The sequence below is a fragment of the Taurulus bubalis genome (assembly GCF_910589615.1).
Source record: "Taurulus bubalis genome assembly, chromosome: 8".
NCBI classification, from domain to species: Eukaryota; Metazoa; Chordata; class Actinopteri; order Perciformes; family Cottidae; genus Taurulus; species Taurulus bubalis.
The window spans coordinates 10,612,521-10,756,699 of NC_136596.1; the positions used below are offsets into that span (position 1 = coordinate 10,612,521).

A 144,179-nucleotide genomic window follows, 5' to 3' on the forward strand; every position below is an offset into this window, starting at 1 on the left:
TTCGAGAAATAAGCAACAGACAGTAACGCTGGATGGTTCCATCGAGAGCCTTCCACATTGAATGGCAGTATGTGAATGTATTGCATGGTTTCCGCCATCAGGTGTCGCCCTTGAGCATATAAATACATAAAAAGTTCTTTCAGCACTAATTTACTTTATCTTTTTGATTATCAAATATAATATATATGATATAATCAAATATACTCTGCTATGTTGTTTAATGCAGAAATAAAGTCACCGTAAATCAAACTACGTACCAGCATTTATGTCTGCAGAGATTTTAACATTTCTTACCTCTTCTGTGCTGTCTGTGTCAATTGTTGACATCTCTGGAGCACTGAAATACAAAATATAATCTGTAAATAAACCACTGCCACATTCAGTCATTACAGTGATGTCAACTTGACATGCAAAACCACTCTTAGCCAGTAATGGATTTAATGACGTTGCACATGCTCACCCACAATTCAAACACACGTAATGTAGTTTTTACTATCAGGCTTGTCAATTGTAAATATTTCAAAAAGTATTTTCCCTTGAATCATAAGTTACTTGATTAAAACAGAACTTTTCAACTGTGATGTGTGTGTGAAGTGTTATATAATTAATGTAGAGTTGGGTTGCCACTCATGTTGTACATACCTGGTTGTCTCAGTTGCTTGCTTGAACAAACATTGGTTGGTCTTTTTAGCTTTGGATTCCTGCAGTCTAATTGCTTCTGCAGTAGGTGGTAGGTCCTGTGTAACAAAGACCTCTGGTGTAATCATATCATTTCACTTATTACCATTATATATTTTAAGATATTAAGGGATTGATTAGTCTAACCTCAGTATTCACATGTTTTAGCATGTTGGTTGCATGGTGCAGACGAAGAGTCCTGCATTGGTTCAGAGTGAGAGCCTCCCTAGTGACCTCAATGTTTTCACTTCATTTTCAGCAGCCTAGTTGGAAACAATTTACTTTAATCAACCCCACAGACCATACATGCACTGAACAAGAAGACAAGTAGCTCACAGAACAGGCAACTCACAGAACACACAAAAACTCCACAATTAACAGAGTCCTGCTGCTTCCACTGTGGAGGACATGTCACAGTCCAACCTTGAAGGCCACCCGAATGTCTCAAGGCATTTCTACAAAAGAAAAAAGTGACAATATTTTTTTTATGATCATATTGTCACATGCTGCATGTTATATGACTCTTTTTTTTACCTGAGGAGGTCCATGTCAGGATCACTAATCGTGGTGTAAAGCATCAGGGAATCATAGATTCTGATTTGTTTGGCTTTGAAGTCAAACACCTACAAGGAAAATAAATCTGTCATAACTACATTCCAAAACATATGACAAAGTTTTAGCTCGCCTGACAAATAACTTAAAAGAAGTTAACTGTCTAAGTTGGATTTTGCCGTTTCTGCATAAATGAATGTAATAATATTAACTTGATTTATACAGCACCTATTGAAAACAGAGTTTACAAAGCTCACCCAAAGAATAAAATGATTCCCCGTCTCTGGAGTGGCATGACCCACAACCCTCGGGAGAAACATTTTGTCTGAGACCTATAGCACAACAATATCAGGTATTACAACACAGTCCATGTTAGGAGCAGATTTTTCCAATTCTAATTTACAAAGTTTACATATGCATTCAAAACATATTGGTAGATTTGATCCGATTACCTGCACAGTCTCTCCAGTCGTTAGGAACAGGCTCTGGTGGTCGCAGTGTTGAACTTTTCACGACCCTGTTGACGCACTGTGGGGTTGCCAGGTTTGTAGGTAATAATGCCTCAAATCAATACATTTACGACTATAGAGCCAAACATATTGCCTGCTTTTGTGATCTTTTAAATGCTGTAATTTAAGTAATAGTATATCATAAGTGTTGCGCCTCCCCATAATAAACATGTTTGAAAAGGCTTAAATCGATAAAACAATGGACGGCATTTGTAATTGGGGCATTCAATTATCAAAACTTGGAAAACACAAATCTGGTAGCCATTTAAATATTGATGATGTAAATGATGTTTGTCATAAAACGTAGCTCATGGACATATGGTCATATAATTCAAGCTCTCTATACACTTAGACTGTATCAGATGATTCATAGCAAGGCGATGTTATATTATGTACGGGCAATTTCTTTCACCAGGGCAACTCAAGGTTGTGATTCCATCCACACCTACTGTACGCTGTACTGTTGAGAGTGTTGGAGGAAGACACTGAGCCCCATTAGAAGCCCATTGGTAGTAATGCTTAAGAAGATTAAAAAGAAAGACCAATTAAAAAAATAACTTATAGAAATATAATAAATAAAAGTAAATATTTACTGTTGTGGCATGCGGAGGACTACTGCCGCCGCTGCGACAGCTTCACAGCGAAGAAAGGCCCTGCAGACAGATCTCATGCCCAGCTCCAGCAGTTTCCGGCTGGGTGTCCCATGGAGAGGGTGGGGATTGATGTTCTTGGACCGTTTCCTCACTCAGAGAGGGGCAACCGTTACATCCTCACTGCCATGGACTATTTTACTAAGTGGCTCGAAGCTTACTGCATGCTGAACCAGGATGCGGAGACGATTGTGGATGCTCTGGTGGGGGGAATGTTCAGCAGATTTGGGGCCCCTGAAGTCATCCACACAGATCAGGGCAGAAACTTTGAGTCCCGTGTCTTCGCCGCCATGTGTGACAAACTGGGATCCCACAAGACCCGCACTACACCCCTCCATCCACAGAGCGATGGGCTGGTCGAGAGATTCAACCGCACGCTGGCACAGCAGCTGGCCATAGTGGCAGCTAAACATCAACGCGACTGGGACGACCACGTGCCTCTTGTACTGATGGCTTACAGGTCTGCTGTGCAGGACTCCACTTCCTGCTCTCCTGCCCTTCTCATGCTCGGCAGAGAAGTCCGGACGCCAGGGGAGATGATGATGGGGGAACCTCCTGATGCCTCTTTCTCTTGTCACTACAAGCTGTTTGGTTCATTTGAAGTTGCTCTCAAACGCTTGACACCCACAATATTTGCACCGTCCGTGTAGGTAACATACACCGGTTGTGAGCAGATCATCACAACATAGGATGAGCCATATTTGCTACGATAGCAAAGCCAGGTATATTCTTTTATATTCACAATAGACATGAAGCGCATTAGAGTTACTAGCACATTCAGAAATACAGTTTTTTTCTCAGTGACAAATGAAACTCCAATGTTGTCAATGCTGATTTGTAGGGCTGCAACAACGAATCGATAAAATCGATAAAAATTGATTATCAAAAGTGTTGGCAACGAATTTCATTATCGATTCGTTGTGTCGCGCGATTATTACGCCGGGTAATAAGGCGCGGAGCAGAGCAACTGGCCGGCCAGCGTTTCTGAGATTGGAGTGAGACACGAGAAAAGCTGAGGTCGTGATGTTCTCAAAAATAGAAGATCTTTGACAAGTCGAGTCTTGGCCAATCAGCGTCTTCATGTTCCTCAAACTTGTTTTTAATGGAAGCTAGTCAGCTTGCTATCGCGTTAGCTAACGTGTTTGGGTTGTGTATTGTCGTTAAAGTTCTGTTATGTTCCGTTACAGTTCAGTCTTGCTTGTAAAAAAACGTAACGTGATGAAACATGCCGTCACTCTCCGGTCTGGTTCAGTTCACGCTGTCACTCGTTAACGTTAAACCGGCACACCGGCGGATCTGGCTGCAGGTTTTTTTTTTTTTTTACTCAAAGTAGAATGAAGCAAATCACGTAGTTGGGCTTAGCCAACAACGTGACGTCGTGGTCATAAGAGACCCAGAATGAAAGAGTTTAAGGAAGAGGACGCTCTATACGTAGCAGTACAGCTTCCTACTGTCCCAGTATTTCATACATATTGATAAAGCAGGGTATGCTAAATGCAGCCTCTGGAGGGATCAATTACAGTAAAAAGGGCTCACATTTGGCGGATGTAAAGCATAGATGTGTATGTTTTTAGTGTTAGTCCATTTTGTTGTTTTAATTAACAGCTCAGGGATGTTCAAGGAGCAACCTGTTTGTGCACTTTCTGAACATGTTTTGCAATGTTACTTCTGTTTTTGAATAAAGGGTTGGAAATTAACGCTTTTTTGATAAAAACATTTTTTTATCCGATTCATCGATTAATCGAAAAAATAATCAACCGATTAATCGATTATTAAAATAATCGTTAGTTGCAGCCCTACTGATTTGTATTAATATTGTATACCTCTAAGGTATACAATATATTGATTGATAATATCTCTTTTTGCAGTTTCTGTTTTTGCTGAAGAATTAATAAAACATTACTTAAACTATTATTTGACTTCACATTCTCTATTGCTGGTGTATTTCTCAATTCAGATAAGACATATTGCTGTAATTATTTATTCAAGGATATGTTGTAATTGATGAATGTAAATATTCATATACACATACAAAACAGCACAGTGCACAAAGAGAAATACAATAAAAGTGCAATAACTCAATGAAAATGACTCATGAATGCCCACATGATTGATCCCTCTATAAAAACTGTTTAAGCTTGAGTTTGAAATGATCCACAACACATCATGCATGATATTGTACTTTAGTGGTATATTTCTAAACAAAAGTAATAAACCAAATTACCACAAAACCAACTGAAACGCAGAATAGGTCTGTAAACCTTAAGCAGTTTGCACACTTCGCCAGGTTGGCAATCCACCCCGACCCTTGTCATGTAGCCAATTTGCGGCAAAGATACACCAATGCATTGTGAAATCTGAGGTGAGGACCAATTCAAACCAGACCTCCAATGCCTTCTCCTGTATAGCAAACAATGATATAATCTTGCGTCACTCTTCTCTGGTGCACTGTTTTTCTTTTTGTTTGTTTTGCACAAACAAAACAACAAAAGGCAAAATATCTTAATATAGGTTGTGAGGGGAGAAAAAGTCCAAATTGTTGACAGATAGGAGGATAATGAATGTTAATTTATCATTTGTAAAAGTTATAATTTAAATAGTATACAATAAAATATAAAAAGTTATAATTAAAGTTGAACAATCCTTTAACCCCTTATTGACTGAATTTATTTGCAATTATTTGTGTTTGTTGCTTTCATACAGATGCTAAATTAAGTGGAGATTGTAAATTTTAATATAGCACATAGAATAGATGAAAATTTAGGTATGATGCAAATTAGCGACATTAAGCACAATAGGTATAATTGGGCATAATAGTAAATGAACACATTTTCCAATGTCAGGTATGTAGATTATTTATCAAAAGCAGTTTGAAACATTGAATTTTTAACATTGCACTTTGTATTACATTTTTAATATGTGAATACAGTAAATACAAAACAAAACTCAGTGGAAGCCTGATTTGAAGTCCACCAGCTCGCTTCCCATAGAAAGTGGTTGTGTCCATTTTGTTCTGCCAAAAAATAAAGGGCAGACATTGCATTTATATATATATATATTTTGAGGATGACACCGGATTCTGTCGCGAAAATCCATGAGGACTTGACTTCCGGTTTCGTCAACCGGATGTAGTTTCCGCTCCGCCCACAAAATGCCGGCAAAATTCATCCAATACGATCCTTGGTATGTGTAAACAATGCAGCAACAGGCGATAGAGGGATACGCACGTCACCTTGGCTGCATTAAGACCGGAAGAGGTTTGATGCAAATTCGCGACAACCGTCAACAAGGGGTTTTAACAAGACCACTAAAACTAAGATAAATATAAACATCTACGTATATATATTTGTCTAACACGGTGGTTAAATGGATACATGGTCCGCTTGACCCACGAGAGCTCCGGGTTCGAAACCCAGGTACCTGTCCGGTATATCGGAGGTCCTGCAAAATCAGACATGTGCGCGGGATGCAAGTGCGATCAGTGGTCCTGGTGGCTGCACTACAGCTGTGTTAGGCCGTGTTGGAGTGCAGGTTAACTGTACTCCAGCTAGAATTTTTTTTTTTTTTTTTTCCTTCCTTTCTTTCATATCCGGTTGCTCAGTTAAGGAGAAACAATTGTCATAATGCATGCAATTAAGAGAGGTTCATAAGATTTGGAGATAAAGTTGATACTATAATTCACTAGTTTGATGATGAAGTTGAACAATCCTTTATTATAATTCACTAATTAATTGAGCACACATTATATGCAACTTTATTAAGCCTGCAGAGAATTCAGTCCATAGAACAACAACATGTTTTATATCTAAATAAAAGAAATATATATCAACTGAGCATATCGGATATCGTAAAAACAACAACAACACAGTGCTGTGTTGGGTGCCATCGCCACGAGAGATCTCTCTGTATCCTCGGGCTGTGTGGATTTCAACCCATATTCTATCTCAACTATATAAACAATACCGCTGAATAAAACACTTCAGACAGACAGGTGCAAAGAAAAACATGCAAAAAGACAAAACATGATTTATATCAAGAATAAATCCTAAAAACGCTCATGTCCTTAAAAAATTAAATGACTGTCGTTTACAGTAGTTACGACAGCGTGCTCTTGTTTCCGTCTTTACGGTAACCAGAAAGAGAATCCCAGCCTGTGATTGGACGAGCGGCCAAGTTCCTCGACACGGCGTTATGCGCCTCCTCACTCACCCTGCTGCGTCTCTGGCAGCCGTTAAAGGACAAACCAAGCGGTCAGACGACAGCATTTATTCAGCAAGCCCCCTGGAGAAATATGCTTTATTAACAGAAACCTATGCCACGGGAGTGACTGCAGTATCATATTACTTAAGAAGCAGGTAAGCCGAGTCGCTGTTCTCTTAAAACACTTAAGAAACTTTCCGTTTCTGAGCGGGCAATGAGCGTGAGTGGGTTAGGGGAGGTCCGGATGAATGACAGCATGCAAATCATCAGGCTATCATCCGGTGTAACGTTACTGTCTCCGTTTAACAAACGGTGAACCTGAACCGGTGCTCGGATAACGACACGGCTCGGTCCGTTTTAGTTGTAAGCTAGCGTCTTTTAGCAGGTGCTGGAGGCTAATATTAATCAGGCTAGCTTACAGTTGTTGTTGTTGTCGTACATACGTATTGAGTTGTTGTGCTCACAGTTAGCAGTAACATTCCCTCCTACCAGCATCTCCAAACTGAAGATGTAAATATGTATTTAATCCCTTTGAGTTGTGCAGTAAGCGCAATGAGAACATGGACATGAGACATAACTGATAAGACCAACGGGTTTTCTGTCCGGATGTTAGTACGCAGCAGTGTCAGGTGTTGCCTGAATCTAACTGCTGCAAATGGGCGTTGATACTCAACAATGTTAATAATGAGAGAAACAAATAGATGGACAAGTCCTTGAAACAACTGCGAGTGAAGCTGCACCCACAGTCACCTTGAGGGAACATAACTACTTGTACTCCAGTACTGAAGCTGTTGCTTCACACCAGTATACTCTACTGGTAAACTTCCCCTCATAGACCATAGAAAGCTTGCACATGAATCTGTGTGTGTTGGTGTGATTGGTTGCTTGTTAGACTGTAGTAGTACAAGAGCAATGGCTTTCTGTCTTTCCACTTCTTTAAATGCAGACACTGTTTGCACACATTATTTCTAAATTAAGAGTACTTCCAGAAACAGTAATGCAATACTTTGTATCCTGTTTTCCTCATGAGTATTAAAACATTTACTAGTACCTAATATTTGTATGAGACGTGCTTTTATTTCTAATTCATTCCCTCAGGCTCCATGTGTTCTAGAAACGAGATGGAAGCAGAAGTAGACGTTAATATGACAACAAAAAATATCAAATCAACAGAGCATTCAAATGTGTTGATTGTTGGCGCTGTTCATAAGGTCTTACACTTTGGTACAGCTTTGATGCGGCTTTCTAGGCAGTGTTTCCTGGACATGTCGTTGTAAGCCAAGACTCAGCTGGCTCTGCTTGTACTTTCTTTCATCAGATATTCTGGTCAAAGAAAGTCGGTGCATGATCACACCACAGTGTGACCTCTTAAACTCTTGTTTTCCAAGTTCAGGCGAATGTAAAAATCACATCCATGGTTTGCTAGGAACTCTTTAAGGTCAGTGATAATTTATAAACTATCTTCGTTGCGCATCGTGATTCAACACAGAGATTGACGTAAACAAATAATGGTGGCTACAAGCACTATTAGCTGTGGCATGATTCGGCCACTAAACTACAAAAATCTAAATTAGAAACTGCATGTGACAACGGTCACGTTGCTGTTCCCCACACAACTTGCTTACAGGTTCAGTTGCATTTCCTCTGGGTCAGGTCTTAACTTCAAGGAAGGCCAAAAGCTGTTTGGGCTGGACAATAGAAGTCCTTTAAAACCAGAGCCAGAGCAAAAATTCTGAAATTTCAACCTTTGATATTCTACAAGTATTTTAATCAGGGAGGATTACCTCTTCAACAGATCAATGATCAAAGGGATGAGGGAAAAAATAAGATGCCAGAGGGGGACTATTTATGTGATTTCAAGCACTGGAATTAAAATGTAAATTGCTGTTATAATGGGTTTTAGAGTGGTTATTTCTAGTTTGAATTGAAAACCATTCAAATAGTGGACTGCAGAGTATTCCATCCTATCTGATTGAACCTCATACCTAATCCATGTCTTTCACTCGACAGCTCACACTTTCTAGTTATACCTGTGTTAGACTCTAATTGGTCTAATTTCGTCTTTCTTATGTAACTGATCCTCTGTCTGCTCTCTACTTGCTTCTGATTGGCCGGTTCCCTCTCCCAGGAGCTCACGAGCTGGAGCAGATGCAGCTGATTCTCGATACAGTGCCGGTGTTGAGAGAAGAGGACAGGCAGGACCTGCTACAGGTGACGCCTCAGCGGCTGCTGCTTGTCCTATGTCTGCAAACTGATCATTTAAATATGGAGCAGGGTGTCATTGTCATGTAATATTTTTCAGCGTCAGACTGAAAAAGATTCAGTCGACAGATAAGATTAAATGTGCGCTAAGTCTTTTCCATCAGGGGGCTTTCTGTGTTTTGCTTTCAACTAGAATATGCTTTATAGTGAGCATATTCAAGTTAACTAAAGTGGAGTGTCTTGAAATGTACAAAAAAAGAAAAAAAGACAGCAGAATTCTGCACATATTTCAACCCACGCTGTCATCCTTTTTCCAGGTGATGCCTTCATATGTCAGTCATGGATGGAAAGTCAAGAAGCCCTTTTCTGAATTGCTTCCTGAAGTGGATGCTCAGGGTGAGCAGAGGGAATTGAGTGGTAAAAAGAGTAATTTCAAGCAGTATGAAATAGAACAATAAGAGTGAAAAAGATACAGAAGACAGCAGCTTCTTTTAGCTGTGAACGATAAAGAGATGATAGGGTACGCTGGAGAGGTTTGGAGGTCTAACACATGTAATTTAGCACTGAGAGAAGATGGTGCATTATTACTTCATGGACACACATTTTGTCTCCTCCTCTTTCTCCCCCACTGATCCCCTTTTCCTTCTCCTCTCAGCTGTGGTCTTCCTTGAGCGCATCTTGACCTTTAACCCCATGGATCGGCTGACAGCTGAAGCGGCGCTATCCCACCCGTTCCTCCAGCAGTACTCCTGTCCGGAGGACGAACCCACCTCATCGCATCCCTTCCGCATCGAGGACGAACTGGAGGACAGCCTCGTCACCGAGCAGTGCCTCAGCAACAGTCAGGCCTCCAGCATCCACTGGGAGAGGTGTGTAGATTGTTGTTGTTTGCTGGAACAGAAAAGTCTCGCAAAGCACAATGAGACACCTATTATACAGTAAATAATCATATTCGATTGAATAAACTGCACATCCAAGTTATTATAAGATTATTATTATTATTATTATTATTATTATTAATACTTAATTTCTGCCCATCTGCAGGTACGAGAACAGCTCCTCAACAGATGTGTCCTGGCAGCAGTCAGGCGGGAGGTGTCACTGCATGCCCCCTGGCCACATGACTTCTGACCTGGGAGACACGACATAGGATGAGGAGGTGCAGAGAGACGCCCGGGCCAGTTCCACCGCACTGTTAGAGGAGGCACAGGTTGGATAATAAGCTTTGTTATTTCCCCCCATACCGATTGATTTACCTAATCATTATCTTTTTTTAATATAAACGTAGGCAGGTGAAATTTGGAATAACACCATACACAGTTATATTTGGGGTTCTTTATTTCCCGACAGCTCTTGGAAGAATAGAGCAGTATTAAATTAATTTGGTATGTTCAATTGGTATTAGAGTTCCTGATACGTGGCAACTTCCACTAACTCAAAGTGCATACATCACGTGTATAAAATAAAGTGCATGAATAACGTACAAAAATAACTGCAGTGGCAACTCCTCTGTAAACCAAATAAAATACAAAAACAATACCACAAAGTTAACTCAAACACAAGGAAACAGTTGGTCCATTAACAAACAGAAATGATGCAGTACATGACAATATACTCACTAAATACTATCTCGGCCTAGCTCACGTGCACAGTGGCGCTATAGGCATTCATCCCGTACAGCACATGTAGAACAAATCTGGAAACATTGGACCAATTTGAGTCCATCGGCGCATTTAGCGACACTAAAATACATTTCCGGACATCCATGCCATCATATTGTGAACATTTTGTACAGAAATATAATCTTAAACATATTCACCGACCTGGAAAGCCACGAGCGCTACACCGGAAGTAAATGATTTCACTTCCTGTTTGTTCCTGACGTCTCGCTGGCTCCCTGAGAAACACAGTGCCCTCTAGTGGCCCCAGCGATGACAACACCCTTACCACTGGGTTACATACTCCCCTGCTAAAAAGTCCACGTCCACGGGGACTTAACTCATAGTTCTAACTTCTTTCACTGCTTCCTGAAGAATGCTGCACCCATGCTGGTCAGCAACTGGGACAACATCTCAGGACTGAGTGAAATCGCATTACAGGACGATTTTGGGACATGGTGAGGGTTTGAGTGAACCCCTGCATTTTCTCTCAGCGTCCTTCGAGGTGCTGGAACAGGAACAGTCGTCCCTGCATCCCTGCTAGCACTGCTTCCGGTAGTAGGAACAGGCGTCTGTGCCTCAGTTTCACTCTCAGAAGATTCCACATTCACTCGTTCAATGTCACCTCCAGACTCTGTGTCCCCTTGATCATCATCACCAGGAACATCAACTCTCGCTACCCCTGAGCACAGGTTCGGACAAGGAACTTCCTCCAGCACCACATACCCAGGATCCTCATAGGCTGGGACAGACTCAGAAAGGGCATGAACAGGTGTCAAAATAGGGGCACTTGCTCTCTCTCTCCTGAGAGCCGGGACAGGGCCCACACACGGCCTAAGATTTGTCCTATGGACCCTTTTTATGGGACCACCCTCCACAGGCTCTACAGTATGAGTGGTACCTTGTACCTCTACTACCCTATGAACAGCAGGCCCCCACGCGTCTTGGATCTTATTCCTGCCCTGAGGCCTGTTGCGAAGGTACACCAACTGACCCACATCCACTGGTGGACAGTAAACTTTGCGTTTGCCAAACTCCACTCTTTCCGCTGTTTTCTGCTCAGCATATTCCTTAGCTCTAGCATGAGCCTCATTAAGACGCTCCTGATGCACGATTAGCCAATCGTGTTTTTTGTCTTGCACTTGCTCCTGCCCTAGCAGAGCATCCACAGGGAGGTGTGGATGCACCCTGAAAAGTAGGTAGTACGGTGAGTAACCAGTAGTAGCATGAGGCGTCACATTGTAGGCATGGACTAACTCTGCTAAGTGCTGAGGCCAACGTTGCTTCTTCTCAGGGGGAAGGGTACGCAAGAGATCATGAAGTGTCCTATTGAATCTCTCACATTGTGCATTTCCCTGGGGATGATGAGGTGTGGTTCGGGTTTTCTTTACCCCATGTAGTTTGCATAACTCTGCAACTATTTCGCTCTCAAAGTTTCGGCCCTGGTCTGAATGAAGCCTCTCAGGCACACCATACTTCATAAACCACTCCTGGAGGAGAATCTTTGCAGTAGTGTTAGCTTTCTGATCCCGGGTAGGGAAAGCTTGGGTGAACTTTGTGAACACATCTGTAGCAACCAAAACACTCTCTCTGCCATCTGAAGCAGGCTCTAGGATGGTAAAGTCTACAGCAACCACCTCCAGTGGTCGTGTGGCCAAAAATGCCTTCATAGAAGCATGTATCTTGGGCTGGGGCATTTTGGTAAGGACACATCTCTGACATTTTTTTAACCCACTGTTCGACGTCGTCATACATGCCCACCCAGAAACACCTGTTTCAGAAGATTTTGTGTTCTTTCTATCCCCTGATGCCCCATCTGATCATGCACACTCTCAAGGACTGGTTCCCTCAAACAGGTGGGTAACAGGAGTTGGTGACATTCACCCACATGAACATCATCAATCACACGATAGAGTAAATCATCCATCTCCTTGATTCGCCCCCACTGCCTAAATAAAGAGACCACCGGCTTGGCTAACTTTGTCCTCTCCTTAAAGGTGGGTTTTTGTTTCTTTTCCCGAAACTGCCTGAATGCACCGAGTATGGGGTCTGTGTTTTGAAATTTGCGAAGCTCTTCCTCAGAGTACCCAGGCAAGGTGGGAGTGTTACCCTGCCAGTCACTCCCGTCAGTACCCTGCACAGCCTCCGAGGCACGTACCTGTCTCACTTTACAGCACTTGATCGCTGCAGCTCCTACTTTTGGCCCTAAAGCTGTTCCCTTCCTTGCATTGCAGATGGCTACACATCCATTAAAATCTAGGTCATCTGGGTGCGGCTGGGGCTCCCCTGTTAACGGCTGCCTGGAGAGGGCATCTGCCGCGGTGTTACAGCGACCTGGCCGGTACTTGACCTCAAAATCAAACACTGCTAACTGAGCTACCCAGCGCTGTTCAATGGCACCCAATCTAGCTGTATTAAGGTGGCACAAGGGGTTGCTATCAGTGATGACGGTGAATTTAGCACCTAGGAGGTAACCTCTAAATTTCTCTGAAACCGCCCACTTAAGGGCAAGCAGTTCAAGTTTCATACTGCTGTAGTTACGATCATTTCTCTCTGCATTACGCAGCTTCCGACTGGCATACGCGATCACTCTTTTCCTCTTACCCTGCTGCTGATACAGGATAGCACCTAATCCCAAACTTGACCTCATACTTGACCTCAAAATCAAACACTGCTAACTGAGCTACCCAGCGCTGTTCAATGGCACCCAATCTAGCTGTATTAAGGTGGCACAAGGGGTTGCTATCAGTGATGACGGTGAATTTAGCACCTAGGAGGTAACCTCTAAATTTCTCTGAAACCGCCCACTTAAGGGCAAGCAGTTCAAGTTTCATACTGCTGTAGTTACGATCATTTCTCTCTGCATTACGCAGCTTCCGACTGGCATACGCGATCACTCTTTTCCTCTTACCCTGCTGCTGATACAGGATAGCACCTAATCCCAAACTACTGGCATCTGTCTCCACAGTGAAGGGAAGAGAAAAATCTGCATAGCCTAACAAAGGAGCAGTGGTGAGTTTCTTCTTCAACAACCCAAAAGCTTCCTGACACTCTGTAGTCCATAAACTTCCAAACAGCTGTTTAGACCTGGATGAACTGTTGTTCCTGAGACACGTGTTAACCACATCATGTAGTGGGCCTGCCAGCTGAGAAAACCCCTCTATGAACTTCCTATAATAACTACAGAAACCCAAGAATGATCTTAAATGCTTTACAGTGTTGGGGCTTTTCCACTCCTGCACTGCAGCTATCTTATCTGGGTCAGTCCCAATGCCCTCGGCTGATATCTGGTGACCAAGGAAACGTACCTCTGACTGCAGAAAATTACACTTCTCTACCTTGACTTTGAGCCCTGTCTCCTTTAGCCTCTGCAGGACCTTCTCAAGCCTCACTAGGTGGTCTTCAAAAGACTGTGAGTACACCAAAATGTCGTCCAGATACACCATCATGATTTGCAACACCAAGTCATTCATCGTTACCTGCATCAGTCGCTGAAATGTTGCTGGCCCATTACACACTCCGAACGGCAACCGAGAGTACTCGTACAAGCCAAAGGGTGTTGTAAAGGCCGTTTTATGCCTGTCATCCTCATGTACTGCAACCTGATGATACCCGCTAGCAAGGTCAATGGTTGAAAAGAACTTTGTACCATGCAGGGCATCAAAACACTCATCAATGCGAGGAAAAGCGTCTCGTTGAGTTTTTGAGTTTAATTTCCTGTAGTCCACGCATAGCCGTAGACTACCGTCCAATTTTCTGACAAGGACCACCGGTGAAGCATATGCGCTCGTGCTTTCATGAATAACACCCTTCTTTAGAAGCTGAGTGATGTGCTCCCTGACCTCGCTATACTGTGTAGGGGGTATACGGCGGTAGGGCTGTGTTACGGGTATGTCATCTACCAGATGGATCTCATGTTTAACCCGGTCTGTGTAACCTAGGTCCTCCTCCTGGGAAGCAAACACATCTGCATACTGAGATAGAAGCACAACTAGCTTTGCCTGCTCCTCCTCTGTACCACCTATGTGCAGCCGGTCCAGTACCGACTGAAAGTCATTATTGGTTCTTGGTTTCTCTTCCTGATCAACGGTCACCTCTTCCTGCTCCGCTGAGATACGCTGGAAGCGCACCTCTGTCTGGTCATTTTCAACACACTCCGCGGGGGACATCATGCCCAACCTGGTCCTGGGTTGCAACCATACATCCTCCTGTGAAAAATTCACTACCTGTACTGGGAACACCGACCTAGTAGCCTCTATCAAAATGGGCACTACCACAAGACCACCTGGTAAGGGTGTCTTTGCTGGCTCCAACACCATATAGGTGCCATCATCAGATGCTGTTTTCATTCCTTTTGCATATACCGTGGCAACAGAACCAGCTGGTATGCGTACTGTATCTCTGCCTGCTATCCTAGCTGCAGATATTTTCTCTGTTACCACACACATCTGGACGCGCTGAAATACTTCCCTCCTGTCTGAATCAAGCTTCCCTTTAAGGGTAGTGTCATACTCTGCCGTAACCAACTGCTTGCATCTCTTAATTATGTTCATTCCAATGAGACCTGGCACTAAATCCTGAAAACTCTTCCGTGGTTGTTTCAACTTTTTGTTCTCGGTAACTGACTCTTCTGGGACTGGATCTTTGACAATTAGAAAACCACACTCTGGTATATTTAACCCCATAGCCCCCATATCTAGTTCAACATAACCCATGTAAGGAATGGGCAAAGAGTTTGCTGCAGTTAACCTGAGCCACTTGGCTGCGGGGAACACGTCCTCATCTTTCCCTAGTAGGTGCTGCCTGAAGAAAGACTCTGAAATAGTGCTGACCTGACTCCCTGTATCCAACAGGCACTTCACTGGGACACCACTAATCTGGACTGTAACTTCCCGACACTCACCCACCGCGCGCTCAAGAAACTGTTCACGGCTAAAAGTCTTAGAGCCTTTAGTCTCACCTCGGATTGCCTGGCTCTTGGTGTCCGAGGTGGCTGCTTTTCCTGAATAGAAGCATAGTTGGTGGTGGGATGGTTTTCTGGTCTGCGCCGTGTACACTCCCTGGCGATGTGTCCCTCCCCTTTACATTTGAAGCAAATGGGCTTCCCATCCTCTGTAAACTGGGGCTTTAGTCTGGGTTTCCCACCCTGTTGTATTTCTCCCTGATGTTATATTTCTCCCTGGTAGCGAGATCCTCTTTTAAGGCAATAGTCAGCTCCCCTATAACCCTGCTCTGTTCGGCTACAACCTTAACAATGTCCTCTAGAGTGGTATTCTTCTCCTGCGAATTTCTAGAGCCCTGGCCCTCTCCCCTGATACTGTCACACACTACCTGCCTGCTCTTAGTAATCTTGGTGTCACAGGGTTTGTCTTCAAAGGACCAGGCAATGGCCTCCTCACGTACCTCTAACAGAGATGACTGGGGCTTGTTGGAGGAAATTGTTTATGTAATCAAGGGTTATACAGTAGTTATAGGAAGATCCATTAATCCACAAGCTATATCCACTGGTGTGTAAGAGAAGGGTTAAATATCAGAGAAACAGAGGGTCACACTAGCAACTCAGGCCCTCCCCACCCCCAGACAGGCCTGGTGAGAGTCTGTTTACCCAAAGAGTTTTGGCAGGAGGCAAATAGCTGAGCCTGCCAGGTCATGGTGACTTAGTGCGTTAGAAACCTTTAGGGACTTAGCGGGAGAAAAATGCAGGCCTCTGTGACGTCCGTAGCATCTGAAAATTGTACAATGGTTAAACAACAGGATAAGGGGTTGCAGAGTCACAATAACAGCGTGTTTCCACGAACTGGGGGGAGTGAGCCGCCGATCACATTGCCGGGAAAAACCGTTAGTAAGTGATCAGGCATTGGTTAAGGTTGACAGAAGGAAAGCCGTTGGTTCTGGCACAAGAAGGAAGGAGGGTTTGGTGACGTGCAATTGAGTATAAACTAGGTGTTTGTGAGAACATCGAAAATTGGGGCGTAGGAATTAAGGGTGAACCTGTACTCTTCTATTCTGTTGCCAGCCGGAACCAATCGCTTTGTTCATAAACTTGCTGTTTGTGAATAAATTGACGTGAATCACATCATCATTCTGTCTCTGTGCATCTGTAAAGTCATGTGGATTTCCTGAGTGACCCGTCGGACTGAGGTTGAGTAGTACTCAGTAACAAGTCGAGAGCGTTATCCATTGGCGGGACGCCCACCGGCCCGGTGAGGCCGATCATCGGCAAAATAGACATTCAATTAACTACTTCAGGCTTCTCTCTGACCATTTTACGTAACTCTCTTCTAAGAGAAGAATCTCGCACACCCTCAATGAATTGGTCTCGAACAGCTATTTTAGCATTGGGCACAGCATCTGGTCTCTGTCTCAGGGCTAATCGTAGAATTTGGGAAAGCGCATGAGAGTACTCCTGAAAATCTTCACCCTCCCTTTGTTGGCGACCAAAAATGGTGTGTAACAGCTGCGCTACGCTACGTTTCTCTGCGTAAGCCTCCTGTAGCAAAGTGAACAACTCCTTGGGCTCTTTTGATACTCCCTCCGTGCATAGTCTGACCTCCTCTAATGCAGAGCCTCTTAGAAGAGATAGAATGAGATCCACCCCGTCTTCTGGACTCTGACCCCTGGCCTTGACTATATGGTCTACCTCCTCAATAAACTCATCAACAGAACGACCATCTTTGGCTGCATCGCCACTAAAGGGCTGGATCTGGCGCTCTCTCGGTACATAAACACATGACCTATTCGAACCCTTATTTATTGTGTCAATAGCTTCCATGGCCTCGTCATGTTTCTCGCTCAGTTCGTAAAACTGTGCTTGTAATTGTTACAAAGCAGAAGTCTCTTCGCCGACTTCCTGCTCGTCCTCCCCGTCTCTCTCCGACATGGTGAACTGTCTCTGTGCAAACTTAGCTCCACTCCAGTCACTTAAAAGCCTGCAGGCTGAGGTGGGGCTGATGGATGCGTCTTCTCCTCCGGGGGCGACCTTCTCCTTCTACGTCCTCGGTGAACTCCGGGTCTCAGTCGTCTGGTCACGGGTTCTCCACAGCAACTCCAGGCAGGACTCCACGTCCTGTTGCACCCGGGACCGTCGTTACCGCTACAGTTATTTATGCACTTTATAAACCTAATCAACTCTCCAAATTAGAGACCCCACTCCTGGTACCAAAATGTGTAGGCAGGTGAAATTTGGAATAACACCATAAACAGAGTTATATTTGGGGTTCTTTATTTCTCGACGGCTCTTGGAAGAATAGAGCAGTATTAAATTCATTTGGTATGTTCAATTGGTATTAGAGTTCCTGATACGTGGCAACTTCCACTAACTCAATGTGCATACATCACGTGTATAAAATAAAGTGCAAGAATAACGTACAAAAATAACTGCAGTGGCAACTCCTCTGTAAACCAAATAAAATACAAAAACAATACCACACAGTTAACTCAAACACAAGGAAACAGTTGGTCCATTAACAAACAGAAATGATGCCGTACATGACAATATACTCACTAAATACTATCTCGGCCTAGCTCACGTGCACAGTGGCGCTATAGGCATTCATCCCGTACAGCACATGTAGATCAAATCTGGAAACATCGGACCAATTTGAGTCCATCGGCGCATTTAGCAACACTAAAATACATTTCCGGACATTCATACCATCATATTGTGAACATTTTGTACAGAAATATAATCTTAAACATATTCACCGACCTGGAAAGCCACGAGCGCTACACCGGAAGTAAATGATTTCACTTCCTGTTTGTTCCTGACGTCTCGCTGGCTCCCTGAGAAACACAGTGCCCTCTAGTGGCCCCAGCGATGACAACACCCTTACCACTGGGTTACATAAAGAATACTTATTCTATACTAGTAACAAACTAGAACGAGTCAAAGCACTTAAACACACAACATGCATATGTCCTCCTCACCTTTTTTTTCACCTTCTCCATCCCCACTACAGGTCGACCCACGTAAGTATTCCCACAGCAGCTCAGCTGAACGCTTCCTGGAAAACTCTCACTCCTCTCTGGAACGCGCCTGTGGTTTGGCGTACGGGGAACTAGACTGTGGCCACTCCTGTGACTACAAAGTGGGCTCTCCTTCGTATCTAAGACAAAATTGCCTGGAGGGAGGGCAAGCCTCAACACTACTCGGAGCCTAAGCTGATCCTGGATCTTTCTCAGTGGAAGCGTAACACTGGCAGTCTACCTCCTCAATAAACTCATCAACAGAACGACCATCTTTGGCTGCATCGCCACTAAAGGGCTGGATCTGGCGCTCTCTCGGTACATAAACACATGACCTATTCGAACCCTTATTTATTGTGTCAATAGCTTCCATGGCCTCGTCATGTTTCTCGCTCAGTTCGTAAAACTGTGCTTGTAATTGTTACAAAGCAGAAGTCTCTTCGCCGACTTCCTGCTCGTCCTCCCCGTCTCTCTCCGACATGGTGAACTGTCTCTGTGCAAACTTAGCTCCACTCCAGTCACTTAAAAGCCTGCAGGCTGAGGTGGGGCTGATGGATGCGTCTTCTCCTCCGGGGGCGACCTTCTCCTTCTACGTCCTCGGTGAACTCCGGGTCTCAGTCGTCTGGTCACGGGTTCTCCACAGCAACTCCAGGCAGGACTCCACGTCCTGTTGCACCCGGGACCGTCGTTACCGCTACAGTTATTTATGCACTTTATAAACCTAATCAACTCTCCAAATTAGAGACCCCACTCCTGGTACCAAAATGTGTAGGCAGGTGAAATTTGGAATAACACCATAAACAGAGTTATATTTGGGGTTCTTTATTTCTCGACGGCTCTTGGAAGAATAGAGCAGTATTAAATTCATTTGGTATGTTCAATTGGTATTAGAGTTCCTGATACGTGGCAACTTCCACTAACTCAATGTGCATACATCACGTGTATAAAATAAAGTGCAAGAATAACGTACAAAAATAACTGCAGTGGCAACTCCTCTGTAAACCAAATAAAATACAAAAACAATACCACACAGTTAACTCAAACACAAGGAAACAGTTGGTCCATTAACAAACAGAAATGATGCCGTACATGACAATATACTCACTAAATACTATCTCGGCCTAGCTCACGTGCACAGTGGCGCTATAGGCATTCATCCCGTACAGCACATGTAGATCAAATCTGGAAACATCGGACCAATTTGAGTCCATCGGCGCATTTAGCAACACTAAAATACATTTCCGGACATTCATACCATCATATTGTGAACATTTTGTACAGAAATATAATCTTAAACATATTCACCGACCTGGAAAGCCACGAGCGCTACACCGGAAGTAAATGATTTCACTTCCTGTTTGTTCCTGACGTCTCGCTGGCTCCCTGAGAAACACAGTGCCCTCTAGTGGCCCCAGCGATGACAACACCCTTACCACTGGGTTACATAAAGAATACTTATTCTATACTAGTAACAAACTAGAACGAGCCAAAGCACTTAAACACACAACATGCATATGTCCTCCTCACCTTTTTTTTCACCTTCTCCATCCCCACTACAGGTCGACCCACGTAAGTATTCCCACAGCAGCTCAGCTGAACGCTTCCTGGAAAACTCTCACTCCTCTCTGGAACGCGCCTGTGGTTTGGCGTACGGGGAACTAGACTGTGGCCACTCCTGTGACTACAAAGTGGGCTCTCCTTCGTATCTAAGACAAAATTGCCTGGAGGGAGGGCAAGCCTCAACACTACTCGGAGCCTAAGCTGATCCTGGATCTTTCTCAGTGGAAGCGTAACACTGGCAGCCTCCCTGTGCCTGCTGAGTCCATTGGTAGCAGCGTGGACGACCTGGGAGAGATGAAGGAGGAGGAAATAGAAGAGGAAGAGACGGGGAATTTATTCCAGGAGATCTCTCGCTGGGTTGAGAGCACCCAGTCTCGCCTGCACTCACCCAGTCCCAGTCCTTCTTTGGAGCCGCGTTCCCTCTCCTGCTTCACCTCCTCTCCCTCTCTCCCCAACTGACCTCCCAACTCCAGTCTTCCACTACACGGAAGTTGTGCGGCAACCGTCAGATGAATATGACGAAGACAGACTGAGCCCACTTCAGCCTGTCATGTGTCCCTGTAAGTCTCAACCCCTTTCCTCGACTTCCTCCATTTCTCAGCCAGTAAATGACGACTCCTTGGTGGAGTCACTTCCTGTCAAGCAAAAAGAGCGGCTGTTCGACCTGGACGTGTTCATATCCCGAGCGCTGAAACTGTCCAGGCAGAATAAGGAGAAAGCAGAAGGGAAGAGAGGAAAGGAGGGAGGATGGAGAGAAGAAAGCAAACAGCCGAATATTAACCGAATGGTGCCCAGGCTTCCAGAGCACAGGACTCCACCACCACAGACTCCCAACTCTTGATGTTCAACTTCAAGTCCACCACAGTGTGGCGCTCATGATGGGTAGCACTTCCAAATGCTATAGTGCTTTAGGGGTTTTCGTGGTTGAATATGCTGCTTCAGCATTAGACCTCAGTGTTAGCAGTCGTTATGTCACTATTGCAATGACACGCTACACACGGCGACTAATCCAACAATCCTGTAGCTTTGCAATACGAGCTCAGAAAGCATTTGGATTCAACATAATTAACCATGCTTAGCATTGCAAATATCTAGGATTTGTTCGACGTGAGAATATTTAGAAATACTTTTCTAATTGATGATTATGGTATTAGTGGTTTGCGGTCATTTGGCACCTTAAAGGTGGGTCAGACCTTGACTCGATAGCTACTCATTCTGTGACACAAACATCTGCCTATCTGACTATAACAAGAGTTATAAAGGCTATGTTAGACTGCATAACAGTAACACATGGGGAGAGATCACTTAGCTGGTTTTAAGTGTGCGTTAGATTTGTGTTTCTAAAGATCCCTTGCTGTCAGTCAGTCAGCAAATCTTTCAAAATGTCAGACAGTCTTCCAATGGTGATGTTTACCGAATAATGATAATGACACGGACAATGCTTTTTCCAAATTTCTCTCAATGTATAAACCGAAAACAATCAGTACAATTATGCGAGCTGGTGAACCATGAGGATTTTATATCAGTCCTGCAGTGACTTATGAGCTCCATCACGGCTACATGCCTTGTAAACTTGTATACAACTGTTGTTATATTTAATGATATAGTATATATGTATACATTGATAATGGTATTGTGTTTAAGTATTCTTTGCTGAATGTTCGGATACAATTTCTGTTTATTTGGAGTGGGTTGTATTTCGTTTAAATGTGGAATGCTCTATCAGAACAGTTTATGCTCTTGTTTACTTCAAATGGTTTCCTATCCTGATACCAAGGTCATCATCTGCTTTACATTTGGCGAAAAGATACTATCCTCTCCGTAGTAGAGAGTCAGATATCTGTCACAATTTTGCTCACTTAATTGTTAGCCACAGAAAGCTATAATGCTAACAACAGTAGCCTATATTTTGGAGAAAGTGGATGCTTCAAAACCTTTATAGGAAGTGATTTGTACTCAAAACTCCTCAATGCTAACCAAATAACCAAAACATGTATTTTGAATTACTTTTCTATCCAGCGTGGAAGACAGCAGACCCTCAGAATGGTATTTATTCTGACATGCGAAGTCTCCCCGTCAAGGTAACGGAACCAGGGAGAAGATACAGTCAGAGTTATGAGCAGATGTAGGCTGTAGGCGTGTGCATCAGGCTTTCTCAGTCAAGCGCATCTGACATTCACTTCACTCCTCAAACTAAAAAGCTGCTAGTGAGGATATGGAAACGGCATTTAAATGATGCAGTAATAAAGAAATACAGTAATGTCCAGGTTTCTAAGGTACTAATCATACTTATGCTGGACTGCTGGACTAACTGATAAAAGTGTTCAAGTGAAGTGCAAAACCGTCCATGTTCTGATCCAGAGCATTTATCTCTTTATAGAAATGGATAGAAGCTGTGCTGCAGTCAAACTAATAAAACACGAGTCTAGATTTGACCTGCACATGTTTAATTATCCCTTTTTGCTTCATACAGTTTCCTCTCCAGGTAACCTAAGCCAGTAATAACATCATTGACAAAAAAAACAAGCATACTGTAACACATGTGGTTACTGAGCCTAAGTTCATTTTTTTTGAAGTATTCGAAGAAATGTATAAAATGTGCCTCAGTTCACCTGCTTCCAGCTTGCTGAATGTAACAGATCCTCCCCCCCTCTGCATGGCTTTCACAACTATCCAAATAGCTTACACTTTGTTGTTTTTGTTATGTGTCACCTTTATGGATTCATATTTCTGTGGGCTCTTGTCTATTTTGTACCCACGAGGCCCAATAAGACATATTGCTGTAATTATTTATTCAAGGATATGTTGTAATTGATGAATGTAAATATTCATAAACACATACAAAACAGCACAGTGCACAAAGAGAAATACAATAAAAGTGCAATAACCCAATGAAAATGACTCATGAATGCCCACATGATTGATCCCTCTATAAAAACTGTTTAAGCTTGAGTTTGAAATGATCCACATCATGCATGATATTGTACTTTAGTGGTATATTCCTAAACAAAAGTAATAAACCAAATTACCACAAAACCAACTGAAACGCAGAATAGGTCTGTAAACCTTAAGCAGTTTGCACACTTCTCCAGGTTGGCAATCCACCCCGACCCTTGTCATGTAGCCAATTTGCGGCAAAGTTACACCAATGCATTGTGAAATCTGAGGTGAGGACCAATTCAAACCAGACCTCCAATGCCTTCTCCTGTATAGCAAACAATGATATAATCTTGCGTCACTCTTCTCTGGTGCACTGTTTTTCTTTTTGTTTGTTTTGCACAAACAAAACAACAAAAAGGCAAAACATTTTAATATAGGTTGTGAGGGAAGAAAAAGTCCAAATGGTTGACAGATAGGAAGATAATGAATGTTAATTTATCATTTGGAAAAGTTCTAATTTAAATATAAATAGTATACAATAAAATATAAAAAGTTATAATTAAAGTTGAACAATCCTTTAACCCCTTATTGACTGAATTTATTTGCAATTATATAAAACAATTATTTGTGTTTTTTGCTTTCATACAGATGCTAAATTAAGTGGAGATTGTAAATTTTAATATAGCACATGGAATAGATGAAAATTTAGGTATGATGCAAATTAGCGACATTAGGCACATTAGGTATAATTGGGCATAATAGTAAATTAACACATTTTCCAATGTCAGGTATGTAGATTATTTATCAAAAGCAGTTTGAAACATTGAATTTTTAACATTGCACTTTGTATTACAATTTGAATATGTGAATACAGTAAATACAAAACAAAACTCAGTGGAAGCCTGATTTGAAGTCCACCAGCTCGCTTCCCATAGAAAGTGGTTGTGTCCATTTTGTTCTGCCAAAAAATAAAGGGCATTTATATATATATATATATATATATATATATATATATATATATATATATATATATATATATATATGTATGTATATATATATATATGTATGTATATATATATATAATATATATATGTATATATAATATATATATATAATATATATGTATATATATATATAATATATATATATATATATATATAATATATATATATAATATATATATAATATATATATATATATATACTATATATATATATATATATATATATATACATATATATACATATATATATATATATATATATATATATATATATATATATATATATATATATATATATTTTGAGGATGACACCGGATTCTGTCGCGAAAATCCATGAGGTCTGAGGACTTGACTTCCGGTTTCGTCAACCGGATGTAGTTTCCGCTCCGCCCACAAAATGCCGGCAAAATTCATCCAATACGATCCTTGGTATGTGTAAACAATGCAGCAACAGGCGATAGAGGGATACGCACGTCACCTTGGCTGCATTAAGACCGAAAGAGGTTTGATGCAAATTCGCGACAACCGTCAACAAGGGGTTTTAACAAAACCACTAAAACTAAGATAAATATGAACATCTACGTATATATATTTGTCTAACACGGTGGTTAAATGGATACATGGTCCGCTTGACCCACGAGAGCTCCGGGTTCGAAACCCAGGTACCTGTCCGGTATATCGGAGGTCCTGCAAAATCAGACATGTGCGCGGGATGCAAGTGCGATCAGTGGTCCTGGTGGCTGCACTACAGCTGTGTTAGGCCGTGTTGGAGTGCAGGTTAACTGTACTCCAGCTAGTTTTTTTTCCTTTTTTTTTCCTTCCTCCTTTCTTTCATATCCGGTTACTCAGTTGAGGAGAAATGATTCTCAAAATGTGACTGCCACATAAGACTGTCATAAGATTGTGAGATAAAGTTGATATTACAATTCACTAGTTCAAAAATAAAGTTGAACAATAAAGTTGAACAATCCTTTATTATAATTCACTAATTCATTGAGCACACATTATATTGTAACGGACTGAGGGAAATGTTGTGTTATAAATGTTATGTTCAGGATGTCAGTGAACGTCTCATGAGCTGGTAGCTGTGAAGCGTGTCTGTGATTGGAGAGCGAGGATGCTGTTGTGTTGTGTGGTGTTGTGTTACGAGCCGTTCGGAGCAGAGTCTATGACCCGGAGGAGACGTGAAGCTGGTTGAGAGGCTTTCACGGGGTTTTGCTGTTGTTTTGGCGTAGGCTACGGCCAACAGTAGCCTGTTCTATGTTCCCCTAAACACCCTATACGCCTCGTAGCTTTCCTGATCCAGGGTCGCTACATTTGGTGTCAGAAGTAAAACTTTCGCCATCATCAACATCGCCACGCGAGTTGGCAGACGACGGAGCACCGATATCGGGTAAAATAAATTACCACAAGGATGGCTTTGGAGGCTGGCTTTGGCCACTCGGGCCGCGCCGGTGAGGGAAATGGCGGCCGTAGAGGAATGACTGCGGCCGCAGAAATGTACATGACTGAGCACACTGAGACACGCAGAGAAACTATTCCGTCCACAATCAAGACCCCCAGATATGACTGTAAATCCAACTGGGAAGCTTTTCATGCACAATTTGAACTATTAGCCCATGCCAGTAGATGGTCCACTGAAGTAAAAGCTCTCTAGTTAGCGATGTGCCTCACGGGTGACGCTTTATCAAGCCTGCTGCTGCCGAGTCCCGATGATAGGAGTGATTATGATGCACTAATTGGGGCTCTAAAGCGACGATTTGGACAATGCTCTGCCACTAGCCTGCTCCGCTCTGAACTATGCAGCAGACAGCGACGGCCAGAGGAGCCGCTAAGGGAGCTCGCTAATGACATTGAGGGGCTTGTTCACCGCACCTACGCCCACATGCCCCCGTCCATTCAGAGCGAGCTAGCTAGAGACCATTTCCTCCAGGCCCTGCTGCCAGCTGACCTGCACATCCAGACACTACTTGCTCACCCTGGGTCTCTCCAGGAGGCTTTGGAGTCAGCAACGGAGAGAGAGATGCTGTGTGCTGGCGCCATGGGTAAAGTGGTTGAAAAAGCACCAAAGGGGAGCGCTGCTTGTGAGACGGAAAGGGAGTTGGCGCAGCCTGCCTGGGTGGGGGAGCGAACCCAGCTGGTGAGGGCTGCCACTTTGAGAGATGAGAGGCAAGACAAGCCAAGACCAAGAGTCTGCTGGGGGTGTGGCCAGCCTGGCCACCTGGTCCGACACTGCCCCCGTTCCACCGCGAACAAGGGCAACGAGCCGGGAACGCTGTCCCAGCCCCCTCTAATTAACGAAGCTACGCAGCCGTCTGACCAAATAGGGGCAACCAGACCACCGGAGGATTTTGATGGTCAACTAGAGCGACTTGTGGTGCTGGGTCGATCCTGGATAGGAGACTGTTGGTATGCACCGCTCACCTTGGAGGGACATGCTGCTCTGCACTGGTAGACACAGGTTCATCAGCAACCCTGGTGAGGCCCCATGTGGTGACAAATGGAACTGATATTTTTCCCACTATAGTGAAACTGCAGTCAGTCACCGGTAGGGATGGGTATCGTTTGGGTTTTTTACGATACCGGTGCTAAACCGATACTTTTAAAACGATACCGGTGCCTGAACCGATACTTTTATTTATTTATTTATTTATTTTTTTTCTTCAAATTGAACAATATTATTAACTGTTTAAAGTATACTATAGATATAAATAAATAAGTACATACAAAACACACTTCAAACTACGTCTTCAAACCTTTTAACTTAACGTGGCCTGATGGGACTGGTGCAACAGAACTCAGAAACTGTTGGATTCTACAAACTGTTGCTTTACTGGACTACACGTCATCAGTAATATCAACTGGAGAGATTTGTTCCATCAAGCCGAGGACGGACGTTCAAAAGCTCGTGCTCGTGTCTCCAGCGATCTCTGTGTGCGCGCACTGTGTGTGTGTGAGCGCTGGAAGCCCCGCCCCCTCGAGCCCCGCTCTGCATGCAGGCGGACAGAGAGCAGAGCAGCAAGTGTGCTCTGATCCGCGCTATTTTAATGATCGTTTTTAGCGTGCGGGCACCTTGCTACCTTTTTAGTATCTATATACCGTGCAACTTTACAGATCAGTGTAAAAAAAAAAAAGTATTTAAATCGGCTCAGGCACCAAAATCTGCGTTGCTTTTCGGTCCGGTAGGTACGTGTTGGAACCGGTGCCAGACTGGCACTCGGTACCCAACCCTAGTCACCGGGGAGCGAACTCCCATGGTTGGGGAAGCAATAGTGACTCTGGGGCTGGGGGAAAAGTCTATCCGCTGCCCGGTGTGGGTTGCTAACCTGTAGGACTGTACACTGGGACTGGATATTCTCGGGGCTTTGGACTGTGTCATCAACACAAAGAGAGGAACTCTCACGTTCCCTGATGGCCATGTCATCCAGATGTGGCGCCAGCCACCCCAGTCTGGCTGTGTTGCGACCCACACGGTTGCCACACTGACGGCTGAGACAACAAATTATGCTGCCCCTAGCTGCATCCCTTCAAATGAGCTACCCACACTGCCCTCCACCCTGCCAGCTGCTGAGTTGCACCCATCCCCAGCCTCTGTCCAGCCAGCTGCAAGTCCACACACACAGGTAACAAACGCCTCTCCATGTGACGACCGTGAAAGAGTCTTGGCAGTGAGGGAGGTCTGGCAGACAATCTGTGGTGGTCTGACTCCTAGCGAACAAGATCTGTTGTGGCAGCTGCTTCTTGAGTTCAAGGACTGTTTTTCAATGTCGGAGGACGATGTGGGCCGCACAGATCTCATCCAGCATTACATCGAAACAGGAGATGCACGGCCGATTAGGATGAGACCTCGACGCCACCCACTGGCCAGGCAGGACAAAGCCCTGCAAGAGATGCAGCGAGCGGGAATCATCGAGCCTTCCACCAGCCCCTGGGCCTCGGCGATCGTCATGGTCCCCAAAAAGCAGAAGGAGGCGTGGCGTTTCTGTGTGGACTTCAGGGCCCTCAACAAAGTGACAAAAAAGGACTCCTGCCCCCTTCCACGCATCGACGAGGCCCTCGACACGGTGGTAGGGTCAGCCTGGTGCTCCTCTTTGGACCTGTGGAGCGGGTATTGGCAGGTCCCTCTCAGCCCTGAAGCTAGGGCCAAAACTGCCTTCATCACTAATGGGGGCTTGTGGCAGTTTAAAGTCCTTCCGTTTGGCCTCTGCAATGCTCCTGCCACGTTCGAGAGACTAATGGACAGGGTACTCGCGGGTATCCCTCGGCAGGAGTGTGTTGTGTACCTGGACGACATACTGGTGCATGGTGACTCCTTCCAGGCGGCTCTCGAGGCCCTGAGGCGGGTGCTGGAGAGAGTGGCAGAAGCAGGTCTAAAGCTGCACCCACAGAAATGCTCCTTCATGCAACGGGAGGTCACATTTCTGGGGCACAAGCTTGGGGGTGGCGGTGTCGGCACCATGGATGATAAAGACGGTGAAGGATTGGCCTACCCCCAGCACTGTGCAGGACCTGAAAAGCTTCCTGGGCCTGGCCTCCTACTATAGAAAGTTTGTGAGGGGTTTTTCCTGCATAGCTGTACCACTGTTCCGCCTGCTGCAAAAAGGGGTGGTGTTTGATTGGACAGAGGAGTGCCATGCAGCTTTCACTTCACTGCAGAGAGCCCTCGTGGAGGCCCCAGTCCTCTCACCGCCTGACCCCACCCTGCCTTTTATCCTCGACACGAACGCCAGTAATGCAGGCGCAGGTGCTGTGCTGGCCCAAGTAACTCCTGAAGGAGAGAGAGTGGTGGCGTATCACAGCAGACAGTTTAACAAGGCTGAACGCAGCTACTGTGTCACAAGACGGGAGCTGCTTGCTATGGTCTGTGCCATCCGACATTTCAGATATTACCTTGGGGCCCTCCACTTCACAGTCCGGACCGACCACTCTGCCTTAAAGTGGCTCATGTCTTTTAAGGAGCCAGAAGGCCAGCTGGCACGCTGGATTGAGGAGCTACAGGCGTATGATTTCACTGTGGTCCACAGACCGGCATGCCACGGAAATGCTGACGCGCTTTCACGCCGGCCTTGCAGCGCTGATGGCTGCAACTACTGGAGAGAGGGCAAGCTCAAATTGCGGCACCGGCATCTTGTACAGGCACTTCCTGTGGCACCGCTCAGTTGCCACAGTGCTGGAGGCACCTGCCGCAGAGCTGGAGGCACCTGCCGCGGTGCTGGAGGCACCTGCCGCAGTTGCCACAGTGCTGGAGGCACCTGCCGCAGTGCTGGAGGCACCTGCCGCAGTTGCCGCAGTGCTGGAGGCACCTGCCGCGGTGCCTCCAGCACCTGCCGCGGTGCCAGAGGGAGATGCCACTGTTCCGGAAGCTGCCACTACTTTAGAGGCAGCATTTCTGATGGCACGTCTCAGGTGGCGGGGCACTTACGAGTTGCCACTAGTTTTTGAGGCATCTGCCTGTGTTAGAGAGAGCGGTGCTCACGCCACACAACCAATTTCTCACGGCAAAAAAAATGTCTGATTTTGGACCGAGGCGCGTTCCTTCCAGCACGAGTTCGTTGCAGACGCGCGTTCGTTCCAGGCGCGTTCGTTCCAGACGCACGTTCGTTCCAGACGCGTTCATTCCAGACGCGTTCGTTCCAGACGCGTTCGTTCCAGACGCGTTCGTTCCAGGCGCGCGTTCTACCCAGCTTTTGATCTCCTTCTAATACCTAATTTTTTGTTATTTTATTTGTGTTAATCTATTGTTTTGCTTTAAAAGGCTACTGTTTAAGCACTTTATTTGTTTGCACTTTTTTGTTTGATAATGAAAAATATTTTTGTCATTTTGTGTCATTTTTTGCTGAACATAAATCATGAAGTGCTCTTAAGAATACAAGTATTGACAATATAGGTTAGGTTTCAGTTAAGAATTAGTTGAATACCATTGTAATCAAAATGTCAATCAACCTACCTTGGTCAAATCTTAAACACAGGTCTATTAATTAGGCTATATTGTGGTACATAGACAGTCATTGAGGCACAACAATAGTTTTCTGGTTGAATGTTTAGCTCAAGTCTAGAAGGCCGCTGTGGCAGGTATTTGTGGCCACAGCTGTCATCGCTGCAGAATAGATTCAGAAGATGTTTTGGCAACTGCCTGCCACTATTTGTGGCTTCTGGTGAGATGCACAGTGCACAGTTTAAGGATGTCAGTCGTTTTGCATTCATTTGCAAGGTTCTTTATCATTATTTTTAACAAGGCATCCAATACACGTACATTGTACATTGTCCCTCTTGAACAAATAAAAAGAAAATAAATACAGTTTGTAACAGAAAGGGAAAATTAAGAGCATCTACGCTTTAGAAGATATACACGTCAATGTTCGACGACAAATCTGGCAAACACTTTTAAATTTCTCTTGTCAACCATTTCAGAGTTGAAACTGTCATAATCCTTTTTTTCACTGAAAACAAAAGTGAAAAGCTCTGCTGGAGACTCCTCATTCTGATCTCCTTCCCATTCGTGCAGCTCCTTCGGGGTTTGTTTGTGTTCCTCTTCATCCATGGAGAGGACCGCGGGAAGTTGCAGCCCGCCAAGAAATGTTGTCTTGCGACACCAGTCAGCCGCAATCAGGCTGTCTCTAATGAGACCAGTTCCCTGCAGTAAAGAATAAAGTGCGCTCAATGTATTTATTGTATATTGGTGTGGCAACCAACTTATCCTTCAAACTATTACAGCATTTACAGTACCTCATCAACAAATAGTTATTTTGTAACCATGAGTCATTTAACACCTAAAAGTAAAATCTCTATTTCGAGAAATAAGCAACAGACAGTAACGCTGGATGGTTCCATCGAGAGCCTTCCACATTGAATGGCAGTATGTGAATGTATTGCATGGTTTCCGCCATCAGGTGTCGCCCTTGAGCACATAAATACATAAAAAGTTCTTTCAGCACTAATTTACTTTATCTTTTTGATTATCAAATATAATATACATGATATAATCATATCTCTGATCCGCGCTATTTTAATGATCGTTTTTAGCGTGCGGGCACCTTGCTACCTTTTTAGTATCTATATACCGTGCAACTTTACAGAGTAGTGTAAAAAAAAAAAGTATTTAAATCGGCTCAGGCACCAAAATCTGCGTTGCTTTTCGGTCCGGTAGGTACGTGTTGGAACCGGTGCCAGATTGGCACCGGTTCTCGGTACCCAACCCTCGTCACCGGGGAGCGAACTCCCATGGTTGGGGAAGCAATAGTGACTCTGGGGCTGGGGGAAAAGTCTATCCGCTGCCCGGTGTGGGTTGCTAACCTGTAGGACTGTACACTGGGATATACTCTGCTATGTTGTTTAATGCAGAAATAAAGTCACCGTAAATCAAACTACGTACCAGCATTTATGTCTGCAGAGATTTTAACATTTCTTACCTCTTCTGTGCTGTCTGTGTCAATTGTTGACATCTCTGGAGCACTGAAATACAAAATATAATCTGTAAATAAACCACTGCCACATTCAGTCATTACAGTGATGTCAACTTGACATGCAAAACCACTCTTAGCCAGTAATGGATTTAATGACGTTGCACATGCTCACCCACAATTCAAACACACGTAATGTAGTTTTTACTATCAGGCTCGTCAATTGTAAATATTTCAAAAAGTATTTTCCCTTGAATCATAAGTTACTTGATTAAAACAGAGCTTTTCAACTGTGATGTGTGTGTGAAGTGTTATATAATTAATGTAGAGTTGGGTTGCCACTCATGTTGTACATACCTGGTTGTCTCAGTTGCTTGCTTGAACAAACATTGGTTGGTCTTTTTAGCTTTGGATTCCTGCAGTCTAATTGCTTCTGCAGTAGGTGGTCGGTCCTGTGTAACAAAGACCTCTGGTGTAATCATATCATTTCACTTATTACCATTATATATTTTAAGATATTAAGAGATTGATTAGTCTAACCTCAGTATTCACATGTTTTAGCATGTTGGTTGCATGGTGCAGACGAAGAGTCCTGCATTGGTTCAGAGTGAGAGCCTCCCTAGTGACCTCAATGTTTTCACTTCATTTTCAGCAGCCTAGTTGGAAACAATTTACTTTAATCAACCCCACAGACCATACATGCACTGAACAAGAAGACAAGTAGCTCACAGAACAGGCAACTCACAGAACACACAAAAACTCCACAATTAACAGAGTCCTGCTGCTTCCACTGTGGAGGACATGTCACAGTCCAACCTTGAAGGCCACCCGAATGTCTCAAGGCATTTCTACAAAAGAAAAAAGTGACAATATTTTTTTTATGATCATATTGTCACATGCTGCATGTTATATGACTCTTTTTTTACCTGAGGAGGTCCATGTCAGGATCACTAATCGTGGTGTAAAGCATCAGGGAATCATAGATTCTGATTTGTTTGGCTTTGAAGTCAAACACCTACAAGGAAAATAAATCTGTCATAACTACATTCCAAAACATATGACAAAGTTTTAGCTCGCCTGACAAATAACTTAAAAGAAGTTAACTGTCTAAGTTGGATATTGCCGTTTCTGCATAAATGAATGTAATAATATTAATAATATTAACTTGATTTATACAGCACCTATTGAAAACAGAGTTTACAAAGCTCACCCAAAGAATAAAATGATTCCCCGTCTCTGGAGTGGCATGACCCACAACCCTCGGGAGAAACATTTTGTCTGAGACCTATAGCACAACAATATCAGGTATTACAACACAGTCCATGTTAGGAGCAGATTTTTCCAATTCTAATTTACAAAGTTTACATATGCATTCAAAACATATTGGTAAATTTGATCCGATTACCTGCACAGTCTCTCCAGTCGTTAGGAACAGGCTCTGGTGGTCGCAGTGTTGAACTTTTCACGACCCTGTTGACGCACTGTGGGGTTGCCAGGTTTGTAGGTAATAATGCCTCAAATCAATACATTTACGACTATAGAGCCAAACATATTGCCTGCTTTTGTGATCTTTTAAATGCTGTAATTTAAGTAATAGTATATCATAAGTGTTGCGCCTCCCCATAATAAACATGTTTGAAAAGGCTTAAATCGATAAAACAATGGACGGCATTTGTAATTGGGGCATTCAATTATCAAAACTTGGAAAACACAAATCTGGTAGCCATTTAAATATTGATGATGTAAATGATGTTTGTCATAAAACGTAGCTCATGGACATATGGTCATATAATTCAAGCTCTCTATACACTTAGACTGTATCAGATGATTCATAGCAAGGCGATGTTATATTATGTACGGGCAATTTCTTTCACCAGGGCAACTCAAGGTTGTGATTCCATCCACACCTACTGTACACTGTACTGTTGAGAGTGTTGGAGGAAGACACTGAGCCCCATTAGAAGCCCATTGGTAGTAATGCTTAAGAAGATTAAAAAGAAAGACCAATTAAAAAAATAACTTATAGAAATGTAATAAATAAAAGTAAATATTTACTGTTGTTACAGTAAATATTTAAAAAATGTTGTTGTAAACAAATGTCATTATCAGTACATACAGTCATAAAAGACAATGACAAATAAGCATATTCAAATGTGGAACATGAACTAATAATGTTTGATTTCATATAATTTACAGGGTGGCAGTGCATATATCATTAATATTACGACTACTAATTATTATTAGTTCTGTTACAGTAGGATATTATGGATTGTATTAATCATAATAATAAAAACAAGCTTGAAAGTCTTTGTCTGTTGAGTTTAAACCAATCAATAAAAACCTACCTAAAACGTTTATTTCTTCTGATCCAGAGAGATTAAATTAAAAAGAGAGACTAAATTAATAAATGCATTATTTAAAGACCGATAAAGACTTTGTACATAACTTGTAAATGCATACCAGTCTTATTTCTCAATTACAGTGCAGTCAATTAATTTTTTTGGTCTGATTTAGTAAGGAGTTAAAACATGAATGGCTTGATTAAAATTGAAAAAAGAATATCAATTATTATGAAGGCTGTATGACATTATTCACATTACAATACTTAAGTCTAACCAAAAAATTAATAGTCCTACATAATAAATATTAGATTTGGTTGGAGAAATATGAGTTAAATTAGTTTTTGTGGCAGTTGTTGTGGCAGCTTGCCACAAAAACTGCCACAACAACTAGTGGCACCTCTAGTTGCCAGTAGTTGTTGTGGCAGCTGCCACAAAAACGTGGCAGCTGCCACAACAACTAGTGGCAACTAGAGGTGCCACAGGAAGTGCCTATACGAGGTGCCGGTGCCACGATTTGAGCTTGCTCTTACTGAACTACTGTGAGAAAAGAGAGGCGCAGGAAGAAGAGCGGCTGCAACCTGATGTGAAATGTGCTGCCGTGGGACCGGTGGGCACGCCAGCAGGCCATGGACTGACAGCTGTGGACGCAGCAGAGTGGGGGTGCAAACAGGAAGAGGATGTCAACATAAGGCCAGTGCTCGCTTGGGTGGGATCCCAACAGCGACCACCTTGGGGAGAGGTTACCATGTGTTCTCGAGCCACAAAGGGACTCTGGTCAATTTTTCAAGCCCTGCGACTGCGTGATGGTGTACTGCAGGGGGGTGGAAAGAGCCGGCGACTGGAGAGACACAGTTGCAAGTGGTGGTGCCCAGGGCTCTGAGAGAGACAGTGCTCCGGGCAATGCATGGAGCTCCGGGATCTGGTCACTTCGGCGTTACGAAGACCCTCCATCGCCTCCGCCAGGGGTTCTACTGGGGCCAACATAGGCGGCATGTGGAGGACTACTGCCGCCGCTGCGACAGCTTCACAGCGAAGAAAGGCCCTGCAGACAGATCTCATGCCCAGCTCCAGCAGTTTCCGGCTGGGTGTCCCATGGAGAGGGTGGGGATTGATGTTCTTGGACCGTTTCCTCACTCAGAGAGGGGCAACCGTTACATCCTCACTGCCATGGACTATTTTACTAAGTGGCTCGAAGCTTACTGCATGCTGAACCAGGATGCGGAGACGATTGTGGATGCTCTGGTGGGGGGAATGTTCAGCAGATTTGGGGCCCCTGAAGTCATCCACACAGATCAGGGCAGAAACTTTGAGTCCCGTTTCTTCGCCGCCATGTGTGACAAACTGGGATCCCACAAGACCCGCACTACACCCCTCCATCCACAGAGCGATGGGCTGGTCGAGAGATTCAACCGCACGCTGGCACAGTAGCTGGCCATAGTGGCAGCTAAACATCAACGCGACTGGGACGACCACGTGCCTCTTGTACTGATGGCTTTCTGGTCTGCTGTGCAGGACTCCACTTCCTGCTCTCCTGCCCTTCTCATGCTCGGATGCCAGGGGAGATGATGATGGGGGAACCTCCTGACGCCTCTTTCTCTTGTCCCTACAAGCTGTTTGGTTCATTTGAAGTTGCTCTCAAACGCTTGACACCCACAATATTTGCACCATCCGTGTAGGTAACATACACCGGTTGTGAGCAGATCATCACAACATAGGATGAGCCATATTTGCTACGATAGCAAAGCCAGGTATATTCTTTTATATTCACAATAGACATGAAGCGCATTAGAGTTACTAGCACATTCAGAAATACAGTTTTTTTCTCAGTGACAAATGAAACTCCAATGTTGTCAATGCTGATTTGTAGGGCTGCAACAACGAATCGATAAAATCGATAAAAATTGATTATCAAAAGTGTTGGCAACGAATTTCATTATCGATTCGTTGTGTCGCGCGATTATTACGCCGGGTAATAAGGCGCGGAGCAGAGCAACTGGCCGGCCAGCGTTTCTGAGATTGGAGTGAGACACGAGAAAAGCTGAGGTCGTGATGTTCTCAAAAATAGAAGATCTTTGACAAGTCGAGTCTTGGCCAATCAGCGTCTTCATGTTCCTCAAACTTGTTTTTAATGGAAGCTAGTCAGCTTGCTATCGCGTTTGCTAACGTGTTTGGGTTGTGTATTGTCGTTAAAGTTCTGTTATGTTCCGTTACAGTTCAGTCTTGCTTGTAAAAAAACGTAACGTGATGAAACATGCCGTCACTCTCCGGTCTGGTTCAGTTCACGCTGTCACTCGTTAACGTTAAACCGGCACACCGGCGGATCTGGCTGCAGGTTTTTTTTTTTTTTTTACTCAAAGTAGAATGAAGCAAATCACGTAGTTGGGCTTAGCCAACAACGTGACGTCGTGGTCATAAGAGACCCAGAATGAAAGAGTTTAAGGAAGAGGACGCTCTATACGTAGCAGTACAGCTTCCTACTGTCCCAGTATTTCATACATATTGATAAAGCAGGGTATGCTAAATGCAGCCTCTGGAGGGATCAATTACAGTAAAAAGGGCTCACATTTGGCAGATGTAAAGCATAGATGTGTATGTTTTTAGTGTTAGTCCATTTTGTTGTTTTAATTAACAGCTCAGGGATGTTCAAGGAGCAACCTGTTTGTGCACTTTCTGAACATGTTTTGCAATGTTACTTCTGTTTTTGAATAAAGGGTTGGAAATGAACGCTTTTTTGATAAAAACATTTTTTTATCCGATTCATCGATTAATCGAAAAAATAATCAACCGATTAATCGATTATTAAAATAATCGTTAGTTGCAGCCCTACTGATTTGTATTAATATTGTATACCTCTAAGGTATACAATATATTGATTGATAATATCTCTTTTTGCAGTTTCTGTTTTTGCTGAAGAATTAATAAAACATTACTTAAACTATTATTTGACTTCACATTCTCTATTGCTGGTGTATTTCTCAATTCAGATAAGACATATTGCTGTAATTATTTATTCAAGGATATGTTGTAATTGATAAATGTAAATATTCATATACACATACAAAACAGCACAGTGCACAAAGAGAAATACAATAAAAGTGCAATAACTGAATGAAAATGACTCATGAATGCCCACATGATTGATCCCTCTATAAAAACTGTTTAAGCTTGAGTTTGAAATGATCCACAACACATCATGCATGATATTGTACTTTAGTGGTATATTTCTAAACAAAAGTAATAAACCAAATTACCACAAAACCAACTGAAACGCAGAATAGGTCTGTAAACCTTAAGCAGTTTGCACACTTCGCCAGGTTGGCAATCCAACCCCGACCCTTGTCATGTAGCCAATTTGCGGCAAAGTTACACCAATGCATTGTGAAATCTGAGGTGAGGACCAATTCAAACCAGACCTCCAATGCCTTCTCCTGTATAGCAAACAATGATATAATCTTGCGTCACTCTTCTTTGGTGCACTGTTTTTCTTTTTGTTTGTTTTGCACAAATAAAAGAACAAAAAGGCAAAATATCTTAATATAGCTTGTGAGGGGAGAAAAAGTCCAAATTGTTGACAGATAGGAGGATAATGAATGTTAATTTATCATTTGTAAAAGTTATAATTTAAATAGTATACAATAAAATATAAAAAGTTATAATTAAAGTTGAACAATCCTTTAACCCCTTATTGACTGAATTTATTTGCAATTATTTGTGTTTGTTGCTTTCATACAGATGCTAAATTAAGTGGAGATTGTAAATTTTAATATAGCACATAGAATAGATGAAAATTTAGGTATGATGCAAATTAGCGACATTAAGCACATTAGGTATAATTGGGCATAATAGTAAATGAACACATTTTCCAATGTCAGGTATGTAGATTATTTATCAAACGCAGTTTGAAACATTGAATTTTTAACATTGCACTTTGTATTACATTTTTAATATGTGAATACAGTAAATACAAAACAAAACTCAGTGGAAGCCTGATTTGAAGTCCACCAGCTCGCTTCCCATAGAAAGTGGTTGTGTCCATTTTGTTCTGCCAAAAAATAAAGGGCAGACATTGCATTTATATATATATATATATATATATATATATATATATATATATATATATATATATATATATATATATATATATATATATATATATTTTAAAGGATGACACCGGATTCTGTCGCGAAAATCCATGAGGTCTGAGGACTTGACTTCCGGTTTCGTCAACCGGATGTAGTTTCCGCTCCGCCCACAAAATGCCGGCAAAATTCATCCAATACGATCCTTGGTATGTGTAAACAATGCAGCAACAGGCGATAGAGGGATACGCACGTCACCTTGGCTGCATTAAGACCGGAAGAGGTTTGATGCAAATTCGCGACAACCGTCAACAAGGGGTTTTAACAAAACCACTAAAACTAAGATAAATATGAACATCTACGTATATATATTTGTCTAACACGGTGGTTAAATGGATACATGGTCCGCTTGACCCACGAGAGCTCCGGGTTCGAAACCCAGGTACCTGTCCGGTATATCGGAGGTCCTGCAAAATCAGACATGTGCGCGGGATGCAAGTGCGATCAGTGGTCCTGGTGGCTGCACTACAGCTGTGTTAGGCCGTGTTGGAGTGCAGGTTAACTGTACTCCAGCTAGAATTTTTTTTTTTTTTTTTTCCTTCCTTTCTTTCATATCGGTTGCTCAGTTAAGGAGAAACAATTGTCATAATGCATGCAATTAAGAGAGGTTCATAAGATTTGGAGATAAAGTTGATACTATAATTCACTAGTTTGATAATGAAGTTGAACAATCCTTTATTATAATTCACTAATTAATTGAGCACACATTATATGCAACTTTATTAAGCCTGCAGAGAATTCAGTCCATAGCACAACAACATTTTTTATATCTAAATAAAAGAAATATATATATATCAACTGAGCATATCGGATATCGTAAAAACAACAACAACACAGTGCTGTGTTGGGTGCCATCGCCACGAGAGATCTCTCTGTATCCTCGGGCTGTGTGGATTTCAACCCATATTCTATCTCAACTATATAAACAATACCGCTGAATAAAACACTTCAGACAGACAGGTGCAAAGAAAAACATGCAAAAAGACAAAACATGATTTATATCAAGAATAAATCCTAAAAACGCTCATGTCCTTAAAAAATGAAATGACTGTCGTTTACAGTAGTTACGACGGCGTGCTCTTGTTTCCGTCTTTACGGTAACCAGAAAGAGAATCCCAGCCTGTGATTGGACGAGCGGCCAAGTTCCTCGACACGGCGTTATGCGCCTCCTCACTCACCCTGCTGCGTCTCTGGCAGCCGTTAAAGGACAAACCAAGCGGTCAGACGACAGCATTTATTCAGCAAGCCCCCTGGAGAAATATGCTTTATTAACAGAAACCTATGCCACGGGAGTGACTGCAGTATCATATTACTTAAGAAGCAGGTAAGCCGAGTCGCTGTTCTCTTAAAACACTTAAGAAACTTTCCGTTTCTGAGCGGGCAATGAGCGTGAGTGGGTTAGGGGAGGTCCGGATGAATGACAGCATGCAAATCATCAGGCTATCATCCGGTGTAACGTTACTGTCTGCGTTTAACAAACGGTGAACCTGAACCGGTGCTCGGATAACGACACGGCTCGGTCCGTTTTAGTTGTAAGCTAGCGTCTTTTAGCAGGTACTGGAGGCTAATATTAATCAGGCTAGCTTACAGTTGTTGTTGTTGTCGTACATACGTATTGAGTTGTTGTGCTCACAGTTAGCAGTAACATTCCCTCCTACCAGCATCTCCAAACTGAAGATGTAAATATGTATTTAATCCCTTTGAGTTGTGCAGTAAGCGCAATGAGAACATGGACATGAGACATAACTGATAAGACCAACGGGTTTTCTGTCCGGATGTTAGTACGCAGCAGTGTCAGGTGTTGCCTGAATCTAACTGCTGCAAATGGGCGTTGATACTCAACAATGTTAATAATGAGAGAAACAAATAGATGGACAAGTCCTTGAAACAACTGCGAGTGAAGCTGCACCCACAGTCACCTTGAGGGAACATAACTACTTGTACTCCAGTACTGAAGCTGTTGCTTCACACCAGTATACTCTACTGGTAAACTTCCCCTCATAGACCATAGAAAGCTTGCACATGAATCTGTGTGTGTTGGTGTGATTGGTTGCTTGTTAGACTGTAGTAGTACAAGAGCAATGGCTTTCTGTCTTTCCACTTCTTTAAATGCAGACACTGTTTGCACACATTATTTCTATATTAAGAGTACTTCCAGAAACAGTAATGCAATACTTTGTATCCTGTTTTCCTCATGAGTATTAAAACATTTACTAGTACCTAATATTCGTATGAGACGTGCTTTTATTTCTAATTCATTCCCTCAGGCTCCATGTGTTCTAGAAACGAGATGGAAGCAGAAGTAGACGTTAATATGACAAAAAAAAAATATCAAATCAACAGAGCATTCAAATGTGTTGATTGTTGGCGCTGTTCATAAGGTCTTACACTTTGGTACAGCTTTGATGCGGCTTTCAAGGCAGTGTTTCCTGGACATGTCGTTGTAAGCCAAGACTCAGCTGGCTCTGCTTGTACTTTCTTTCATCAGATATTCTGGTCAAAGAAAGTCGGTGCATGATCACACCACAGTGTGACCTCTTAAACTGTTGTTTTCCAAGTTCAGGCGAATGTAAAAATCACATCCATGGTTTGCTAGGAACTCTTTAAGGTCAGTGATAATTTATAAACTATCTTCGTTGCGCATCGTGATTCAACACAGAGATTGACGTAAACAAATAATGGTGGTTACAAGCACTATTAGCTGTGGCATGATTCGGCCACTAAACTACAAAAATCTAAATTAGAAACTGCATGTGACAACGGTCACGTTGCTGTTCCCCACATAACTTGCTTACAGGTTCAGTTGCATTTCCTCTGGGTCAGGTCTTGACTTTAAGGAAGGCCAAAAGCTGTTTGGGCTGGACAATAGAAGTCCTTTAAAACCAGGGCCAAAGCAAAAATTCTGAAATTTCAACCTTTGATATTCTACAAGTATTTTAATCAGGGAGGATTACCTCTTCAACAGATCAATGATCAAATGGAGGAGGGAAAAAAATAAGATGCCAGAGGGGACTATTTATGTGATTTCAAGCACTGGAATTAAAATGTAAATTGCTGTTATAATGGGTCTTAGAGTGGTTATTTCTAGTTTAAATTGAAAACCATTTATAGTGAGCATATTCAAGTAAACTAAAGTGGAGTGTCTTGAAATGTACAAAAAAGAAAAAAAGACAGCAGAATTCTGCACATATTTCAACCCACGCTGTCATCCTTTTTCCAGGTGATGCCTTCATATGTCAGTCATGGATGGAAAGTCAAGAAGCCCTTTTCTGAATTGCTTCCTGAAGTGGATGCTCAGGGTGAGCAGAGGGACTTGAGTGGTAAAAAGAGTCATTTCAAGCAGTATGAAATAGAACAATAAGAGTGAAAAAGATACAGAAGACAGCAGCTTCTTTTAGCTGTGAACGATAAAGAGATGATAGGCTACGCTGGAGAGGTTTGGAGGTCTAACACATATAATTTAGCACTGAGAGAAGATGGTGCATTATTACTTCATGGACACACATTTTGTCTCCTCCTCCTCTTTCTCCCCCACTGATCCCTTTTTCCTTCTCCTCTCAGCTGTGGTCTTCCTTGAGCGCATCTTGACTTTTAACCCCATGGATCGGCTGACAGCTGAAGCGGCGCTATCCCACCCGTTCCTCCGGCAGTACTCCTGTCCGGAGGACGAACCCACCTCATCGCATCCCTTCCGCATCGAGGACGAACTGGAGGACAGCCTCGTCACCGAGCAGTGCCTCAGCAACAGTCAGGCCTCCAGCATCCACTGGGAGAGGTGTGTAGATTGTTGTTGTTTGCTGGAACAGAAAAGTCTCGCAAAGCACAATGAGACACCTATTATACAGTAAATAATCATATTCGATTGAATAAACTGCACATCCCAGTTATTATAAGATTATTATTAATACTTAATTTCTGCCCGTCTGCAGGTACGAGAACAGCTCCTCAACAGATGTGTCCTGGCAGCAGTCAGGCGGGAGGTGTCACTGCATGCCCCCTGGCCACATGACTTCTGACCTGGGAGACACGACATAGGATGAGGAGGTGCAGAGAGACGCCCGGGCCAGTTCCACCGCACTGTTAGAGGAGGCGCAGGTTGGATAATAAGCTTTGTTATTTCCCCCTATATCGATTGATTTACCTAATCATTATCTTTTTTTAATATAAATGTAGGCAGGTGAATATTGGAATAACACCATACACAGAGTTATATTTGGGGTTCTTTATTTCTCGACGGCTCTTGGAAGAATAGACCAGTATTACATTCATTTGGTATGTTCAATTGGTATTAGAGTTCCTGATACGTGGCAACTTCCACTAACTCAAAGTGCATACATCACGTGTATAAAATAAAGTGCATGAATAACGTACAAAAATAACTGCAGTGGCAACTCCTCTGTAAACCAAATAAAATACAAAAACAATACCACACAGTTAACTCAAACACAAGGAAACAGTTGGTCCATTAACAATCAGAAATGATGCAGTACATGACAATATACTCACTAAATACTATCTCGGCCTAGCTCACGTGCACAGTGGCGCTATAGGCATTCATCCCGTACAGCACATGTAGATCAAATCTGGAAACATCGGACCAATTTGAGTCCATCGGCGCATTTAGCGACACTAAAATACATTTCCGGACATCCATACCATCATATTGTGAACATTTTGTACAGAAATATAATCTTAAACATATTCACCGACCTGGAAAGCCACGAGCGCTACACCGGAAGTAAATGATTTCACTTCCTGTTTGTTCCTGACGTCTCGCTGGCTCCCTGAGAAACACAGTGCCCTCTAGTGGCCCCAGCGATGACAACACCCTTACCACTGGGTTACATAAAGAATACTTATTCTATACTAGTAACAAACTAGAACGAGTCAAAGCACTTAAACACACAACATGCATATGTCCTCCTCACCTTTTTTTCACTTTCTCCATCCCCACTACAGGTCGACCCACGTAAGTATTCCCACAGCAGCTCAGCTGAACGCTTCCTGGAAAACTCTCACTCCTCTCTGGAACGCGCCTGTGGTTTGGCGTACGGGGAACTGGACTGTGGCCACTCCTGTGTCTACAAAGTGGGCTCTCCTTCGTATCTAAGACAAAATTGCCTGGAGGGAGGGCAAGCCTCAACACTACTCGGAGCCTAAGCTGATCCTGGATCTTTCTCAGTGGAAGCGTAACACTGGCAGCCTCCCTGTGCCTGCTGAGTCCATTGGTAGCAGCGTGGACGACCTGGGAGAGATGAAGGAGGAGGAAATAGAAGAGGAAGAGACGGGGAATTTATTCCAGGAGATCTCTCGCTGGGTTGAGAGCACCCAGTCTCGCCTGCACTCACCCAGTCCCAGTCCTTCTTTGGAGCCGCGTTCCCTCTCCTGCTTCACCTCCTCTCCCTCTCTCCCCAACTGACCTCCCAACTCCAGTCTTCCACTACACGGAAGTTGTGCGGCAACCGTCAGATGAATATGACGAAGACAGACTGAGCCCACTTCAGCCTGTCATGTGTCCCTGTAAGTCTCAACCCCTTTCCTCGACTTCCTCCATTTCTCAGCCAGTAAATGACGACTCCTTGGTGGAGTCACTTCCTGTCAAGCAAAAAGAGCGGCTGTTCGACCTGGACGTGTTCATATCCCGAGCGCTGAAACTGTCCAGGCAGAATAAGGAGAAAGCAGAAGGGAAGAGAGGAAAGGAGGGAGGATGGAGAGAAGAAAGCAAACAGCCGAATATTAACCGAATGGTGCCCAGGCTTCCAGAGCACAGGACTCCACCACCACAGACTCCCAACTCTTGATGTTCAACTTCAAGTCCACCACAGTGTGGCGCTCATGATGGGTAGCACTTCCAAATGCTATAGTGCTTTAGGGGTTTTCGTGGTTGAATATGCTGCTTCAGCATTAGACCTCAGTGTTAGCAGTCGTTATGTCACTATTGCAATGACACGCTACACACGGCGACTAATCCAACAATCCTGTAGCTTTGCAATACGAGCTCAGAAAGCATTTGGATTCAACATAATTAACCATGCTTAGCATTGCAAATATCTAGGATTTGTTCGACGTGAGAATATTTAGAAATACTTTTCTAATTGATGATTATGGTATTAGTGGTTTGCGGTCATTTGGCACCTTAAAGGTGGGTCAGACCTTGACTCGATAGCTACTCATTCTGTGACACAAACATCTGCCTATCTGACTATAACAAGAGTTATAAAGGCTATGTTAGACTGCATAACAGTAACACATGGGGAGAGATCACTTAGCTGGTTTTAAGTGTGCGTTAGATTTGTGTTTGTAAAGATCCCTTGCTGTCAGTCAGTCAGCAAATCTTTCAAAATGTCAGACAGTCTTCCAATGGTGATGTTTACCGAATAATGATAATGACACGGACAATGCTTTTTCCAAATTTCTCTCAATGTATAAACCGAAAACAATCAGTACAATTATGCGAGCTGGTGAACCATGAGGATTTTATATCAGTCCTGCAGTGACTTATGAGCTCCATCACGGCTACATGCCTTGTAAACTTGTATACAACTGTTGTTATATTTAATGATATAGTATATATGTATACATTGATAATGGTATTGTGTTTAAGTATTCTTTGCTGAATGTTCGGATACAATTTCTGTTTATTTGGAGTGGGTTGTATTTCGTTTAAATGTGGAATGCTCTATCAGAACAGTTTATGCTCTTGTTTACTTCAAATGGTTTCCTATCCTGATACCAAGGTCATCATCTGCTTTACATTTGGCGAAAAGATACTATCCTCTCCGTAGTAGAGAGTCAGATATCTGTCACAATTTTGCTCACTTAATTGTTAGCCACAGAAAGCTAGAATGCTAACAACAGTAGCCTATATTTTGGAGAAAGTGGATGCTTCACAACCTTTATAGGAAGTGATTTGTACTCAAAACTCCTCAATGCTAACCAAATAACCATGTATTTTGAATTACTTTTCTATCCAGCGTGGAAGACAGCAGACCCTCAGAATGGTATTTATTCTGACATGCGAAGTCTCCCTGTCAAGGTAACGGAACCAGGGAGAAGATACAGTCAGAGTTATGAGCAGATGTAGGCTGTAGGCGTGTGCATCAGGCTTTCTCAGTCAAGCGCATCTGACATTCACTTCACTCCTCAAACTAAAAAGCTGCTAGTGAGGATATGGAAACGGCATTTAAATGATGCAGTAATAAAGAAATACAGTAATGTCCAGGTTTCTAAGGTACTAATCATACTTAAGCTGTACTGCTGGACTAACTGATAAAAGTGTTCAAGTGAAGTGCAAAACCGTCCATGTTCTGATCCAGAGCATTTATCTCTTTATAGAAATGGATAGAAGCTGTGCTGCAGTCAAACTAATAAAACACGAGTCTAGATTTGACCTGCACATGTTTAATTATCCCTTTTTGCTTCATACAGTTTCCTCTCCAGGTAACCTAAGCCAGCAATAACATCATTGACAAAAAAAACAAGCATACTGTAACACATGTGGTTACTGAGCCTAAGTTCATTTTTTTTTAAGTATTCGAAGAAATGTATAAAATGTGCCTCAGTTCACCTGCTTCCAGCTTCCTGAATGTAACAGATCCCCCCCCCCCTCTGCATGGCTTTCACAACTATCCAAATAGCTTACACTTTGTTGTTTTTGTTATGTGTCACCTTTATGGATTCATATTTCTGTGGGCTCTTGTCTATTTTGTACCCACGAGGCCCCTCTGCTTTTTACTTGAGAAAAGCTTTGAGGTTTTTAAATGCTCAATATTGATTGATAATATCTCTTTTTGCAGTTTCTGTTTTTGCTGAATTAATAAAACATTACTTAAACTATTATTTGACTTGACATTTTCTATTGCTGGTGTATTTCTCAATTCAGATAAGACATATTGCTGTAATTATTTATTCAAGGATATGTTGTAATTGATGAATGTAAATATTCATATACACATACAAAACAGCACAGTGCACAAAGAGAAATACAATAAAAGTGCAATAACCCAATGAAAATGACTCATGAATGCCCACATGATTGATCCCTCTATAAAAACTGTTTAAGCTTGAGTTTGAAATGATCCACAACACATCATGCATGATATTGTACTTTAGTGGTATATTCCTAAACAAAAGTAATAAACCAAATTACCACAAAACCAACTGAAACGCAGAATAGGTCTGTAAACCTTAAGCAGTTTGCACACTTCGCCAGGTTGGTAATCCACCCCGACCCTTGTCATGTAGCCAATTTGCGGCAAAGTTACACCAATGCATTGTGAAATCTGAGGTGAGGACCAATTCAAACCAGACCTCCAATGCCTTCTCCTGTATAGCAAACAATGATATAATCTTGCGTCACTCTTCTCTGGTGCACTGTTTTTCTTTTTGTTTGTTTTGCACAAACAAAACAACAAAAAGGCAAAACATCTTAATATAGGTTGTGAGGGGAGAAAAAGTCCAAATGGTTGACAGATAGGAAGATAATGAATGTTAATTTATCATTTGGAAAAGTTCTAATTTAAATATAAATAGTATACAATAAAATATAAAAAGTTATAATTAAAGTTGAACAATCCTTTAACCCCTTATTGACTGAATTTATTTGCAATTATATAAAACAATTATTTGTGTTTTTTGCTTTCATACAGATGCTAAATTAAGTGGAGATTGTAAATTTTAATATAGCACATAGAATAGATGAAAATTTAGGTATGATGCAAATTAGCGACATTAGGCACATTAGGTATAATTGGGCATAGTAGTAAATGAACACATTTTCCAATGTCAGGTATGTAGATTATTTATCAAAAGCAGTTTGAAACATTGAATTTTTAACATTGCACTTTGTATTACATTTTTAATATGTGAATACAGTAAATACAAAACAAAACTCAGTGGAAGCCTGATTTGAAGTCCACCAGCTCGCTTCCCATAGAAAGTGGTTGTGTCCATTTTGTTCTGCCAAAAAATAAAGGGCAGACATTGCATTTATATATATATATATATATATATATATATATATATATATATATATATATATATATATATATCAAATAATAATAATATAATATATATATATATATATATATATATATATATATATATATATATATATATATATATATATATATATATATATATTTTGAGGATGACACCGGATTCTGTCGCGAAAATCCATGAGGTCTGAGGACTTGACTTCCGGTTTCGTCAACCGGATGTAGTTTCCGCTCCGCCCACAAAATGCCGGCAAAATTCATCCAATACGATCCTTGGTATGTGTAAACAATGCAGCAACAGGCGATAGAGGGATACGCACGTCACCTTGGCTGCATTAAGACCGGAAGAGGTTTGATGCAAATTCGCGACAACCGTCAACAAGGGGTTTTAACAAAACCACTAAAACTAAGATAAATATGAACATCTACGTATATATATTTGTCTAACACGGTGGTTAAATGGATACATGGTCCGCTTGACCCACGAGAGCTCCGGGTTCGAAACCCAGGTACCTGTCCGGTATATCGGAGGTCCTGCAAAATCAGACATGTGCGCGGGATGCAAGTGCGATCAGTGGTCCTGGTGGCTGCACTACAGCTGTGTTAGGCCGTGTTGGAGTGCAGGTTAACTGTACTCCAGCTAGTTTTTTTTCTTTTTTTTTCCTTCCTCCTTTCTTTCATATCAGGTTACTCAGTTGGGGAGAAATGATTCTCAAAATGTGACTGCCACATAAGACTGTCATAAGATTGTGAGATAAAGTTGATATTACAATTCACTAGTTCAAAAATAAAGTTGAACAATAAAGTTGAACAATCCTTTATTATAATTCACTAATTCATTGAGCACACATTATATTGTAACGGACTGAGGGAAATGTTGTGTTATAAATGTTATGTTCAGGATGTCAGTGAACGTCTCATGAGCTGGTAGCTGTGAAGCGTGTCTGTGATTGGAGAGCGAGGATGTTGTTGTGTTGTGTGGTGTTGTGTTACGAGCCGTTCGGAGCAGAGTCTATGACCCGGAGGAGACGTGAAGCTGGTTGAGAGGCTTTCACGGGGTTTTGCTGTTGTTTTGGCGTAGGCTACGGCCAACAGTAGCCTGTTCTATGTTCCCCTAAACACCCTATACACCTCGTAGCTTTCCTGATCCAGGGTCGCTACATTTGGTGTCAGAAGTAAAACTTTCGCCATCATCAACATCGCCACGCGAGTTAGCAGCAGAGAAGCTAAGTGGCTAACGCTCGTCAACGGTGAGAAACATGACGTCGGGGAGTCGTCTCAAGATTAAACGGGAAGGAGAAAGTGACGAACGAGAATGGGACGGCGCAGCCGGGGCTTGGCAGACGACGGAGCACCGATAGCGGGTAAAATAAATTACCACAAGGATGGCTGTGGAGGCTGGCTTTGGCCACTCGGGCCGCGCCGGTGAGGGAAATGGCAGCCGCTAAGGGAGCTCGCTAATGACATTGAGGGGCTTGTTCACCGCACCTACGCCCACATGCCCCCGTCCATTCAGAGCGAGCTAGCTAGAGACCATTTCCTCCAGGCCCTGCTGCCAGCTGACCTGCACATCCAGACACTACTTGCTCACCCTGGGTCTCTCCAGGAGGCTTTGGAGTCAGCAACGGAGAGAGAGATGCTGTGTGCTAGCGCCATGGGTAAAGTGGTTGAAAAAGCACCAAAGGGGAGCGCTGCTTGTGAGACGGAAAGGGAGTTGGCGCAGCCTGCCTGGGTGGGGGAGCGAACCCAGCTGGTGAGGGCTGCCACTTTGAGAGATGAGAGGCAAGACAAGCCAAGACCAAGAGTCTGCTGGGGGTGTGGCCAGCCTGGCCACCTGGTCCGACACTGCCCCCGTTCCACCGCGAACAAGGGCAACGAGCCGGGAACGCTGTCCCAGCCCCCTCTAATTAACGAAGCTACGCAGCCGTCTGACCAAATAGGGGCAACCAGACCACCGGAGGATTTTGATGGTCAACTAGAGCGACTTGTGGTGCTGGGTCGATCCTGGATAGGAGACTGTTGGTATGCACCGCTCACCATTGGAGGGACATGCTGCTCTGCACTGGTAGACACAGGTTCATCAGCAACCCTGGTGAGGCCCCATGTGGTGACAAATGGAACTGATATTTTTCCCACTATAGTGAAACTGCAGTCAGTCACCGGTAGGGATGGGTATCGTTTGGGTTTTTTCCGATACCGGTGCTAAACCGATACTTTTATATTTTTATTTATTTATTTATTTTTTCTTCAAATTGAACAATATTATTAACTGTTTAAAGTATACTATAGATATAAATAAATAAGTACATACAAAACACACTTCAAACTACAGCTTCAAACCTTTTAACTTAACGTGGCCTGATGGGACTGGTGCAACAGAACTCAGAAACTGTTGGATTCTACAAACTGTTGCTTTACTGGACTACACGTCATCAGTAATGTCAACTGGAGAGATTTGTTCCATCAAGCCGAGGACGGACGTTCAAAAGCTCGTGCTCGTGTCTCCAGCGATCTCTGTGTGCGCGCACTGTGTGTGTGTGAGCGCTGGAAGCCCCGCCCCCTCGAGCCCCGCTCTGCATGCAGGCGGACAGAGAGCAGAGCAGCAAGTGTGCTCTGATCCGCGCTATTTTAATGATCGTTTTTAGCGTGCGGGCACCTTGCTACCTTTTTAGTATCTATATACCGTGCAACTTTACAGAATAGTGTAAAAAAAAAAAGTATTTAAATCGGCTCAGGCACCGAAATCTGCGTTGCTTTTCGGTCCGGTAGGTACCGGACGTGTTGGAACCGGTGCCAGACTGGCACCGGTTCTCGGTACCCAACCCTAGTCACCGGGGAGCAAACTCCCATGGTTGGGGAAGCAATAGTGACTCTGGGGCTGGGGGAAAAGTCTATCCGCTGCCCGGTGTGGGTTGCTAACCTGGAGGACTGTACACTGGGACTGGATATTCTCGGGGCTTTGGACTGTGTCATCAACACAAAGAGAGGAACTCTCACGTTCCCTGATGGCCATGTCATCCAGATGTGGCGCCAGCCACCCCAGTCTGGCTGTGTTGCGACCCACACGGTTGCCACACTGACGGCTGAGACAACAAATTATGCTGCCCCTAGCTGCATCCCTTCAAATGAGCTACCCACACTGCCCTCCACCCTGCCAGCTGCTGAGTTGCACCCATCCCCAGCCTCTGTCCAGCCAGCTGCAAGTCCACACACACAGGTAACAAACGCCTCTCCATGTGACGACCGTGAAAGAGTCTTGGCAGTGAGGGAGGTCTGGCAGACAATCTGTGGTGGTCTGACTCCTAGCGAACAAGATCTGTTGTGGCAGCTGCTTCTTGAGTTCAAGGACTGTTTTTCAATGTCGGAGGACAATGTGGGCCGCACAGATCTCATCCAGCATTACATCGAAACAGGAGATGCACGGCCGATTAGGATGAGACCTCGACGCCACCCACTGGCCAGGCAGGACAAAGCCCTGCAAGAGATGCAGCGAGCGGGAATCATCGAGCCTTCCACCAGCCCCTGGGCCTCGGCGATCGTCATGGTCCCCAAAAAGCAGAAGGAGGCGTGGCGTTTCTGTGTGGACTTCAGGGCCCTCAACAAAGTGACAAAAAAGGACTCCTGCCCCCTTCCACGCATCGACGAGGCCCTCGACACGGTGGTAGGGTCAGCCTGGTGCTCCTCTTTGGACCTGCGGAGCGGGTATTGGCAGGTCCCTCTAAGCCCTGAAGCTAGGGCCAAAACTGCCTTCATCACTAATGGGGGCTTGTGGCAGTTTAAAGTCCTTCCGTTTGGCCTCTGCAATGCTCCTGCCACGTTCGAGAGACTAATGGACAGGGTACTCGCGGGTATCCCTCGGCAGGAGTGTGTTGTGTACCTGGACGACATACTGGTGCATGGTGACTCCTTCCAGGCGGCTCTCGAGGCTCTGAGGCGGGTGCTGGAGAGAGTGGCAGCAGCAGGTCTAAAGCTGCACCCACAGAAATGCTCCTTCATGCAACGGGAGGTCACATTTCTGGGGCACAAGCTTGGGGGTGGCGGTGTCGGCACCATGGATGATAAAGTGCAAACGGTGAAGGATTGGCCTACCCCCAGCACTGTGCAGGACCTGAAAAGCTTCCTGGGCCTGGCCTCCTACTATAGAAAGTTTGTGAGGGGTTTTTCCTGCATAGCTGTACCACTGTTCCGCCTGCTGCAAAAAGGGGTGGTGTTTGATTGGACAGAGGAGTGCCATGCAGCTTTCACTTCACTGCAGAGAGCCCTCGTGGAGGCCCCAGTCCTCTCACCGCCTGACCCCACCCTGCCTTTTATCCTCGACATGAACGCCAGTAATGCAGGCGCAGGTGCTGTGCTGGCCCAAGTAACTCCTGAAGGAGAGAGAGTGGTGGCGTATCACAGCAGACAGTTTAACAAGGCTGAACGCAGCTACTGTGTCACGAGACGGGAGCTGCTTGCTATGGTCTGTGCCATCCAACATTTCAGATATTACCTTGGGGCCCTCCACTTCACAGTCCGGACCGACCACTCTGCCTTAAAGTGGCTCATGTCTTTTAAGGAGCCAGAAGGCCAGCTGGCACGCTGGATTGAGGAGCTACAGGCGTATGATTTCACTGTGGTCCACAGACCGGGGGCATGCCACGGAAATGCTGATGCGCTTTCACGCCGGCCTTGCAGCGCTGATGGCTGCAACTACTGTGAGAAAAGAGAGGCGCAGGAAGAAGAGCGGCTGCAACCTGATGTGAAATGTGCTGCCGTGGGACCGGTGGGCACGCCAGCAGGCCATGGACTGACAGCTGTGGACTCAGCAGAGTGGGGGTGCAAACAGGAAGAGGATGTCAACATAAGGCCAGTGCTCGCTTGGGTGGGATCCCAACAGCGACCACCTTGGGGAGAGGTTACCATGTGTTCTCGAGCCACAAAGGGACTCTGGTCAATTTTTCAAGCCCTGCGACTGCGTGATGGTGTACTGCAGGGGGGTGGAAAGAGCCGGCGACTGGAGAGACACAGTTGCAAGTGGTGGTGCCCAGGGCTCTGAGAGAGACAGTTCTCCGGGCAATGCATGGAGCTCCGGGATCTGGTCACTTCGGCGTTACGAAGACCCTCCATCGCCTCCGCCAGGGGTTCTACTGGGGCCAACATAGGCGGCATGTGGAGGACTACTGCCGCCGCTGCGACAGCTTCACAGCGCCTGGGCCCCTTTGGGGCCCCTGAAGTCATCCACACAGATCAGGGCAGAAACTTTGAGTCCCGTGTCTTCGCCACCATGTGTGACAAACTGGGATCCCACAAGACCCGCACTACACCCCTCCATCCACAGAGCGATGGGCTGGTCGAGAGATTCAACCGCACGCTGGCACAGCAGCTGGCCATAGTGGCAGCTAAACATCAACGCGACTGGGACGACCACATGCCTCTTGTACTGATGGCTTACAGGTCTGCTGTGCAGGACTCCACTTCCTGCTCTCCTGCCCTTCTCATGCTCGGCAGAGAAATCCGGACGCCAGGGGAGATGATGATGGGGGAACCTCCTGACGCCTCTTTCTCTTGTCACTACAAGCTGTTTGGTTCATTTGAAGTTGCTCTCAAACGCTTGACACCCACAATATTTGCACCGTCCGTGTAGGTAACATACACCGGTTGTGAGCAGATCATCACAACATAGGATGAGCCATATTTGCTACGATAGCAAAGCCAGGTATATTCTTTTATATTCACAATAGACATGAAGCGCATTAGAGTTACTAGCACATTCAGAACTACAGTTTTTTCCTCAGTGACAAATGAAACTCCAATGTTGTCAATGCTGATTTGTAGGGCTGCAACAACGAATCGATAAAATCGATAAAAATTGATTATCAAAAGTGTTGGCAACAAATTTCATTATCGATTCGTTGTGTCGCGCGATTATTACGCCGGGTAATAAGTCGCGGAGCAGAGCAACTGGCCGGCCAGCGTTTCTGAGATTGGAGTGAGACACGAGAAAAGCTGAGGTCGTTCTGATCAATTACAGTAAAAAGGGCTCACCTTTGGTGGATGTAAAGCATAGATGTGTATGTTTTTAGTGTTAGTCCATTTTGTTGTTTTAATTAACAGCTCAGGGATGTTCAAGGAGCAACCTGTTTGTGCACTTTCTGAAGATGTTTTGCAATGTTACTTCTGTTTTTGAATAAAGGGTTGGAAATGAACGCTTTTTTGATAAAAACATTTTTTTATCCGATTCATCGATTAATCGAAAAAATAATCAACCGATTAATCGATTATTAAAATAATCGTTAGTTGCAGCCCTACTGATTTGTATTAATATTGTATACCTCTAAGGTATACAATATATTGATTGATAATATCTCTTTTTGCAGTTTCTGTTTTTGCTGAAGAATTAATAAAACATTACTTAAACTATTATTTGACTTCACATTCTCTATTGCTGGTGTATTTCTCAATTCAGATAAGACATATTGCTGTAATTATTTATTCAAGGATATGTTGTAATTGATGAATGTAAATATTCATATACACATACAAAACAGCACAGTGCACAAAGAGAAATACAATAAAAGTGCAATAACTCAATGAAAATGACTCATGAATGCCCACATGATTGATCCCTCTATAAAAACTGTTTAAGCTTGAGTTTGAAATGATCCACAACACATCATGCATGATATTGTACTTTAGTGGTATATTCCTAAACAAAAGTAATAAACCAAATTACCACAAAACCAACTGAAACGCAGAATAGGTCTGTAAACCTTAAGCAGTTTGCACACTTCGCCAGGTTGGCAATCCACCCCGACCCTTGTCATGTAGCCAATTTGCGGCAAAGTTACACCAATGCATTGTGAAATCTGAGGTGAGGACCAATTCAAACCAGACCTCCAATGCCTTCTCCTGTATAGCAAACAATGATATAATCTTGCGTCACTCTTCTCTGGTGCACTGTTTTTCTTTTTGTTTGTTTTGCACAAACAAAACAACAAAAAGGCAAAATATCTTAATATAGGTTGTGAGGGGAGAAAAAGTCCAAATTGTTGACAGATAGGAGGATAATGAATGTTAATTTATCATTTGTAAAAGTTATAATTTAAATAGTACACAATAAAATATAAGTTGAACAATCCTTTAACCCCTTATTGACTGAATTTATTTGCAATTATTTGTGTTTGTTGCTTTCATACAGATGCTAAATTAAGTGGAGATTGTAAATTTTAATATAGCACATAGAATAGATGAAAATTTAGGTATGATGCAAATTAGCGACATTAAGCACATTAGGTATAATTGGGCATAATAGTAAATGAACACATTTTCCAATGTCAGGTATGTAGATTATTTATCAAAAGCAGTTTGAAACATTGAATTTTTAACATTGCACTTTGTATTACATTTTTAATATGTGAATATGTAAATACAAAACAAAACTCAGTGGAAGCCTGATTTGAAGTCCACCAGCTCGCTTCCCATAGAAAGTGGTTGTGTCCATTTTGTTCTGCCAAAAAATAAAGGGCAGACATTGCATTTATATATATATATATATTTTGAGGATGACACCGGATTCTGTCGCGAAAATCCATGAGGTCTGAGGACTTGACTTCCGGTTTCGTCAACCGGATGTAGTTTCCGCTCCGCCCACAAAATGCCGGCAAAATTCATCCAATACGATCCTTGGTATGTGTAAACAATGCAGCAACAGGCGATAGAGGGATACGCACGTCACCTTGGTTGCATTAAGACCGGAAGAGGTTTGATGCAAATTCGCGACAACCGTCAACAAGGGGTTTTAACAAAACCACTAAAACTAAGATAAATATAAACATCTACGTATATATATTTGTCTAACACGGTGGTTAAATGGATACATGGTCCGCTTGACCCACGAGAGCTCCGGGTTCGAAACCCAGGTACCTGTCCGGTATATCGGAGGTCCTGCAAAATCAGACATGTGCGCGGGATGCAAGTGCGATCAGTGGTCCTGGTGGCTGCACTACAGCTGTGTTAGGCCGTGTTGGAGTGCAGGTTAACTGTACTCCAGCTAGAATTTTTTTTTTTTTTTTTTTCCTTCCTTTCTTTCATATCCGGTTGCTCAGTTAAGGAGAAACAATTGTCATAATGCATGCAATTAAGAGAGGTTCATAAGATTTGGAGATAAAGTTGATACTATAATTCACTAGTTTGATAATGAAGTTGAACAATCCTTTATTATAATTCACTAATTAATTGAGCACACATTATATGCAACTTTATTAAGCCTGCAGAGAATTCAGTCCATAGCACAACAACATTTTTTATATCTAAATAAAAGAAATATATATCAACTGAGCATATCGGATATCGTAAAAACAACAACAACACAGTGCTGTGTTGGGTGCCATCGCCACGAGAGATCTCTGTATCCTCGGGCTGTGTGGATTTCAACCCATATTCTATCTCAACTATATAAACAATACCGCTGAATAAAACACTTCAGACAGACAGGTGCAAAGAAAAACATGCAAAAAGACAAAACATGATTTATATCAAGAATAAATCCTAAAAACGCTCATGTCCTTAAAAAATGAAATGACTGTCGTTTACAGTAGTTACGACGGCGTGCTCTTGTTTCCGTCTTTACGGTAACCAGAAAGAGAATCCCAGCCTGTGATTGGACGAGCGGCCAAGTTCCTCGACACGGCGTTGTGCGCCTCCTCACTCACCCTGCTGCGTCTCTGGCAGCCGTTAAAGGACAAACCAAGCGGTCAGACGACAGCATTTATTCAGCAAGCCCCCTGGAGAAATATGCTTTATTACCAGAAACCTATGCCACGGGAGTAACTGCAGTATCATATTACTTAGGAAGCAGGTAAGCCGAGTCGCTGTTCTCTTAAAACACTTAAGAAACTTTCCGTTTCTGAGCGGGCAATGAGCGTGAGTGGGTTAGGGGAGGTCCGGATGAATGACAGCATGCAAATCATCAGGCTATCATCCGGTGTAACGTTACTGTCTCCGTTTAACAAACGGTGAACCTGAACCGGTGCTCGGATAACGACACGGCTCGGTCCGTTTTAGTTGTAAGCTAGCGTCTTTTAGCAGGTGCTGGAGGCTAATATTAATCAGGCTAGCTTACAGTTGTTGTTGTTGTTGTCGTACATACGTATTGAGTTGTTGTGCTCACAGTTAGCAGTAACATTCCCTCCTACCAGCATCTCCAAACTGAAGATGTAAATATGTATTTAATCCCTTTGAGTTGTGCAGTAAGCGCAATGAGAACATGGACATGAGACATAACTGATAAGACCAACGGGTTTTCTGTCCGGATGTTAGTACGCAGCAGTGTCAGGTGTTGCCTGAATCTAACTGCTGCAAATGGGCGTTGATACTCAACAATGTTAATAATGAGAGAAACAAATAGATGGACAAGTCCTTGAAACAACTGCGAGTGAAGCTGCACCCACAGTCACCTTGAGGGAACATAACTACTTGTACTCCAGTACTGAAGCTGTTGCTTCACACCAGTATACTCTACTGGTAAACTTCCCCTCATAGACCATAGAAAGCTTGCACATGAATCTGTGTGTGTTGGTGTGATTGGTTGCTTGTTAGACTGTAGTAGTACAAGAGCAATGGCTTTCTGTCTTTCCACTTCTTTAAATGCAGACACTGTTTGCACACATTATTTCTATATTAAGAGTACTTCCAGAAACAGTAATGCAATACTTTGTATCCCTGTTTTCCTCATGAGTATTAAAACATTTACTAGTACCTAATATTCGTATGAGACATGCTTTTATTTCTAATTCATTCCCTCAGGCTCCATGTGTTCTAGAAACGAGATGGAAGCAGAAGTAGACGTTAATATGACAAAAAAAAAATTATCAAATCAACAGAGCATTCAAATGTGTTGATTGTTGGCGCTGTTCATAAGGTCTTACACTTTGGTACAGCTTTGATGCGGCTTTGAAGGCAGTGTTTCCTGGACATGTCGTTGTAAGCCAAGACTCAGCTGGCTCTGCTTGTACTTTCTTTCATCAGATATTCTGGTCAAAGAAAGTCGGTGCATGATCACACCACAGTGTGACCTCTTAAACTGTTGTTTTCCAAGTTCAGGCGAATGTAAAAATCACATTCATGGTTTGCTAGGAACTCTTTAAGGTCAGTGATAATTTATAAACTATCTTCGTTGCGCATCGTGATTCAACACAGAGATTGACGTAAACAAATAATGGTGGCTACAAGCACTATTAGCTGTGGCATGATTCGGCCACTAAACTACAAAAATCTAAATTAGAAACTGCATGTGACAACGGTCACGTTGCTGTTCCCCACATAACTTGCTTACAGGTTCAGTTGCATTTCCTCTGGGTCAGGTCTTGACTTTAAGGAAGGCCAAAAGCTGTTTGGGCTGGACAATAGAAGTCCTTTAAAACCAGGGCCGGAGCAAAAATTCTGAAATTTCAACCTTTGATATTCTACAAGTATTTTAATCAGGGAGGATTACCTCTTCAACAGATCAATGATCAAAGGGAGGAGGGAAAAAATAAGATGCCAGAGGGGACTATTTATGTGATTTCAAGCACTGGAATTAAAATGTAAATTGCTGTTATAATGGGTCTTAGAGTGGTTATTTCTAGTTTAAATTGAAAACCATTTATAGTGAGCATATCCAAGTAAACTAAAGTGGAGTGTCTTGAAATGTACAAAAAAAGAAAAAAAGACAGCAGAATTCTGCACATATTTCAACCCACGCTGTCATCCTTTTTCCAGGTGATGCCTTCATATGTCAGTCATGGATGGAAAGTCAAGAAGCCCTTTTCTGAATTGCTTCCTGAAGTGGATGCTCAGGGTGAGCAGAGGGACTTGAGTGGTAAAAAGAGTCATTTCAAGCAGTATGAAATAGAACAATAAGAGTGAAAAAGATACAGAAGACAGCAGCTTCTTTTAGCTGTGAACGATAAAGAGATGATAGGGTACGCTGGATAGGTTTGGAGGTCTAACACATATAATTTAGCACTGAGAGAAGATGGTGCATTATTACTTCATGGACACACATTTTGTCTCCTCCTCCTCTTTCTCCCCCACTGATCCCCTTTTCCTTCTCCTCTCAGCTGTGGTCTTCCTTGAGCGCATCTTGACCTTTAACCCCATGGATCGGCTGACAGCTGAAGCGGCGCTATCCCACCCGTTCCTCCAGCAGTAATCCTGTCCGGAGGACGAACCCACCTCATCGCATCCCTTCCGCATCGAGGACGAACTGGAGGACAGCCTCGTCACCGAGCAGTGCCTCAGCAACAGTCAGGCCTCCAGCATCCACTGGGAGAGGTGTGTAGATAATTGTTGTTTGCTGGAACAGAAAAGTCTTGCAAAGCACAATGAGACACCTATTATACAATAAATAATCATATTCGATTGAATAAACTGCACATCCAAGTTATTATAAGATTATTATTAATACTTAATTTCTGCCCGTCTGCAGGTACGAGAACAGCTCCTCAACAGATGTGTCCTGGCAGCAGTCAGGCGGGAGGTGTCACTGCATGCCCCCTGGCCACGTGACTTCTGACCTGGGAGACACGACATAGGATGAGGAGGTGCAGAGAGACGCCCGGGCCAGTTCCACCGCACTGTTAGAGGAGGCGCAGGTTGGATAATAAGCTTTGTTATTTCCCCCCATACCGATTGATTTACCTAATCATTATCTTTTTTTAATATAAAGAATACTTTTTCTATACTAGTAACAAACTAGAATGAGTCAAAGCACTTAAACACACAACATGCATATGTCCTCCTCACCTTTTTTTTTCACCTTCTCCATCCCCACTACAGGTCGATCCACGTAAGTATTCCCACAGCAGCTCAGCTGAACGCTTCCTGGAAAACTCTCACTCCTCTCCTGTGGTTTGGCGTACGGGGAACTAGACTGTGGCCGCTCCTGTTCCGTTTGAGCTAACGTTACTGTTAGCGAAGAGCCCCGTTGCAATACTGTGAACACTCAAGCAATACACCTGCAAGTTAAGGAAACCAACGTCTGCGAGTCGTTACTGCGGACAATACTGTTCCAATATCAAAGTTTCCACGAACATGTTTGGTAACCAGTGTTGGGGGTAACGAGTTACAAAGTAACGCATTACACTCAAAATATTGGTAACTACACTACTTTACTAGACCTCAGTAACGCGCGTTCCTGCGTTACTCCAGCCATTTTTACCAGTCCGAAAAGTTCTCTTTTAGCGGCGCGCGAGTCACACGACACTTCCTGCATGAACAGTCTATCACAGAACTCCGATCTGAGTGATTTGAGTGACGTAGCTGCTGGTGAGTAGAAGGAGGGAAGCGGGGAATGGATGAGACGGAGACGGAGAGCCCGGATCCAACTGGGAGGTTCTCTCCAGGTTCCCTAGGATTAAGGATATTGCAAAGTAATACAACACTCCAATACCATCAAGTGCACCTGTCTGTAATGACGTGGAGCTTCTAATGAGGACCAAGACACGTCTGGTATGAACGGAATCACTTTACTGGTGAACTGCAGTATTACAACTGTTAAAGCGATTGAGAATGCGCTCTTGCACCAGACATGTATATATTTTCCACACGTAACATCAAGATTAGTTAGCGTCAACAAGCAAGTATCACTGTACTTTATGCCTTCAAAGTAAAAGCACTTCCTGTTTACATGCTCTTCACAATAAGAGTAAATCATATAATAAAACAAGTTACAACACTGTGGAAAGGCTTTTCAGCCTGGGCAGTATTGTTCTGACCCCAAGGAGGAACAGGCTGTCGGATAAAAGATTGCAGAGACTTTTACTCATGCGATACAATCGCTATTTTGAAGGGTTAGGGAATAGAGAAAAATGATGAACTTCATAGGATATAGTGCACTTTCTGTTTATTTAGGCAATGATGAAGTGGATTTTCTGTTTATTTAATTCCATTTTCTGTTTCTATTTTTTGGGTTAAGTGCATTTCTGTTTCTATTTTATGGGGAAAAAGTGCCATTAATTTTTCTATTTTTCTTAAACCACTACAATGATTCCTATAACAAGCTGGTTTTGTTCTTAGGAGTCGGCCCCCATTTGGTTTAGTGGGGTCTCATGTTTCCAAAAGCCTGTTTTCAATGTGTTATGCTGTTTGACCTGAATGTCCCCACCATACACAGCCTCTTGTATCCTGTTGTTTGTGGATTTTAAAGTGAGGCATATTTCTTTGGTCAGACAGTGTGAACAGGGTTAATGTTCGTTCAAGTTAATGGCTGAGTTTTATATGCCATTTTGTTTGACATGTTTACAATTACAATACACTATGTGGAAAGGTTAAGAGATGCCCTTTATTGAACATTGAAAATAAAGTGATGAAAGGGCCATGATGTTTGTCCATGTATCTTTGTGGTTAATTTGGACATTTGCTTAAAAAAATGGAAAGTAAAGTAACTAGTAGTGAAGTTACTTTTCAAATGTAGTAACTAGTAAAGTAATCTAGTTACAATTTTCAGAAGTAACTAGTAACTTGTAACTAGTTACTTTTTCTGAGTAACTACCCCAACACTGGTGACAGGCTATCAGTCGTGACAGGGTGGATTTACGACAGCTTAATTATTCCAATGAGGGATAATGGTTATCACGAAGGTGGTTTACAAATGTCTCTGTTAAAACTCTTCTGGTATGGACCCTGCCCCCGGCGACAGGAAGTGACATGCAGATTTGAAATGACCATAACTGATGAATTTGGCTATCAATGTACTTCCTATGTATTCTGAACGCTAAGAAGCTGAGCTTGCCAATGGTATGCAGTAGATTACTGTAATAATTTAGCCAAAGGGCATTTTGATTTCTGAAACATTTATTGATAAAAAAAGAAGACAAAAAGGACCAGACGGACTGTCATAATTACAGATGTAATACTTAATATTTAAACCTCTAATACTACTACTACTACTAAATGCATTGTCAATACCTAAGTGTCTTGTGAAATAAAAAAATAATTCAATAAAACATTGAGAGACACTTTTCTGTCTTGTGCGATTATAACATATTTATAAAGACACAATATATTTTTCAGTGGTAGGCAATTATCAGTGCAAATTCCTGCAGTTGTCAGAAACTTTGTTCATTGAGAGGGCATGTGATGAGATAAATGTAATAGGAATTTCCAATAAATGTCCTGTCAAGTTTTAAACTATGTTTCATTTCTATATTTAATATTTTGGAGTTCCTCATGACTTTGCATCATGTTCTTTTCTTGTATTTTGTTGCCTCAGGTAGTTTATTTTTTGCTGAAAGAGCCCCTTTCTATGGTGTAAGAGCCATTTTGTTATTATTTCATTTTGTTTAACCTTACACCACTTGGGGGGTAGGGCTGTTGTCAATTAGGCAAAAGGTAAATATAATCAGGAGGATCAGTAGGACAGGTATTGCTGTAATGGCAAGAGCAAACAGTTTTTGAATGTGTGATAACTCATGATAACCTGTGATAATAAACATTATGATTTATTTTAGTCTACGGTTTAGTAAAATGGATTATGACAGAGAACGTCTCCACATCGTTAATTGTACGCATCTCTAAACTGAGCAAACAGCAATGTAGTGGCCTTTTTTTGATAGGCAACGGGTCACTACATATGATAACACGCATTTAGCGTGTCAACATATTGTGTACGGGCTTTTATTGTGAAGGGAAAAACGGAAGAAGTGTGGAGGAGGTTGGAGTGAAGAGGAGAGAAGAATAGAATTCCGTACACAATATAATAGCTTACAATCGCTGTATAGTAATAGTGTGATGATAATAAAAACACACAAAATATTGTAGCCTGCTGTGTATTCGTGTAGTAGTATTTGTGTAGCAACATATACAACGTAGGCTATAAAACAATCAATACATAGTCGTGACTTTAACACAATTCCAATGCTATCTTACAGCCACTGGGGGCGAACGGGGGAGAACTTGTTCAGACACGTGTTCAACAAATCCCTGTTCCGTTCTCTGGTGTCTCTTTCGATCTGCGTCTCAAATCAGCAATGTTGAATCTACTTGTATCCAATTCATCTTGCATGCTTAGTGACAGAACAACACAGGATACCACATGACAGGATAAGACAAGACGAAGCCTTGACACGAACCATCGACACGACCACGGTCAAAACCTGTTTGCTTCCCGTCCACACACTTTTTTATATGTTGTTCTACTAACTATGTCATAATCACACGATCTTCAGTGATGACTTGCATAACAGGACACCTACTTTTATGTAACACAATTAAGTAGGAAATGACATTTGGCACGCAGACTATTTATGTAGGGTACAATAGATGTCATGTGTACAGAATGAACAATTCTGTTCATTCAGTGAATATGACAGAAATGATTAATATAATGACTAGTAGGCATGATGAAAAAGTTACAACTACCAAAAATACCAGCAGCAGTGGATATAGTAGAATAATAATGATAATAGAAACAGTACGTGTATTTCCAATGCTAATAGTAATAAATAACAAGTAATAATAACAATATTAATAGCAGTAGGTGTTGGCCCGGACCAGGATCCAGATATAGCCACGGTCCATGTAAACCATGGCTGCAGTTGTCTGACAACTACTGGCACTTCTCTAAGCGCTGTCACTCCAAGAGAGGTGTGCATGTTCAGGTTTACCTGGTGGAAAGATTATTCCAGTGTTTAGCTTAGACCAACAGTGCCGTCTCCTCAAAGTAGTCTCATAATGGTTGTATAACAGTTTGACATGACATGGTAAAATATATATTTTTTTATTTTTATTAAAAAAAAGGTGGGTAAATTATACATATTATGGTATATAAATGTGATATATTATGAAGTGATTATTATTTATTTAACACATATAAAAAAACTCACATTATCTATCTATCTATCTATCTATCTATCTATCTATCTATCTATCTATCTAATAGATAGATAGATAGATAGATAGATAGATAGATAGATAGATAGATAGATAGATAGATAGATAGATAGATAGATAGATAGATAGATCGATAGATAGATAGATAGATAGATTGTCAGCTTCCCGGCGAGTGACGCTCGCTTGCCGCTGTTGAACGGCGACACGCCGCAGACACGTCGCAAACTCGTCACGCCTGCGCAGACACGCCGCAAACATGCCGCAGACACGTCGCAGTCGTCGGCGAGTCGTCGCAGACACGCCGCAGACTCGGCGGCTGGCCGACGCCTGCCGCACGCTTGCCACTGGGTGCCGGTGCCACAAGGAGGTGCTCGGCCTTACTGAGTATTGGTCAGTTTGTCTGCTTGACAATCACATTTTGCTGCAATAAAAATGATTGAAGTGAGAGGAAACTTAATCTTCTTAGATACAATATGTTGACGAAGTTTTCCTTTGGGGACAATTTGTGGTGGAAAAAAGGGAATACATCGCAATACTCAATATATCGCAGTATAAAATAGAATCGTGGGACCTCTGGTGATTCCCAGCCCTGGTAGGTACAACGTGATTAAGGTAACAAAAAAATTATTAAAAAAGAAAGAAAAGTTATAATTTTAATAGTCGTTTAAAAAATGCAATAACAATAAATTACCACAAAGAAATAAGAATAAAATTGAATATGATTGATTAATTTTGTTTTCTGTTTGCTCTTTTGTTCAAAAAATCTAATTAAAACACTTTGAATCTGTAGACTACTGCCTAATAGTCAGATTGTTGCCATTTGATGACAATTGCTCATATACTGTAAGCCTAAATAAGTATATTCATTATTTTGAACAAAGGTTCAATGTTAATTCACAAGTTTCAAAAAGTGCCCCCAATGTTTAGTGAAATACCCCTGGATTTCAGTCGGTGGGGGCAAAAATTGCCCCCTAAAAAATATGTAAATTTCCTACCCTGGTTGTTGTATAAATGCCGTGTAGACAATTTCGAAAGTATGTTGAATTTATGTTTTTAAATGTCACGAGAATTCACAGCTAGAACATTTTTACAAAAATGCGATTAACTTCGCATTCATCCTCTGCATGGAAATCAGCATCCCAGCATTTGAAGTCACTGCTCTTGCATCAAACACTCTGCAAGAAGAAAGCCTGGATCACTCCACAGCCTACAAGCTAATTGATGGTCTAATTCACACAACACAAGCATTGCGGTCTGAGGAGAAATTTGCCGACATATTTCAAGGTGCGTCAGAGAAGGCAGAGGCTCTCAACATTCCTTTACCTACTGGTGTGCCTGGTAAGGAGAAAAGGTCCCTGTTATTCATTTATTTATTCAATTTGATAATCTGAGTTAGTTTGTTAACACAAATAATATAAGTTAAAAATATCCTACTGTGTTTTTCATTTATTTATTTATTATTATTATTTTTAATGTCATAAATAATTTTGGCGATGGGTGCCCTTTTTTTTGGTTTGAGCACCTGCCCCCCAAAATGTCTGTGCACGTGCCTGCCAATCTGTATTCGGGCTAAAGGGTGGAGAGACTTTGAAAAGAAGATGAGAGGAAGTTACTGGACTGCTTTAAAGATGAATTGGAAAGTGTGGACTCCCTTCCAGTTCATCAATATCAACTTTGTGCCTGTTCAGCTATGCATTTCCCTGGCATCCCGTCATTGAACAAATCATGAGTCACATAGTGACGCTACTTAATGATTAACCCTCTCTCTTCCTGTATCTGTTTTTGCTGACAGTTCAGAGTGCTGTTTGCCAACTCGGTCACCTTCTTTTGGTACGCCTACCTTGCATCTGTGAGGAAATGAAACTTCCCTTGATTTCCTCACCGACAATTAATCTGGAGGAAACTTCACTTCACAGCATCTGGCTGTTTACTGTACTACCGTTTATATACTGGACAATAATGATCACATACAGTATAATTAATTAATTACATTTTAAGCCATTAGAATATGCTCTGTTGGATACATGAGTGTGTTTGGACAGAGAATAATACATACTTTTTTTCAAAAGTAACACAAAATTGTGTAAGATGTAATGGTAAACATGGAATTCTATGATTGAGAAAGTCTCTTAAAAACTGGAATAATGTTAATGTTAATGTTTAAATTAAAACAATGCTTCACTGTGCTCTTCTGGTTCCTTCTGGAACCTTCTGTTGTGGTCTCTACAGGGTACAGCTCCACCTCTTACCAGAGGAAATGTAGGTCAACAGGAAATGTGAGGAGACAGGCAAATTTACTATGTAAAGTTTTTTATTTGTTTTTAACAGGGTACAGTTAACATAATCCCGTGTCGTGTGTATAACACATTTTTACTGTCAAATAACAAATTAAGACTAAACACATGTTTAGGATGTTATTAAATACAATAGCCTAGGAATGTAATACTTGTTCCAGATGAAAATACAAAATAAATTAAGAAAAAAGGCATTTGAAACGTGTGATTGAATAAAATAAAGGAATGTTAAGAAAATCAACTCTAATACAGTATCAGAAGTGTCCTCAGCCTCCTCTCAGGCGCAGATTCAGGTCGATGGTGCTCATCGCTTTGACGTTGTAATCCGAGAGTTTACGTTGCGCCTCCGTCATCTCTCGGCTCTGGTGGATGAGCCTCTGCTGGCTCTCCGGGACCCCCTCTCTGCTCTGGACCCGGCTCTTGAAGTGGCCCACGGTCTCGTCGGGCTTGATGTCGTAGGTTTTCGTCTCCCCCTTTTCGGTTCTGAGGAACACCTGCATGGTCGCAGGCTGGGTGACCAGCAGGGACACCGTGGCGCCGGGCTGCAGGCCGTAGTGGCTGATGGTCTGTGAGTCGTTACTGAGATGAATGCTCGAGCCGTTTGTAAAAACCAGCTTCTGCGTCTCAGAGGGAACTCCCAGCTGCTGCTGGATCTTCATCTTCAGAGAGCCCACTGTGTCCTGGGGCTGCACGCTCAGGTGGTGGGAAGTCCCGTCCAGCGTAATGATGATTATATCCATGATGGAAGAGACCTGAAACATCATTCAATACATAAATAAGTCGAGTAGAAAACGCTATTTCCACTGCAGTACCACGGTGGGTTTCAGTACAGAGTTCAATGACAGATTCTCACCTTATGATCACTTTGGCAAATTGTTCCGGACAGCTTCAAGTCTTCAGACGATGCTTAGGATCAGCTGTGAGAGGTTTGGTCTCACCACAGTTTATATACAGTCTGCCTCAGCTGATCGACACCCTCCCCTTTTCTTAAGTTTCGTTTTCCCTTCCCTGCCCCAAACACTTTCGGTTTCTATTCTCCAAACATGACTCCGCTGCTCCCCGTTTTGATCACAACAAAGACGTGTGGTATGTTCATGAGGTCATTTCATGGCAGTCTAGTTTAAGGTGAGGCCAAATCCTTTCTGATGATTACCTGACACACACGTCATAGTCTATTTTAAGCCACAAATGTCACATGATATCACATTTTCTCTGGAAACAAAACAGAGAGGCAGCAGTAGGAATATAGTATTGCTGATTTTATTTTTTATTAATGTGAACCAACGCTAGAATGAAAACAGGACACAGTCTCCAGATCATAATGTAAATCACAAAATATAACAAAGTACTGTCATTGCATAACAAATATAAATGCATGTCCAGCATGTATTTATTTTACACAACAGAGGAGAACAAATGAGTTATAAATGTCCTAATTCAGAGTGTCTCAGCATGGTGGCCCTCTCCTCCCTCTTTGGTAGAGGGATATTTCCTGCAATGAGAAAGAACAGTAGTGTAGACACATTTACAAAATAAAACTGGATGAAAAAGGTACACCATCATTTAATGTGACATTAGATTCAACTTGGTCACTGCAGAGTAATATACTGTATATATATATATAATAAATATTATGTGTAGATATGAAAACACTAAGATAGGTACAGTATTATGAACATGGACCGGAGTTGTCGATTATTAAAAACTGCAAACAGCAGTATACATATAAATAAACTAAAGGTGACATATACAGTGAGGACGGTAGTATACATATTTATGGGAGGGGCATATATATATATATATATATATATATATATACACACACACACACACACACACACACACACACATACATATGAATGTATTCAGTTTTTTCCCTTACCTGGTGGTGCCACAAAATATTCTTCGACTGTGTTTTTGGAGAGCTGAAGCAGTTCTTCAGCGCAGTCCCCGTCCATCACGGCGTCGTCCCTCAGTTTTAATGCCCTGAATGTGCAGACAAAACATAATCACATTAATACAATAGGCTTCAGAAGAGTTGAGCTCCAGTTGTTGCTCATTTGTTATGCTATTTGGTTATAACATGTAAGATACAGTGTTTTACACTAACTGACACATACATGTCCTCCAGAACTGAATCCATTGGTTCAACCCCTGACGTGTCCAGAACATGAAGCTGATCTGCAAATCGTATAGCTTTCTCCAAACAGGCCAGTCCCTGTTTGGTGCGGAAATCCACCAAGGCCAGTCGCTCCAGTTGGTCCACCAGATCAGCAGAGAGACGAGTAGGCTGTAAAGTCAATAGTGTGCTGCTTAGAAGCGTGATAGTGTCTTTTCCCTGTTGCAGTCTTTAACTGTCAGTAAACTTTGAATACAGTTATTACATCCATTTATAACATCTAATCAGCAAACACTGTCTTCATGCCCCATAAATTGACCTCTGGTCTTTGGTCATCGCTATCATTTTGATTTGTTGACATAATTGTTTGACTTTGTCTTGATGTTCCTCAAAACAAAACAGTGAAAAAGAAAAAAGTTACAGCGTTTATAGTAAGAAAGTCCCTTTGTGTTTTACTAATGCTGTGCCGCAGCTCAACAGTGAAATGCTGTCTGCGGACACACAAAGAGGGAATTCAGTACCAGACTCTATTTGTCAAACTGTTGAAGCCTCTTCAGCTACAGATAAACCTCTGAATACATTTTGGTAAACAACAAGGAATGTGGATTTTGCCCTTCGTACAATTACATTGAAAGGAATTAGGAAGGACTTTTCTATTTGCCGGTATGAACCAAAATGTCAACCAATATTTAAAGTCTTGGTTTATGAACTTCAAGGTGTTATAAGAGACAGACTACAACGGATCTTCAGGTCTGCAGAGAGAACTATTGGTTCCAGCCTGCCCTCCATCCTGGACTTGTACATCTCCAGAGTCAGGAAGCAGGCTGGAAAGATCACTGCAGACCTCGAACACCCTGGACACAAGCTGTTCACACTCCTCCCCTCTGGGAGGCGCTACAGAGCACTGTACTCAAAACCACCAGACACAGGAACAGCTTCTTTCCACTAGCCGTCACTCTGATAAACAATTAACCAGACTCTTCCATCTGCACTACTTGCACTTTTTTGACTACTGTTGTCTTTAATGTCTTTTTTTTATATTTATCTTGTTTATTGGATATTGTGTGTAAGAGCGTGTAAGAGCCAATAAAACTGATTCTGATTCTGATAAGGTCACCAAGCCGTACAGAAACAATAATAACTGCATGGTGTTCACATTCATGAGGATATTACCGGGGGAAGCTGGTCCTCTGGTATTAGTTCCCATGTAGCAACCTCGGGTACCTATGAGAGGAGACACAGGACAAGTCAATGTTCTGCATTGGCTACAGAACAAACCGACTGCAAATCAAATAATAATCATTGACCTTTAATTCACCTTGGGGTGATGTGGTTCAGAGCTCAACAGACGCGTTACATTTGTGATGTGGCTCTGCAGGCAGCTGCTTCTTGTGTGGAGGTTCTCCACCTTTGTTACTGAGTATCCATCGTTTGTTAACAGGCTAAATGAAGGCCGCGGGATTTTCAGTGACACCGCACGGCATGTGCATTTAGCAGCGAGACTAAACAAAGACATTTTCACGACAATTAGGTGACAAGCTACGCTCGGATGTATTGCATAACTCACCCGGCGGATCAATGCTGGGGTCTAAATCATAGACTGTATATCGGTCTAAACGAGCACGAACATAGCTAACGACTTCCCGTATCGAGGACAGGGGAGGTACAAAGCTCCGGGCAAACCGAGAGGTTTAACTCCCACTTCTTTCCGCCTTCACTCATAACTCAACAGTGGTAGTAGCTGTAATTTCATGACGCGTATGGTACTTACGATTTTTAGAGCGCCCGGATAGCTCAGTCGGTAGAGCATCAGACTTTTAATCTGAGGGTCTAGGGTTCAAGTCCCTATTCGGGCGAATGCGTTTTTTAATAATGACATTAGTGGTTCATTGAAATAGTATTTAATAACTCACCAGGAGGATCAACTCTCACTTCCACGTTTCTAAAACTTGACAACTAATCACAACGGCTCAACACCATCTTTATCCATCACCTTTGAGTATCCCCAATTTTGACAATGCTGCCAATGACAGGTTGCTGAAACTGGAAAGCATAAGTAACTAAAACAGCAAAAAGAGTGAAAACTGCAGCACTGGACTGGTCCAGATTACCCCAATCTGTCAATTGCAGAGACACAGGTTGGTAACAGATCAAAACCTCAGTGCTTTCAATCATTATTCTATTCATTGGTAATTACATTGTATTCATGAATTTGAATAGGTAACATATATGATTATTTGTTACAATAAAAATACACACGTATAAAGTTACATTTAGTGAATGTTACAAATGTTACTGCATTAGTGGCATACTCTATTTATTATGTAGCTAAGCATTACATAAAACAAACTATTACGATCTTGCTTCATGCCATTCACAGTAAGTCCCTTTCTTCTCTTTTCTTTTTAAATACATTTATCACAAACTAAGTGATGTTCGACAAATAATTAACAATTGGTCAGAGTTGGTTAACCCCGGGGATTGAACCGCCTACAAGTACGTTAATGTTGGCTCTCGGTTTCGAAGCCCGGATAGCTCAGTCGGTAGAGCATCAGACTTTTAATCTGAGGGTCTAGGGTTCAAGTCCCTATTCGGGCGGAAATTGTTTTACTTTCAAATCATAGGAAATGTTGGTCAAATGCTGACCCCAGCGTACTACAATGATGATACCACTTTAAAAGTCTTATAGATATCAGTGAATTTAGTTTCACTGAGCTATGTTAACTGCTGCAGAGTACAACAAACAAAACTTGAAATGCATTTCCTGCTGAAAATGCGTTTGAATGCTGAATACTGAAATATTTGATTGCTGAACATATGGAAAAGGGAACATCTATCTGCTAAAGAAGTGTTGAAGCCCAAAAGCAAGTAAATGTGGAAAATTAAAATTACTTCCCTGAAAATAATGTTCAAGCCCAAAAGCCAAGAACTGCAATACTGAAAAACCTGGTCATTGAATTTTAAAAGGGGCACACTTGGAAGTTGAACTCATTATCTAAACAAGCTAAGAGCTGAAATACAATGCAGGAGAAGCTGGAAAGCTAAACTGTTAAACTGTAGAAGTTGTTGTTGTAGTAGAAGTTGTGGTTGTAACAGACGTTTCAAACCTGTCCTACCCTCCATCATCATGGGAAACGCGAGGTCTCTCCCTAATAAGATGGACGAGCTAACGGCGCTAACTCACCATCAGAGCGAATACCGGGAGTGTAGCTGCGGGACGAATAAAGGATAATCTTATCTTATCTTATTTTAACAAGAGTAGTTGTTTCAGTAGTTGAAATTATAGGATTGGTAGTAAGTAGTAGTATCAGCAGCAGAAGTATCAGTGGTTTAACCATTTGTATGTAGTAACATGAATTTATGCAACTTTTCCAGCAAACCAAACAACATTCAAATCTTTGGTCATCTCTTGATGTTTAGCAACCTTCTACTTACCTGATATGTTTGTGATTATCTCCCCTCAGTTTGATTAAATTGAGTAAAATACACATTACAAGATGTTTGGAAAAATAATGATGATTCCATTTTTATTGTTTTATTATAAAAACATATACCATTTAATATATACTATATATGAACTCTTAGTATAGAATTTGATTGTTTTACAAGACACATTTAGAACTGGCCACAAAATAAAGATATCAGCTTTACAAACAAAGCAGCATCTGAATGAGAAAATGAATGAATAAATAAATAAATACTTGCTAAATAAATGTTACATACTTAAAAAATAGTTTTTCTGGCAGCAGTAACCATTCACAGAAACACCAATATCAAAAGCAATTCATCTTACCACATTCATGAAACATTACTTGGAGACCCACTAAGTTTTAGGCTATGAATAACGAGCACGAATGTCGGTAACTCTGGGCCAACATTAGTATTATTTTAGGGGTTAAAAGCACATACATTGAATGTCCTCACAAGCCCCAAATCTGCCAACACATCAACACAGTTTCTCTCATAACGTCATGTACCTTTCATTCTCATCTCTATGTCTACTCTCACATTAAAGAATCTGAATAACATGGCGACAAAATTTTTTTAATTTGGTCTCTGACTAACTGTTTTCACTGTCTCATCTGATCTTACAAATTCATAGTCACATTCAAGCTGAAATTAACATTTAATTCAACAAAAAGGCGCCAGACGATGAAAGACAGAAATCAAGGTGAGTAAACTGCACACTTTACAAAATATACAAAGGTTCACTGGATAAGGAAGCATAACTTAAGAGGCTTGTAGCTTTATATAAATCTCCACACAGACATTCGTAAGTCACTTTAAAAGTAGGTTAGGATTTTACATATTATAATCCTCATAAGTTAAACACATTTTTCTCGCAGTACAGTACAATTCGCACATTACAAATAAAGACAATATTTGGCAGACGAGGCAGTTCAATTAAAACATTTTAAACACTGTTGGATGCTAAATCACTGACATGGTGCTAAATACTAAATTATTCTTAATGTTTTGTGTAAAACAGAAATGTAGTTTAAGGATTACAAGCCAGTGCTCTGTCATCAGCAGAAAGTAATTCAATGTTGGGGGTGTTGCATTTAAGGAAAATGAAAAGTCTGCTGATATTCTGCCCTTCATTAGGCGATAGGAATAGGAATATATATATATGCCGATATATTTAAATTATAATCTTTGCAGACTTGACTATTACAATAATTATTATAAACTATCATCACAACGTATTCATAAATATAGACTCTGGTGGAATTTTGCAATATAATTTGGTTTGAAATGTGCAACTAAGACCATCATTATCTCAAAATGTTAAGTGCACTCGGATTAAGATTGACACAAAAGGAATTTCTGGCAGATATATTTAGAAATTAAAGAAAAGATTTTTCAGATGAATTTGTTTTCGTTTGAACAGACAAATATGACAAATATGAAGCATAATATTCTCATACATCTGTTGACAGCACAAACAACATTGTGGATACAGTCAATAAGGCTCATAGCAGCAAACTGTGATTGTAAAGGCTTTGTATAGTATGTGTGTGTGTATGTGTGTGTGTGTGTGTGTGTGTGTGTGTGTGTGTGTGTGTCAGAGAGAGAGTGAGAGAGAGAGAGAGAGCGAGTGTGTGTGCTCAGATGTATTGAATCTTGTGCTGCTACAGCCGGTCACACTTTATGGAAGGAAGAAGAAGGCAAAGAGCACAATCACTTGTTCTCTATAAGCATTTGAACCTTGCACAGCAGATCTCTGGCCATGGTCAAAATCTGCTTCATGTTGTGGTGCTCAGCCATTTCTGAAAGACAAAAAACCCATATAGTGATATTATTTCCTAAAATGTCTGGAGAACATCGGAACAGACGTGTGACAGCTAGTAGCTTGTGAATCATTTCATCGTAGGTCATTATTTGACATTCAGTAACTCTAGATATTTAGTATAGCTCTTCCATAAAGTTGGAGCCTGGATCCAGAAATATGAATGTTTCCTTTCATGTTACACATTTGTATTCAAATAGGTCTGGTCTTGTGCTCACTGATGGCCATTTCCCGTGTTGGAAACACAACCAACCCAATCCGAGCTTCTTCCTTCGGCAAAGCTCAATCAGGACTTCTTCTCAGTTCCATTACCAGGCTTTTAATGCTGAAGCACAAACCTGATAGCTTGTCTTTGTTGCATTTCATGCATGAAAAATGCTCAAATTTACAGAAGACATTGTATATTGTACTGTTTTGGCAAGTCGAACAGTATTACTTGTGACAAGTTAACTGATTTGTAATGTCTAACATCAGTCGAAGGGATCTTTAACTGATATGAGGAGATATTCATGTGAACAACGTCAGCTGTAAAGTGACATATTTTACCATTGAAGAACTTGATGATGTCAGTAAAGTCCATGTTGTTTTCCAGGATTATGTCCCTGTAGATCTCCACCAGCGCCAGAGCAATGAAGAGGACAAAGTGACTGGAAGACACACACTTGGCTGCCCAGATGGTTTCCCACACTGCAAACACGTCATCGTACACAAGCTCTGGAACACAAATCACATAAAGAAACGGGAGTTGCTTTAAATCTGTGTTTGAGGGCTTGGATGGGAGGTGAGTTTGCAGGAAGGGGAGTTATCAGTGGAGAGAGATAAGAGTGGAAGCAGGAGTTAGCAGGGAGGTTATACTGAGATAATTTGGTAAGAAAACAAGCCATTTGATGAGTCTTCAGTTATTACAAAATATCTAAGCAGCTACAGTCCATGGGAATTATTTCATAAGCAACTCCCATGAATGGTTTTCCATAAATATAACTGTCTTCCAAATCCTTTCCAAGTCTTCATAATAACTAAATGTCTTGTTACCAAGCTGCCAAGTGGTTTGTGTTTCATCCACCAACGGGGCTTAAAGAGGAGCGCATCAACTACTCCTCTAACTCTTTTGCACCATGCCGTCACTTTACCTCGCTTGAAGTCTAGCAGAAACCAGCGGTAGCAGAAGTAGAAGTGGGTGTAGTCTCCGTTCTGGTGCATTAGCTCAAACATCTCAGAATCTAGGATCTACAGAGAGAGGGGATCAGAGGAAATTCAGGACAATAACAAATGAGACTGGTTGTGGAGGAAAAAGTGTAGCACTTGTTGGTAATGAAGGGATTTAGTGATACCTGACTGCTACAGTATCTGTAAAGATTTTACGAGTACTGTGTCACCTGAATTAGAGAGCGCATGTTGGCAAAGTGAGTATCCATAGCTCCTCCGTGTGGAAAGTTTTGATTCATTCTCTTCATGAGCTCAGTGAAACAGCTGAAGGCCATGGCCTCTGAAAAGAGGAAACAGAGTGAGGAAGCTGGGGTAAGAAAGTGGGTGGGCAAGCTGTCCTCTGTTGTTCCATCAATAGCTATAAAAATACACCAAACGTCAGATAAGAGAAGTGATTCAGTGTTGACTCACCATCATCCAAAATGACCAGAAGTGGAGCAAGCAGATCACACATGCCCTGTACGTAGCCGATGTCAAGGTGCTTCCAGATATAGCTGTAGATGTACAACCAAGAGAAGTGAGCTAAACAGTCCTCAGCTGCTTTGATCTGAGTCATAAGATGCTCAGGATTCAGAAATATTTCCACATGTTGTTATCAATGCTGTTAAAATGTTTTTTTAAATGCCAGTCTTATCGTTTAAGTATTATTTATGGAGCACTTATAAGATAATAAGATAAGCAGTGAAAGGTTATGCTTTAGTGGTATAAAGATGGGGGTCGGGACATTATTGTAATCCAAGCACATTTACATTCAAATCATAAACCCTGAAAGGTAGATAAGCCATTTGTATGAAGATGGGTAAAATTATCATGTTTATTATGATTTATTATCACTCTTTATTACATCCCTGATGCCCTCAATGTTTTACCTGCACATGATGTTGCGCAGTTTCTCCAGGTTGGCAGGAGTGAAGTACCAATAGTTTCTGTCACAGCGCTGGACATCCTTTTCAATGCGGTGCAGATTTAATGTATACAAGTCCAAAAGCTCTTGCTGAAACAAACAATACAAGCAATACATTAATCGATTAATCCAGCTCATAATACTGCTGAATTGCCTTAGCATAAATTAATTTGAACGCTTAAAAAAATACATGTGCATACAGAGAAGGGACTCCCAGCAGATTCTTGAGAGGTGGCTTCATTCTTGGTGTCTCCTGACTCAAATTTAGGGTAAAGACTCTCCATCTCTGGCTCCTCACACAGGATGGTTTTTCCCTGCTCCTTCTCCTGCCTGAGCTCAATACGGGGGGCCGAATCCTTAGAGAAAGACGATGCTTCACAGCGTCCTTTTCTGCTCAAAGACACCATGGGAACTTTGGCTTTTGGGATGTCCTCCATCTCTATGGCTGAGGGAGACTCATCCGACTCAGTCATACCCTGAGCCTCGTCTGTCTGAGAGGCAAAGTAGGCATCTTTTGCTCTCGAGACCCCGGCGTCGGCTGAGAAATCTAGTTTTTTTTCAACTTCAGGAGTCTTGTGATCAACGGATATATTTTCTCTCCAATCTGCCAATAAAACTTCTTGTGGTTTATTTGACTTTGATCCATTCATTTCATTCGTCTTTTCTACATTTGTTTCTGCAGATTTCTCACAATTTGAAGTTTCCTCAATACTCACTTCTACTGCTTTTTTAAGACTTTGCTCAACAGGTTCTCCTTTTGATCCTGTAGCAGCGACTGACACCATCATGGTATCCTCAGCAGGCACTTTTTCACACTTGGGCCCCTCTGTTTGAATGGCTCCAGACTCCTTAACAGTTTCTTGTGTTTTGGGTTGCAGACTTGTGTCTTTGTTGGCCTTCACCAGCTCCTCAGTCTTGCTATTTTCTGCAGATTTGGTCACATAAGGTGCTTTCTCCTCCTCCTCTTTTTTCTTCACTTTACCTCTTACTTGGCTGTCCATCTCATCCGTCGGACCTTTACTTTCTACCCCTCCAGGTTTGACTAGGCTCTGTGGTTCCTGAGGAACAGCTGTAGATCTCGGGATTGAATCGGGTGCAGCGCTGTCCTCTGTGCTGAGTGAGCCGTCCGACAGGCCAGAGGTGACTGAGAAGTTGCGGGAGGAGGGATGTCCAGAGTCAGGAGAGTTTACCCCGTTCTGCAGAGCTCCATTTGGTATCTTTGGCAGCTGTTTGGCTTCCTCGCTCTTGGGCTCCGTCTCGATCTGATCAACCTCCTCTACAGACTCAAACACCTGAAAGAACAAGCCAAAGGGAAGCAGGCTACTCCAGGGGAAGGGATGGGTGGATGTGAAAAACTAGCAAGGGAGAGAATGCAGGGATGAGGAGTATTGGTTCAGAAAGTTGAGATCACATGCATTACTTTAGGATCAGGATAATAGAAGTCTAAAAACTCTAAGATGAGTCATTCAGTTTGCATAAAAGACCATTTTGCAGGCTGTAATATGGAGAGTATTTAATACCTGTGTGCTGCTGCTGGAGTCACTCTGCAGGTGAGCCAGACTCTGCCTGTCTGAGCTCTGGGGGGACTGGGACTGGGTAATAAAGATATTCAGACCAATATATTATTATATTAAAATATGTTTTAGTGTTATGCATCTTTGTTATCGTTGGCTCATGACCTGTGCTGTGTTCACATTAAAGGTATACTCTGGTGAGTATTGGAATGGAATTGAGTACAGTTGCAGGAAATAAAAGTTTCAGACATGGGCCAAGCTCCAAAGCTGTTAGAATTTACCGTTCCCATGATGCAACCAATATTCTCTTTAGACTTTTTCCAGCTTGATAATTGCCCATTTCTTTTATCATGCAGATTTTTTATAAAATAGAAAGCTACAGAGTTACAGACAGTTACCGAACAGTTATACAACCGTACTGCCTGTAACTAGAAAACAGACCCTTAAATGCAAAATTGGACACATTTATTATGTGTTAATATTAGTGAACATCAGTGTGTATTACTGCTTCACCTCATTGCTGACAGTGGAGTTGTGGTGGATCATCTTCTGATTGGAACTGTCCATGCTCGCTAATGAGGAGCATTTTGCTAATGCAGCAGCATGCTGCTCCTTCTCCCGCTGGCGGACAATCTCCTCACAGCCGAGCCACTCACGCATAGTCTGTTGGTAGCACACTTGGACCTGTTCGTCCACCTGGGGTGAAGGGTGAGCGATCCAGGGTCAGTGGTTCTGGTTAAAAATGCTTTGAACGCAAAGCCATAATTGTGCAAACTACAAACCTCTTTCCTCTCAGCTTCTGACATTCCAAACTGGTAATGGCCCAGCAGAAAAGGCCACACCTCTTTACGCAGCGAGGCGTCCACACCACCGAAGTAGACCAAGCGAAGCAGCTCCTTCTCATCGTATGCCTGAAGGCCCAAGATACCAATACTTTAAAAAAAACGTTTTTATCAATCTTTGGATTTGCTCCTTCAATGAAAATACAAGTATTACTCTCAGCATGTTTAAAACATTATAACGCTTCAAAACAGCATTACCAACATGGTAGCCTGTAGAGGAGGCCTCATGTAGCTTTGACTGTGAATGCAGGAGAGGTTGGTAGATGGTAAAGATGGCATGCACTGGTGCATCTGTCGGTGTGATTATACAGTATGTATGTGCTTAGTATTTTGAATTTGATTCACAGGAAGATAAATAAAAAATAAAATGTAAGTTAAATCCAGTTTTAAAGCAACTGTCCACAACTGATACTCAACCACTAATCTTTTGTTTAATGCAGTGTTTAAAGGATTATGTTGTGTCTCTCCATATCAGTTACATTTTCATACATAAATGTATGTGTTTGATCGGGCAACTCAAAGAAAAAGCACATTAATAGTAAGTAATTGGTTTAAACTAATCGTAAATGTTTAATTAAACCACTCATGGTGATGTTTCCATAACAGAGGAGATCACTACGTATCCACTAATCATGGGATGAGCTAGTTAGTGGACCATTGTTTGTTGAACTACTGTTTCTACGGTCAATTAACTGAGTCACTTTTGTGATGGCTAAGATAATCAAAAAGTTCAAACCCTCCCTGGCTTTAGGTAAATGTAACTGATGTCCAAATAGATGTGGACTTTGAGACTGACAGGGCCTTTAGTCACGCTTCATGCACACTGTTGTGAGACTAATGGTGTAAGCCACATGATTAGCAGAGGATGAATATGGATGAGACAGAAGACTGACAGAGTGAACGAGAGAGCTTGAGAGTGGACATGCATGCGTGTGTGTGTGTGTGTGTGTGTGTGTGTGTGTGTGCACAGCATACGGTCTGCAGCAATGTGAGGTTTCGATTGCAGTGCTGTGACACAAGCGATGCTTACTGTGCAGTCCTGGAGGAACGTCTGCCACACATCCGTGGTGAGCCCTTTGTAGGCATCGCACGGCACTTCGGGCGCCACAATGGTGTGATTGACGAGAGCAGAGAGGTGTGTACGCACAGTGGACAGGTGACGGCAGTATGCCAACCCTGGTTGACAATACAGTTCATTACTGAATGGCTCTGCAGATGGTAGTGATAATTGAAATGAGGATATTACGTACTGCTTCCAACACATTTTTTAAAGTGAATGTGAATAGATACTAATATTTAAGGATTTTCAGGGTAAACATTAAGCAATCACTTACAGCCATAAAACGCCCGAGAGATGATCTGATTCTTCATGTTGTCGCACAGCAGCTTCAGAGGAGCCCTGCAGGAAGATACAGCACAGACCTTATGTTGAATCACTTTTCTCTTCTCTTTCCTTAAAAAACAATCATCAAACCATCATGTCATTAATTACTTAGTGCATGAGAAGTTACTCATATTATCCTGAGATACTGTATCTAATGTAGAGTTTATTACAGTGTTGGGTCGAACCTTTTATCTTTCAAATGATTACCTGACATATGGAACAAATTTGCCCCAAGGCTCGTCTTTGTTTCATAGCCTTCCACCATCTTATCAGCCTCGCTTATCGCCTCATTTTCCAAACACATTCTCGTCAGAGCAGTAAATGTCAGATAATTGTCTTCTGGGTAATTGCAAGGTTCTTGTATCTCTGCTTCTTTCTCAGTTTTGCCTCTATTGTTGAAGATTTCTGGTCGGTACTGAGGAATGTCAGGTTTATTACTTTGTGTCTTCAGCAGTTTCTCTGTCACAATGTAGCACACCTCTAGTCTAGCTTGAAACGTGCTTATGTCTAACCTCTCATGGTTGCACCCCTTGGGAGTTGCATCAGAGAAGCTCCCCCGAGAACAAGAAGAACACGAGGACTTCCTGAGAGTGGGATGCCACATTGTAGCTCCCTGATCCATCAAGTCTGGAGGAGTCACTGCAACACACACACACACACACACACACACACACACACACACACACACACACACACACACACACACACACACAGACATTGTCACTTAAAAAGCATTATGCAACAGAAGCTTTTTAACAGCAACTACATTTGCACTTAGAAGATTGAAACACAGCTCTTTGCATAAGCAGAATCATGCTCATCAATTGTGTTCAGCTGAATGCAGTTCAGAGTACAATTAGTTTGTGCTTGAATCCTGTTGGAGCAAAGATACAGCATAAAAACAGAACATTCATGCAATCTGGAATAGATACACAATCATATTCTATTACAGTATTATAGAGAAATAGATCAGAACCTTTCTCAATCTGTTTTTTCTTTCAGTTATCCACCCATTGGCTGTTAAAAGGTTACTGGGCTGTAATGCAGTAAACAGGTATAACACAAGGTGGCAGGGATTGAGAGGGGCTTTAATAACAATGCACATTTATAAACTTTGCCAGAGGCATAGGACAGGTCAGGAGGATTTCAGATGCAGAGAGTTAAAGCAAGCTGACAGACAGACAGCTGAGTCGAGTGTAACAGTGTTACAGCCGCGTCCTGTGAGTGAGGGAGATTCTTCAGGACAGCTGCAGTACCGCTTGGGATCCCTGTTTTGGAGGGGGACTGTGCACTCAGTTGAAGGGAGAGGGAGGAATTCAGATGGAGAGGATGGGTTACAGCTACTGTAACAAAGAACGAGTAGCATTTTCATAAAAAATACAACAGTTTGGAGAGGCTCGTGGGTGCTGCTCATAATTATCTGCTTCCCTGGAAGGAATCTCACCAAACTCTGACTGGGTGTTTGGAAAGAGGATGCGGAAGACATAGTCTGTGGCCTCGTCCTCCTCCTTATCCGAGACTGAGTCTGAGGATCCAGATCCCTGAGGAACACTATTACGCAGCTTGGGAAACACCTTCCCCTGCAATGAGAATACAACTGATATTAAACTAATGCCAACAATCAAAATGTCTCAACCATTACCGCCCAGCTAATCCATCAATGTGAATTAAAGATGATGAGTGTCTGCATGCTTCACCTTATTAATAGCGGCTGAGCATGTGTGGGTGGTTTTCATTATTCTGTCTAGCTGCAGATACATTGCTACTCACAGTCCAACAAAAACATCCATTCAGGAAGACAGGTTTTGTGTGGTGGTGCAGAGGGAACATTAAGCCACGCATTATTTATTTGTATTGATCTATTGATCAGATAGGGCTGATTTTGCATTTTAGTGGCCTTTTTCTTGTAGATTTGTGTCATTTATATTCTGGATGTGAAGCCAGAGAGCGACTCCAAAGAAAAAACCTCAAGCGCTGACCTTTCCCCTCTGGGACCAGAGTGGAGGGTCCAGCTGGCCGTGGGGAAGCAGGCCGTTCTCCAGGCAGGAGAGGAACTGGAGCAAGTGGCCGCCTCTGGGGAAGCGAATTGGAGGTCTCTGTATCCCATCTTGACTGACCAGCACCACCGTCCCCCCACTGTCCACTGCAGGAGAGGTTTTCTTGGTTTAATTATTCATGATGCCATGTTATTTGAAAGCTGTGTTTAATTGCAGACATTTATAATATAAAAAGCAGAAATTACACGCAAAACGCAGAGTAAAATTGTGCTGTAAAGGTTTGTGAGGACCCACCTTGTTGATGACAGTGTAAGTAAACTATCTCCCCCAAAGGGATGGTCATGGCATAATCCCAGTATACACTGAAAAACATTAATCAAATGCACAGTCAATTAAATAACGCCCCAGACTAGTCTTCGCACACCGCGTGGATCAGCAGCTAACAGTGAAAAGCAAATCCACAGGGAATATCAATCTATGTCATTGCAAATTACATAGAAAATTATTAGTATTCATGGAAAATAAAGAGAGTAGTCGGGAGAGTGCGCACAGACTAGCAGGAAAATATAGTTGACTAATGCAATAAATAAAAAAAAATGGTGAGACGAACCATGCACACGCACAGGAACATAACACACTTTGCGTGTTTGAGAGATGTCTGATTGTACCTCAGTCAATAAACCATCTGCTGGCCGCTGTGCTCAAAATAAGCCTCATCATCTCAGCAGCATTGACTCTGCATACTGAGCCCCCGAGCCACACACAAGCACACTGTGTTATTCAGTAACACCCGAGTGTAAAAGGTGTTAATATGGTATTCTTATATTTGAAGGATTGCTGTTATCATCAAAACACAGGCTTTGTAGACATACACAATCACCATAATCATTAATCCATTTTGCAGCTGGATAATGTTGCACCTGCGTTCGTAGTCCAAGTCTGCAACAGAGCCGTTCATGAGCTGGTTGGGTGTCCACTTCAGGGTCATGAGGTCAGCATTCTGGTGCAGAGAGAGGTAACCTGGGATAGCCTCCATGTCGTCCCTCTGAAACAACCGTGAGGAGGAAGAAAATGCTAAATACGGCAGTTGTGTGCATTTATTTACATTGGTAACATATCCAAACAAAGAATAACTGACATGCATTACAGTTATTGCAGCAAAGTCATACATGTTACAGTTAGGGCGTATTAACCTGAGTGCATATCAGGCTCTTATACAGTGTTCTGAGATTTATGGGATGACAATACAATATGCAAAATACTGTTTTGTTCAAGGCTTTAACTTGCAAATAAATATTCCTCTGGTGTTCGTGACACTATTTAGCTGTGCCAATCCTATTAAATGTCAGACAGAATATTTGTTGCCTGTTTATAAAAAGCTGTTGCGGCAAAATTTGGACAGTGTAGAGGAATAATTTATCATCTTCTGTAAACTTGTAGCTTTTAAATTTAGATATTATTTATGGGGGTGTCATATGAGGGATTAAGAGGCATCAGACAGTTACCGGTTGTACAAGCACATTGTTTTTGCCAAACAGGAGGGTCACTCTGCTGTTTTGATGCAGCGACTCCACATATTCACGAGCGGATGGTGAGGGGGAAGGCCGTTCATCCATGCTGCTGCTGGAGTGCCGCTTCTGCATCTGTACAACACAGACACAACATATATCAGATAACAAACATCATAATATATATATAAATATATTTTATTCTGTCTGTATATACTATTCTTATTGTGGATTCTTACTGGTTTTTTATTACTGTTTATTTATATTACTTTTTTTAAATATGTGTCTCTTGTGTGCACTTTACTCTGAAATCCAGCACTTTTTCCCACTGTGGGACTAATAAAGGAATATCTAATCTTATCTTAAAAACCCATCCCCTACCAAGGGAGAAACTGAGTGATTGTTATATAAAACTGTAAATCAGTTGTTTTATGATTTAAAAAAAATTGATTAAAAAAATTATAAATAAATAAATAAAAGCCCAAAACTGCTGTATTTGGATGTATTGAACACCATAAGTGATATACAAGTGAAATATATGGTTTGGTACATGAGAAAATTCTCTGAACTAAAACCCTCTCTAACTTTGTTCTGCTTCACTTTATCAAAGTCAACCTTTGCAGAGAGAATGTTCACCTTTTTAGTTTGGGTATGCAATTTTTGAGCACAGGCCTACAAATAGGTCTATCTTTGCAGAATGAATTACAGCTGGCCAATCACAGTATAGCCATTTACCATGAATAGCATTTGGTTTTCACATGACTCAAGATAAGAGACATATAAGATTCCTTCATGTGCACCAATGCCTGCATCCTCCCTTTTTCCTGATGGCAATGACTTGTATGCTTTTGTTTGGAATACACAGATACAAATACACAGCACCAAGCAACTGTAAAGAGCATGGTGGTGCTTTGAGATAGAGGAGTTGACCTGGCTCACTGGTAACCTGAAGATTGAACAAGTATGAAGGTCTCAGATACACTCTGTTCTTTCTCCTGGGACACACTACTTCACTTTATGCAGTAATCTTAGCAGGTCCTCTTTAATCAGACAGGCAGCATCTCAGAAGGGCATGAAACTGATCACACTAAAACTCTGCCAGCAAGACATGTGTGATAAACTAAAACGAGCCTGGCATTAATTCTGCATGTGCATCTACTGTATTACCAGTTTAAATACTCACACACAGTGCAGGCCTCTTAGTGGGAGAATCCTGTCTGCAGTTGCCACCATGGATACGATGTCTTTGCACCAACTCGTCAGCAGACGGGTCCGTCCAGAAGTGGTCGGCTGTCTTCATCTTTGTATATTCCAAAGCACAAGGTCCAACTGTTGAGTGAAGGTGAACAGTTACATAGAGCAGACACTAGCTTTTAGGTTTCACTGACCAGTGATCAGCACCGGATTATCCGAAACATCAATTAGCAGACTAAAAGACAGAGAAAGAGAAGGCTACATTTCTGTCGATTTTTCCCTGATGTATTGTAACAAGCCTCAGATGAGCTCCCTTTTGACCCACCATAAAGGTACAAAGAATGTTATGATAGTTTAGAGCTGTAGCTCCTAACATTTTTGGCTTCCAACCCATAAAATAGGTTTAGTCTATTTTTGAGCCTGCCTTACAAATTGCATAAATTGATAGGTAATGGCTCTTTCAAATAGTTTCTTAAATAACGTTTTTTTTTCAAGGATTATCCACTAGTTCACACGGAAATGGTAAAAAATAAAAAAATTAACAGAAACAGAATTTTGTGTGGCTGAAATACGTTTTTTCTTTTAAATCAACTCACGAGCCCTCAGATTATCTTGTGACTCTTAGTCGGGAATCACTGCATGCAAGATGCAAGATGACAACCTTAAAAGACACAAATGCGTACAATGTCACGCATCATTACCTAACAAAGAGGCAAGGATAGGTCCGTCCACAGGGTCCATGAGAACAGCTTCTTTCTCGTAGTATTTACTGGAAGACAAACGTGAAAGCAGGATTTTGAGGGAACATAGACTTCTTCTAGCACAAACAGCCGTTTCACTGACCCTTCTCTATGTACCTGCTGTTCTCTACCAGGTAGAGGACAATCTTGTCCAACACCTTCTCAAATAGAGCCGTCCGGATCCACATGTTCTTGACTCCCTTCGGAGTGAGGCTGGGCAGTCGAGGCATCTTGCGAAGGCCGTCCTGACTTTGCAAACTTTGACTTCGTCTGCAGGAGGAGAGTCACATGTTTCAACACAAATAATACAAGTATAAAAGGGTTTTGAATTCCATTGAATAAAACTGCATCTGCATGACGCCAATGGCATCCGTGATTCATGATTCATAAAAGCTCAAAAACATGAATTATTTAGGAGCTTTTTATGGCAAAAAATAGCCTTTCAAGTAAGCAGACAGCTGTTTTTTTTCAGTGCTTTCCGTCCCACGAGGCTTTGATGTAAGCTTTGAAGTCTGCTGTGATGTGTGACAACAAGCCAGGATGTGTGCGTCTCTCACTTTGTCTCGATGATCTGCTCGAGCTCCTGGGCCTTCCTACACAGCTCCTCCGCTGGGACGAAGCTCTTCCCCACCTTCATGAAGAGTGCTGCTATCTTGTTGCTACGCAGAAAGCCCGCTGCTCGCCGTTTTAGCCCATGCAGAACACATGCCTCCACTGCAGCTGTATGGACACAAACACATTGTTGAACAAAATATAATATACTCTTGACCCAAGTGCACCTTACTAATACCATTATGCCGGAACAGCATATCAATAAAGGACAGCGGCCACCTCAGTGTCTCCTTTGAGCTCCATTTTGGTCTCCCCGCACTGCTGTAAAAAATATCTGGCTCTTCAAAAACAACAGCAGGAAGGTGCCATGGAGCTTTCACATTACACAGAGTAAAGATTCTTAAAGTACAAGCTTTAATTTGTAACACTCAAAATTAGCCTTTTTTTCAAACGCAATTGTGGGATATTAGCGCTTGATATGTTGTGACTCAAATGTTAATTGGTGTCAATAAGTTATCCAGCAGTTTTGTCATCATATTTTGAAGATGTGTGTTGTGTATATGCTCAATACATAATCAAACCATTCTGCTACATTTTCAGGAGGTGTTTTTTCAGTGATTATGAGGTTAAAGACTGCCTATTTCTTCAATGGGTTTTCTAGATGCAGGAAAAAACATTTGATACATTTCAGGCTTTCACATAATCATCTTTGCATAAACTGTGTTCATCCAATAAGCTGTAATGGACACAAGTCGATGACACGATGACACACTAGCACAATCACTTGATCGTGCAGAAAAGCAGACATCCCTCTTCTCTCTCAGGCCTACGTGGCAGCACCTGGAGCTGTGTTGACATTTGAGTTCTCTTTCAGGACTAATCCTGTGGCTCTGTTCACAAGGGGTCAGGGGGGAGGCTGGTGTTGCTATGGGAACCCCTGTTGATGGAGCTGCGGAAGAGACGAGGGGCGGCGGCAGCTCATCAGCATCACGATCTCTCTTTGTCTTCATCATCCTCACCCCTTCAAACACAGCTTCTATCCCTTTATCCTGTCGCTCAGTCACTTTCTCTGTCACAGCTGTGAGCACGATCTCTGTTAACAGGGCTTTACTTCTTCCTGGGCAATCAAAGTGTCATCACAGCCATTACTTTCAGTTTTCTTTTTTATCATAATATGTCAGGTTTTGCTTTCACCTCCCTCTCTCTCTTCCTGCACTTTGCTCCTTATCTGTCTGTGCTGTTTCCCTCTCACATCATTATAAGAGCAAGAAGCTAAATGCCAGAAAAAAAGGTTATTTCAAAAGGTCTCTAAACACAGTTCATCCTCCTTACGCTCATTGTTTTAGTTCATTAGTCTCAGATGGCAAAAGAGCACAAAAAGCAACTCTCAAAGGTTTACACTTTTTAAGAGTTACTGTCTGTCCACCAAGCTATAGAGAAAATGTCCATGTGTCAAAAAAAGTGTTCAGTATGAGACACAAGGCATGGAGATGAACGGGTCTTCTGTGAAATGAAATGTTTGATCTGACCCATGTTCACAAACAGCAGGGACAAGAAAATGAACATCCTGTCGGTTTGATCAGTCCTTTGTGTGGTCCCTCCTGGTAAAAACAGCTCACATGGCAAATTGCCTCTAACCATCATGTATCCGTGGCAACTAAATGCATTAAAAGACACAAAGCTGACCAACACTTCACTCACAGCAGCTAAAGGCACTAATAGTCTTAACATCGACAATGCTGAAATGAAAAGTCAATAAGTAACTTTTTTTATCATTTAATTGAACAATATACGACATCCAGAGCATTAATAAAAAGCAAATAACTATTTGATATGTAAATATATAGTGTGTTAATGCCTATCTGGGCAGAGAATGAAGTGGATCTCTCTCTGTGCGTGGTTATCCAAGCTTCTCCTTGCTTGGTTGACATATAGCCAGCCAGCCACGCATGTTTTTTAGTGCATATTAGTGCATTTCAGTGAGCTGCCCGTCACTGCTCTCATGTGGCGGTTACAGACTATAATGCCGTCCTGACCACAGCGTCGTCACTGAAGCCTAGCGCACACCCTCATGTCCCCCCTTTAGGTAAACACTGTTAGGGCTATCAGCTTGTTTGCCTAGTTTGCACTGTTAGCTATGAGCTTGTAGTGCAGAGCATGTGATAGAAATATACAAAAACCTATTGAACTGGGATTACATGTATGATAAATTGGTTGTATTTGACAGTATGAACGAGTAATATGCTGCTTTAAAAACAATACTATTACTGGTCTAAATCGCAACTGAGATTAATTTCAACTGATTTCACTTTTGCTCACACAGGAGAAAAAAATAAAGTGCAATTTGTAAACTAAGAATCAACAGTTTAATTTGAGAAATGAACAGATTTGACTATCTATCAACGGTGGCTTTTTGACACACATTCCCTCCCCAGCATCTACATTTTAGACTCATCAAAGTAGCCGTAATGATGGACACTGCTTGCTTCCCGGTCAGCTGGCCGAGCTTCTCTCCCATCCTCCCCTCCCTCTCATCTCTAAACAGACCACAGCTGGAAGAGTACGAATAGTATCAAGAGTCACTGTCTATTGGGATCAAAGGAGGAGTCGGGAGGAGGAGGAAACTGGCTGACAATTAATAGAAAGATGAGATAATCATCCTTAGCTTCTTTTTGTCCACTGGGACGTATGATAGTAGTAGAAGAAAGACAGGCCTCAGACTGAACAGCAGCTATTACAGACTGGTTAATGTACACACCGCAGAATATTGATGACACACAAACTTAAAAGCACTAATGGAAAACATGAAGCACATACAATGGCCACAATACTGATTGATGTAAAAAAATAAAAATAGAATTACCATCAACTGCGTGTGTTGCAATTTACGCATGTCCGAAATGTCATATTCATTCTTGACTTATGGACAAATAAAACGTGTTTTCTGACGTCACATTCACCTTTGACCTCTGAAATATGATCATCTGATCATCGTTAAGTGCCAGTGGACGTTTGTGCCGAATTTAAAGAAATTCCCTCGAGGCGTTCCTGAGATATCACGTTCAATGCATCGCATGGACGGACGGACGGCCAACCCATAAACATAATGTCCCGGTCACGACTGTCGCCGCCATAGGGGCATACAAAAGACTTTAATAAAAATCTGTGGTCTGTGACAAATTATTTTCATTATTTTCATTATCGTCCAAGGGAAAACAAAACCATAAAAAGAGATTTGGGTGAGCTGATAACTGGATGAAGACGTCCAACAGAATTTATTTTGCTGATTTAATAAATGTTTGAACTATGCTGTAAATTATTTTCAAATTATGAAAGGAGCTATAACAGCTGGTAAAACTGTATCTTTTACGAATTCAGATTTTAACTTTTGTTTCTCACAATTTGTTACTCAATATAGTGGTTTCGCCCATCGCCGTACTTAGTCTGTGTGTATAAGGGTGCAATTACATGTTCACAACAATATAGAGAATATAACAAGAGCTTCTGTCAAGGGAATGTTTCATCAATGTTCACTCGTTTATACTATGAATACAATTCCCTCCATTTCCATGGCTTTCCGAGGGTTTCATCACACGAATTAAGAAGTTCTTGTCAAGTCTTTGTCTGCACGCAAAGCTTCCAGCTAGTAAAAATATCCCATTTCCTGCAAGCTGAAAGGAATTTTATTCACACTTAAATCCAAAAATATATCTTGTTATCGATCACAGCTCTGGACTGAGCCAGACATCTGACTAGTGTGAGCGCCTGCATGTGGGCAGCGTGTTTCTCACAGTAATCATGCTGCACTCTGTTAGTGCCATTTAGAGCCAAGCACAACAACATTTGGTGTAATACTGTACTTTAAATGTCCTTTATTTCTATATGACACTGATTATATGATTGTACAAAAGTTATGCTGATTATTTGATGTGATGACCTGTGATGACCTGTATAAACCAATCCAATAATCAGGACTACCAGTTTATTCTATCCTGTCTGATGGACTAAGATTGGTGGTGCCAGGTAATCTAGACTACTGCATGTATATTATGTTAAGAATATTTCTGTATGCAAATGCTTGTTGGTAAATGTGAATAATTTGTGTTCTATTCCGGACCATTTGTTCACATTCATTTGGTTCTGTTACAACATATTTTGCTTTCTGTTTCTGTTTCTGTTTTCACTGCCTTTCCTCCGGCCTCTTTTTGGAAGAGAGCTGTTTGTTATAGGTCTTCCACGTCCCCTTTCAGTGCCTGGAGCGCCCATACCTGAGCTTCATCAGTGCGTCAGTGGAGCTGCATATCCACCCCCAGACCCAGTGCTGCCCTTTCTTCATGGCCTTCGAGCTGTTTGTTGGCAGTGCTCGTGAGCTTGCCCCTGCTGAACCTTTGTTTGTAGTTATCTTCTCTCTTGGCTGGCTAGTTGGTAGGGATGTGTTGTGTAACCAGTCTGGATAACTTTGGGGAAGCTGTGTTGGGGTTCTCTGCTATTTACATTGTTGTTCCCATTTCCTCCTGTTTTGTGTTTGATTAGGGAGCTTCATATTTTGTCTGTTTGTTTCAGTCGGCCAGTTGAACTCCTTACTTTCTTGGAGACCCTGATGTCCTTGCTTCCTTTTCTGCCAACACAGGGGTTTTGCTGTCTACTAGGATAACTGGAATGTTATCCTCAAACTTTACATTTGACTCTGAGTGAATTTGTGGGTAACATTTTATTCTTAAAAAGGCTGCAGAGTGTAAATATAAGAAATGTGTTAAAACAACGATGTACTTAATTGCCTTCCTGTGTATGATTTTGTTTTATGTAAGCAGTTCATGCAGAGAAAGAAAAAAGCTGTGTGACTCATTCGTGTTTGTTGGTTACTCACCACAAAAGGACACAATATGGCTGCTGTCTTCGTGAACAAATTTCCTGGTGACGGATTCCTCCATAATCTGCTTCACCTGTCAATGACATGCCAGATGCTGGATGACTCATTTATCAACGTGCCACAAGTGGTACACACACAGGCAGCGAGGGGAGAGTTGGTGAGAGTTACAAAAGTATTTCAGAGAATAGTTATGAGAAATTATAAAAATGTGGTTACAAAAAATAGGGTAAAATGATGTAAAGAGAGCTCAGGGGTAAACTGGGGTTGATAAATTAAGATTAAGAAGAACACTGAGTGGGAAGAGTCCATGATAAATTGGTTGATGAGTCACCAGCTTTCATCCCAGGGGCCTCTACTGGGAAATGGAGTTAGTACATTTGGGGTTGGGAGAATAAAGAGAGGGGAGACAGACCCCCTTCACTGAACAGTTTGTAATCCTCAGTGGAAGCAACTGATTTTGTTACATCAAAGGCTGATGACATCCTATTCATGCAAACCCAACTTCTTTAAAAACAAACAAAATGGAGGTCACACACATGCTCACAAGGTAGCGCTCATTAGTTTGGTTTTATTGTGACGGCAATTGTGCCCCTCTTCCCATTAGCCTGGCAACAGCTACAGACCAATATTAACAACTAATAAATCAATCCCTCGGGTGGCCATGGAGACATCCCCCTGTGTGTGTGACGCTCTGCAATCTGCATTGGGAATATCAACCTCCGGACACAGATAGCTGTAATTTCCTGTTGAAATGAGTCTGTCCACAACGACCATATTACACTGCCAAGTTCACCCTCTACACAAACACAGACACACACAGCTATTCACTCCAGTGGCTGACGCTCCCTCGCTCCATTTTATCCTTCTTTTCAATCTGTACGTTGATTCAAATCTTCGGTGGGGAGAAGGAATTGTTCCTTGTGTGGCAGTTTAGTGATCAAAAAACAACCAGCTGTCTAACAATATCAGTTTTTATAGTTTGATATTCATAGCTCGATCATAACACTTTGAACACGCTGATTAACCTGCGTGTCAGAGCTTGTCAGAGAATGACGGTGGCCTTAAGGTAACGTAAAATAGTGGATGGCTTTCTCTCGAGCCGGTGTTTGGTTTGTCCATTTTGGGCTACTGTAGAAACATGGCTGTGTCCGAGTCAACAAATACAGCATGATTCTTAGCTTCAGGTGTACACCAACATATGAATAGTATATTTCATTTCTGCAAATAGATCTCCAAACATCCTATACACTGGACCTTTAAGTACAAGCAGTATATATTGTCCAAACCTTCTTGGAAGTCAGAAATTGAGAGAAGCACAGAACAACTTGTTTTTCAGTGAATATGCACTGATTGCAACCTCACTGTTAATGCAAGATCACTAATCTCCAAATATGATACATAAATGTGAACATTCACTAATTAGACAGCAGTTATTATGCAAATGTGGCCTGTTCGCAGCATTGTTATCTTCAGAATCAACAGAAATGATTCATGCTGCCAACACAACAGAAACAGTGTCAGTCTGATGTGATGCACACCCGTACGCTCACAATCACACTTATATAAAGCCTACACACAGACACATACACACACACACACGCACACACACACACACACACACACACACACACACACACACACACACACACACACACACACGCACACACACAGACACACACACACACACACACACAGACACAGGGGGGGCTATAGGCCCTAATTTTCTTTATGAGTGCAGCTGACATACAGGAAGCTGATTGATTTGCTGCCAACTTGAGGACGCAGACTCCTTGTGTTTTCTCATCTCTTTCATCTGGCCTGCAGGTCAGGCCTCTAAGGAATTCATTGGGTGAAGTGTGTAAGCTCAGACAACCTGCAGGTTTCTATGGAGACGGCACATGTCTCACCGTGCATCGCTTTCGCCGAAGAGGAAGCATCAACAACATTCATTCACAGCTGAAATAAACAAAAACAGTATTGCAGCTCCCAGACTGCAGTAACTAATAATGTCTATATGTGCTGTGCTGTCATGGTTTCACGTATCATCCAGCCACTAAAAGTCTTAGTATGTTCATTTGGCATCAATAAAGCACAAACAGACACAGACTTTAACATTGAGGAGCCATACCTACTAAAATGGCACCACAAAATATATATTCACAAGAGCTTACAGATAAAACAATGTGCGTGATGTGACAAACCATTAAATGTGTGTTGACTAACTACTGTAGCCTGAGGGCATCAACCAGAGTGATAAAAGATCTTCAGAGTATTCCAATTAGCGCATGCAACAGCAGAGCCAAGAAATAAGAGTCAGAGAGAAAGCCCAGCCATTAACATCCACCCTTCATTATTCATCATCTCTTTGGGCACTGATAAATGAAGGGGAAAAAAGAAAAACCCTCATTGGTTACGACTGTTAATCCATGCACAGAGCCGCACCTCTGAATTAGAGTTGCACATCTGAATCACGACTCTATTTGAATAACAATTAAATAATAAATAGACACATAGATTAACCATCAAGGTAGTGATTCCATCGCAAAAATGAAATCATTGCAACCACAATACCACCTGGAACATTTGACAAGACAATCGCTCACCACAAAGTCCAAGAAGTAGCTGTTCTGGATCATATAACATGATCTTCTTCAGCCGAGTTGGCATAGAATGTTCAATTTGCATTTTTTTCTGTGTACTTTTCCATGTTGGCTCCACCTTGTATTGAGATTGTTTTGTCAACTTCCTAGTTTTAGAGTGAACTTTCCATCTCATCTTGAAATATTTGTAATATCACACAGACAACTCAAGGTTGAGGTGGACCATGAAGCTGCTGCATAGTATTACCTCAACTGTCACGCCAGCAGCACCTTGCAGTTCAGTTTGATTATAGTCGAGCACAAACTGCCCGGTAATCTTATCTCATTCGTACCAAAACCTGATTATGAATACGTTCACCTAGAACGGTCAAAAATCGTATAATAGTCTCAGTGTAACTCTATCTAATCAGTTTCTATGACAACAATAATATTTGATGATTTTCCAGCAGCTTGTTCCTGCATTATGAAGCAACTCTGTTTTAATGTTTTCAATCAACGTGTTCCCAGGAATCAGAACATCTCTATAAAGCAGAAAACAGAAAACAATACTGGTGGATTATCTAACAACCCACAGCCTGAAACCTCGTTCTGACTAACCACACAGCAAAGTAACTGGTGCAGATCTATGTGTCCTTCTCTTCTAATAGTCTCTCTCTCTCTCCCTCTTTCTCCCTCTCTCTCTCTCTCTCTCTCTCTCTCTCTCTCTCCCTCTCCCTCTCTCTCCCTCTCCCTCTCTCTCTCTCTCTCCCTCTTTCTCCCTCTTTCTCCTTTAGCAAACACAGGTGTGTGTTCGTGTTTGTGTGAGCGAGCAGCACAATTCAGAGGTACGATCAGAGCAACACAAAGAGATGGGGACAGGCTGAGAGGTGTTCATCAAAGCTGGGGCAAATAGGAGCTCTCATTCAAGCCGGTGTGTGCCGGAAGGTAGTTCCACTGCTACAGATGCACTCTCTGGATAATGGCCCACATCCAGGTATAGCTAAGCAGACTGGTGGCACACAACCAGCTGGACCAGGAGAGTGTGAGAACACACAGCATAGAGACACCATAAGGTATATCCCACACAGAGTAATAATAACTACAAACTAAAGGGAAAACAGCACAAACAACAACACCTATCTTTCATTAAAGGGGAATAACTCATAACCACTTAATCAATTAGAATTATTTGTTAACCCACTTGGAGTCATGCTGATTTTCATGAAGCGCTATCTATGAATAAAGTGAGCTATCATACTGTGTTGTTCCTTCTATAGACTCCATCAGGCTCCATTTGTGGTAAACAGCACACCGTGAGTGAATCCCAGAAAGGCCATAAATCAGCACACAGGAGGCAGGATTAATTATAGGAAGGGTCTGGTCTCCACTGATAAGACTGCAAACAGGGCTCGGAGGAAAACAAATCAGATCAAAGTCTCTTCATTCCTCCTTTCACGTGATCCAGGAGGACATTTGTTGTCTTTGTTTGCTTTTTAGAAATAAAGTCTTTCATAACTTATTATGAAAATCCATCAACTGTTAACAAACGGTGGCCTTGTCTAGGATAAATCCGGCCAGGAAAATGAAATGAGTAGCCCAACACTCTCTAAAAGATGACTTATAATAATTCACTTATAATGCTTCAGATTTTTAAGTGTAAAAAAAACTCCAATAGATACAAGTACAATAGCAGTACAATAGTTAGGGGATGTTGGGGTGTACATTACTGGCAATCTGTAAATGTTAGGTGAGGTGCTTGTGCTTTGGAAAAACCTTCCCTGAACAAACAAAGGCAAACAAAAACCTCAGTATAAAGACCATAAAGTAAACACTACTGTAGGACCAAGGAGACCTAATGGAGTGACACACACACACACACACACACACACACACACACACACACACACACACACACACACACCAGTTTCCTGATACATCATGTTACATTTTCATTAAAACATCTAATTATGATCTATCTCCATAACCGTGTATGTATTATTGTTATATATATATATAATAAATTAAATGTAATGACATTATCTATTATTATAAATATCTGTTTTTAGTTTTCTGCTGCTGATTGCACCAGCTGTTATAAGTACATTTTGAGTTATTATCAAATAATTGTTTACTGAGTGAAAATGTAACGCTACACTATAAGACATGTTTCACCACACAAACTAGTTATCGACCATTATGGTTGAACCCTGAGTGGTGCAAGAGTTTATTAAGAACTAACTTAGTAATGGAATCATGAATAGCTGGTGCAACCCAACCTTGTTTCCTATAAATGCAGTGGTTAACCAAGAATGTTACACAGAAATAACTTGTGAATATTTTAATATGTTTTGACATTTTGACAGCTACAATCCATTAGTACTGTACTTCAATCCTTCATATCAGATTAAGGCTCATAAATTCACCAGAATAACAGTAAGCACCCTCAGCTATGTGATAATGTGATAATATTAAACTGTAATAACCAGGAAAGCATTATACAGCTGGTGTGAATCTTAAGCAGTTTCCTTTAGAGAAAACAAAGAAAACAGACGTCAGAAATATTAAACACATCATTATTTGTCTTCATCCAAATGGATGTTCATGCAAATTCAGCATCAGCACTATTTGCTCCCATGCAACACATGTCAGAGATCATTATTCTCCACATGTCATTTCTCCAAGGGTTGGGACCTGAAATCTACAGCAAAAGACTTTGGTAAGCTTTCTGAGAATTCATAAAGATGAAGATCTCTAACAAGAAACGTAATTTGTGGTTTAAATGTCAGACAGACTAAATGGTAGCGACGTCTCATTTGATCTCTGCTGAAAAAATTATGATGAGCGACATGAGGTGCTGAAAACCAGCTGAACAGATCACCAGAGCTGCTTCCATAACACACACACACACACACACACACACACACACACACACACACACACACACACACACACACACACACACACACACACACACACACACACACACTTCGGCAGAAGACTGATGGTTTGCTCTGCCATAAACACAACAAACACAATCTGTTTCCTTCATGCTGCTGATTGAGCTGCAACACCAACACCTTCACCATCTTTATACATAAGATGTAAAAAAGAAAGAAAGAAAAAAAGATAAAGACTTTAAGACTACTATTAGTAATCTGCTATTTGATATGGCCTCGTTTTCTAATCTTTTCAAGGAGGTTGAGAATGAGTTGAGCATCCAAGCCATTTATCTCAGGTGTCATCATCAGGAATAAACGGGTCATTTGGTGCAAGTGTCACCAAAAGGCTTATTCATATCCGTGCACAGGGCGAACTGTCCAGCTCCACACACACTAACACGTTTATTTTTCCGATTCAATAAGTGCTAAGTTGAAAACACCCACCTCCTTCTTGACGGTGCGCAGCAGCCTCTGCCGGGTCTCTGCCTCTAAAACAAAGCACAAACAGCCCCACACAGGACACGTTTACATTCCATTCTACTTCACTTAGTCGGTACCCTCAAAAACAACACAAATTTAATTTTAAAAATATGGTTTTGTTGCCCCCACCTGCCATGATTGTTGCCATGGATCCTGTCTGCTGTCTGCCAGCCTCTCATCAGCTGAGTGCTGCTCGTACACTGCGATCCCAGCTGCACCTCCCCCAGCACGCCTCTTAAAGACGCACGCGCTGCTTCCATTGGGTGGCCCGGTGGCAACAGGAAAGCCGTATATTACTTCTTTTCTTTTTTTTTTACGTTGGCTTCAGCACGATTAGAAAAACTGGGCCAATTATGTGCAGACACGACACACAATTCACACAACCACACACACAAATAGCGAAACCCCTCAGTTCTTTTCCAAAATGAAACATTTCAAACTAATCAATGATTTATAAAAATCAATAGAAAACAATTTTGTCAATGTGTGGCACACACACACAACTCATACAATATAAATGTCTTACATAATCGTAACTCAATCTTTCTAATGGTATAGTCTCGGTTTGATTATTCAAAGATATTGTTAGAACAAAGTACATGAATGTATTGACCATCACACAAGAGTGTTTTCTACTTGACATCTATTTCTCTCCATATTGTAAAATCAATCAATACATCAATTAATTTCCAAAGGCTGTATTTTGCACTGATTATCAGCACATAAGATATTATAAATACACTATAGTACTTACAAAGAAAAATCATTTGTAGAGACAAAAAAGAAAGCATGGATTACAGATGTTTAGCCCCCAATTGCTAATCATTTTGTTTGAAAAGGCCTCTTGCTGCTTTGTTGTCTTCCATTGTTGTTGCAAACATGGAACTCACCTGTAGTCTTTTTATCGTGCTTATGTAGCGCACAGTTCATTTTAAGGGGACACTTGCATTCTGATTGATAAGTTGACAATCAAGCCACTAGGTGTTTGGCCTGGTGGCACATGCATTGGCCAATTGGTCAATGAGTGTGGCATTTGAATGGCAGTGTTTTGAAATGGCAGAGAGACAGACTTTATATCAGATTTACGTGTCTGAAGAACTGTGTGTTGCAAAACATACCATGTTGACTTGCAAATTGGGTGAAAAGCAGAACTTGTGTCTACATTTTGCAGACTCGAGCTGAGGATTTGACAACATCTTTCTAAATGAACGTCAATATAAGTTTCACTGAATGAGAGAAAATACTGTGATCTTCTTATTGTAATGTTACCTTTTCAATCAAAGACATTCATTGTTCATAGATAAACAAGGTACCTAAACTAAAATAAACATGGACATAGAATACATAGAGATGAGAGTCTGTTTGCTTGTTAAATATTTTCCTGACATGGGAACATTTGGTCTTTCCGCCATCTTGTGGTCGAGACAAGGAAAGACAAAATCTTATGAAGAACAAATGTATCTCTAATTTATAATAGATTTTTATATAGATCTTTTTTTATTTAAATGTATCTGGTCAAATCATTCAACACTTAGGATTCAGCATCTATTATATGAATACACTGCATTTTAAAGCAGACCTGTTGCTGGATGCACTCACCTGGAGTTCAAAACGTGAGGCATATCAGGTTGAATTTCTGGGTCAACATTAACAGCGGTTATAAACGAAACACTTTAATCTGTGTTTGAACTCATAGAAAACAAAGCTGCCGTGCGTCTACATTTTAATTGAATACATGTTGATGCAAATTTACATTTGTAAATGTACTTCAACACTTTTGTTTGAGAAACATTTGAAAATGTGCCAAGAAATTCTACAAAGGTGTTTAATCCTTATGATATGTTTGATTCTACTTATTATAAGGTGTCAGTTACAAAAAGGGTTTATCACACATTTTCCAGAAGATGGCGACTTTGCCATTTTTGACACCCAAGGATGAAAAAAGACCAGCTATGGACATCAGCTTTTTAGCTTTAATCTAAATAAGAATCAGTGTTCCTATCCAGCAACAATTTTCACATTTAAGTGTGTATTTGATGAGTGAGAACAATCATTGTATGTGTGAAGGAAAATCACCACCTGAGTCAAAATATGAGCAGGAGGTGTTGGTAGTGCACCAGAGTGTGGAGTTTTTTTATTGGGCCACGAGTCCAGTTCTGCCTGCAGGACTGAGCTGTCAGGTAGATCAGGTGGTGAACGGATGGAGGAATAACACAGAGTGACAGCCTGAGAGGAGCTGGGCTGGACCCCCAAAGCTGCCCTCATAGTTTCAGAACAAACAAAATCCACATGTTCTGTATTCTGTGAATGAACATGTCAAGATGTGATGCCTTGTCCTAATTCTTGTTGAGACCTGTAGTCATGGCATTTTACGTGATAATACTCGACCAAACAACAATTACTCAACTTTTTCAGACATCCAGGAGTAATTATGTAAAATATTAATTTAATTTAAAAAACAGTTAATGTGTTGCCTGAGAGGAAGGAGCCGTTCCTGCTTCATTGTAACGACTGCTTCTCTTAATTTTCCACACAAGCATCCTCTTCAACCTAGGATCCCTTCGCTGGGATGACTCACACCTTAGATTAAGATAATGTGCGGTAATAGCATATTGTGTTAAATGCCATACCAGAACTTCTGCCTGAGTAATTAAACACACAAGAGCTCTTCTCCCGTTTTCCTTCGCTTACTTGTCAATGAGAGAACCAGTGTGTTTATTTGTGTGTGTTTGTCAGCTCAATGCTCACAATAAACAACAGCCTGTATTAACAGTAAAGAGAGAAATCTTCAAGAATATGGACTCAACTATGTGAATTGATGCTGTCACATTTCAGCAGATGATCAGAAAGGAAAAGCTGTTTGTGCTCAGGATACAATAGAGATGAGAATAATTTACAATGAGGCCTACAGAAAACAGTTCAAAACTAAATCCAATTTTACATTTAAAAAATGGCAGCGCTGTCATGTCCATGTCTGTTTGTCTGTCAGAGACGACCAGCATGCACATGTCCATGTGTGATTAGACTCGACGTGCTCTAACAGGCACCAGGGCATGCGGGAGAGGCTCCTGTCAGTCTGATGTTCTTCTGCCCATATGTGGCAATGTAGATTGACAGGATTGTATATTAGAGAAGGCCAGTGCTATGTGGTTTGTTGTTATGTTGTTATGCTTTTGACCCTCAGGGGCCACCACACCTCGGCTGAGCAACCGCGGCCTTTTCCCCCGGCTGATTGTTTACCCTTCCCCGTTCTCGCTCTGGCAATGAGAAGACATGTTGAATCTGGAGGAATCTGAGATCTATCTATCTATCTATCTATCTATCTATCTATCTATCTATCTATCTATCTATCTATCTATCTATCTATCTATCTATCTATCTATCTATATATCTATCTATCTATCTATCTATCTATTTTGCAGGCTTTGCATCTCCATCAATCTCCATTATAGAAATGAGTGAATTAACTGCATTTTCCAGCTTCAGGTATAAATGCATACACCTGGTCAGACAGTTTGGCTGCCACTTGGCTTTTATAGTAAGTGACAATTGTATGGTGGCGCTGGATCCTCCTATCTTTGTGTCATATCCATTTCCCAACGTAACTTCATTTGATGCACTCTCTCTCCTGCGTGACTGCTGGTCTCTGATTATCCAGTTAGCAGCCTTTTCAAAGTGCTTTGTGCTAAAAGCTGTGGATTTGATTACAAAGTATTTTTATTGGGTTTTTCCTAATGAGTGCAGTTAAGCTGCTGTGATTGTCTTCTGCTGTATTCCCCAAACTATATTAATATGGGATCAGGAAGCCAAGATGGCTCAAGGTGCTATTTCTAGCTCTCTGTATCAAACTTTTGGAAGTTCAAATGGTCCTTTTCAAGCTTTTTGGCTTGAACAGGACCATTCATTTTTATTTTTAACCAATTTACAGTTTTTTTCTAATTGGCTTTGTCTCAATTTTTTTATGATAACTTCGAGAATGAGAAGTTCAAATATCTGAACATTGTTACAACAGATTTCAGTTTCTCATTCAAGCAAATTTCACGTTCACATATGCTAATGAGGAAACGCAATTGTGCATAAAAAAGACTTGCACATATCTTGCTGTTCAAAACTGAAGAGTTGATTCTCAGTTAAGTTGTATACTCTTCGCAACTTCTTTCATCATTTGAGCCATCACATGCAAAATGAGCCAATCAGTTATCAAATATGTCAGGTCAAACATTATTCTATAAATATGTATGACAATTTGTTGTTTTTCATTGAACTTCTGCAGAGCTTTTTATTGCTGGAGCTATTTGTCTGTTGACAGTACATGAAACACATTGTGACACAAATACATCCACTACATACATACACATGTCCATGTCAATTCTTCTGTATATTGCACAGTAAACTTTTAACTACGGTCGAAATCTGAATCTAAAAAGCTCATCGCAATACACAGCAGCATTCAGCTGCACAAAACATCACTGCACAGTCAGTGTAAGACATATTTACCAGGTTACCACTGCCGTGGTAAAAAAGACTTACACTATGACAAGACAACTTTCATCTTGGTGGCATTGGCCAATTGAAACAATAACTAGATTGAGGATGAGTTGCTACCTTCTGCAGACATGCAATAGAGTTGTAACGTCATGAAACAATAATGAGAATGTTAAGGCAAAAGAAGAGCCAAAGTGATTGAGAAAAACTGTATTCTACGTTTTATCATAAACTCACCATTTTATTGTGAAAATCCAACTGAGCATTTAAAAGCTTGGCAGCATGTAGAAACTTTTTACAGAACATTGGTCACTGTTTTTCATATATTGGTGGAATTTCAGAACTCAAGTTGACTTAAAATGTTTCATTTATCAGTTAAAAGGCCCTGACACTTGATATCAAATGACATATGCAAAACCTATTGTTAAATACTGGAAAGTCCAATTCAGTAATCTGGTGCCTGCTGTGCATGTGTGAGTTGCGACAATGAAGTTGATTTAGCATAAGGTGACCATGGTGAACACATTAATGTCATTGAAGGAACACGATCACGCCCTGTTGCTGTTAAATTTGCTAAAAGCACATCAACTCATTCAAATCCATTTTATTGATTAGCAATCACACAAGCGGGTCCGCTAAATCAGCTCGACCTTTTTTGGTTGTTCAAGTGTGTTCCAGGCGGCTGTAAAAAAAACTCCTTTCGTGATCTGTCTCCTCTCACAGGTAGCCCAAGTGTCAGCTGCAGCTCCATCAACTCCTCCCACTCCTCCCTCTCATGACCACAGGAGAGAGACCCTCTCTGTGGAGCTGCTCCTCTGACTGACTTTTCACAGTCCGATGCCCCGACAGGACTCTGCAGTCATGGCCGGCAGTCTGACCCGCCAAGGCTCCCCTAATCCCGGCTACAGCTCCAACAACGCGGTCCCGGTGCCGGCCATCACTCAGACGGGGGACAAATCCAGGGACAAATGGAGCAAAAAGATGGATTTTCTCTTGTCTGTCATTGGTTTTGCGGTGGACTTGGGAAATGTTTGGAGATTTCCGTACGTATGTTATCAAAACGGTGGCGGTAAGTGGTTTAGATCTTTTAAACCATCGCCATTCGGCTTCATTTCATAAGTTAGTATTTGTGTAAGGGGGAATCTTATCTAATAAACCACTTGGAAAACACTTTTTTATTTTCTTCAAATCGTTGAAATCTCAGAATTTCCACTCAAATGACCTGAAAACCGGCTCAAGCTGCCTCTGAGTGTAGAAACTATCCATGGTGCTGAAGATGCATACTGGGGCAAAAACATCACTAAAAAGTTGTTACACTTTTTTCCATGTAGCTACTTTTCTTTCATCACTTTTTTTTATATAATGTTGTTTACAATACAGGAGCTTCAAGCGTTTTACACAGAAATATTTCTAATTTTAGTGAATCTTTTTTTTTCTTCTCATTCTGCACAGATCGGTTTAGTCGTTATGTATTTTGTTCTGAAAAGGTTGTGCTTTGCTTAATGTTTAACAACTAAGGGTTACATTACAACAATATAAGTGTATTCATAAAACACCTTTCAACAAAACAATTCAAAGTACTGCACAGAAGATATAAAAAGGCATTAAGACAAGACAATGTGAATTATAAAAAATAAAAAACCCGGCATAAATTGAAGATTGTGTTGAAAATGTGACATTTTATTTGATTATTTTGTGTTTGTGAAAAATACAGCTGTCAAATCTGTCAAAAGTGTTTTGGTCGTATACCTCTAATGGTAGGCTCTTATTCCTGGTTGGATCAAACAAATATTTTGATTATTGTAAATCCCCTTTAGAACTGAAATATGAAAAAATATATGAAAAAATTGGCCAATGAGAAGTCTAATTTTCGCAACGTTGTTCATTTTTTATTTCTTAATTTGGATTCAAGCCCTCTTAAGTCCTCATGATTTTATGAATATCCTCAATTCTTTTCATGACCTTCGTGAAAAAGCCCGACATAACATGTTCCCTCATGCATCTTTGTGCAGGTGCTTTCCTTATTCCCTACATTTTGATGGCCATCTTTGGTGGTGTGCCACTCTTTTACATGGAGTTGGCACTGGGCCAGTTTCACAGAACCGGAGCCATATCCATATGGAAACACATCTGTCCCATTTTCAAAGGTACGGTTTCATACTGCAGACATTCAGATCGTTCAGAGAGCCAGTGAATCCTTTTGGAGACGTTTCACAGGTGTCTCTCTCTCCTCTCCCTCTGCTGTTTCAGGTGTAGGATATAGCATTTGTATCATCGCCCTGTATGTGTCCTTCTACTACAATACCATCATCGCCTGGGCCCTGTTCTACTTCTACTCCTCTTTCGCCACCATCCTGCCTTGGACAAACTGTGATAATGCGTGGAACACCCCCGACTGCACCAACTATTTTGGCGTTGACAACGTCACCTGGACGAATTCCTCCAGGTCTCCGGCAGAGGAATTTTACACGTAAGTGCATGTAAGTGTGAGTTACAGAAACCACATGTAGAAATAGCTTGACAGTAATGCTCTACGCAAATATTGTCGGTCTTACGTGCTGAAACCGTGATGATGTGTTTTATCATCACAGGAGGAATGTTCTTCAGATCCACAAGTCATCAGGGCTGAAAAACGTCGGGGGTGTTCGCTGGCAGTTGATGCTCTGCCTTTTTCTCATCTTCACCATCGTATACTTCAGCCTCTGGAAGGGCGTGAAGACTTCAGGGAAGGTAACACGTTGTTGTTTCTTTAACATCATAATAACATAGAAGATGAATGTGAATCTTCTGCATCATATATCTACGATCTCTGTTTCTCGTCCTGATTCATCTTTTCTTCCACAGGTCGTGTGGGTGACCGCTACCTTCCCCTACATTGTGCTTTTCATCCTGCTAATTCGAGGCGCCACTCTGCCAGGAGCCTGGAGAGGGGTGGTGTTTTACCTGAAACCCCAGTGGGGGAAGCTGCTGGAGACCAGTGTGAGTTGAACAAAGTTGGGCAGTCCCCTGTTTTTTTCAGAAAATGATACAATTTAGACATCTTGAACAAGAAAAACGTGGCTATGCCTCATATGTTTGGTCCTTTGAGAATCCTATTTCATACTCTTAATTTAATATTCTGAAGAGATACTTATATTGTTAGTCCAGCATTTCTCTCAGAGATGTTTTCCCCCAGAAGTGCATCTTTAAGCTAAACAAAATTTGAATCATACACACAATTCACTGTGTATAACTTTGGTACAAGATGATACGACTAAGATGTGTTTCACCCCGGTCCTGCCAACATTTAGGAGTTCCTGATTTAACTTGCTGGACTGGTGTCATGAACTAACACATCTGGATCTTTTGAGCAGTAGTTTAATATGTTCCTTCATTAATTTCTGCGCATAGTCCCTAGATAATCTGCCAATATTTTGTATAGATCTATTAAACATCCTCATTTTCCTCTGTAGCTCACTGTGGTTGTCTGCTAAACATGTGTGAGTGCTCTGTTTGGAAAAGAATATGGATGAGACCAAATGAGATGCATAAATAAGCCACAGAGCAGGATAATAAGATGCATAATTAGTTTAGATTTTCTACCTATTAACAAAGGCCTCTCTTTCTGTCTCACTCACCAATATCCAACGCTTCGCTCTTCTTTTTAAAGCCGAATGCGTGCTGCCCTTCAGATCTCCCTGCATACAGCTGTGCGGCAACTAGATTTTTATATGACTAAATCAACACCACTTCTGCTTGGTAAATTATACTGAGTGATCAGAACACAAAAATACAAAGACATTAACCTCATTTGGAGGGTGACATTAAAGGTACGACTTGGTTCTTTTTATGCTGTTAAATGCCCAGAGTAACCCAAAGCATCCCAGAACGTTACGTCTCAGTGTAATGTCTCTTTCTGTCACTTTTATTGTTTTTTCTAGGTGTGGGTGGATGCTGCTGCTCAGATATTCTTCTCTCTGGGGCCAGGGTTCGGGGTGCTCCTGGCTCTCTCCAGCTACAACCCTTTCACAAATAACTGCTATCGGTAAGAGCTGAACTTTAGACCTACGACACACTGAGTCATTTGAACCTACATTTGTGTCTTGAACACCTTCTGTTGAATTTAAGGATTGAGTTTATTGCATTTAGTGCACAGTATTAGGTCAGAACTCTAAGAGAAGCTGTGGGATTTATTGCTCATGCATTAAATATGATGGTGTGGTCGAGACAATGCTCATTTGCAGGAGTGGTGAATTCTACATGGTGATTATAAATGCCAACCTGTACACAGGATAATCAATTAAACTGTACAGAATGACTGATAGTGTGTGTGGCTGATGTGATTAGTGGAGCAGAGGTGTGAGGAAACAGTAGTAAACATACAGATCATGAAACTGGATACTGCCACATGTTGACCCATCAAAGATATTACAAACACAAAAATAAAATGCATCACTCCTCAGTGTGATAATGATGTTTTTAAATTGTACTGACTGATTGTATTTTATTTTTATTTTTTAATATTAGATGTCTAAATACTTTTCAGTTGCAAAGTACCTGACAAACTGCCAATTCTGACTGAAAGCATAGGTTTTCTTAAATGTAGAAAATAAGAAATACCGGCAGGAATTACATTTGGAGTGTGAGTTTCAAAAGATGTTTATTCAGTTATTTTATATGACTAATTCTGTGGAGGCTGCCTGGAGATGGAATATTTTTCTTCACTGCCCAGGAGGAGTGACCTTATGTGTCGGACACAAAGCTGAAGAGAAAAGGAGCCCATTAAACAAAGATCAGAAGAATCAGCAAAGCATTGAACAGCTTCCACCTCAGACAGCAATACTTTGTAAAAGTGTTTCTGATAGAAATACAAAAATTAAGTTTGAAGAATAATTTTATGATTGACAATTATTATGCTACATTTCCCTGAACAGGTTTTAATTTCTTCTTCAACAGTGACGCCATTGTGACGAGTGTGGTGAACTGTCTGACCAGCTTCGTGTCAGGGTTCGTGATCTTCACGGTGCTGGGCTACATGGCAGAGATTAGGAAGGTGGAGGTGGAGGATGTAGCGAAAGACAAAGGTCAGTAAATTCATTTTCATAATGAGCACTTTGAAGTATGTTTAAAAAAAGATAATTCAATAATAAATCAAACACTGACCCTGCGCTCTTCCTATTCACTACCTTCACGTTTTCAGGACCAAGTTTACTCTTCATCACTTACCCAGAAGCCATTGCAAACATGATGGGCTCAACCTTTTTTGCAATTATCTTTTTTGTGATGATGATCATGCTGGGACTGGACAGCACGGTACGCACTGTGAACTCTGACGTACATGGTGCCCACTTTATGTTTCACAGGAAGCTTTATGTCTCATTGATGCTAATTTGACTGACTTGTATGTCTCTTTGAATGGTTCATGCATATTTAAATATCTAGAAGCTTCAATATAATACAACAACAACCTTATTGTGTGTTACAGTTTGGTGGGCTGGAGGCCATCATCACTGCTGTGTTGGATGAATACCCAGAGCAGTTCTCTCAAAGACGTGAACTTTTTGTTCTGGGCTTGGTAGTTGTCTGCTTTTTGGGCTCTCTAAGTACCCTTACAAATGTAAGTTCTTCACTTTCTAAATTAGTTTAACCAATGAGAACAAACAACCTCTTATTAGATCAGATAGTTAACTTAAATCCCATTTGTTGCAATGTTGATGTTGTTCCGGACACATTTTAGTGAATTAAAACCTGACATCTGCAGTCTGGTGATGAATTGTGTTATTAGTCAGTGTACATGTCATTGACAGGGTGGCGCCTACGTGGTAAAGCTGCTGGAGGAATTTGGAGTAGGATGCTCCATTATAGCTGTCGGTTTCCTTGAGGCCATCGCAGTTTCCTGGTTCTACGGTAAACAAGAGATTATTATCAATTCACTGGCATTCAGTTTATTGTGTCTGTAAATGTGAACTGATGACCCTTGATAATCATTTGTTAGCATATGAAAAACAAATATTGTGTTTATTTTGTTGCTTTCAGGTATCAAAAGATTTAGTAATGATATTCAGTCCATGTTGGGCAAATCTCCAGGATTATTCTGGCGGGTGTGCTGGGTTGCCATCAGTCCGGCATTTTTAGGGGTAAGATTTTAAATATTCTGATCTTTACAACAAGTGGAGCTAAATGTCTGCAATGCTAACATTTAGGATAAATAAGAAGCACAGGATAATACATATTCCACATAGTGTCCTTTAATAAGATTAAATAAGTGTTTTCCATTTCAGTCAATGGGCTGAAGTGGACCAGGACAAAACAAGTTCTGATCAACCAATGCCCTTTTGCAAGCCAACATGTGCACATCCTCTCCTATATCTATATAAAATATCCTCCTCAAAACCTCTCCAACGTGTACATGTGCCTGTACACTCAGGCAAATATAAATGAACCTCCTCGACATCTACTTTGATCTCCTTCTCTCGTATTAGCATCCATCTCTCTGGTTGTCTTTCTGTTGACATTTTCAATGATTACACTATCAAGACTTCCTTTATATGTTTATTGTATAATGTATGAAAGTGTGACAGATATATTACCCTTCCTCAATATCTTTTCATATATAAGAATATAAAAGTACATTTACATATGGAAATTTTAATATGTAAATATGATGTATCCCGACTCCTCTCAGTATATCATAGTGAGCTCTCTGCTGAAAGCGCCGCCCCTCACGCTGTTCGACTATAAGTACCCTGACTGGAGCATCATAGTGGGATACTTCATTGGCCTCTCGTCCTTCATGTGGATCCCCATCTACATGGTCTACAAGCTGGTGTGGACCCCTGGATCTCTCAAACAGGTCAGTGAATGGAGGCGGGAGGGAAAAAAAAGTGTGCAAAATGCTGAAAACATGAACTGTCTGACACATTTTGCTTTAAATGACCTTCTAACTGGTTTTTCACAGAGGTTGGCCGTGTGTCTCAGACCAGAGAGAACCATACCAGACATCCACGCTGACAGCCTCAACATGGCTACTCTGCCGTAGGAAGAAAAACACCGTAACACATGAAAAATATCCCTGCTTGTAGCTTCTATTCAAACAATTCTACTTAAGTTATTATTTGTGACCAAACCGGAACATTATCTGACATTGTGACTGTTACCTGCTGCACCTTTACTGCACATGTACACTCTGTAAAATGGTAAATGCTGCTAAATTTGAAATTCCAAGAGGAACTGAGATAGCTATACTCATACCTTACTGTGTGTGTTCAGATCTACAGTTTGAAGCTTCACATGTTGCCATTTTCAAGTGTTGCATTTGTGCGGTTGTAGGAGTCGGTGGCGGTTACCTAAACATAATGCCCCCTCAATCAGCTGTCTTTATCTCACAAGAACAATATGCCAAGGAAAATAAATGTAACTTTCTATATGTGACATTCAGCATATCTTTTCTATTGACTGGGGCTGTTTTCCCTTGTTATGTTCTATATTTTCTGTTGTATGTGAAAGCTAGATGAAACAATGGAAACACAGTGTTGCACTTGTTGTGAGGTCAACACAATTCTTTTGCCACTAGAATAATCATGTCAGCAGTGTTTTGCATGTCATTTCATGTAATATGTACAACTCAGTGGACAACATACTCTCCGTATGTCAGCTAATGTGTTTCACACCAAGTGTTACCAGCTCTGCTGTATTGTTGTGTGGCAATTTGAAAATATATTGTGTGTGGTTTGTATTGGACTTAAGTCCAAACCTGTTTTGTTTTTGCTGGACAGGCAGAGGTGAGAGAATAAATGGGATCAAAATGTAACACAATGCTCCCAGTAGTTATTTAATACAGTGCTTCTATATAATATAGCTCCTGGATATATCTGCTAAAAAAAAATAATCTGTTTTTCCCTACAAGTGTTTGTAATGGAGATACCTGAGGCACTCAGACGAAGACCATCAGTTCATTTTCAGAAAATATATCTTTTTAAAACTTAAAATTTAGTGCATTGTTTCAGTATTAGCAGTATAAAGTAGATCCTATATGTCCCGCCTGGAGATATAGTACAATATGTACAGTGAGTGACAACTGTAAGTATATTTTGGTTCTTCATATTCAAAATTATTATATTCAAATTATCTGATGCCTTTATTTAACTCAAGATAGACTATTTTTGCCTTAACCTGCCTAACTATTACACTGTTTGTACAAACATTGTAAAGGTTGTATTGCTATTGTGTCTTTCCAATGTGTTCACTCAAATTTAAGACTGTTCAAATGTTTTTTCTTTTCTTCTTGCTGACACACGGCATCATATTACTTGTGTCTCAACTTATTTAAAAGCGCTTTATCCTTTATTTATATTCAGAGAGTAATGTGATGAGCAATTTGATGATTGTTGTGTAATTTCAGTCTTTTTCAAACTGGTTTATGTACTAATCAGATGTGTATAAATTAATTATAGTAGTCATTACATATTTCATTGTTGTGTTTATCTTCATTCCTAGAGGTTAGATATGAATATGAACAAACAAACAAAACATCTGACAACATTAAGTTAAATTCCACTATCTATATAACAACAAGAACTGCATTTTTGGTATTGTACTGTAGCAGACCACATGAGAAATGTGTTCTTGTAAATCTCCATATGGTGATCTTCATGTCTTTGTAATGGCTGTCGGCTGGTGCTGCTCACCTCTATTAGATATTCTAATTAACAAGCTAATTTGCAATATCCAGAATCCATCAACATATAAGGAAATAGAGGAGCCTCTACCTTCAAACACACACACACACACACACACACACGCGATTACATTATATCTTTACTTATTCAACAGATTTTTATTCCTAGGTAAACCAGGCCCGATCACTTCAAGGACGACAAATATGAACGCATACGAGAGTAGAAAGTGGTTTGCAACATTTGATTCCTCAGAGCCGCTGGTTGATGGACATGCAGATCAAAGCCCTTTTGTTTCACGGACTGCCATTGAAGTAGAGAACAGGCAAGCAGGAGAAACATAAAAGAGACACTGCTAAATAGACGGTTTCTTCTCAACCTAACATGGACAGCTCAACAACCCGTATTTTAAGGAAAGAATTACTGATACTGTATGTTGCAGTGTATCCATCCCGATAAAACACAGGACAGAAGCTATATAAGTACAGGGGAGATAAAAAGGGGAATTCAAGGTTTTATACAGTTCAGTATGTAATACTGAAGCATTCATAACTGCCAGGAGAACATCCTATATCGTATGTATATATACATATATATATATATATATATATATATATATATATATATATATATATATATATATATATATGTATGTATGTATGTATGTATGTATGTGTGTATAAAATGTCCTATAGTGTAATAGACATGCAACAGGAAGTTAATTAGAAATTAGAAAGTAAATTAGCACTCTTTGTCATCAACCGTGAATTATTATTAAAGCCATCAATTAGGAATACAACTAACAGCTCACAGCGGTGCTTTGAGCTGAAACTGTTGAGTCTTGGAAAGCTGATGTATTGTGTTAATACATGACTCCAGTGTGCTTTATGTAGATGAATCAATGTGAAACAATCATTTGAGGGGTAAGAGGTAATGACAGGATCACATCAAGTGTAACTCTGTGAGTAATGCTCTCATACATGTGCTGTCATGGCAATGTTCAAATCCATTAATGCACATACAAACAAAAGAACAAAGTTATAGGCTTCTTGTAGTTTATAACAAAAAATCGACTGCATTACCTTATTGTATGTGATCTTAAGGCTAGCTCCTACCAAGTGTACATTCTTGATTCAGTTCATAGCATAAAAACAGTTTCATTCAGTTTAAGTGGCCTCGGATCTGCTATTAAAACATGACCTTTGAGTTCATGCTGTAAGAAAATGTTTTCTTGTTTTGATTAATTTATCTCGGAAGCCCCTCCATTAAAATCCAGGCCATCGTGAGTGAAATTTCCTAACATTCATTAAGCTTCTCTGGCATATAATTAAGAGCCATAAGTGTTGCTGTGGTGTGCGCTCTTACGTTCTATAGAGGATGAAGGTAAAGGCCATATACATCAGTCATGCTGTGTAATTATGTAAGGATATAACCGCAAGGAGCTTGACCTTTATATCTATTTTTCATTGCTCTTTGACATTTCAGAAATGGGGAAATGTGATGGGGGGCCCTCACACTTGTTTGATGGTTAACAGTGAGGGAAGAGAATTTAAACACTTTGTATTTTCACAGTCAAACAACCTGGAAACACCTGCAGCTTTCAGTCCCTTGTCCCTCGGGCAGTGTAATTTTTCACTTGTTGAAAAGATTAATCAATTGTTGATTGTCTGAAAAATAACACTGACAAATTACATAAGTAATTTCAAAATGGTCAAATAAATCCACTGGTTGAAGCTTCTCAACTGTGAATATTCCAGTTGTATTAGTCTTACAGTCTTATTATAATAAACTCAAAATATTTGGGTTTTCAAATACTGGTTGGACAAAACAAGCAGTTTTTAAGACGTCAGCTTGAATTCTGAGAAACTGTGATGAGCATATTGCAACATTTGTAGATTTAACAATTAATTGGGAACATCATCTGCAGGTTACGTAATTAATTATACATTACACATCAGACATTAGTTGCAGCCCTACAACCACCAATCAAATATGAGCTACAGTTAACGATTATTTACATTATTGTTTAATCTGACCATTGTTTTCTCATTTGGTTCATTACATTTTTTGTGTGTTAAAGTCACAATCCCCATTTCATAGAGCCCAAATTGACACCTTCAAATGGCTTTTTTTCCCCCACTATTCATATAACTACTACAGTGGGCTTAGAATATTGCAGAGTGCCATATTGTCTGATAGCATGTCAGTTTTGTTTATTATTATCCTGATCTAGTTTTTTGACCTCGTCTGTTTAATTTGGGGTTTGCCTTTTAGTATGTGCCTGCTTTGTATTGTCTAGTTTCAGTAAATAATCTTCACTTGTGACCATAAATGAAGGCAGTGTCCAGTTGGTACACTTCTAATTTAAATTAAATTAGCTGACTTTAACACAGCGAGGCCAGATGAAGATATACAACAATGTAAAAAGACACCCATGCATTTCATCATTTATAAAGAACACCATTTACAATAATGTTGTATTCATCTTATTCTTGTATTTACATTTATTTTCACTTTTTGGCGCTATCGAGGAAATCGCTGACTGTAAACAATAAAGTGTTTCCGAAAAACATTCAATTCATGAATCTCCTATCAAAATAGTTGTCAATTAACATTCTGTCAATCGAGAAATCGATTAATCAAAAGGGCTAATAGTTGCTCTGACAGTGAATGCAATAACACAACGGCTTTAGGACCCAGAACCGACAGCGGAAGAAGAAACGCCTCACCGCCACCACCACCACCATCATCATCATCATCATCATCCTCCAGCCTCCAGCCTCCACCGCTATGATGCCGCATGTCATCCCACAAACACTAATAATGTGCCTCGTTGTGTTAGTTCACGGACAACCAGAGGACTCCAAGCTGAGCGAGAGAGCGTACGTTGTCCTTCAGAAGCAGAACTTAGGTAAGGCTCCATGCGTGACTACAGGTGACGTCAGGCCTCCCGTGAGGCGTTCACGCACCCCGTGAGGCGTTCACGCACTTTAAATGTCTTTACTCTTGCGTGACAATAGGAGACTTAAAACCAAAATGTGATTTGCCCGCGAGTCTGACGTTATTGTCGGTGGTGTGTTCTCGTGCTCACAGTCACGCTGGGGAGCGTCCTCGCAGTGCTGCTGGTGCTGATGATCGTCATGGCGGTCTGTGTCTACAAGCCGCTGCCCCGTCGCTGAAACCTGGAGGAGGTAAAGCCAGTGAGACAGACGCGAAGCGAGGAGCTCAGTCTCCTCCTGACGGGGAAGCCGAGCTACGCCATCACAGCGACCTGGAAACACTCAGGCTGCACAATGATGACCCATCAGCTGGGGTTTCGTTTGTCATGAAATCAGGTTATTGAAGAGTAACTGTACGTTTGCATGAGTTACACTCTCACACCTGCCTCGTTTGATATGCTGTAATTTCTTTACCTCTGTAAACAGATATGGCATTTATTTTATTTATTTATTTAATTGAACTTGCTGTTAAGGTGTAGTTTGTTAGCTTTTACGGCCAAGTATTACTATTTAAGGGACATTTGGTCCAAAGCCTGGAGTTTTGCAAACGTTAAATAAATATAAAGTATTTGGGATTATAACATGGGTGGTCATTGCATAATTCTACATCAATTAAACCTATTTGGTCAGATTTATTTCTGTAAATATGATAAACTGCACATCACTTCTCTGAAACCAATTTGCTTGTGTGACACATACAGACTTTAAGTCTCAGTGGTAAATAAGTACATTTTGTTAAACCTTTGCTTAAAAAATATTAAAAGGTGGAGTCCTGCAAACATTTAACTGACAATAGTGGGATTACAAAGTGAGCAGGTATCCATGCCGATTTAAATCCAGTGGTACCAAGAAATAACTTTTCCCCCTTGAAATACAATTTCACATCCATGTACACATTATCATTTTGTTCTGGGTTGATTAGTCAGATGACGGTGGCCTTTCCCTTCTTTGCATTTGATTTTGTGATAATCTCTACAAACAGTTGTTAGTTAGTTGATCGAACAAACAAAAATACCCTATCAAATTAGTCATCAGAAACTGGCTCCCAATTTAAACTATAATTTAGACAACAATAACATAGTCTATTTTTATTGTTAGCGGTTTATATTCACTAGCTAGCCAAACATAAAATCTATTTAATGCAGATAAATCATGTCAAGATCATGTTATCCTCAAGAGGTCAACACTTGACCTGACAATAACGACAACAATAAATATGTAGAAATCAAACTAATTTCAGTCGAAAAGCATATGTGGTTGTGTATTTTGTTACCAGCTGTGTTTGTAAATGTTGTAAATAAAGCATATGAACAAAATCACATTTAGTTCTCATGGAAATAAAGTGCTTTTATTTTAGAACATTTTCTCAAAATTTAAAACATATTAAAAAAACAACTTTGCAGGTGGAACGATGCATTACAAAGACCTGCATTAAATTAACCAAAGTTGGCGGTTCAGCAGTTTGGAAACTGGAGCGTTATATAATAATTAGTCCTTCAGACAAAGCTACACAAAGAGACCTTTGATAAGTGGTTGGTTGTCAGTGAAAGCAGCTATAGTGGTTAATGCATGTCACTCCGCATCACCCCGGTGTAACTGAAGCCTCTTCATCTTGTTTTTAAGTTACAATATTGAAGAAATTGTTTTGTTCAAAAAGTTTAGTGGCACCACATACAATTGTCACCACCTCTTGCCTCCACCAAGTGGTTTCAGATCAAAGCTATCCCATGGCACATGCTGAAGTAACTAATCCTAAATATGGCAGACATGCTTGACCTTGAGTCTATGCTGTCTTTTCTTCTGCTCAGAGGTCAGTTGTTTGTGGCTACAAAAAGCTCATCGTCTGCCTTTAGAAATGTGAATAATCTCTGCAGCATTGGTTGTGTGACTGCAAGACAGATATAAGCCCACAGACCGACTGTTCTCTGCAATTCAGTTTAACTGAGGTGCAGTGACGGTTAACAAAAATATGTTCTTTTTCAATGTTAACAAGCATCGGATTTAAAGTTTCTCACAGCAGCATGCCTCTGTTTACCCATCTGTAGAGTGTACATTCACAAAGTACGAGAAAATGCATCTACTTATGAACCTTTGATTCCATTAACTCAGCTGTCTGAATTCATATAGATATGCATGAGGGATACGATTTCGCACCAAGGAAACATTTCCGATACATTTACAAACTAATTCCGAAGCAAAGGGAAAATGTGTAAAATTGGAACCCTGAGATTTCCGTTATTCAGTGAGCCTAGTCCTCAAAAAAGTGACTCTGTAGAAGTGAACTCATGATAGTGAACACTCAGATCTGTCTCTTTAGGTCCACAGTACTTTTAGCTTGTGCTAGGCTGTTTTCATTATAGCCATCTAGACACCAGGGACTGATGCAACAGGTAGCATGAAAAAAAGTGCTCTGGACCTTAAGTGCTACATTTGAGTGTCAGAACATGACAGAGTTGCCATTTTGTTCATAGAACCATAACTACACTGATTTGGCCCCACTCTGGACAAGATAGGGATCAACACACGTGGGATGCTGCTGTGATTCCGATTTGGATAGGAAATTAATAAAACGCAGAACAGACCTGAAATTATCTGAAAGAGTCCATGAATTGAGTTTGAGGATGGAGCCTCACTATGCTGAGATAGAAATGTATAAAGGAGTATGCTCTTACCAAAAATACCTTTTGGAAAATATTGGATAGCAGGAATCTGATATTGCCTTTGCAAGAATGATCTGCTACAGAAGAAAACCTGCAGTTGCATAGATGACTACAGTGGTTAGGAAGGAAAATTGAGGTGTGGTGGTTTCTTCTGGATCTGGAAAGGTTGCATTATTATTCCCCCTTATTCAATTTACTTCTCAGTGAGTGATAGCTGCAAGATCCTCTCCAGGTCCTCTTCCTCCTGTATCCTCATCTTGTTCTCTTCCTCTTGAGCTCGTGCAGAGAGCTCCATGGCCAGGCGGAGCTCTGAGTCGGGGCTTGAGGCAGAGGGGGAGCTGACAGGGCTGAGGGTGTCTCCAAATTCCACTAGCACCCCCTCTGGGATACTCCTAGAATGACATTGACAGGAGAAAGTGAGATCCAGCTCTGGCTGCTCTGACACGCATACAAGAGGTGAACTGATACAGTGTCATCCAAATCCTCGTAGGACAAGTGAGAAGCAAGGACTGTTCCTTCTCCCACATGTGATTATGTAGATGCAAACCTGTGTTCCTACCTGTCACTCTGGCTACTGATTACTACATCAGTTGATTCCCCATCAGTATCATCCCAAGCGCCCTCCTACAATGATACAAACCGCAGGGACATTTAAAGAATGCAGCAAACTGTGAGGAGCGCAAAAGAAAATGACGACAACAGATCTGTACGTGTCGAGATATTGGCGAGAGAGCCGAGTGACTATGGTTCTGACCTGGCCTGGCACGGTGCGAGTCTCCAGGAGGCTCTGATGGATGGCGTACTGCAAAAGCTCCTCGTCGTTGTTGGACATGGGTGTGTGTCGGCTGCCTCCTCTGCGACTATAACTGACAGGCACCTCAAACACTGAAGGACAAACCTGAAACGGAGGCAGTGCTGGATGGATGAAAAAAGAAAAGCGGTTTAGGAATCACAGACATGTGACTATTTTAAACATGTAATGATTAAACTGGCTGTACTGCGACCTGCAGCTTCTTCCTCTTCTCCGGAGGATGTTGGTGTGGCTGCTGGTGTTGCGTTCGCCTCCTCCTCAGTACTGCATTTATTGACATTACCAAATGTAATTCTGGCATTCAGGACATGAAACAGGGGAATCTCTGCAACATATGAAAGGACAACAGATTAGATATAGAAAATGAAAAGGGTGAGACTAGGGGTTAGCTTTACATGCTTCTTGGAAGTGTAGCTTCTATTAAACTTGATAGGAATGTCACATACCTATTTTAACAGGAAACCCAGGAGGAAACTTCAGGGTTACAAAGTCTCGTAGACGTGCAAAATGGGAACTGGTCCGAGCCATGAGGTCGATAATGGGAGTTACCTGCTCCACCAGAGACAGAGGATGTTCCTCGCTCATCCACAATGTACCTTTGAACCTGGGTGAGATAATATTAAAAGTGAAACACTGTTGCAATGTGCACACAACTTAATTCATTAATACAAAAAAACGTGCAGCAGTTGAGAATAAAGTTTGATGTTTTTGTGGCCTTGAAGCGTTTTCTTACTTCTGTGTTCGAATGCTCAGTTCAATGGGTCGGCCGATGTCTCTGTTCCCAAGGTCAAAGTCGGGATCAAAGTATTCCTCTGGAGTGATGGCAGTGGGATTGGTGGCAGTTGCATACTCCAGAGTCAGGTCCTGTGAAAGGGTTTTTACTATCTTCATTGGGGGAGTTTTTCCTTATCCGATGTGAGGTCCCGGGATAGGGATGTCATGTGTACAGATTGTAAAGCCCTCCGAGGCAAACTTGTATTTGTGATGTTGGGCTATATAAACGAAACTGAATTGAAGTCCTATAAAGTTGAGCACTCGTATCAAATCAGTAACCAGCTGGGAACAAAACAAATAACTTGAATGCAGACACAGAATGCGAGTCTTACCCCTTGTGCACTTATGTGCTGCTCCACAGTCCCAAGCAGAGACTCCAATACGTTTCTTTCACCTTTGAACAAAAAAGTTTGATTTCAGAACTTTCCGATTCAGTTACCGTCAATTGTAGGTTATATAGTGAGTAATACATGTAGACCATTTTCCACGTACTTTTTATCCTAGCTTTCTCCTCGTCTGTAAGATGCTCGGTCCTTGTCCTGATTACCACATTTACATTGTTCACACTGAAAACCTGAGAAAACAACCAGAATCTTAAGTCATATACTATTATAAGTGTGCTTCACATTTTTTGTGGAACTAATATTTAGTTGTATTGAAAAAGAAAATGTTTTAAACCCTGTTCACCTTTGCTTCAAATCCATTGACCATTTCAGTTTTGTCAGCTCTCCAGCCCCAAATCCCAGACTTGTTCCTGTGAGAAACAAAAACAAACAGTTTGTGAAAACTAGAGCATCATTACAGGCAAAATCCACCATAATATACTTTTGATATAACACAGAGAATGCAAGAATGCAATACAAGTTATAGACATTGGCTATTTTAAGTTAATGTTAATGCATTTAAATAATTTGCAGTGTTGCAGCCCATCGTTACGTTTTGGTTTTAGTTAAGATATGTTCCATATAAATAGATATGCGTCAATAATTTATGAATCAGTGTGAATCAGAAAGATATGCTCTCATCACAATGGTAAAATGCCAGCATGTTGAGAAGGAGAAGCACAACTGTAATTATAATGATGACTATGTTCCATTAAGCAACCGAACACCTTTATGGAGTGCAGCCATTGCTAATGTTATTAGTTGCACTTGTGTTTGACAAGTCAAAATCAACTGCCACTTGTGTTTGAGGACGTTATCCAAATTAAGCAAGGTTATATAGAGACAGTATGTGACCTCAAGATAATTACATGATGCATAATCAACATGCAGAGTTAAATTTGCTCACATTATTAATATCTATTAGTTAGTTTGTAGGGTTACACAGGGTCAGACAATCTCTGAATGAATAAGTCAGTGTAAATAATATACCAGACAAATAGCTGCCAGAATTATATTGAATTATAGACATCAGAGCAAAATAATAATTAATAAGCTAAGTGGTATCACTGTTTACACAGTAAACTCCCTCAGGGAGCAATCACATTAAGGGTGAGAATGCCATGAGATGCCAATACTTATTAAAAACTGTCACTCCGGAGTTTTTATCTTGGCTGATCAAGGGAAGTTTAATATGTGCATGTTGTGAGAAAAATCTGCAGAAAAAGATGTGACTCTTGCCTCTCAAAAGCAATGTCCTTGGTGTCCAAGTAGGTGTTGACAATAGAAGTGGTCAACCTCTTGGCAACTTCCTGCTCAGCTGGCTGCATTGACTCTAGCGTGACGTCCTCGAATTCTTGGGATATGTTGAAGCGTTCAGTTTCCACGACTTTATCATCATGGTTCACCTCCATCAACTCAGCACACGAATCTGTACAAATGAATGCATGGATAGACTTATATCATTTTACAAGAATAGTACAAATAAGAGAGAGAACCCTTTTTTTGTGCACATACCATCTCCTCGGAAGATGTAGCTTCTACGGCCTCTGGTCCAAGTCATGTTTTCAAAGCCAAGAAGAGTGGAATCCACTCGCAGGCTCGCCCCACTTTTCCAAATGCGACAAACATCACTTGGACAAACCCGGGACAGAAGAGGGACTGTGAAGCAACAGCATATGAATGTCCCACACATGAAAAACAATGTCACTCATAACTAAACCAAAGCAAACACCAAAAGGCAGGTATGCAGTTTTTCTGCAAACCTCGTAACTAGCAACGGATATTTAATTGCAGGGCACAACATTATAAAACATAGAGATACTTTGTTTTGCATACTGAATGTTGATAACCAGCCTGTTTGCACTACATGAACATGTTACTATGCACACACATTCCACTTTCATGATATACATCAACGCATACAAAAAGGACTTACTCCAACTAGTGAATTCCCACTTCATTTCCGTGTAGAAGTCTGGAGACTATGGAAGAAAAGATGGACAGAGCAATTATTTCCTTGGCCGGTAATTGTTTACAGATGGATGACAAGAACAACAAGAAAATGTATAAAGTAAAACCTCTCGGATCTTTGCCAGCAGCTCAGGCACTCCTCCCAGAGCAGTGGAGGCTTTGAGGAAGTCTCTGCGTTGAAGCACCAATTGAACCATCTCCGGATCTCCGGTGCTGACGGCCTCCTGCAGCACTACACAAAGACAGACAATTACAAACTAACAAACCACTAAACCTTTTAAGCAAAGCATCTGTTCTTTAGAAGTAGCAACCATCCATTAGAAAACCTCAACAATGATGGCATTAACCGGGGAGAAAACGTTCCACTGCAGTCAGAGGGATGGACATGTTTTATCAGAAACCCCATTACCAGCAGATGATATGGAGAATAATGTGAGAAGGGCTCTAAGTGATGAAACAACCCACAGAGTCTCAAAAAGCATTTCTGCAAGTGAAGGAAACATTCATGGCATTACAGCATTCTGTATTTGTTATGTAGCCACTTTTGTGTGACTAACCTGTCCAATTCATGCAGTTTTCTTTAGTCACTTCAGCACCGTGTCTCAGAAGGACTCTCACTGACTCCAGATGCCCGAGCGACACAGCCAGGTGCAGAGGTGTCCGGCCTCTGGGGTCCACGGCCTCAATTTCATTCTGTGAAAAACAAGGAGAGACCCACACGTCAGTTTCTCCTGCACCTTCATGTGTATAATAACATTGGATTACACAGTTAAATACTACAGTACAGACAAGACAACTTGTTCCATGAAAAAAGGAGCATGTTATGCTGGGCTTGTAATATTACTACTTCCTTTAAGAGAGGCCCTGTATATTATAACTCAGACATAGTTACGCCTTTAATTTAGGTCATCACTGGCAATGATGTAGGACTGCAACAGTCAGTACACCGACAAGACTGAGCATCACGTCTGGTCCTCAAATGAGTCATGCTACTGAGGTAAATGTGTTTGTGATGAGCATTGCTACAGCCAGTCGACCGGTCCATAATAAACAATATGAACTGTGATGGGTTGCTGAGAGTAAAAACACAATGAGATTAGAGATGCTTTTGAAACATGAGTAATACTTAGAGTTAACTTGTGAGATTAGTCAGCTACATGTTTGACAGGAAATGACTCTGAGAAGACGACAAGACATAATCACCACTATTCTCTTCATAATAATAATAATAATAATAAAACATTCATATTTTGTAAACTGTCTGCTAATACACCACATTTTTCAAATACGTTTTTCCAAATATATATATATATATATATATATATATATATATATATATATATATATATATATATATACACACATTTGGAAAAACGTTTATTATCACATCTAGTCAGATTATAAACTGTGTTCGAGTAATCCAATGAATTCTAGTTAGAAGACTGAATGAACAGCTTTTTTTAAATAAACGTCCAAACCTGTTGATCGGTGAATTGCTGTGTCCGTGTAAACATTGCAAACATCGTGTGTGTGTGCCACAGAGGAGCATCTGTAAACACGTCTGGCCTACTTTTGCTGGATGGCTGCGGATGACTTAACAGCTCACTCCAGGCTTCATTTAGCTAGCAAGCACCGGTGAAAGGTGAGACACATATTCCGTATTTTACCAACCTGAGGTATCGTGATCTGCTCCTCCAGCGTCCTGTAGTCGTTCTCCCACACGGCGGAGTGGAGGGGAAACTCCCCTCGGATGTCTTCGCTAACGTTAGCCGTGGACATATTTTTCCTCTCCGGAGCCGCTCAGTGCAACGTTAGCCAGCTTCTAGTGACTGCAGCCATGGGACAAACGGAGAGAGCTACACGCTACTTGGGAAAGAGTGTACGACACATATGACCCATGCCGGTAATAGTTGACAATAACAACGCCGAGGTGTCGAAAACGGTGTCCAACTTTTCACCAAGCCATCGTCAAAATAAAACTTTTGAACAAGGAAGTGCCAGGAGCAGTAACGTCACCGTAATGACAGGGGTGTCCTATATAGAGACAGACTGCCCATCTAATTAATGCTATCGCCTTAAGGTCGCCCACCGTGCCCTTTAAACGGAATTTAACTTAAGTGAAATAACAGCTACTTATGTTGGTACATAGATACACGACAGAAACAGATAAATAAAACCATCGCCTTTAGAAAAAATGAGTCGTCGGTTCCAGTTGGACGGAACCATTCAACGTGTCGGCATGGGGGTGTTCCGACCAAATGTAAGATTCATCTATAAACGATATTCCGTGTCCCACTTTTAAGCATTCAATATCTTATATAATTAAATGTAAACGCATTCCCCCTGCAAACAAAACTAATATTGTAAATGTTGTACCCAGACAATACGTTTGCTGTGGACTATAATCAGCGCTTTTACGTTTCGGGGAGGGACTTGAGAGGTTGAGGAGACTTTACCGCCTAATTACCACAGTGTAGTAGACGTACATTACGACACTTCGTAATTATGTTTTCACAGATTATATAATATGATCAGTTGCAGTGTTCTCTATTAATGTATGCTTACCCAGTGCCTGTTGCTGATCTACAGATACATAGTTAGACTTTTGGTCTGTGGATTCAACCTGCCTTGAGGCGGAACTAAGTTGTGTAATACTGTAGATTTATTGTTTTCTCTATATTTTAAGTACACGCATTGTCGTAATAATGATGAGCGAATGGTGTTTTGAAAGACGCCTGTAAATCCAGTTGGCGTCTCCCGATTATTAGTTGTAAAAAGTATTCATGTGTACAGTGTCAGGAAGGTGCATGGATCACACTCACCTAAACGCTAAATGATTTGCCCTCAGTAAAGTCTGTCAGGTTGTGGTCCGTGCAGATTCACAGCAAACTCAACCAAACAAACAAACTACGTGCTTTGGGTTGTATTCTAATTGTAGCTAATAAAGTCAGGACAACGATTGGAATTTACAAATGTAAACGAAAGATACAAGGAGGGGTGTATATCCTAGAAGCCGGGGAGAAGTGTATTTCCTGAAAGGCTCACTTCTGGGCACAGGGTGCCCTATTAACAGTTCGCAGTCGCAGCTGCGCAGCTGCCACTGTGACTGCTCGCGCTGCTCGCGCTGCTACGGTCGATGTCGAGCAGAGACTGAAGAGTAAACTGACACACGGGAACAGGCTAGTTAGCTAACGAGGTGCTAGGTCAGCTCACTTGCAGACAAGCAGTGCCTTATTATCGTGGGGTAACGTTATAATGGTTGTAACGCAAACGCGAGCCAAAACGAAAAGGCGAGCAACAGTTTAATGAAGAGGCAGGTCGTTATTCAGGTTGTTTTTAATTAGCTAGGTTAGGTGTAGCTAACGCGGAAGGCATCTCCACAGTAATCAATGGTTAGCCCAACGCAACGGACTTAAGACTGGGCTCATTTTAAAAGGAAAGGATGTCTAAACGCCTGAGAAACACTGAGCTCTGCGCTGACTGCAATGTTCCAGGTGAGCAAATCCACACGTTATCCCTTAGTTATTCACTGATTTGGTCCCTCAAGTAACGTTGAGCCAAATGCTTGCACTTTAAATCAGATCGTCAGTGCTGCTTTCTTCTTTACAGTGAGTTAAATGTAAGAGTACTTTTGTTTTGGCTGGGCTAGTTGTATGTGGTGTTGACAGGCCACTAACGGTATAGCTCCCTGGTTGAGGATGCAATTAGACCTGAAGCAGCTGTCGTTTTTAACTGTTTCCATCCGGTGTTACTTGCTTTAAATAATCAGGCAGGCGTTTCTAATGCGTGTCATTTAATATACTTTGCACAGTGGTTTTGTCACAGGTAACACACAATATGTATATATGAATTAATGTCTGTGGCATGCAAAAGTTTACAGCACTTTTTTAATATCGTCATTCATCCTAGAGCAGCATGCATCTGCTCTATAAGCGCTCACTAGGACGGTTAGTGGGTGGTGGTGTCCTGTCAGGGAGCTTTTTTTGTGCAGCACATACAGACATATTGTTTGCTCGTAAAAGAGAAGCCTATTCCATATTGACAATGTGTGACTGAATGTAACCAATTGTGTTGATGAGGACAAAATGAAAGGAAAGTTAGTTTTTTCCACCACTGAACTTTAAAAAAAAAGAAGTGTCTTTCGATAATGAATTATAATATTGCAAAACATTAATATTGTCTATTCTAAATACTTTTTTCAGATCACTGCACTCTGGTATGTGAAGTCTAGTGATCAGAGGGTTACCAGTCGGTTTTAACAGATTTGTATCTGTTTGATAATGTAACGGTAAATAGTATTGGGGATGAGAGAAACAAGGATTTACGGTTTTACAATCAAACGTTTTCGTGAAAGCCGAACAAGTATTAGACTAGTTTTATTGTGTGTAAGGTACTTTCAGTCCCATTTTATATAGACATGACGTGATGTTTTTCAGCAGGCACAGGAAGCAAAACAGGATGCTGAGTGAATTGTCTGCAGGCTTTCAGTGCCGAAGATATTTTTTTCTATTGTGGCACCACAATATACAGTACATGTGATACACTGTAAAATTGGAACATGAATTGTTTTTAGAAATGGGAAACCAATATAAAGAAAATGATATACTGTTTTCTTTCCTATTTCACAATAAAAAAATAAGAAAACCATGAACAAGTATGCTAAATATTCAGTAATACTTTTTAGTTGTAGTACCTTGTCTATTATCACGTTGAGGCTAGTTAAACGCCTCAGGTCTCCTCAGCAGCTGGCCTGGGTTGCCCTTCCATACAACTGTTACCAGTTGTTGGCATTGAATATTTTTAGAATCAAGATGTAGTATTAAATTTAGCAACACTTGTTGAGGAAAGGGTAAAAGAGGCATGTCAGCACCAACTCTCAGGTCTTAGTGGAAAGAAAGGAGGAGACTCTGAAAACCGGACTGCAAAATTTGACCAGCAACCCCTGCAGCTGTTCCTCCTACACCTCAGCTGCTGCTAAGACATTCACAGCCTTCACTGCCCCATCACAGTGCTAGCTACCCAATCTGCTTAACAGTTAATCAGCTATTTGAGTGTTATATGATTTACTGTATTTTTGGTCTTGAGATGTTCACTGTCCTCTGTGTAAATGGCAGACGGCACAACTCTGTGGCATTTGCATTAGATGAAGTGTGCTAAATAGGTCGAGGTTAAGTAAACATGTATTTTGGTCACAGAGAAATATAGACAGAGTGCATGCATTTCCTGACTATGCAGCATCAAAATTGTTGAACGTATTCTCTGTTTTGTTTTTTTACAATGTTTTGAAAAAGGAAGTTGCTCTATTACTTGACAATAAGGTTGAGGTGCTTCAAGCTACAACTGCTAGTCCTCACTTCCTTGTTACACAATGCATGGCATCTCCTAAATCTGGGGCCGAAAAGGTCTTTCATTTCTTCATTCTAGTTAGATTGTGGTTGTGCCTGCCTATTTGCAATATTTGCAATATTGTTAACTGTTCTTGTTATATAGTCTAAATAATGCTTCCATTGGGCTGAGCTTGGCACCAAAAAAAAGACCAAACCTTCATGTTTTCGGTTCTCAGCTCTTTCTCCTTCCCCATTTAGTCTTAATCGAGAGAAGAGGTACATTTATAAAAAGGTCCAAATATGAAAGTTCATTATTAAAAAGTAATTTCCTAAACAGCTGGACAATGTAGTGTTCAGCAAATGTACTTAAGCAGAATGAAATAGTGTATTTGTTAGGACTATTTATCCTTTCAGCCCCTGTCTGTTATAGTTTATAACAGTGTATAGACAGCATAAGTAAGAGTTTCTCCGGGTGCAGTCAGTCAGGAACTTAAAAAGGAGAAGTGGGGTGCTGCGACTGAGCATGTCGTTTATTTGAATAATGGTACTGAACGTGATAAAAGGAGGACATGACTTGTGTTACATTTCGTACTCATTGTAGACCACCTAAAAATAAAGCTAGAGCAAATCACCAGTGAGCTGAGCTCTCAATATTGTACAATTAGCTGCTCCTTAAATTACATCTTTAATCAGTTATAATTCATCAATTGGATCACTGTCATGGTTTTAACTTTGCGGTTATCTCTTCCCTCTTAGAACCTCGTTGGGCCTCCGTCAACAGGGGTGTGTTGATTTGTGATGAGTGCTGCAGTGTTCATCGAAGTCTGGGTAGACACAGCTCCCAAGTCCGTCACCTGACGCACACACCATGGCCTCCTACGCAGCTACAGGTAAGAATTCCAAAGGGAAAAAATATATTGGTATTCGCCTGCGTGAAGCTACATGTCTTAATGCTTTCAGCTGTGAAATATTCTTCTTTTAATATTTGATGTGCTATAATGTTGACTTGTCGCTCCCCAAAATGCCTTGAGCTCAAGTTATCCTTGCACACAATCACTATTACTGCAGTTTTGAAATCAGCCGGCCTCAGTCTTTGCTCAGGATAAATCGGTTGACAACAGTTGTATTGATTTTGTCCAAATATAGAAAGTGTTTGTTCAGGAAGGGAACTGTTTAAAACCAGTCAGCATTCTTAAGTTTAAATCAATGGGACACATTTCACAGGTTTCTTTTACATTTCATCCTAGATGGTTCAGACATTATACAGCAATGGTGCAAATTCAATATGGGAGCACTCTCTTCTGGACCCTGCATCTGTGATGAGTGGGAAACGCAAGGCCAACCCTCAGGACAAACTGCAGTGAGTCCATATTGTTTGAAAATGTCAACACAGGTGTTAATTCAAGAAGAAAAAAAGATGACTGTTGAACTTCCACATTCAGTATTAGTATTAATTGCTTCTTATTTTCTGTTTGAACCTTTATGTTTCATGGTGTCCCCAAAGTCCAAACAAATCAGAGTTTATAAAAGCCAAATATCAAATGCTGGCATTTGTCCATCGCATGCCTTGCCGGGAGGACGACAGCTCGACAGCAAAGGATTTAAGCAAGGTGAGGAGAAGACGCTGCTCAATGTGATGAAGACTAAACTAAAACGTGTTTTTGGACGAAGCTTTATTTTTAAGCTTCATCAATTCATTGTAATTGGCTGTTTTCTTTTTTCTTCAGCAACTTCATTCAAGTGTACGCACCGGGAATCTCGAGACTTGTTTACGGTTGCTATCCCTGGGAGCACAAGCAAATTTTTTCCATCCAGTAAGATTCATCTGATATATTTAAACCAGAATTTTACTCTTTGCATTTACCTTTCTGTTCATTTTAGACCATAGTGGTTTGTCCTGCTCTTCTAGGAAAAAGGAAACACTCCCTTGCATGTAGCTGCAAAAGCAGGACAAGTTTCTCAGGCCGAACTGTTAACGGTTTATGGAGCAGATCCTGGAGCCCCGGACAGCAATGGCAAAACTCCCATTGACTATGCAAGGTTAGTTATTTTAAATACTTTTATTTTGTATGTATTTGTTTAACGTTAACCAGTCAAATCCCATTGAGAGGTGAAATCACTTTTACAAGTAGGTCATGGAGTACTTTATAGTTCAAGCACAAAATATTAGCCTTCAATTTCACTTTTTGAAGTATTCACATATTTTCTTTTTAAAATCTGCCATTATAGGGAAGCTGGCCACCATGACCTGGCAGATAGATTGGTGGAAATTCAGTATGAACTAACTGATCGACTGGCGTTCTACCTGTGTGGGAGAAAGCCAGGTATGCCTTGAGGAAGAGATCTGTTATTTAAAGAGTATGTGCATGTTTGGTTGGAGTGAAAGATATTTTTGACTTGACAATTAAGGCACTACAATGAGTGATTGATTGATTTATACGTGAGGATAAATCTCACCCATGTGGTATTCCAAGCAGATAAAGACAACTGCTTCTTGTTTTTAATTTACTTAGTGAATACTGATTATATACTAGATTGAAATCATGCTTACTAATATGAAATGTTTGTTACGCATACGCATCGATGATGTTGTTGGCAGTCATCCAGAACATACTTGTTGTTCCTTTTAGATCATAAAAACAGCCAGCACTTCATTGTTCCACAAATGGCTGACAGGTAAGAAACGACAAGCTGTAAATCAACAATGATGCATGTCAATTTAAAGTGATGTGTCTACGTTAACTTGATGTAAGCCAACAAAGTGAGCAGTCTTGGCAGTTGTTTATGGTTGTACTTTTGCTCTGAGGCCTGTTCTGACATGCTGTTGAGAACGCTGCAGCATCTACTGTCAGTGTGAAAGGATGCAAACCCAGTGAAGTAGCTGACATACCTAAACAATCCGTAATTGAGGCAAATAATGTTATTATACATTATGCATTTTTAAACAAGCAGAACAGCCACTGTAAAACAACCAGTTTGCCTTTTCAATTTAAATGACACATTTTATCTTTTTGTACTGCTCTCTTTTGATGGATAAGGAACATGTGAGTATTACCTATTAGAATGAAGTGTGCATTATGTCGACTTAACAGTTCACCAGCATGTGTTTATGAAAGTTATGCTCTGTTTGTAGCAGTTTAGATTTATCAGAACTCGCCAAGGCAGCAAAGAAGAAACTGCAGTCTGTAAGTGTTTTTGAAGAGTTTCACTGAGGTGTCTTTTCTCTCCTTACTGAAGTCTAACTAAGTGTCATTTATGTGTTTTCATGCAGCTCAGTAATCATTTATTTGAGGAGCTGGCCATGGATGTGTACGATGAGGTGGACAGACGAGAGACTGATGCAGGTAAAGTAGAATTATCCAGTAAAAGCTCTCTTGTGTCCAGAGAAGACATTTGTACTGGCAGCTCTTCACATTGGGCCTCATTCACCAGTATCCTCCTAAGATTGTTCTTAGATTTAGTTTTAAAAAAAGGTCATAAGAAAAGTCTATTTCAGATTCAAGACAGGCTGTTAAACCACAGAATTGTACATACCTGTGTTCTTATAATGATGAATCCTATTGTCCTTGTAAATTCAAAGCTTGTGTGAGTTATTCTAAATTGTGCTTATTTGCATCAGTTAACACTCTGCTAATCCACACAAAAGAGCATCAGACTGCAGGGCTGTGTGCACACACAGAAGTTGAAAGGAAAAATTTAGAAAATTAAGCCAAGAAAGTCTAAAGAGGGTGGTGCATAGGACCAAAGTTTATGATATTTGGTAATTGGAAAGTCAGTTATCAAGTAAAAATAAAATAGGAAGAGTGTACGAAAATACATTTACGGAGGTAATAATTGATCACAAATGATGTGGGAAGCCACACATACATAATGTAAAAACTGTGAAAAAATGTCAAACCATTACAATATAACTTACTAAAAAAACAAAATTACCAAAAATAAATAAATCTGGTATCTCTGGCTGTCGCAGGACTGTAATAATACCTTAATACCTGCCCGTCTGCACGTATTCTGCCTGTGCACTCACTTCTTGTCACCGGAGCTGCTATCTTGAAAACTGAGTCCTAACAATTGCCATGTTCATTGTTTACGTTCATGATGACATTTTTGGGGGACTTGCTTTAGAGGGGTTGACATTGTTGAAGACTTTGTGACTTTCTCAATAGATTTAGTAACCTTTGGAGCTGGTGCTGCTGTGTACTTTCATTGGAAAATAGTTTTGGTTGGAGGATTTTGAAATCTATTGTACTCTTGCAAGTTTCTCATCAACACATATAGTTTTAAGCTTCAGCCTACTTACGTTAGTATTAATTTTTTTTTCCTTTCATTACCGTTATTTATTTATTTTATATGTGCATTCTTCTTGGAAACAAACCAAAATAGGTTATGACAAGGAAATCAATAGTCCTTAAGTGGAAGTACTTCCGCAGGTAGTGACTGCCAAACAAGCTGTCAGTAGTAGACTCCAAAAAAAGATGAATGGAATGCTGTTACTTGATCAATGTTGAAGTGTACTGTTTATTTATTTTTAAAATACAATAATGCTTTGTAAAATAATGATAATAATTGATTATTGTAATTTGAATCCTATAATATACAACTGCAGAATTGAAGAAAACCGAATAACCAATTGTTTTGATTGTGCTCTTAATTATGCGAAGATTCTGTTCTTGTTTTATAACAAATCCCAAATAAGAAAAACAAATTGTGAATATCAGAATCTTTGTGAAAACTGCGTCGGTGGGTTTAAAGGAGAAATTAAGGGAATGTACACCGTACTTATTGGCTGTGGCTTCACATTTATGTCCAAATGCTCAATGCTGATGCCCAGAAATGTCCCAAACACAGCAAAATAGAATATAAAATGCAGGCAGAGGGCAGGGTCCTTGCTGATAGATACACCATCACACACGTTTTATATAGTGGGTCACAGGTTATGTTTGAGAGGGACTTTTTTACACTTGTTTTTCGAAAATTGTTACATATTAGGCCTTTTTAAGAACGGTTGGTGAATGAGGCCCACTGATACTTGAAATCCTCGACTGGTGTTGCAGCTGTACTCTCATTCTTACCCTTTTACTTGTAGTGTGGTTGACTACACAGAATCACAGCACTCTGGTGACAGAGACGACTGTGGTGCCTTTCCTTCCTGTGAATCCAGAGTATTCATCAACACGAAACCAGGCGAGTCAGCTTTACAACTCCCATGCAAATGTTGTATTGTTTCCCACTGCACACATTTCATTTGAAGTTATGTATTGATTGTATACTGCTGATGTGACTTTGTTTTTCTTACTTAGGGAAGACAGAAGCTGGCAAGATTTAATGCACATGAATTTGCAACTCTTGTGATTGACATATTAAGTGATGCTAAGCGCAGACAACAAGGGAATTCAATAGCCAGTCCCAAAGGTCAGCATCTTATTGTTGCGTTACTCCAAGATCCTACGGGCGCTGAAGTGGAGCACAGATATAAAACAACTATTCCACTCTGTGTCCCTTCAATCCAGACAATGTTGAGTTCATCCTGAAGAGTGTGGCTTCCAGGCATTGCCGTGACAGCCAGGAAAATGACCAGCCTGACTACGATAGTGTGGCGTCTGATGAGGACACGGATCACGAGCTCCCCTCAAGCCAAGGAGACAGGACGAAGGTATCGTGGCATCACACACATTCAAACCAAAGTAAAAGTCAGTTTTATTATCAATTTTGTGCAATTTGCAAACATGCAGAAGATCGAAAGTATGTTTCTCTGAAAAGTCTCACTGAAGGTGCCTTTACCGTTTTGTTTTCAATCCCTCTAACCAACAGAGTCTGGACTCTGACCTCTCCGATGGACCCATTACTATGCATGAATACATGGAGGTGAAAACCGCGCTCTCTGCCTCTGAGGCCAAGATCCAGCACCTTATGAAAGCCAACAACAACCTGAGTGATGAGCTGAGGCTGATGCAGAAAAAGGTATCCACCGTGCTCCACCAATAAGATCACTAACACCGGGGGCCGGACTGAGGGGGGGCCACAGTGGTCAGCAGAGATCTTCTCCTGCCCAGTGTGATTGCTCTCGGGTATGGGAGCCGGGCTAACTGAGTAGGGATGCTGTGTTGCAAGATAAGGCCGCTGTGACGCCCTGCTGGTCCACCCTCTCTTTTGGCCAGCATGTTCGATTTCAAAGCTTGAATGTAAACTGGAGATTTTCTTTTTTTTTCTTGGTTTGTTTTCTGGATTTGAGAGGAAGAAATGCACCTTTTCTCCAGTTAATAATTGTTTACTGGTAGCCTACCTTTTGTAATAAATCTGTACTGTCTAATGTTACTAACAAGCATGTTTTATGAAAAAGCATGAAGTAATTGACAGTGGTTTTGAATCCCTTCATAGTAAATAACTGAAACTGTATGCGTGTGCCTTGCTTCATCACATATACTGTGTTTTCTGTGTAGACTGTTTTTTGGATGATTTCCAGCTGTTGTTTTCGGTAGCATACTTTTAGTAGATGTGGATTTATTGTTTGATGTGTTGTCTAAGTGGTCACATTTCATAGAAGTGTCATAGAAATTATACTCAGTTGATACAAAGCTGGAATATTGTTACTCTGTTACACCAAACTGCTGATTTATAGACATGACGATGTTAAGTTTGAGATCCTGCACAAGTGCATGCAATGTGCTTCAACCTAGCAACCTATATCCTGCTAAAACCCAAACTATTTAGAAAATTATCATTTATAGATGTTTAAGCATGTTATGGTTTTTCATTGTGTGAAATTGAACTCCTGTCAGTGAGGTTAATTTTCTTATTTTAAGCTGGCTGTTTAGAAGGAGCATGGAGATAATTTGTCTCTCAAGCACACACACACTGCATTAGACATACAGCACTAGACTGTACTGTGTTGTTTTGATGATGTGATCTGGCTTTGTGTTGACTCATAGTTGAAAAGATTCACTTAAACGACCACAGTCTGATGAAGATTTGGTGGAGAAAACGTAGCATGATTGTATATCTTTCCACTTTAATTTGAATGGCAACCTTTACCAAACATAGTCAGTCAGTCATTATGGCAGAGGTTAATACCTAAACCATAGCACTCACCTCTCTGACCAGTACACTAGATTGTATCCTCTCATAATTCTTGAGTTATTCCATCTGCACTGTGGCTACACCTATGACTTGAACTGCACTTGTGTTGCTTACCTTTTGCAACAATCTTTTGCTTGCTTATCACTTGCTTTGCTTTTTTTTTATTAATTTTTTTTAGACCAAGAAAAAGTCCCTCCCAAATAAAACAATCATGTTATTCCTATGTTTTTTGGAGGTTGACAGTATACACATACATATATATACATACACAGGTTTTTCTTTCAGTCGTTATCATCGAAGCAGCTTCAGGTTTTGTAGATTGGTGACATATCATATATTTTTGTGAGAGCGTTATCCAAATATTAACTTTCTATATCTTTGGTAATAACAAAATTCAAAGGTTAAATTCTCAAGTTTTATAGTATAACAAAGATGTGTTTTATTCCTGCCAAATGAAAGCCTTGGCAGAATGAAATGACTATAAGCAGGAGGACAGTGGTAGGCTGTCAAAGTATAATATGAACATTTTAAGAACAATGGGCTAGAAGCTGAAATGTTGTGCTGTAAAGATAGAGTAGACCAGAACAGGGAACACAGCTTGCTTTGCTGAGAGCACCTCTTAGTGTATTGCTGACCGTCTCTTCCAGCTGCGCTCTCTGCAAAGCGAGAACACCTCTCTCAGACGGCACGTCCCGACCAATATCTATCAGATCCCCAGCGGTTCAGACTACCCCGACCCCTCTGGCCCCTCAGCCCTGAAACGCCGGCAGTCTGCGCGGGCCAGTCGGCCCATGTCCATGTCTATGTATGAGACCGGCTCAGGCCTGAAGCCCTATCTCCCTAAAGGGGAAACTCTCTACCCAGAAGAGGGTCTCCCCACCCTGCAACCCTTCCCACCTCATGTAAGTAAGACCTGTTCCCTGCTCTCCTTTGCCATTTCCTCTCCACTGCCCTGTTTCCCCAACTTCCCCTCATGTCTTCACCATGTCTGCAAACCTTCCTCTCTGCCTTTTCTTTGTTGATACTTGTTTTACCTCCTTATTTGCCACTGGGTAGTTTTTTACAGCATCGAAGAAGGAGCCATCAAAACCACAATGTCATGCATTTAGACACAGCCAGTCACATCTCATCTTGTCCAATTCCATTTGATCTGCTTATATCTGCTGTTCACTGGAGTGCTGCTTGTTTGTCAGATAAAACTTAGCTGTTACCGCAAGGAGATGCTGTTATTATCATACACTTTGAAGGTTTGTACTGTGTTCTATGTTGATGAAGTATTAAAACTACCATACAAATACTCTGTGTTTTTGTAATGCATGATACTTTCACAAACTCACTTTATCTTCTCATCTGTTTGGATTCTCTCTTTGATTCAAATACGATATTTACACAGTCAAATTTGATCCTGTGAATCATTATTTCTGGTACTTTTCTCTTGATGGATTAACTCCCAGGCTCTTCAGTCATAATTTTTCCAGCACGCAGTGTTAAAAAAGGATATAATTATGAGCTCAATGAAAGAAGAACAAAGGAGAATAATCTGTACAAATAACTACATGGCATAGATTTTTCTTTAAATCACCCCTCCAACATAATAGAATTTTCAAACCACGAATTCAATGGTCATGTTCCTTGCACAGATAAAGTTTTCTACCAAGTCAATTCTCAATATACAATTTACGGTTAAGACACACTGGCTTGACTATCGGAACATGACATGATCTCATCTCCCTTTTTAGTTTGTATTATTTTAGTTTAAGAAACTTGTGTTCTTAAAATGTGATTTGAACCCTGTCTTTAGACGGAAAGGGGCGCATTTGTGACCACCTCTTCATCCCTCCCCTCATTTCCATCCACCCTGTCTTGGTCGAAGGACGAAAGTGCTCAAAAGGTTAAGTACATCCTCACTCGGTCCACAGTTCGTGGGACTCAGCAAATCCACTTGGAGCCATCCACTCTCTTCCCACTCCCTCACCTCAGCTCTGTCCTCCATACACTCCTTATCAGCCCTGCTGCATGAGCCGCCCTTCACCAGCTGCCCTCACCATCAGATCCCTGCCTTCATCAGCATCATCCTCACAGCGCTGTTAAACAACTGGAGTTGTTTGGTTTTGTGAAGGCGAACCTCTGTCCGACCGCTGAACGTTGAGCAGAACGTTGCGCTTGTGATGCAGCACCTGCTAATTTGAATGCTTGCTTTCTTTGCTCCACAAACCTGTGCAGCAGATGATGTTGAAAAAGTTTCACTGTACAAAGTTTGATGGTCGTGTTTGTTTCATTTATACAAAACGACCTCATGAAAAGAAAGGAAACAAACTGAGTAAATTTGATTGTCAGATTTAAATTTGGTCACTCTTGAGCCGTTGAACTCATGTCTTTGATTTCAAACATTCTAACAGTATAAAGAGAAGTCATGTTTTAACCCCGTCTCTAACAATCGCTTGGCTGTTTTGCACTGTGAGCTTCCACCGGCATGCTCTCACTTCTTCCAGTAACGCTCAAACAACATGGCGTTCCAAGAGTTGTTAACAATCTCAAAAGATGCATCTTCTGTTCAGCAGAGCAAAGATTTATCTCAACATGTATGTGCTAATTGCATTTCCTGAGGCGAGATTATGTTTGCTACGTTTTTACATTTTCTATGTATGAGAGGAGGATTATGTTTAGATTATTGGACATGTATTGAAAGACATGTTGTACGAACGGTCTTGTGTGGCTTGAGTGTACTTGTCTCTGCTTTCTGTTTATAAACTAGCTTTGAGTCTGAAAGGGAATCTGCATGAAGCTTCGTTCCAGTGAACATCTCCGATGGCTGTACATTTTAGCCTGTCGGGTGTGAAGATGAGGCACTCCTATTTTGTGTGATTCACTTACTAGTTGTGCTGTGTGGGATTCAGTTTCATTTACAAACTCATCTGAAGCTTGACTTCCCATGACTTCCCACTCTCAAACAATGACCTGCATGGGAGGGGGGTCTTAAGTTTGGAGAATGACTGAAGCTTGCAAGGCATCACCCGTGAATCCATCCTTCTGTCAACATTTTGTCACATTTGATGATCATGGTGCCTGAAGACTGACGAACATCAGGTCGATTTCATGCAAGTCAGCGTTAGTGATTATGTCATACGGATGTGAGTAAACTATATGAACTCTGCGTAATGTGTTTTACTAATCCTCTATTAAATGCTTTATATTGATTATGTGCTCTTGCTTCACAGCTGTATTGGCTTGTTTTAGTCGGAGTCATCTGCATCACTTTTCCTTGTTTATATTCTAATTTGACATTCAACAAACAGCAAGATGTACCTTCTTAATATATGTTTTTGTGGAACAGCATTGAAATTGGGATTTCACCAGAACGGTTATATCGGCAGGGACATGGGACATCTTGCATGAGGTACATTATCATTTTTTGTCTCCTCTCTTCCCTCTAGGCCTCAAAGTTAGAGAAGCAGAGCAGCATGCCGGAAAGTGACTATGACAACACATTCAATGAATCTGAGATGGATGATTCGGGGTAAGATGACGGTGAAAGACAACAGGACAGTTCTCTGGCTCCTAAAAACCATCAAAAGAGCTTTTCAAGTAACATAATGTGCTATTTTAGCTTTAGAGTAAAAGCAATCAGGGATTTTATTTTTCTGAACCTTCCTCTGCAGTATGTGCAGGAGAGGGAGGCTGAGGAGCAGTGGCTGGCTGGGGGAGGGCAGCTCCATCCCAGAGCTGGGTGATCTAGAGATGGAGTCAGACCCCATGCTTCCCAGCACAGAGGACGTCATCCGCAAGACGGAGCAGATCACCAAGAATATCCAGGAGCTGTTACGAGCTGCTCAGGAGAACAAACATGACAGGTCAGAATCAGAAGAGGAAAGGATCTCTATCAGTTTAAGATCTGCTCTTTAGCTTTCATTTCAAGTTCCTCTTACATTCATCATTATTCTGTTATGTTTAGTTATTTTTATCTTCTATCATTTCCACTTTTTCTTTGTTATGTTCACTCTTCCCCTTCATTCCCCTTCCAATCTGCTTCGCTGTTATGATGTGGTTTTGGTGTCAGACCATGTGAGCGTGAAGGTGTACGCCGGCTCAGGCACAGCCTGGGATGTTTCAGCACCCTGGTGCCCTGGGCCGAGAAGGCCCCCGCTCCCCTTCAGCCGCTCAGACTGCGGTCCCCTGACCCCACCTCCTGGTACTCTGGCCTCTGTCCCTGCCTCCCAGGCACAGTTTGATTGTCCTCTCCCTCACACAGTTTCTGCTTCACCTGCTAACAAGCTGTCTCTTCTGCTTCAATGTGTTGACCTTGAATGTGCTTCACTTCATTGATGCAAAGTTACGTGACGTTTATGCAGTGACTTGCTTTTGATAGATAGTACATTTTATGGAACATATTTTTCAGATTAAAGTTGTTTCTACTTTGTAGCCATAAAACATGTGCTGTGGATTAAAACTGCCTTCTACTTACCACGCTCAAAATATGTGCAACAAATAGCATGTTCTGTTGAAGATGATAACGCACGGTGTGGTGAGAATGCTATATATGCTAGTACACTGTCATGCATGTAAAAGCTTTTTGTTAATTGATATGTGATCCATTTTCAATAATTCTGAGATTTGTATGGCTGGACATAAATATGTTGAACTCATCAACAAATCTCTTCTGCTCCTCACAGCTTTATACCCTGTTCAGAAAGAATACATGTGGCTGTAACAGAGATGGCTGCCCTCTTTCCCAAGGTATGGAAGTTCGATATTTTGCTTTAGGAGAACGGATCAGTCAGCCATATAGTTTTTTATTATTTGTTATCTAGGTATCACAAGCATATAGCATGTGTTATTTTACTTGTTTCTTTATTAAAATCAAATAGCAATGAATTGCACCTAAATATGTTCTTGTGTTTTAAATTCAGTTTGTTAAAAGGAGCGAGAGCACGGTAGACAAACCAAAGTAGTTTCAGATTCAAGCCAGCAGAAGTCAATTTGGTTCTCAGGGATCCTCTATATACCGCATCTCTTTGCACAAATCTGTTGACCTATGGACAAACACTGTCCATTAGTATTAATATATTTTAACCTTCTTCTGCAGAAGCCACGCTCAGACACTGTGAGAGGCTCTCTGCGCTTGCTGACCTCCAGTGCGTACCGGCTTCAGAGTGAGTGCAGGAAGGCGTTGCCTTCCGAGGGCTGCCCAGTGCCGGACATGCAGCTGGTCACCCAGCAGGTCATCCAATGTGCTTATGACATCGCCAAGGCAGCAAAGCAGCTTGTCACCATCACCACAAAGGAGAACACCAACTAACGACACTTACAGGGCTGTAAAGCAGTCAGCATCTCAGTTTTGTTCTTGAATATATTTTTTAATGATTTTTTTTCTATTAGCAGTATATGCATGCATCATTTTTTTAAATTTATGAATAAATATTTAAAGCCAAGTACGGACAAAATCCGAGTGTAAAAGGAAAAGAAAGCAACTTTACTTGAATAAATAAAATAATAACTTCCACAAATCATGTTAAATCAAGCAGCCGGCCTGGGGACTGTCATAGTTTATAGATTACAATTCGCTCTTAGTTATAATTCATCTTTAATCAGTCCATAATGTAAATACCTATTATTGAGAGAAGAAATTAAGCACAGTACAGTAAATGCACATGATGATATTGGTTAATGTTATCAGGCCAAAGTCATCGAATGTGTCCTCATTAAAAGCACTGTGCAAGTGCCATCATACTGTAAAGTCTATCTCAAACAAATTGACCATTATATGTCTGAAACGTCATTAATGCACACATTGTTGCTCTGCAATGCAAATGTTTGTTGCATCAAAAAAGCTATTCATATGGTTTGTCCCTGTCCAAGTGAAATCAGTCTGCAGTGCACTTAGTTATGTGTGCCCATTTGCCAATTCAGTGAATGCAAATAATGCTCGTTCAGGGGCCATGTTGTATTCTTCACCACCAAGATGTTGTAGTATTAAGTTCTAAATATCTGGTGTGTTTCTTCACACTGTGCTGTATTCTGCGGTCATGTGTGCCATTGCAGTGTTGGTGTTGTTACAAGATATTTAGAGCTAATAGCCATACTGTGTGTGTATGTCTTGTTTTTTTGTGCTCTCTTCCGTTGCTGCTAATGTTGTATTTAATGTGCAACATATGGGATAGAACTCTTGATGTCTCCGGTATATTTGTGCAACCCAATGCTCATCCTCAGCAAGTGTTTCAGAGTTTGTTATTTTGAAAACTGATTTGAGGTAATGTCACTCTCTGTACTTGACCGAAGTGCAGGGATGTATGTAATGCAGCTGTTAAGTTGCACTTCGGAAAAGTAATTATTTTCTAAATAAATTCTTAATTTATAAATATTGCCTGTTGTGATTTGCCAGATGATGAATTCATCTGGTTTAACTTTGCATTGCCTTAATACAAAAAACTGAAATTATTTGATTGAAATTGTTTTATTTAATCTATAAATTCAGGATAGAAAAAATATACAGCTAAAGAAAAAAGTGCAAAACAAATCCATTCTTTCTTTTCTACATATTCAAACGACCAGCATGAAATTATTTACATAAGGATGGCACAATATGACCTCATAACCTACGTCATTGCATCATTATTTAAAAGGGAATAAAGGATAAGCATTTGTGTGCATATGTAAGAGATGTGAGACTAAATTCCCAGTCCTTGATCTGTTCAAAACTTTCATTTAAATATTGCACTCTAAATATAGGCATGTGAGCTTTTTAAGACACACTTTGAAAAATTGCAAAACAGCTCAAGCTGATTTACAGGTAGAAAAATATACATCTCACAATTCTGTTTTGACTTCAGTCAGGTCGCTTATGTCCATGCTGATCGAGGTCTGCTGTGAATCTGAAAGAGACAGTTTCAAGCGTATTTCAACATGAAAGAGCATTTTGGACCTTGGAAAGTTAACGTTCAACTTGACTCATCTTTTACCTTCTCCTGGTACCCTCTCTTGGCCATCCTCTGCATCTCCAGCCTCAGCTCCTCCTCGTGAATTCGAAGGGCCTCCCTGTCCTCCTTCTCTTCCTGCTCTTTCCTGCAGTGCTCCTCCCGCTGCTCTTGGCGCTGCTGCTCCACCTACAGTCGATGTACAGAAACACTTGTTTACACTGTTTTCATTTACACTGTTTAATTATACAAAGCATATAATCTGATCCTGTGCTGTGGGTTGAAATGCCTGTTAATGTTTCTTAAATATACATTTAGCTGTGTGGGTCCAAAAGTGCTATGAAAACATAAACCACTGCACTCTGTGCCAACCTGAGCATTTATCGCTTGCATCCGTGCCGTCCTAAGCCACTCTTCTTGCTGCTCCTCCTGGCGTTTGGTCTCCCTCTCCAGCTCCAGCTCCTGGATCAGTTGTTCTCGTCTCCTCAGGGACTCCTCCTGAGCCGCTCTGTTCTTTTGCATCGTAAACTCCAGCTGCTGCTGTCTGCCCAAAAGTACCTTTCCAAGAAGAAGATGGGAGAGTTGTTAAGTAGTCATATCTTTTGAATTACGTTCAAATAGAGTCCCATCTTCATTTTAAAACAATTCACCTCTTGCATAAGCCGTTCTCTGGCTTTCCTCTCCTTCTCCCACTGGGCTTCTCGTTTCTCCCACACATGTTGAGCTTCTTCTCTGTAATGGATGAGATGCAGGTGCATGAGATGAGGTTTGTATTTGAGGAGAAGCGGGAATCCCTTCCTGCAGAGTCAGAGCTTACTGAATCTTGGTGCTTACCTGTGTAGGATGTCAAACTCAGCCTCCCTCTCTTGCTCCAACTGAAGCTGCTCTTCGATCACACGTTTCATCCAGGCAGCATCAGCGATGGCCCTTTCCCTTCGTGCAGTCTCCATCCTCCTGTCCACCTGCTGTCCTTCTAGCAAGGCTGCCAAGATCTTACGGTCGGCCTCCTGGAGGCCACAGATGACATAGAAGAAGGTGTTGAAGCCAGTCAAGTTGGATTACATGTAGCAATATATACTGTAACAAAAGTGGGTGATGTAGACCAACCAGTTCCTCCTGCACTTGTTGGGCTCTTCTCTTCAGCTGAGCACGATATTGACGGACCAAGAAATGCCTGGTGCAACACAAATCCAATTAACCCAATGGCTCGCGTGAAAGAAGTATCATATTGATTTAGATAAGTTGGCTAAATAAAGCGCTTCCTTTACCCCATCTCGGTCTTCTTCCGTCTTTCCTCCACCGTTCTCCTTTCCTCCTCCATCTTCTCCAGCTCCCATTGTTTGACCAGCAGAGCTTCCTGCTCCTTCTTCAAGCGAGTTGCCTAAAAGAGAAACAAAGCTTAAAAAACACATCTGTGATCATTTCTCCAAGCGAAAATACTCTGTCCACATTCTAAATACCTCCTCTTCCCTCAGCTTCAGTTCTTCCATCTGTTTGCGAAGTTCCTCCGCCCTCTTCAGCTCCTCTACGTTCTTTTTCTCTTCAGCTTGCTTCAACCTCCTCAGAGCCTCTTTTCGGGTCCTCTCGTACTCATTTTCAAAGCGTGTCTTCTGCACCTGCTCTGCCACTTCCTGCTACATGTTTGAAGAGATGGTCACTTACAGTAGGTGTCTAACTTTCTTAATTATGTACCATGTTGAGCGGAGTAGATTTCAGACTTGATACTGTGCTCACAGATGACATGAGCACTGTTTAATTAAGCATGAATTTGTTCCATAAATAATTAGTCACCTAAAAGGATAATGAAAAAGTTTAACAACTTGTGGGTCTGATGTGTCATCACTGATTCGAGGGAGGTGTTTCAATGTACTGCAGAGCAATTTCTACACATTTTGTCTGAGTAAAATTTTGTAATAACCATGGTCTATCAAAAAAAAATGATGCACAGCACTGTAAACTAACCATAGAAATTTACAGTGCTATTACATCGGTTTTTATATGAATGGGAATGTCCGTTGTCTATGTAAGAATATTAATTGCTTTGACCTGTCGGCCCTTGCTTGCTTGTTGTTCCTTAGGCCACTCACAACAAGGAGCTACAGTTCAAAAACACTTGTCATTTATAGAAAGTTATCAAAACTTGAATAAAAAGACAATTAACTATTTTTGTCTTATAGCATATATGGGTGTATTACCTGTTTCTTGTCATATATCTGCTCCTGCCATTGGCTGACAACATGATCTTTATGTAATGCTGACTCAACCTGTGGACAGATTAAAAGAGCGATTAAGGACAGAGTAGAGACAGAGATACTGATGAACTTGAACCTGAGCAGAAGGGATACCAGAACATTTTATTCTCTTAGGTCAACACTGGAATCAAGTTAACAGAAAGTCATGGAATAGCTGCATCACAAGCCCTATTCGTTTCCAGATCGAGTGGACGTCTTGATAAAAAGTGTCTGTTTTCTCTTGCAGAGCTCTTCAGACACTCAGGATGCCGGATTCATCACTTCATCGATAGTGAGACTTTAGGTTTGGCAACTTGAAACTTAGCTACCTCTCGTAACTCTGTGGTGTTTTTCTTCCAGTGCTCCCTCAGCAGCTCTTCGGCAAGCTATGGAGGAAAACGAAAAGAAAAAGAGAAATAACCAGGATTATACCCTTCTGGCAGAGCACCATGATCACTACTGAAAAAGGAAATATACAACAAATTCAATTAATTTAAGTAAAACTACCTTTTTTCTTCTTTCTTCCCTTGTTGTACGAAGCTCTTCAGTCTTTTGCACCAGCTGACTTTCCAATGTGCTCCTGTCAGGAACTACTTCCCTCAGCTCCGCCTCCAGCCGGTCTTGTTCCTCTTGAAGCATGGCCCTGAGCCGATTCCTGCGCCGCTCTAGGCTGGCCTTCTTTTCCTCCTCCAGTCTCTGTTTATGGTATGCCGACATACTGACAAAACGGAGGAAAAGAGACTTTAGTTCTGGCTTTATTTTCTGTCATTTGTCTGCTGAAACCAACAGGCGTTCAGCAGACATACTACAAGAGAGAATACTTCTGGTTTATTTGTGCCCTTCATTATTCATATACACATTTACAAACATCACATTTATGCAAGGTTACATACATGTATGAGGAGACACACTGATATTTTGTTACTGAGCCCAATACTAAACATTGAAAAAGAGGCATTGACTATTGATCTTGGTGAACATCAAAACTCTATTACTATGATATTTCACAGTGGAATGATTATTAATGTTGGTTGTCATGAATGTACATGTTTACATTACTTAATTACTTGTCAATACTTACGAATGTTCTCTCTGTTACGTTATTACAAGCCACTGAGCAATAAATTGGAGAACCCTCAGTATTTACACATGTAAAATGAAACCCTTGTTTAAATAATGTGAAATGTGTTTAAAAAATATGTATTTTGACATTTGATGATCAGACAATTGATTGATCTATCACCACATATGATGATAATAATAGTAGTATTTCCTTGAACACCTTCCTTTATGTGGCCAAGCTTACACAGCAGATTAGTCAGGTCTTGAGAGAAAAATCTAACCCTGATTTTTGTTCCAAACAAAACGAGCCTGATATGTATTCACAGGGAGTCATAGTGTGTAGATCTCTATCTCTCTTTAAACGTTTGAATACAGACACCGTATATTTAAAAAGGTTGATTACTTACATATCCTCTAGTGAAGGGCTGTTGTAGCCCGTTGGCAATCATACAAATAAACATGAACATGGAACACAAAACACAAGTCCCACTGAAGTGCTTTGCTTTGTTTTACCGCCCACTACTGCAGAGATGTCTAGAATGAAATGATTAGAGAAAGCTGTTTGTGGTGACAGAGTAAGTCCAGTCCAGTGGTGCATCCAGTTACCTCTGCTGGTAGGACTGGCGGGAGCTCCAAGCCGCCTGTCTCTGGCTGCGGACACCCTGCTCTCGAAAGTACTGCGCGTGCAGCTCCCACTGCTGTCGACACCGGGCCTCCTGCTCCCGCTGCCGGGCCAGCTGTCCGGCCAGCACCCGGGATCGATTGGGCAAGTGGGCCGAGAGGGTCGGAAGAGCCATTCCTGAATCATATGATTAATATACAATATCAGAAGAAGCCAGCTCAAACCTACGTTGCTTGATGTATTGTTCATTGTTAACGCTACTGGCCAACCTTGGCAACCTGAAGTCGAGGCTTATTCATTCAGAAAACAGAAAGTATCCAGTTATGTCTTTGCTAGTATTACGTGTTATGGGCCATAGCGTTTATGATGTAGCTAGCTGATGCCAATAAACTAAAACCAAAACGTTAGCTAGCTAAACAAAACGCTAACGTGACAGCTCTCACAAACAGCCAGCAACACTCAAGGACCATTTCAGCTCGATAAATAATACTTACTTACCTTTTAGAGGTAAGCTGAGTCGCTTTCTCTCGATGTGTGTTCAAAGCAGTCTACGTTTTGCATTACTACACAGACAAATTACGGTTATTCAAGTATTGGAGTGAATCCTGTTTTCATTAGTTACCCAGACACTTCCTAGTTACTCCTACGCTACGGAATGACGTAAAGGTCAAAATTGTTTAAAGTTGAATGAAAACGCGAAACGCCTTTCCGCCAAGTATCAGCGTACCCATTTTATATTTGAAATAAAGCCTAGCAACATACTTCCTACTTTATTATATTTCATGATCATTTGTTGAATAGCCTAAACCGGTTTTATTTTAAAGAAAACGGCAACGTTACTAAATAAAGCATTAATGACCGTTGATAATGTATTTGGACATTGATTTTTAATTCACAATGAAAACGCTGGCAATATCGCAAACATTAACTAGTTAGTATTACTGTTATTATTGTTGTTGTTAGAATAAATCATCGACTTCACTTGGTCAGAATTAAATAATGAATGAAATTATAACAAAAATGTCATGAATACATATATTAATGAAGTGGAACTAAATGGCAAATTAAGGCAAATGATCAGGCTACCAAAAGTGTAATTGAACACTTAAAGAGGTTCCGCAGAAATCCATTAGTTGGCAGTAAAGTAGCACACGTGATTGAACACAGAGGAAGACCAGTCAGCTGATTAAAGCACATCAGGTTCCGTTCTTGTGTTGGTGCTGGACTTCTGTCTCAACGCTTTTTATCGGTCCTTTTACCCGACAGGTGGCGAGGCCCCGGATCTGCCAACAACAAGCCAATCACACGAGCCGCAGGCTTGATATTAGGCTGCTGGGTTCAATGTAGGTGACTGTGTGTCTGTGTGTGTGTGTGTGTGTGTGTGTGTGTGTGTGTGTGTGTGTGTGTGTGTGTGTGTGTGTGTGTGTGTGCGTGTATGTGTGCGTGCGTGCGTGTGTGTGTGCGTGTGTGTGTGCGTGTGTGTGTGTGTGTGTGTGTGTGTGTGTGTGTGTGTGTGTGTGTGCGCGCGCGCCCTGATGCGTTCGGGGTTGGGTATGGTACACAGTTTCTTCTGGTGTCACTGTAAATCCGGAGTGGAGGTTTGAGAGCCTGTTGCTCTCTTTTCAGAGGTACGAGTCTGTCCGGACTGAAGAGATGGCTCTGCTAATGGAGCACCCGTTCAGACAGATGCCAGCTGACAAACAGGTGGAAACGAGACCGTTTCTGGAGGCTGTGTCATACCTTCCACCCTTCTTTGGTAAGTGAAGTTTCCACAGTGTGACACCGTTTAAAGACCACGTAGGTAGACTCCCTGGATAATATGTTGTGTGGAAATGAATGTGAAAAAAATGCATTCCCAGATCTATGTCACTGGCTGCAGAAAAAAAGGTTCCTCTATAATGTATTTATATTCAGCCTATATCCTGAGTTATTTGACTTGTGCAGTTACAGTATATATAGACCATCCGATGTCGCCGATATAGTGATATTTATTCGTTTTAATCAAGATTCACAATACATATGATTTCCGCCCGTTGACTGTTACATTGGCTTAACATGCACATACTGTACATGTTTTTTTATATGACACAAATCCCCATGTGGTAGACCTTCTTCCACCATCATGCATCTTACATGTGGGATTTGTTCAACTTTAATTAATAAACACTAAACTTGATGTGAGAACAATCTGTCACAACACTTCCATCAAACCTAATGAAACGATCTCACTCTTTCCAAATGATAATCTTTTTTGGATCGTATTTCTCACCATCAAGCTGACCACAATCCTTTAGCATGCATAATTTAATCCACTGGCCTAGATTTTAAGTTGTGAAAATTGATTAGTACAGTGTTGAGTTCCCCCTGCCCATTCACCGGCGGCATGATGCACCAGGGCATCTTTGTGTGACTTCATTCTGTATTAATATGCCAAAGGTCCTCTATTGAATTTGCCATGTGAAACCCTTGAGAGGAACCACGTCTAATGTCAGTATTAAGCTCTTTCCTCCTTGTCACCATTGTTTTACTTGGCCTCGAAATTTATTGGCCAACTTTCCTACAAGCTATTAAAGTTCTGCTCACTCTCATAGTACATTCACTCAGTTGTTTTAAATTATTTTGTCTACTTAGACCTCTTCTTCTACATGACAGTACTTCCTGAATCCCCTGTTAGGTTTACACCTGTTTTAAAGCAGGACAAATCATATTTTCATGATTATTTTAAGTATGGAGTAACACTTTTGTGGGTGTGCAGGGCCAACAACTGAACAAACAATGTTGTTTGTTAATAAAAAAAAATATTCAATTACTTATTCTTGCCAGAGGTTTATAATAGGTTTATTTCAGTGTTTTTGTTAAATAGATTTTACTGTAACTTTCAGAGAGTTTTGTTGTTTCCGGATGCTCTGTGTTTTTGTAGCCAAAATCTTGTTAAGAGAGTGGAACATTTAGACAGAGCCATACAACATAAAGATGTCTCCGAAACAAGATACGTTGCCATGCTGTGGTGATGACATTAGTAGTTTCCACTAACAGCTCAATAGCTGAAAACTCTCTGTTGTGTCGGTGGGTCAACGGGAGTCGTGTGTGGTCGGGACTCTAGATGTCTCATTGTTCGCCATCCCGTCACCAAATACTCACTTAATGATAATACTGTGATACTGTGTCTGTGAAAACAGCAGACACTGAAGACCTAATCTAGCAATGTAGACTTATT

The 144,179-nt window shown here is 41.3% G+C and overlaps 8 protein-coding genes, 1 long non-coding RNA gene and 2 pseudogenes across 19 annotated transcripts in view; 5 read left to right on the forward strand and 6 right to left on the reverse strand.

The window, feature by feature from the left end:
- The first annotated feature begins 2,442 nt into the window (after nucleotides 1–2,442).
- Nucleotides 2,443–20,815, forward strand: LOC306740626 (annotated as a pseudogene). Its single transcript has 6 exons — nucleotides 2,443–2,980; nucleotides 8,718–8,800; nucleotides 9,109–9,187; nucleotides 9,447–9,660; nucleotides 9,836–10,001; nucleotides 19,974–20,815. The product of its transcript is annotated as an uncharacterized misc_RNA (transcript).
- LOC306740263 lies at nucleotides 15,583–19,894 on the reverse strand. The gene is made up of 3 exons (XR_013771044.1): nucleotides 19,520–19,894; nucleotides 17,954–19,409; nucleotides 15,583–17,843 (listed from the first exon to the last, which is right to left on the reverse strand). It is a non-coding gene; the product is annotated as an uncharacterized lncRNA (long non-coding RNA).
- Nucleotides 20,816–38,078: 17,263 nt separating the features above from the next.
- LOC306740627 (mitogen-activated protein kinase 4-like) lies at nucleotides 38,079–43,539 on the forward strand (annotated as a pseudogene). The gene is made up of 5 exons: nucleotides 38,079–38,120; nucleotides 40,959–41,037; nucleotides 41,300–41,513; nucleotides 41,668–41,833; nucleotides 42,698–43,539. The product of its transcript is annotated as a mitogen-activated protein kinase 4-like (transcript).
- Nucleotides 43,540–64,908: 21,369 nt separating this feature from the next.
- Nucleotides 64,909–65,781, reverse strand: LOC306740258 (polyubiquitin-like). The gene is made up of 2 exons (XM_079222361.1): nucleotides 65,731–65,781; nucleotides 64,909–65,629 (listed from the first exon to the last, which is right to left on the reverse strand). The coding sequence occupies exon 2, from the start codon at nucleotides 65,615–65,617 to the stop codon at nucleotides 65,144–65,146; it is 474 nt and encodes a 157-aa protein (XP_079078487.1). The 5' UTR covers nucleotides 65,618–65,629; nucleotides 65,731–65,781; the 3' UTR covers nucleotides 64,909–65,143.
- A 355-nt stretch (nucleotides 65,782–66,136) lies between these two features.
- gatc (glutamyl-tRNA amidotransferase subunit C) lies at nucleotides 66,137–68,622 on the reverse strand. The gene is made up of 5 exons (XM_079222352.1): nucleotides 68,315–68,622; nucleotides 68,170–68,220; nucleotides 66,998–67,167; nucleotides 66,760–66,863; nucleotides 66,137–66,369 (listed from the first exon to the last, which is right to left on the reverse strand). The coding sequence occupies exons 1-5, from the start codon at nucleotides 68,510–68,512 to the stop codon at nucleotides 66,299–66,301; spliced, it is 594 nt and encodes a 197-aa protein (XP_079078478.1). The 5' UTR covers nucleotides 68,513–68,622; the 3' UTR covers nucleotides 66,137–66,298.
- Nucleotides 68,623–72,177: 3,555 nt separating this feature from the next.
- sgsm1a (small G protein signaling modulator 1a) lies at nucleotides 72,178–96,617 on the reverse strand (the record flags this gene model as incomplete). Its single annotated transcript, XM_079222857.1, has 26 exons — nucleotides 72,178–72,266; nucleotides 72,833–73,000; nucleotides 73,417–73,513; nucleotides 73,663–73,772; nucleotides 73,904–73,986; nucleotides 74,362–74,486; nucleotides 74,597–75,688; nucleotides 75,917–75,988; nucleotides 76,424–76,606; nucleotides 76,693–76,821; nucleotides 77,783–77,928; nucleotides 78,087–78,151; nucleotides 78,649–78,775; nucleotides 79,581–79,716; nucleotides 80,116–80,279; nucleotides 80,428–80,495; nucleotides 81,054–81,178; nucleotides 81,639–81,776; nucleotides 82,825–82,970; nucleotides 83,537–83,604; nucleotides 83,693–83,845; nucleotides 84,133–84,295; nucleotides 88,995–89,070; nucleotides 94,960–95,003; nucleotides 95,125–95,159; nucleotides 96,595–96,617. The coding sequence occupies 26 exons, from the start codon at nucleotides 96,615–96,617 to the stop codon at nucleotides 72,178–72,180; spliced, it is 3,825 nt and encodes a 1,274-aa protein (XP_079078983.1).
- A 3,688-nt stretch (nucleotides 96,618–100,305) lies between these two features.
- On the forward strand, nucleotides 100,306–106,498 carry slc6a4b (solute carrier family 6 member 4b; the record flags this gene model as incomplete). Its single annotated transcript, XM_079222348.1, has 13 exons — nucleotides 100,306–100,549; nucleotides 101,493–101,627; nucleotides 101,731–101,950; nucleotides 102,072–102,210; nucleotides 102,325–102,459; nucleotides 103,401–103,504; nucleotides 104,416–104,543; nucleotides 104,660–104,772; nucleotides 104,945–105,076; nucleotides 105,267–105,366; nucleotides 105,496–105,596; nucleotides 106,145–106,312; nucleotides 106,418–106,498. Exons 1-13 carry the CDS (start codon nucleotides 100,318–100,320, stop codon nucleotides 106,496–106,498), a joined length of 1,788 nt encoding a protein of 595 aa, XP_079078474.1. The 5' UTR covers nucleotides 100,306–100,317.
- Nucleotides 106,499–112,465: 5,967 nt separating this feature from the next.
- Nucleotides 112,466–119,710, reverse strand: ankrd13a (ankyrin repeat domain 13A). Its single transcript, XM_079222994.1, has 15 exons — nucleotides 119,404–119,710; nucleotides 118,290–118,425; nucleotides 117,840–117,964; nucleotides 117,698–117,743; nucleotides 117,277–117,420; nucleotides 117,001–117,190; nucleotides 116,066–116,132; nucleotides 115,871–115,952; nucleotides 115,711–115,772; nucleotides 115,338–115,468; nucleotides 115,051–115,208; nucleotides 114,798–114,929; nucleotides 114,548–114,708; nucleotides 114,353–114,417; nucleotides 112,466–114,185 (listed from the first exon to the last, which is right to left on the reverse strand). The coding sequence occupies exons 1-15, from the start codon at nucleotides 119,509–119,511 to the stop codon at nucleotides 113,987–113,989; spliced, it is 1,806 nt and encodes a 601-aa protein (XP_079079120.1). The 5' UTR covers nucleotides 119,512–119,710; the 3' UTR covers nucleotides 112,466–113,986.
- Nucleotides 119,711–121,174: 1,464 nt separating this feature from the next.
- Nucleotides 121,175–136,485, forward strand: git2a (G protein-coupled receptor kinase interacting ArfGAP 2a; the record flags this gene model as incomplete). Of its 9 annotated transcripts, none has more annotated exons than XM_079221989.1 (21): nucleotides 121,175–121,226; nucleotides 123,816–123,949; nucleotides 124,307–124,419; nucleotides 124,564–124,669; nucleotides 124,787–124,873; nucleotides 124,969–125,099; nucleotides 125,289–125,383; nucleotides 125,690–125,735; nucleotides 126,193–126,244; nucleotides 126,331–126,403; nucleotides 128,146–128,243; nucleotides 128,360–128,471; nucleotides 128,570–128,712; nucleotides 128,871–129,020; nucleotides 130,784–131,038; nucleotides 131,938–132,027; nucleotides 133,571–133,653; nucleotides 133,796–133,987; nucleotides 134,194–134,325; nucleotides 134,807–134,870; nucleotides 135,220–136,485. In XM_079221989.1, the coding sequence occupies 21 exons, from the start codon at nucleotides 121,175–121,177 to the stop codon at nucleotides 135,430–135,432; spliced, it is 2,421 nt and encodes an 806-aa protein (XP_079078115.1). In that variant the 3' UTR covers nucleotides 135,433–136,485. The 9 variants fall into 9 exon arrangements, with proteins under 9 accessions (XP_079078115.1, XP_079078116.1, XP_079078118.1 ...); XM_079221990.1 differs by having other exon boundaries at nucleotides 131,944–132,027; XM_079221992.1 differs by lacking the exon at nucleotides 134,194–134,325.
- Nucleotides 136,486–136,678: 193 nt separating this feature from the next.
- On the reverse strand, nucleotides 136,679–141,137 carry tchp (trichoplein, keratin filament binding; the record flags this gene model as incomplete). The annotated part of the gene is made up of 12 exons (XM_079222557.1): nucleotides 136,679–137,005; nucleotides 137,093–137,236; nucleotides 137,420–137,605; nucleotides 137,698–137,779; nucleotides 137,882–138,054; nucleotides 138,155–138,221; nucleotides 138,316–138,428; nucleotides 138,508–138,681; nucleotides 139,243–139,311; nucleotides 139,608–139,664; nucleotides 139,786–139,996; nucleotides 140,947–141,137. 12 exons carry the CDS (start codon nucleotides 141,135–141,137, stop codon nucleotides 136,973–136,975), a joined length of 1,500 nt encoding a protein of 499 aa, XP_079078683.1. The 3' UTR covers nucleotides 136,679–136,972.
- Nucleotides 141,138–142,615: 1,478 nt separating this feature from the next.
- Nucleotides 142,616–144,179, forward strand: part of gltpa (glycolipid transfer protein a) — a gene marked incomplete at both ends in the record, with an annotated part of 3,444 nt that continues 1,880 nt past the window's right edge. Inside the window, one exon of the mRNA XM_079222195.1 lies at nucleotides 142,616–142,718. Within this exon, the coding sequence (XP_079078321.1) occupies nucleotides 142,616–142,718 (103 nt within the window). The remainder of the gene's footprint in view (nucleotides 142,719–144,179) is intronic.

What these genes read in the sequence shown, in the direction of transcription:
- LOC306740258 (XM_079222361.1), bottom strand. Translation starts at nt 65,617, where the DNA reads ATGGATATAATCATCATTACGCTGGACGGGACTTCCCACCACCTGAGC.
- ankrd13a (XM_079222994.1), bottom strand. Translation starts at nt 119,511, where the DNA reads ATGTCCACGGCTAACGTTAGCGAAGACATCCGAGGGGAGTTTCCCCTC. An exon ending in AGCAGATCACGATACCTCAG is followed by an intron (nt 118,426 to 119,403) that starts GTTGGTAAAATA and finishes TGTTTTTCACAG; the next exon opens with AATGAAATTGAGGCCGTGGA. An exon ending in GTGGGAATTCACTAGTTGGA is followed by an intron (nt 117,421 to 117,697) that starts GTAAGTCCTTTT and finishes GTTGCTTCACAG; the next exon opens with TCCCTCTTCTGTCCCGGGTT.
- gatc (XM_079222352.1), bottom strand. Translation starts at nt 68,512, where the DNA reads ATGTCTTTGTTTAGTCTCGCTGCTAAATGCACATGCCGTGCGGTGTCA. An exon ending in CTGAACCACATCACCCCAAG is followed by an intron (nt 68,221 to 68,314) that starts GTGAATTAAAGG and finishes CTCCTCTCATAG; the next exon opens with GTACCCGAGGTTGCTACATG. An exon ending in CAGAGGACCAGCTTCCCCCG is followed by an intron (nt 67,168 to 68,169) that starts GTAATATCCTCA and finishes TTGACTTTACAG; the next exon opens with CCTACTCGTCTCTCTGCTGA.